General features: G+C 34.8%; 1 protein-coding gene and 1 non-coding gene across 2 annotated transcripts; one reads left to right on the top strand and one right to left on the bottom strand.

Annotated features, from left to right (window-relative positions):
• The first annotated feature begins 50,597 nt into the window (after nt 1–50,597).
• On the top strand, nt 50,598–118,645 carry Lemd3 (LEM domain containing 3). The gene is made up of 13 exons (XM_005328699.5): nt 50,598–52,152; nt 88,694–88,731; nt 92,802–92,868; nt 97,813–97,880; nt 109,669–109,748; nt 109,837–109,982; nt 110,788–110,889; nt 110,987–111,089; nt 112,042–112,220; nt 114,440–114,521; nt 115,994–116,099; nt 116,192–116,270; nt 116,478–118,645. Exons 1-13 carry the CDS (start codon nt 50,643–50,645, stop codon nt 116,639–116,641), a joined length of 2,724 nt encoding a protein of 907 aa, XP_005328756.2. The 5' UTR covers nt 50,598–50,642; the 3' UTR covers nt 116,642–118,645.
• Nucleotides 118,646–122,303: 3,658 nt separating this feature from the next.
• LOC120888836 (U6 spliceosomal RNA) lies at nt 122,304–122,412 on the bottom strand. Its single transcript, XR_005732507.1, has one exon. It is a non-coding gene; the product is annotated as a U6 spliceosomal RNA (small nuclear RNA).
• Nucleotides 122,413–141,673: the final 19,261 nt, after the last annotated feature.

Raw genomic sequence — 141,673 nt, 5'->3', positions numbered from 1 at the left:
AGTCTTGACTGTCCAGTGGTGTTGATCGCAGGCACTCGGCTGGTTTGAGGACTTTCTTTCTGCACTTGAGCGACACCCAACAGGTGTGGAGATTTGTCTTCCTGATAACCCAGCAGTACCTAGAAGAGTTCCCTAGGTCCTGGATGATAGCTATACCTGATCCCTGGGAGTCGTGATGATTTTCACATTTTGGCGACGGTTTTAAAAATGGGAGGCGGGTGTTCAGTTACTGAAAAACCAGGCAATTGGGGATAACACCAAGGCTCTGCTGTGCCTGAGGAAGTGTACTTGGCAGGCAGTGGCCAACAGCATCACCTATCCAGTGGAATCACAGCACGAAGGATTTATGCCTCTTGCCCAATTCCCTGGATGTGCAAAGAACACAGAAGCAAAAGGTTTTTCAGAAACTTAGAAAGTTTTCAAGACTCGGGAATGCTTTGTTTACTTCTCTTTGTTCTTTAGTCCCCAGATGCTGAGACAAATGCCTCAAGGATCCTGTGTCTGGGGTTGGGCGTGGTGTTTCACTCAGTCCTTTGTAGAGAATGGGTACCTCAAAAGGGAAAAGCAAACAGAAACCATAGAGAAGAAGCTGGACATGTGCATAAATTAAGTTAAATAAACATTAGGCTATGGGACATTAGGAAAAAGAACAGAATGTACCTTTTCAATTGTGAAATATGTCCCTTATCCAATTGATAGGACAAAATGGGGAGGGGGCAAAAGAATTAGACAAGAACTCTTGAGTGATATGAACTTGCGGTATCTTAATTTTAAAGCACTTTTCAATGCTTACTTAATTCTCTTCAAAGTACATTCTGTTATTCTCAAGGTTCCTAAAGTCTAGTAAGTTGACTGTGGATATCCAGTTCGACAGGATGCAAATCCCAAGCATCTGATTCCAAAGCCCATTCTTAGCCACTACCTTATTCTGATAAGTATTAGGTCTCTTTGCATCCAAAGCTTCATAGCCATTCTTCCTTTAAAATATTTAGCTCTTGTCCAACAATTCATTACTCTTTGTTGCAGGGAATATTCGTTTATATAATATAGTAATACATTAGGCAATCTTTGAAGCACTTTAACACAGTAATGCCAGTGTCACTCAGAGATAATTTCACAACACAACAGACATTTTCTTTGACTAAGGAAGTATTGTTTTGATTGAAGATTTTCCCCCTTAGTAATTCTCAACTCTTTATGGCTCCTGGTGCAAGAACGCCCTCTACAGGTTGTTCTAATCAAATACTGAGAACTATCCATGTGATTTAGTTTTTGTTGAGAGAAAAAGAGGGACTAAATTTGCTTTTAATTCAATTTCCTCTGTGCGAGGCTCTTCTGCAGCAGTTGGATTTGGTATTGATGATAACAGTTATCTATTTTATTGTAAGGATATTTTCCACTTCCAGAATGCTTTTTTTTTCTGTTTACTTCTTCCCAGCAAAGGACACTTAGAAATATTCTATTTTTTTTGTAGGTATATAAAGAAAAATGCTATTTAAGAAATCTTGGATTTAAGACATTTTGGCTTTTGAAAGGAGGGAAGGAATATATTATGTGTTATAAACAGTCAGCTATTTTTTATGAAACATAGGGTGTATCTTTTTGTGGGAAGATCCACCCAGGAGCTGAATCAGGCTTTGTTTCCATCCTTTTTATTGTTAAGGAAAAATAACTTTCATTTAGAGTAATGTTTATAATTTATCTACTCAAATAAAAATGTAACAACAGTTATTTTCACATAATAAAAATTTAGAAATACTGTACTGGAGGCATTACAGATCAACTTTGTTTAGTTTGAAAATTCTACCCTTTATTTTCCAGTCCATTATGCTTCCTTTCCTTGTGTGATTCATGCTCATCCATTATGTTTGCAGCTTCATTTATTTGTTCATTAACTCATTCACTCATTGAACAAAGATTTATTACGTAGTCATTATATCCAGGATACTGACCTAGAAACTACAAGAAAAACAAAATACAACCTCATCCCTCACAGAGCATTTGGAACTAGTCAAATGACAAGCATCTAAACCGTCATAATATAAGGCAGAACATGATGATTTGATAAGATAGAAACAGGAAATCCAAAGAAGAAATCTCATATTTGAAACTGCGTTTTCATTTATTCATTCAAAATACATTTACTAAGTGTCTGATGTATGCACTGCACAGACACAGAGGATAGAAAAGCAAGTGAAAAGACAGCCCTGTTCTTGAAAAACTCTCAAACTAACAGGGGAGTGTTGAGAATGAGTGTTGAGAATTAGAGAGGGATGAATGTCCTGGTAGGGACATGCACAGTATATTTTGGGACCCACAGAAAAGCCCCTTAATGCAGGCTGGGTTCTAAGAAGACCTCCTAGAGAAGAGGGTACTTGCACAGTCTTGAAGGTAAAAGGGAAATTAAACATGCAAGGAGACAGATGGGAGTCTGTACACAGAAAGCACCAGTAATGAGAGTAAAAAGACAGGACCAAGAATGGCACTCTGCAAGATGTGAGGGTGCTAATCTGTACATGATGAGTAGTGAGAGGAAGGAGGTAGCAGCTGGAGGTAAAGCCACAAATGTAGGTAGGAGCTGTTTACAGAAGATTATGCTGAGAATTCCAAAAACAGTTTTCCTCCTTTGGACACCTAGAACTGCAGATGGTACCAAACCCTACATTTTTTTCTATATCTACATATCTATGATAAAATTTAACTCATAAATTAGGCACAGTAAGAGATTAAAAATTAAAAATAATAACCAATAGTAAAATAGAACAATTATTATAAGGTGCCATAATAAAAGTTATGTGAAAGTAGAGTCCACTCCCCTTCAAAATGTCTGACTGTACCATCTTCATCCTTCTGTGTGAAGATGTGAGATGATGCAATACCCACATGATGAGATGAAGTGCAGTGGATGAGGCAGGCCTTGTGACAGACATCATGTTAGGCTACTTTGTAATGGTTACTTGAACACAAACACTGTAATACTGTGGCAGTCAACTAATAACTGAGCCAACTGCTAAGTAACTAATGGGTAAGTAGCATATACAGTTGAGTTTATGCTGACCCAAGTCCTGGGCTGGATGAAAGGGAACCGTGTGAGATTTCACTCTGCTACTCATTATGCAATTTAAGACCTATATGTTGTTTATTTCTGGAATTTTCCACCCAATATTTTTGGGCTTCAGTAACCACAGGTATCTGAAACTGCAGGAAGTAAAGCCACAGAGAACAGCAGAGAGGCTTACTGGAATTTATGTAGAGACACTGTCTTACATAACTCCCCCCTCCTTAATTATGGATGTGCAGTGATGTCCTTTCATATAGAGCACTATAGAAAAAAGGGCAAAAGTAACTTTATAATGGAAAAAGCTGACAGGCAGTACCTCCTCTAAGTGACCAGGGTCAAGGGCAACAACAGTAGGTCAAGTTGATAATATGTATCCTTGATATGATGTGATGAAAAGGGGATGTCATCTCTTTGGTTTTCCTCCTGAAAACCACCACAGTTCAATCATGAGAAAAATGTCAGAAACATCCAACTGAGGAACAGTCTGTAAAATACCTAATCAGTACTTCTCAAAATGGTCAAGGTCATCAAACACAAAGTTTGAGAAACTGTCACAGCCAAGAGGAACTTAAGGATACATCACAATTAAATGTAACAAGATATCCTGGATTGGATCCAGGAACAGAAAATGGACATTAGGCTAAAAACTAAGGGAATCTAAATACACAATTAACAGTAATTTATTAATATCGGCTCATCGATTGTGATAAATATGTTAATGTAAGATATTAATAACAGAAACTATGAGGCATGAGGTGTAGTGGAACTTTCTCTGTTATCTTTGACATTTTTGTTGTACATCTAAAAACTATTCTAAAATATAAAGTTTATTTTAAAAGTGATGAAGACCATGATACTTAAAAAAAAATAACTTAGCTGTAAACATTTGACATTTAGATTTCTCATTTTAAAAAATGGGATTTCTGGCTTCTCTTACAAATTGAGAGGTCTGGCAATATTTCCTTCTTTTAAAGGGATAATCAGATGGTGTGAACAGTGTCTGTCCTTCAAACAGGACAAGCACTGTCTTAGTTCTCATAGTTGTACCACTCCTCAACCAAGTTCACCTTTTAGCCAGACCTGCTGGGCTTTTGAATGGTCCTGAAATTTCTACCCATGGCAAGGAGGGGCGACAGTGAACAGGGAAGAAGAAAGTGTCTGGGGGGGGGCTGTAACCTGTCTTCATTATGGAAGTGCAGCTGTGAGGGACAAGGGGCTTCTTGTCAGTGCCCAGATATTCACTCAGCCAAGCAAACAGGACACTCCACCTTGTGGTCTCAGCCAGAACTCTCCTGGTGACTACAGGTGTTGGGACTGAGAATGGAACAAATCAGCTACACCCTGAGCTGTGTTTGGAAAAGGAGAGGAGCAAACACCTCATAGCACACTGCTGTGGAAGAGGAGTCATAAGAAGGAAATGAAAAGTGCAAGTTGCCAAGCATTATGCTTAATGTAATCCTGTTTTAAGAAAATATAGATAGGAACTTGGGGGAGAGAAAGAGGAAATACTGGGGAATGATGTTGGTCAAATTATATTGTTATCCTCTGTGTATGTAGGCATATGCAACAATAAATCCCACCATTAGGTATGATTATAATGAACCAATAAAAAATGGAAAAAAGAAACTATACATGTGTGTATGTATATATAATAACTCTAGGTACATAATGATGTAGAGATTATGATTATCTATATAATGCACATATTTGTATATAATGTTTGATGGATTATATATACCAAATTATTTCCAACAACTGTCTATGGGGAATGAGAATCAGACGAGGGAATGATTTTCACTTTGTGCACAAGTATTTCCTGACTTTTAATAAAATGAGCAGATGCTCCTGTAATTAAAAACTATTTTTAAAAGTAGAAAAAGATTGTTTCTTTTGTTGCTTCAGTCAGTTTCTCCCAAAGTAGGCAGCTGTCACCTCCCCAGGCCAGCTCTTCTTGCTGTGCTGCTTGCATACTGCATCACTTAAGAACTGTACATCACAACACTGACAGCTCATTACTGAAGCTCAGCACAGCTCAAATAGTCATCACCATCCCAGGCAGCTGTCCTGCTCTTCTTTCCTCACATGATGGCACTGCCAAGCAACCCAGCGTATCTAGTCTTGCACAAATCATATCCATTGTTTTCTGTTTGTCCTGCTATTTCATCCCTATGACATTTAAACAAACTATTTTTTTATGATAGGGAAAAAGGAAAATAATTTCATTGCCCAACATTAAAGGAATGGGAAAAATTAGAATATCTTCATAGGATGAAACATTTTTTAATTCCAGGACTATTTGATCAGCCACTTCAGCTCAGATTCCAACTAAGGAAGGTTTCCAGCTTCAAAGTGACTGAATTATAGTAGGTACTTCAGGAGTGTCTGTTAAATATATATTGGAAGAGTTAATGCACTGTTTGGATCCAGATGGCTATAGTTCCTCCTATAAGTTACTAGTTTCTTCCAATTGTCTGAAGTCTGCAAAAATTTAGTTTTAAATCATCTGTTCTAACAGTATGAATACTATGAACATTTATCATTAATTTACAAGGAGCCACATAACTTATTCCAAAGGAACTTTGCTCTGTCTTTTGAATATTGCAATAAAATTTTGTCATTAACAAACAATGGGAGCATAGGTCTAACTTCATCAATTGGGAAATCTTAACAGTACCAACTAGGATCTCAAAGAAAGCAATGTGATTCTAAAAATTCTTTCGGTATGCTAGAAAGTTAACTTTATAATTTTAAAAACTTTAACCTTAAGACTTACATTATGAAAGTTGCCTTATTATTTATTGATAATCCCACTTGATCATGAAATATGATCCTTCTAATGTGCTGCTGAATTTGGTTTCCTTGCATTTTGTTGTTATATCTATATTCTTCAAGAATATTGTCCTGTGGACTGGGGTTGTGGCTCAGTGGTAGATGACTCACCTAGCACGGGCGGGGCACTGGGTTCCATCCTCAGCACCACATAAAAATTAAAAAAAAAAATAAAGGTATTCTGTCTAACTACAACTAAAAAAATTTTTTAAATAAAAAAAAATATTGGCCTGTGATTTTATTAGTATTATTTTTTTAATGCGAGGGATCAAGCCCAGGGCTTCATATGTGCTAGGCAAATAATCTACCAATGAGCTATATCCCCAACCTGCAATTTTATTTTTAATTAAGAATTGAAGTCTTGTATCTTACACTCATTTTTGAGGATGCTCAAGCTTCCTAAGACACCTTGCCCTTACCACCTGAACATGATACATTTTCTTTCCATTCATAGAATTAATTGAAATGAAACAATACCCGATTATGTTATCAGTTTCATTCAGATAAACAGTGAAAAGCACTTGTTTCAGTAGTAAACATCCTCTTTAAAAATATGCAGTCAGTGCAAATTGGTGCAACCACTTTGGAAAGCAGTATGGAGACTCCTCATAAACTTGGAATAGAATCACCATTTGACCCTTGTATCCCACTCCTTGTTATATACCCAAACGACTTAAAATCAGCATACTGTAGTGACACAGCCACATCAATGTTTATAGCAGCACAATTCACAATAGCTAAATTGTGGAACCAACTTAGATGCCCTTCAATAGATGAATGGATAAAGAAAATGTGGTATATATACACAGTGGAATATTATTCAGCATTAAAAGAGAATAAAATTAAATGGATAAAGTTGGAGAATATTATGTTAAGTGAAGTAAGCCAATCCCAAAAAACTAAAGGCCAAATGTTTTCTTTGATTAGTGGATGCAGACCTATCATGGGGATGGGGCATGAGAAGAAGGGAGGAACTTTGGACTGGGCAAAGGGGAGGGTGAGGAGGGATTATGGGGGTAAGAAAGATGGTGATATGAAATGGACATCATTACCCTAGGTACATGTATGATTACACAAGTGGTGTGTCTCTACATCATGTACAACCAGAGAATTGAAATGTTGCACTCCATTGTGTATGATGAATTGAAATGCATTCTGCTGTCATGTACAACCAAGTAGAACAATTTTTTAAAATAATACATTAAAAAATAAATAAAAGTTTTAAAAAATATGCAGTCAGGAATTCTTAAAAGGATGCCTTCAAAATTTCAATATCAGCTAGTTGTGAAAGCAGGACCTACTAAAGGAACAATATCTTGGTAGAGTTAACACAAAATAAGAAGTCATTTTTATAGACAAATTTCAATTTTGTTACTTTCAAGTTGATCTGGACTTCAGAGACTGTTTCAGGCTAAATCAGAACTCAGATAAATAAAAATGATACTTTATTAATATCTGTTCTATGTCTTTTATGTGACAGTCAGGTATGTTGACAAAATGAGACATAGCCAAGGCTCAAAAAAACCTGTTATTATATTCACAAGTTGTAGAAACAGGAGGCAGAGCACACCACACAGGCCACTTGGGAAAGCACCGATATTGGTCAGTAGACAGAAGGGGCAAGAATGAAGAGACTTTGACCATGTCAGGGCAAACAGTTTACTATTGACTAGTTTGGATAATTTCAGCAGGCTGTGGATTTTAGGAGTGGTCCTTCTTACCTGGTACCTGGCCCTGAGATAATCAAGGCAGAATAGTGCCTCCTGGAGTATATGGGCTAAGTAGTGGGGTATGACTCTGGACTGGTTAGTCTGCAAATCAAAGACATGGTCCCTTTGCTCCTGGTATTTTCTAGCCCCAGGAGAAGTCCCTCTCCAAACAGAAAAAATTATAAGAGTAAAAACATAATTTACAGAAAATAATAATATAAACAACACAATCTAAATAGTATATTTCTGGAGACTAGTACATAAAAGTAGCAATTTAAGACATTCTTTTCTCAGTGTGAAGGTTATCTGGGAAATTCAACTGGTAGCCAGAAGATTAGTGAACACTGACCTATGATGAGATTAGTGAGTAGCATGATAGATATTTCATCTTGGCCAGCGGGTCTCAGATGCTGCCCTAGGAATCATTTTTAAAATTCTTGTGATTATTTGATTTTTACAAGGACTGAAGGGTGCTTTGGGCTCCTATAGGCTATAAGATGGGCATGGTAGATACTCTGCTGTCCTCTAGACAGGACTAAACAAGGATTGTTCCAAGTCTTTTGATTACTCCATGGTAGATTCTTGTAGATGAAAAAGACTGTTTATAATTATCTGTACCTAGAAACCTAGCTGCATTTTACATTATAAACACACAGTTTTTAACGCCTACTAAAATTTCCAGAAACACTACTTCTTTGAATAGTAAGATTCTGTGAAAAGTCAGAAAGCAACATTTTACTTGGTTATGTTTCTATCTCTACTAAGAATTGCTAAAACTTTAGAAAAATCATATCATCACACTCCTAATGCCCCCGCCATTTTCTCTATTACAGTTCCAATCTTCTAACTTCCCTTAAAACTAAACCTTTTTTTTTTAACTAAAGTACATGCAAGCATCTGATTACTTCATTTTCAAAATAATTGTAATTCAAAATGAAAATGAATCATATTTTCATTTTGAATCATTTTCATTTTGAATCATATTTTTATTGTATTTTTTATTTTTATGTATATTTTGAATCATATTTTTATTGTATTTTTAATTTTTATGTATATTAGGGTATTATATTGGTTATTTTGAAATTGTATCTGTTGGAGTAGATAGTATTATCTATGCATTTTATTTAAGAATTGTAAAGGGGAATATCAAAATATCAATTATAAAAAGGCAGCTTTGGGGGCTGGGGTTGTGGCTCAGTGAGCTTGCCTAGCATGTGTGAGGCACTGGGTTCAATTCTCAACACTGAATACAAATAAATGAATAAAATAAAGGTCCATCAATGTATAAAAATTTTTTTTAAAAAGGCAGCTTTGAGTCTGTTTGCTGAGAGCCATAGCCAAACCTAGGCCCAGCAACTGCCGATAAGAGAGCTTCCCCATCCCCAGCATATAAATACCCCTGTGTGAACAATAAAAATTTGCAGCTTGATCAGAACTCCTGTCTTGCTGTCATCCCTCGTGTCTCTTGTCCCTTCATTCCTCCCCTCCTAGGTTTGCCGCCCTCATTGATGTCCTGCAGGTCGGGACATCTGTTCATAAAGGCTGAATAATTTATGATTCCATTTATGTGACATTCTGGAAAATCACTACAGAACAGGAACACACTAAGGGTTCTAAGAGACCAAAGGCTTTGGGAAAGCTTTTATTATAAAGGGGAGCACCATGAGGGAAATCGGGGGCAATGTTAACTATTCTGAATCTCAATTGTGTAAGGGAATTACATGACCAAATCTTAGAGACTTGTACATCAGTTTTTAAAAAAAAAGTGAATTTTATTGTACATGAATTTAAAAATAAACATAAATAACTCAAAAAAAAAAACCTGGACAACACAATAAAACTCAGAAAATAAAACAACCAAATGGTAGTATTGGGTCTCACAGTTATGGATCACTGAACTATGCCTTAGAAGCCCCCAATGACATTCCTGCCCCCAGAACACAGTTCAGATCCCTGGTGACTAAACTACTCATTTCCATCAGGTATGATTTCATTCTCTTTGTGTCAGATGTGTGAGAAGAAATTCCTTTTTATTGAATTCACACCAATGAATGAACTACATTTCAACTAAAGCCAGCAAGTTATTGGCAGTTAAAACCTAGTACTCTTAATTCTAGTGATCTTTTAGTATACCATATTGCCTCCCAAGTTTTGTGCTAAAGTGGGAGAATGCTGTGAATTATTAAGTTTTCCATTCATTGCCAGCATTACACCTCTAAAGTAAAACAAAATAAAATGCCAGTTCTAGAATTATAGTACCACCTGAGTTTACTAAGAAAGCAAAAGAAAGAAAAAACTGGTTTTCTTAATAACATCACTATTCACGTTCCTAGAAGAAAAGTGTTCTATAATGTCACTTCTGTTGACAGAGAATACAAGCCTCTTGTGTTTTTATAAGGTGTTTATAACAGGTCAGTGTTTTGGCTAGGGCGTTAAAGGGTTTTTGCCATTTACAGTATATTCTGTAGCCTTCTGAAACTGCTTTGGGAAATTTTAACATGTAGAAATGTTTGGTTCACTTATTGTAGGTAATTAAAATAGTTGAGAGGGACATTAACTAATAAAATGCCTTAATTTGGATAATATTCAAATAATAGGTGTCAAGATGATGAATTAAGAGCTCTTTAAATTTTCTTGCCAAACAACTATGAATCAATTAAGCTACATGAAAAGTAGCAAGAATTAAACATTCAAATAATCATTAATTGATACTTCTGCTAAGAACCTGTTATTTAAATCCCATATGCCTAGCTTTCTAAAAGAACCAAATAAAAGTCAGTTTAATAAATTTTCTCATGGTAATTGACATTGGAATTTGGTATGCATTCAAATAACTTAGAGACAAAAAAAAAAAAACACCAAAATCTACCTTTATTGATTGTAAACTGAACTGTGGATTTCCAGGAAAGATGAAGATGGCTTGTGCCCACATGGCACATTCTAGCATCTATGGCACACAATCAGCCTTCATGGGTGCTCCTGTATCAGCCACTTAAAATCTAGTTTGCCATCATTCTGTGTACCCCATCAATTTAAAATTGTTAGCTTCTGTGGTATATCCAGAAAAGATAGGCGTGGGGATGCAGGTATAGATGTAATAAGACTGGCTATGAATCATTAATAAGGTAATTGTTGAAGCTGAATCTTCCTCTGCTTGCTATGATGGAGAAACTGGTACTAGACTTATCTTCAATTTGACTTTTCTTTCTATTTGCCCAAACAGAAAATTGAACAAAATATAAGAATATTTATTTTAAGACATTGAGCAAGCTGGGAGTGGTGGCCCACACCAGTAATCCCAGCAGCTCAGGAAGCTGAGACAGGAGGATTGTGAGTTCAAAGCCAGCCTTAGCAATTTAGCGAGGCCCTAAGAAACTCAGAGAGATCCTGTCTCTAAATAAAACACAAAATTGGGCTGGTGGGTGCTGGGGTGTGCTGGGGTTATGGCTCAGAGGTAGAGCGCTCACCTAGATGAATGAGGCACTGGGTTCAATCCTCAGCACCACATAAAAATAAAATATATTGTGTCCACCTGTAACTAGAAAACAAATATTTAAAAAAAAAAATAAGGCTGGGGATGTGGCTCAGTGGTCAAGTGCCCCTGAGTTCAATCCCCCATACCAAAAAAAAAAAAAAGACAATGGACAATAGGCAGCATAAGATTATAATCTCTAAAACAAAAGGCAACAAATAATGTAAGTTCAATTATCATCTTGATTTTTCTTCTGAAAGCATTTTCACTATAAAATAGGGAAGGGGAATCTAAGAGCAAGGCATTCTCTGAGAATGGGATAGAGGAGGTTGAGGTAGCTGGAATTTGTGGAGCAAAAATCTTTGAGCATAGAACTATGTTTTAAAAAGACAGAGAGAGAAAAGGAAGGAAGGGCTATGGTTCCGATATGAAATGTCCTCCCAAAGCTCCCATGTTAATGCAGGAATATTCAAAGACAAAATAATTGGATTATGAGCGATGTGACCTAATCCATCCATCCTAGTTTAAATGGACTAACTGGGTAACTGTAGGCAGGAGGAGTGTGGCTGGAGGAGGTGGATCAATGGTGATGCCCTGGAAGGGTGCATCCTCCCTGCAGCACCCCCTTTTTCTCTTCACTTCCCAGCCCCCATATGTTATGCTCGAATTCGGGACCCCCAAAAGACCACCAGAGTCCTAGATGGATGTAAACAGCAAAGAGGTGTTTATTGTGAGCTAGCTGGGTCCTCGACGCATATACAGCAACTGGTGACGCTGAGAGGCCCGGAGCCCAGGGTTTGCAGCAGTTTTATACACTCTTTGGAGAAGGCAGGGACCCCCACATTCATCATAGCATCTCTTAGCAAATCATCACACACCATGGGAAAAATCAAACAACAACTCTAAAACATGATTAGCACATTCACTGGCGGGAACAAGTTGGGTAAGGGTGATTGGCTAGTACAAGAGGGGGATTCGTTTGAACTGATTGGTTTAAGCCAAGAGGGGTGTTCGTGCTGAACTACATGGTTTCCCAAAACCATAAACTACTGGAAGGGTCATCTGGCATCCCAGGTATTTCCCTGTCTCCTGCTGATTGGTGGCTGCTAGGGGGCTGCTATGGATCCCCACCTAGCCTGACTGAGTCAGGGACACCTGGGGCAGCAGATCTCTCCTGTTATTTGTAGATAAACAACTTAGCAGGGTGGGAATGTGCCTAGGAGTGCTCTGTGGGTCTTTCCAAGGACAAAGGTCATGTCCCTTCCTTGGACAGGCTTTGCTCTGAGGTAGAGGCTGGTTTTTCACTATGAGGTGAGTAGTTCTCCACAATGCCTTTCCACCATGATGCTCTGCCTCACCTTGAGCCTAGAGCAATGGAACCAGCCGATCTAGTTCTGAAACCATGAGCCAAAATAAATGTTTTGTCTTCAAAGTTGTTATTGAATATTTTGGTCCCAGCAACAAAAAACTGACTAACATGGGAAGGAAGGAAGGGAGAGAAAAGCCCAAGAAGTCTGTATAAAAGCCCTCTTGTGACTGTTTATCATTGATCAAAATTGATAGGGGAAATTACACAAGACTGGTTAAGAAATTACTGAGAAGTTATAAGCTGAAAACTTCCCTCATCTCACTCAGAGATAGGGTACATTTGAGTTCTAAATGACCAAAGTGAATAAAAATTGCTGACAACCTGAGACACTTGGTAGAGATTTCAGAACACAAGCCTTTAATGGTAGGTTAAGCTAGCTCTAGGATGAAAGCTACCCGCAACCCACCCTAACAAAACTTGTTTTGAAGGGAGTTATCAAGATTCAAGCACTTTAAAAAAAATTAAAGACCCAGATATTTAAAGCCTAAAATTAAGAAGTTTCATCAAAGAACAAAAAAGTATATTAAGCATGTGAAGATACAGGAAATACTAATACATAGGTTATAAACGAATCAATAGAAAAGACCAAGAAATGACGAAAATAATGGAATTCACAGATGAGGACTTTCAAACACTTATTTTAAGTATATTTTAAGTATATTCAGGAATTTAAAGGAAAACATAAATATAATGAAAAGAGAGGGGACAGATATAAGGAAGATACAAATAGAACTTCTACACAGAAAAATGCAGTATCTGAAGTGAAAAATTCATGGATTCTTTAGAAAACTTGGAATGGAACCACCATTTGACCCAGCTATCCCACTCCTCGGTCTATACCCAAAGGACTTAAAATCAGCATAACAGTGACACAGCCACACTAATATTTGTAGCAGCTCAATTCGCAATAGCTAAATTGTGGAAAACAACTTAGATGACCTTCAATAGATGAATGGATAAAGAAAATTCATACACAATGGAAAATTACTCAGCATTAAAAGAGAAAAATTTGTGGCATTTACAGGTAAATGGATGGAGTTGGAGAATATCCTGCTAAGTAAATTAAGCCAATCCCCAAAAAACAAAAGCCAAATGTTCCCTCTGATAAGTGGATGTTGATCCATGATGGACAGGACTGGGTGAGAGGGGCATGGGAAGAATGGAAGAACTTTGGATTGGGCAAAGGGGAGGGAGGGGAGGGAAGGGTTATGGGGGAAGGAAAGATGGTGGAATGAGATAGACATATTTACCTAGGTACATGTATGACTGCACATTTGATGTGACGCTGAAGCCAGATTTAAAGTTAGGTGTCAGTGTAGTTAGGTAAATCGGGTCTAATATTAAGTAAGATCCAAAATGGAGGCCATGTTTAGAATGAATTCCGTGAAAAGTTGAACAACTCTGGAATGTTAATGAAGTCTGGGAAAAGCCCAAGGCCAGAGCCCATCCCAAAGAAGTGTTAATGAACAGCCTCCAGCAAACTTGAAGATGCTGACTCAGAAGTCCTTCCTGCCCAGATTACTTCTTTGGCCCACCTGTGTCCCATCCCTCCGGCCTTCCCACCTACATTCCATCACTGAAAGAACTATAAAAAGGAGAGACAACTGCACTTCCATGGATTCCATCTCTTGGGTCCCCTTCTTCCTCCGGGAGAAGTCTTTTCTGCTGTCCTTTAATAAACTTCTAATTTCTACTCTGACCTTGCTTCGGCGTGCTTCTCTGGTGTTATTCTTCAACATTGGGGAAGCAAGGACTCAACACTGGTCCACAGCAGTAACAACGCTACATTGTGTACAACCAGAGAAATGAAAAGTTGTACTCCATTTGTGTACAATGAATCAAAATGCATTCTGCAGTCACATAAATAGAATAAATAATTAATTAAAAATTAAAAAAATTTAAAACTTTTTAAAAAGATGAATATTATAAATCTTAGGGGGAAAATCAAAAATCAAAGCTAATACTAGAGATTAACTGGAATACTAAAAAAATCTAAAAGAAGAAAATAGAAACATAGAATAGACATGACAAAACAATTAGCAAGATAATAGGCTTAAAGGTAATCACCTTACTAATTACACAAATTATAAATGTCTACACATTCCATTTAAAAAGCAGAGATTGTCAGATTGGAATTTTAAAAGGAAGACATTGATATGTTTACAAAAAGTAAAACATTTTAATGAGAAGACTCAAGAAGGTTAAAGGTAAAAAGATGAATAAATGCATACCAACCAAATGCTGTTCATGAGAAATCTGGAGGGACTTTACTGATATCAGGCACAATCAACTTTAGGACAAGAAATAACCACAGAAAAAATTGTTGCAGTTAGGGGATGAACATGGGGCAGTTCATTGTGCTATTCTCTGTACCTTGGCATTTCTCTTAACAAAATGTTAAAAATTGAAAAGGAAAAATATGTGTTCAAACAAATGAAATTCTGTGTGTGGGATGGTGGTGTGTGGGTAGACAACTTTCAGACACACACACACACAAAAAAATCACATTTCAGTTACCCATTTTGAAACAACAACAACAACAAAAAATAGCTTTTACTGTTTTTTCATTAACATCCTTATACTATAAAGAAATACTCTTTCTTTTTTTTGTTACTCTAATTTCTCTTATAATGATTATTGTACACACATTTTTGAAATAATGATACTTAGGGAAGGCTCATAATTCTCCTAGCAAATATGACATTGTGTTCTGGAAAGCTGTGGAGGATTTCAGCTTTACAGAGGTCCCAGAGTTACAACATATGGAAGGGCTAATAGTCCAAATTCATATTTTAATGTATTTTGTATTTTATGTATTTTTCTCAAATACATCAGAAGCGAAATCTATGCTTTCTATTATTAACAGAATGCTTTTCCTTTTTGCAAAATAGAGAAGCAATTAGAAAAAAAGGGGACATAATTTACATGACAATGAACACTTCACAAGAGAATTGTTAGAAATGGCATTTGGCCCAGTATAGAAAATATTTTTATCATTAAACTTCCTTTCTCTTCATTGGTATTTATCAGCCTTACAAGAGTTTCATACATTTTATCATGGTTATATGTTATTTCCAATCTCAGACCAGGTTTTATAGATTAGCACTAAGCTATTACTCTCATATTTAGAAGCCAGAAACAAAATATATCTATGCATGTTCTTTCCTAATTCACCAGGTATCACTCAATAAATTTCTATCAGAAGCTGAAGGACAGCATTAAATAGAACTTTACCAAGCATACACCTTGAACACAGCATTTTTGCTTCAGTTTTAATATCATATTTTTATGAAATAATACACTAACATTTATTTAGGATATACCAGTCACTTTCATGAAAACTAAAAGTTCTATTTGTTTTAAGACTTGTTAAAACAGGAATAGCAACATGTTTCGAAAGACATAACTGGATTTGCATCCTTTTTCAAGCCAGGGATCCTCTTAGAGTCTAGGTCAGAAGATATTCTCTCCTTTGCTCAGAACACTCTGAGAGCTTCCTTTCCCTCTCAGGAAAAAGCTTTCTAGATGCTTTACATGGCTCGTATTTGTGGTTCTCAGCCCTGCAACGTGTAAGGATTACTGGCTGCTCTTTTAAAACCTACCTATGCTAAGATCCTATTCCAGCCCCATTAAATCAGGGTTGGCTGCATCAAATGCCAGATCCCCCAGGTGATTCACATGTGCAGTCAGTGTTAGAACTGCACCCTGTACCATCAGGTTTTTCACATCATATATGCTCCTCTCCCAATATCCATCCCTCCAGCCCCCTAAACATTCTCATGACTTTCCCCACAGCTCATTGCACTCAAGCCACAATGGATTTTGCAACACTCTGGGAATAACCCAACTGAAGGCCTCTGCATTGACTATTCCCTCTACCTGGACTATTCTTCTGCTGTGCATTCACAGGTCTTGCTCCCTCACCTCCTTCACATCTTGACTCAAATTTGTCTTTTGAGTGAGGTGTTTTCTGTCCCTACTATTTTAAGCCATGACCACCTACTCTGATTCTCCCTTCCCTGCTTTATTTTGATCAGTAGCATTTATCACTATCTGATGTAATATGTCTTTTACTTATGCATTTATTTCTTTCTAATGTCTCCACTTCATCCCTCTACAAAACTAAATTCTGTGAGAAAGAATTATTTTTGTTTCTTCACTAAGGACCTAAGATGGTACTTGGCACTTATTTGGTACTCGATGCTTATTTAATGAATCAATTAAGAGCAAAACAAAGGGAAATAGAATGAGATGTTTCACATCATCTTTACTCCAATCCTGGGAAATATATGTTGGAATTTTTTCTTATCTTCCTCCTTCTAAAATCACTCCCTCTAATATAGAAGAGATACTTCTCTACGCCACCACCATGCATTTTACTTCTTATTGCCACCTGCAATTCCAAATTGTTATATGATGCTCTTAGCACTACACAAATATCAGGAAGAGGGGAATGTGGGGTAGACCACCCTGTCCCATTGCTGGCTTGTGCCCTTATACAAAAGTACAGACATATCACATTTCAGTGAACTCTGGAGTTTATGTCCAAGAAATGGAAACATAGATTTGAACTTTAGATTTTGTTTTTTCTAAAAGATTTTTATGGGTTTACCCTAAACTTCCCATTGGCTGTCCTTCCCCACAGGCTCCATGTCCCTGCCATATTCACTCACCTCTTGTATTCTCCCTTCCTTCTTGTGTGTTCTCCCTCATCCTTAATTTCTGCTTATTTTCTCACTAGACACATTTTAGCCATCTCTCTAGTTGACGTACCTCCTTTCTACACATGCTGTTAGGTGCTATTGCACTTCCAACTCTTTGTTTAGGTATTTTTCTAAATAAAAATGACTATTTTATCTTAAATAAGAGTTAAGAACTACAGTGATAGTGACAGAAATAATTTTTATTCATTAAAAAAAGATCTATATATGAAGTTCAAGGCCTGTATCAGCAACTTAGCAAGACCCTGTCTCAAAAAAATTGATCAAATAAATAAATGAAATAAAACAAAAAGGGCTGGGAATGTACCTCAGTGATAGAACAACTCTGGATTCAATCTCCAATACCTAAATAAATAAATAGTCTACATTTATTTTGTAGGAAGGGAAAGATAGAGGCTAAGTGGTTTGCCCAAGGTAAATATATAGTAATCAGAATTCAAACCTAGATAATCTGTGATATCTGTTTAATATGTTGATTATCAAGAAGTCCTGGCTAGACAGAGATTAATGTTGCCTTTTTACAGAGGAAGATACCAGCCCACCTTGTTCAGTCTTGCTTATGAACGTGAGTTAACCAAGGACTCAGGTCCTTTCATTGCATCACACTGTAACAGAGACTGAAATACCGTATACTGAAAACTATAAGCTTAGTTAATATAATTGTATTATGTTAATATAACTAATAAAGTATAATGCCCCTTTTTGAGGAACTACAATTTTAAGGAGACACATAATTACTGCCAAAAATTATATAGTATTAACAGGTGATAGGCACGTTCTAAGCATTCTAACTATATTGTAGTATATAATTCATATAACCTTTGTCACAGTCTTAAGAAGTGGTAATTACTATTTTCCTATTTTACAATCAAGGTCATACAGCTAATAAATGGTAGAGATGGAATTTTAAACCAAGTAGACTGGCTTCAGAGTATATATTCTTAATCCCCCTGTAATATAAAGACATTGTCTTTGTTTTAAATTCTGAGCACACATTTGAGGCTTCACCACATACCAGACTATTCTTGGTGATTTCCATTGGTATTAGTCTGTGCTGCCGCTATAACAGAATACCTAAGACTGGGCACTTTTGTAAAGAATAGAACCTTTTTTTCTCACAGTTCTGAAGGCTGGGAAGTCCAAAGTCCAGCAGCTAGCAGATTGTTTCTAGTAAGGTCTACTTTGGGCTTTCAAAATGGCACTTTAAATGCTGTGTACTCATTTGGTAGAAGGGAAAAAGGGCAAAGGAAACGTGGCTAGTTCCTTAAAAGCATTTCATAATGGCACTAATCCACTTATAAGGGAAGAGCCCTCGTGTCCTAGTTAATCCTAAAACCTCCCTCCTTTTAATGTCACATTGGTGACTAAATTTCCTTACATGTATTTTGAGGAACATTAAGAGCACATACGTTGTCTCATTTAGTCCTTTCAAAGTCCTGGTGATGTGAGTAATATTACCCACATTTTACAAATATGAAAACTAAGCCTTTCAGATGTTGAATTTCTCACATAAAGTCATGCATCAAGTTGATGGTAGAGTCAAAATTTGAAACTATGTTTTGCTTATTGTATCAAATGCTTTTTTTCAGAATATGTAGTGCACATACAAACATACACAAATACATATATAATACATGGAATCCATGTTAAGAAAGAAGACCAGCAAGCAAACTTCCGATTGCATTTTTTTATTTTTGAAAACATGACAATGATTACAGGTACTGGTTTTCCTGTTGACCTTGAGAGAAAGATGATACCCTATTTTTCTTTGTCTATCCACCATTAAGCACAGTCATTATAGGTGAAGAGCAAACAAACATTCATTCATTACCATAAAGGAAGATTTCTTCCTCCTCCTCCTTTTTTTCAGTACTGGTTTTCCACAACTGAGCCACATCTCCAGCCATTTTTATTTTTCATTTTGAGGCAGGGTCTCATTAAGTTGTTGAGGCTAGCCTAGATCTTTTGATCCTCCTGCCTCAGCCTCCCAAATTCCTAAGATTATAGGCGTGCACCACTTCACCCAGTTAATTTTTATACATTTTAAAAGCTGTAACATGAGGATAAGTTCCTGAGACTAGTCTTGAACATTTTTAATGGAGAAAAATTAAATGGAGAGTAAGTGCAGGGCACCTATGTGGACTTTTATACCCATGCTGACAAGGTGGCTAGGATGGGTGTAATTGCTCTGGTTAGCAGAATAATGCCCCCCCCCTTACGCATGTCCACATCCTACTTTCCTGTGGATATGTTATTTAAATGCAAATGGGATTACAGTAAGGATATTGAGATGGTGATATTACCCTTGTGGGTCCAACTAATCACAAGGAAATTTGTCAATGAAAGGGTAGCAGGAGGGTGAGTTAGAGGAGATGTAACAACAAAGAGACTGGGTTGAAGTGCTTTGAAAGTAGATGAAAGACCCACAAGCTACCGAGTATAGGCATCCTTCAGAAGCTAAAAAGGCAAGTACAGGGTTTCTCCCCTCAACCCCCAATCCTACAGCACATAATGAACCCCCCACCAGCACTTTGGTTTTATTCCAGAGAGAACCATTTTAGACTTGTCAGCTCCCTTGTAAGATACTTAAAGAATTATAAGATAATAAATTTGTGTTATTTTTAATACATTAATTGTGTGACAAGTTGTTACAGCAGCAGTAGGAATGATATACAAACCTATCAATCATCATTATGGTCCAAAGAAGTAGTTTTTAAAGCCTATTCCTATAGGCTGAACAAGCAAAAGAATACATTCCAAAGAGTAAGATTAAATATTAGACTATGTAAAGTTTTTGTATATCTAACATGAAAAACAAGAGGCAAACTGAGAAGAATACCTGCAATAAGTATGACAGAGAGAAGAAATATAAGAGCTCCTCCAAAGTAAAAAAATAAAACAACACTCTAATGGCAAAATAAGCAAGGAACATAAATAAATAATATGTAAGAAGAATGCAAAGGCAATAAGCATACGTTTGAAATATAATCTCAGTTTAAGTGGAGAAATGCAAATTAAAATAAGACCAAGATGCTATTTTTATTTTACAAAACTGAAACAAACATTTTAAAATAATCATACTCAAAAGTTATTAAGAAAGTGAGCCACTGCTAGCAGAAGTGTTGATTCTTGACATTTTTTTTTTTTTTTTTTGGTACTGGGGATTGAATCCAGAGGCTCTTAACCGCTCAGCAACATCCCCAGCCCTTTTTATATTTTATTTTATTTATTTTTTAATATAAAAAGATCAAAAATTTTTTATATATGACAGTGGAATGCATTACAATTCTTATTACACATATAGAGCACAGTTTTTCATATCTCTGGTTGTATACAAAGTATATTCACACCAATTCATGTCTTCATACATGTACTTTGGATAATAATGATTATCATATTCCACCATAATGTCTAACCCCCTACCTACTCCCTTCCCCTCCAACCCCTCTGCCCTATCTAGAGTTCCTCTATTCCTCCCATGCTCCCTCTCCCTACCCCACTATGGATCATTCTCCTTATATCAGAGAAAACATTCGGCATTTGGCTTTTGGGGATTGGCTAACTTCACTTAGCATTCTTTTCTCTAACTCCATCCATTTACCTGCAAATGCCATGTTTTTATTGCTGAGTAATATTCCATTGCCACATTTTTTTTTATCCATTCATCTACTAAAGGGCATCTAGGTTGGTTCCTCAGTTTAGCTATTGTGAATTGTGCTGCTATAAACATTGATGTGGCTGTGTCCCTGTAGTATGCTGTTTTTAAGTCCTTTGGGTATAGACTGAGGAGAGGAATAGCTGGGTCAAATGGTGGTTCTATTCCCAATTTCCACAATCAAGTGAATTCATCCCAGGGATGCAAGGTTGGTTCAACATATGGAAATCAATATGTGTCATTCATCACATCAACAGACTTAAAGATAAGAATCATGTGATCATCTCAATAGATGCAAAAAAAGCATTTGACAAAATACTGCACCCTTTATACTCAAAACACTAGAAAAACTAGGGATAACAGGAACATATTTCAACATCATAAAGGCTATCTATGCTAAGCCCAGGCCAACATCATTCTAAATGGAGAAAAATTGAAGGCATTCTGTCTAAAAACTGGAACAAGACAGCGATGCCTTCTTTCACCACTTCTATTTAACATAATTCTTGAAATATTGGCCCAAGCAATTAGATTAAAGAAATTAAAGGGATACACATAGGAAAAGAAGAACTCAAATTGGCACTATTTGCTGATGATATGGTTTTATATGTGGAAGACCCTAAAAGTTCCACCAGAAAACTCCTAGAACTAGTAAATGAATTCAGCAAAGTGGCAGGATATAAAATCAACACCTATAAATCAAAGGCATTTCTATATATCAGTCACAAATCCTCATAAAGGGAAATGAGGTAAATTATCCCATTTATAATAGCCTCAAAAAATAAAATACTTGGCAATCAACAAAAGAGGTGAAAGATCTACATAATGAAAATGACAGAACCCTAAAGAAAGAAGTCAAAGAAGATTTTTATATTTATTTTGAGACATGATCTCACTAAGTTGCTTAAGGCCTTGCTAAGTTGCCAAGGCTAGCTTTGAACTCACTATCCTCCTGCCTCAGCCTCCTGAGTTGCTGGGATTACAGATGTGCACGACCACACCCAGTTACTCATGAGTTCTTTATGAAAAACATGCATTAAGATATTTAAAATGTGTTCAATATTTAACTCAGAAATTATCCACTTACCAACTGGACTGGTTATTCTTCTCTTGTCCTTCCACATCATTACTCCACCCTCTGTCCTCCTTTGTGTCTTCTATGGGTTAGATTCATGGGCTCCTTTGCCCTGAAGCTTCTAGTTGGATTTAGCCAAGAAAGACACTGAAAGGAGCTACAGGGAGAAAGAGGAAGATTGGGGCTGTGTTTTTCTGATTGAATGTACTTACCCCCATGGGCTCCCTCTCGGCAGCCATGGTTTTGTGGTGGCTTTGTTCCTCTAAGTCATGACTCTCAACCTTCAGCACATCAGAATCATCTGGGAGCCTCTTTTCTGATTCAGTAGAAAGGAGTAGGCCCACAAATTTCCATTTCTAACAGTGTTGCTGATACTGGTGGTCCAAGACTACACCTGAAAAAGCACGGCTCTGAGGTCACAGACCCCTTTAGAGCCTTCCTGGTTTTGTAGCTGAGGCTGTCTCTCTGAACTGGTGGTGCTGTAACCTGCCCTTTCTCCTTCAGGTATAGCTGTGGGAAGAGCTTTTCCCTAAGTGTCTCACTATTCCTTATTAATTCCCTTTACCCTATTCTTACTTTTTAAAAATTATTCTTATTATTAAAGTTAAATGTTTTTTTATTTGCCACTGAAGGCATCCCAACAGATAGTTACATAATAAAATATTTGGAATTTTTAACTGTTTAAAGTATAGATGATATAATCCTAAAAGCTGGATCAACATGAAAGAGGTAAGTTTTGACATAGTATACACATATGGCATATAACTTATTCTATTTAGAATCCCATTTCTGTGGTTGAAAATGATGTGGAGTTTTATAACTGATCCCTTTCATTAAGGTATCTTGATTTTTTTAAGAGAGAGAGAGTGAGAGAGAGAGAATTTTAATATTTATTTTTTAGTTTTTGGCGGACACAACATCTTTGTTGGTATGTGGTGCTGAGGATCGAACCCAGACCGCACGCATGCCAGGCGAGCACGCTACCGCTTGAGCCACATCCCCAGCCCCTGTATCTTGATTAAACTCTTTGACGAGGCCATCAGTTTTCTGCTAAAAACCTGGGTGGTGTAAGGATTTGTCCTAACGAAATAATCAAAGATTTAAACAAAGACTTATGAGCAAGGATGTTTTTTGCAGCATATTAACAAGAGCAAAACCATTAGAAACAAGATAGATGTTCAACAGTAGGGGGCAGATAAAATATTATGCAATTATGGATTATTAGCTGTATAACTAAATTGACTAGCCTGGGGAATGTTTAAAATGCAATGTTTAATGAGAATAAGATACAAATCTATAGAGAATGTCCCTAATTTTGCAATTATATGTAGATGGGCTTGTATAAGTTCAGATTGGGGTAAAATTGAAGAGAGGAGTTTAATTCAAAATGACTATATACACAGTTTAGTGAAGAAGGATGTTTTTATTTTTCTGATTGAATGTCTTTGAACCACCCATGTAATTCCTATTTTGATTTTTCATCCTTTATTTCCAGTTGGTTTTAGTATTAATGGTACCTTTAATAATAAATAAGAATATACTTACATATTGAAAACTCAGAATTATATCCTAACAGTGGAATTAATTCTTCATTCCATAACCCCATTTTATACAACTCCTTTTAAATATATGGATCCCACAAATATTTACTCAGTGTCTGCCTTCAAGGAATTTACTGTCTAGCAGAGCATGTAAGATGCAATGCAGAATCGTACAAAGTACAAACTTGGAATTACAACACCAGAATTTGAGTCTATGCTATGTCATAACCACAATTAAGCAGCCCATGAAATCTTTTGCAGGGTATGTAGTAGGATATAAATTATAAAGCTCAATTATGTAATCAGGGAATCATGAAAAGCTTTTTCATCAGAGTCTGTATGCTCCGTGGCATACATAAAGCAAGCGTTTACGAAGTCAGAGTTAACATTGGTCTATCCGTTTAATTCTCCAATTCAGAACAGACTTGCACATTGTTCTCACTGCATTTGCATAATTACAAAAGCATTATAGTATTGCTTACATGGAAAATGAATATTCAAAAACCAGGTTGCTTAGGAGTCTAGTTAGTGGAAAGTGCAGTGTAACATGGGTAAAAGTCAGAGATAAATAATAAAGAAAAATTACATGGTAGAAAGATGACACAATATTAGAACAAATTGATATTGACTACAGGATTCCAATAAAATTTGAATATAGGTTACTAAGATACAATGTGATTTCCAATTCTGATATTTCCCCTTTTCTTCACAGCATCCTGATATTCTAATTATCACATCATTTCACTCCTACTGAACTTATCTTTGTTCAAATATTAACTTTCAATTTCTTACTTCTCTCTGTTCTTTTGAAATGTCTACCTGTTGCAACTTTATTTGCCTTCCTATCTAGTCTGTCTTTGTGCTTGTTTGACCACTACATTGGACTCTGTTCAGTACAATCCTTTATGTCAGGGCCTGTTGGCCAGACCTAAGCATAGGAACCCCTAGTGTATATTTTCTTTGCTTATACTCTGAAGGCACCGCACTCAGCTATAGAATCACAGAGATAATTTCAACTTCTGCTAAAAATAGTGATAAAAGATACAATGATGTTCTTTTCCAAATTCCCTCAAAAATAGCCAGGAAAACATATTAAATGAGGAAAATCCTCTCTAAATCTATGGTAAAATAAAAGATCCAATCAGTTTTTGTTAAAAACAAAATAATCCTGGGCTGGGGATGTGGCTCAAGCAGGATCGCGCTCGCCTGGCATGCATGCGGCCCGGGTTCGATCTCAGCACCACATACAAACACAGATGTTGTGTCCACCGAAAACTAAAAAAAAAATAAATATTAAAATTCATTCTCTCTCTCTCTCTCTCTCTCTCTCTCTCTCTTTAAAAAAAAATAATCCTGACCTCCTATGAATTAAGATAGAATATAGCAATGCTGCTACTTGATCATTACTTATTGACAGTGCCTGTGACTCAGTAACTGAAGTCATTGAGGTTTCACTCATCCTTAGTTACCAAGTCATAATCAGGTAGAATGAATGACACTTTCAGGTCATCAAGGATTCAGAAACAAGATTGTCCTCTCAAATAAAAGTACTAAAGTCCTGCTTGAGAAATCCAGTCAAAACTTAGACTCGAGAGAAGTGTTGGCTAAAAGGAGGTTGGGGTGATCAATAAGTTAAACATAGATAATTAAATTTGCTCAAATGGTCTATAAATTTAAAATGAAGTTCCTCGAAGCAGAGACTTTATATAAAGTCTTTTAACAAAAGATAATAATGCAGTTTATGACTACAATATAAATTAAAAAATAAAATAAAATAACCGAGGAGAGAAAAGAGAAACTTCCCCAAAGAAAACCAAAGCCCTGGGTGTCACATCCTTAAGGGTGTTCTCTTGATTTTAGTAATTAGCTGGTAACGGCCTAAGGATGACTTAATTGAAACAGGATGCTTCCCTTCTCAATTAGTGCAGAGAAAAAGAGCAAACTAACGGTCCATACCTAAGAAGAGGAAAGGGATTAAAACTCAGGAAGTATAAAATAGACTTTTTATTTCTGTAACAATTAAAATGGTCATTTGCTGCTTTTTCTGCCCAGCACTCCTTCATTTCTCTGGGAAAAGCAACCATCCCCTCATTCTACTCTAAATATAGACTCCAAATAGAGATATCACTGTTGACAGATGATCTTAGTTACCTGGAAGAAATGACTGACTGACCTAAGCTGGCCCAGTCGTAGGACCTCATCCTGACCTATGAACCATCCAGCTCTGTAAGCTGGTCCATCTCACAGGCACATGGATATTCAGTAAAAGCTGTGAACATTTTACATCTTCTCCTGTGTTTATTCAACAGGACCCACAGAGAAGTGGTTTTTCTCTTTGGACATAAAACCGGGAGACATATGGGACATGTGGGGGTAGAGAAAACTATTAAGAGGACAGGATGGGAAGCAGAGCAAAAGAATCTGTTTGGTGGTGGGAAATCTCCAGCTGAGTGGGTCTCTTGCAGCACTCTTGCAGAAGCCAATGGCATTTCCAGTTTGCATAAACTAATTCAAGATAAATGCCTACATCTTGGAACTAAATATGTAAGTGCAAAAATTTGTACTGGTGAATGTAATTAAGCTTACTTCTCTTAGCAAAAAAGTCTAAGACTCAGATTGGTATGGAAAATAAAATCCAGTTATTTAAAAGAAACACATCTAAAATCAAAGATTATGAAAAGACTCAAATAAGATAATTTGCAAATAAAACCAGATAAATATATAAGAAAATATAATTCAAAGCTGAAAACACTAAATAGGCAAATTTTGGCTTTTTGTCTGAATAAATAGCATGAGCCATAGAAAAGATAGAGCAGGACTGATGTTGCTGCTTAAGAATGACTTCAAGGAACCGATATGTTTCTGTCTCACCATCTTTGGCATGTGGTTCTCATTCTTCGGGTTGCAAGATGGATGCTTCCACATCAAACATCACTTCTGTATTCCAGACAGGAAAAAGAAGGGGGAGAGAAAGCAGAAGGGATGACATATAAGTTAAGAAAGAAAAACTGTCTAGACACCACTGGCAAACTTCTGTTTCAAATCTCCTTGATAAAAAGTGTTCCATGTCGCCATCCCTAATTATAAGAGAATTTTAAACAGGGTACACCCCCCCATCATAATTCTATTATGAAAAAGAGATGAGTGGAAACTACACAGGCAACTTGAAATGACTGACATACCTGTCGAAGGTTTAATAAACTGGCCATTCTCACACTTCTTTAGTAAAAATCCTGTTGGAAAGAAATTTGTAGTATATATCTAGATCCTGCAAAATCTTTATGTCCTTTCATCAGTTATTAATGAGAAAATGCAACTTCCATGCTCCTTTGGTTTTCATGTGAAAGATCTTTCCTAAACATCCCTTGGCCTCCTTGCTCAACTTCTGGTCTTAACGTTCCCAAGGAATATATAGAATGACATCTCTGCTTAGTGAGGTTAGGGTAATAAACAGGCATACACAGTTCAGTTGCTTCTTTCTCCCCACCCCAGCTCTTTACCAGAAACACACATTTTGGTCAGCCATACTATGCCAGAGGCATTTTACTGCATCAGATTCATTGTTACCCAGCCAGACACGCCTGTGATGGGTGGGTAACCCTAATCCTGGGTCTTGGGCTGCCATACACATGAGCCACTTCCTCCAACCCAGACTTTTCAATAATTAAACTTGTCAAGTTGTTTGAAGAAATGTTAGGATTTTGACTGATTGCTCTGGTATCCTGTGTTTAACCTTCTGAAGAAATGCCAAACTTCCTCCAAAGTGCCTCTATCATTTTACATACCCACTAGCAATGTGTGTGTTGTATATAAAATGTTTGTGTGTGTGTTTCCTTATCAGATATACAACTTACAAATATCTCTCCCATTCTGTGGGTTGTATTTTTACTTTGTTGATAGTATCCTTTGAAACACAAAGGTTTTAATTTTAAACGCAATCTTTTTTTTTTTCCTTATGTTTGTGCTTTCCATGTCATAGCTAAGACTCATTGCCTAAACTAAAGTCACAAAGATCTAGGCCTTTGATTTCTTTTAAGAGTTTTATAGTCTTACCTCTTACATGAGGCTTTTGGTTCATTTTGAGTTAATGTTTTTGTATATATTGTGTGCTTCATTCTCTTGCATATGGATATCCAGTTGTCCCAGCTCCTCTTGTTAAAGAGATTGTTCTTTTCCCATTGAACATACTGGCACCCTGATGAAAATCAACTGGCTGTAGTCCATTGGCCTATATGTCTCTGTTTAATGTCAGGACCACACTGTTTTGCTGACTGTGGCTTTATAGTGAGTTTTGAAATTGGGAAGTGTGAATGCTGTGTTTAGTTCTCCTTTTTCACTATTGTTTAGGCTATTCTTGGTCCCTTGCATTTTTAAAAGAGAACTTCAAGATTGGCTTAACGGGCTTTTTTGTTTTGGGGGGATTTTTTTTTTGTAATAAAAGTTACTGAGATTTTGACAGGGATTATGTTGAGTCTGTAGACCAGTTTTAAGGATCTTTGTAACTTTAGTTTAAATTTCCTCTTTAAGAGTTATTAAAATTTTTAATTTTTTTGTTTTTTTTACAATGTGATTATAGAATATGACTTTGTGAATGTTGTTGTTTTAATTTTGTTGAAATCATCTTTGTTCTCTGATCCAAAATCCATTTATTTGATAATGTTCCAGAGACATTTGAAAACAATACTCATCTACAATTATGTATGTGTCTGTGTATATATATATATATATATATGTTCACACTTTTAAATCATGTCATGTCATTCTCTGAGACAGGAGAATTACGAGTTCAAAGCTAGCAACTGTGAGGCACTAAGCAACTCAGTGAGACTCTGTCTCTAAATAAAATACAAAATAGGGCTGGGGATGTGACTCAGTGGTCGAGTGCCCCTAAGTTCAATCCCCAGTACTAAATAAATACATAAATCATATCATTTAAATCCTTGTTATTTTGTTTATTTGATATGGAAGTTTATATAAGGGTTTGTTTATATTTCACTATGCATATGGATTTGCAAGCATCAATGTATTGCTAACAGTTTAAAATACGTATTTTAGAGTTGTGTTTTTAGATTATAAACATACGTAACTGTTATATATTACTTATTTTTTTCATTCCAATTTTCTTTCCAGGAATTAAAAGATATACCATATCCCTTCAAAAATTTTTAATACACACTGAATTTCTATTTTAATGATTAATAGTTGGAGCAACTCAGTTTTCTCTGAAGAAGATGTTAACATGTGGATACGTTGGTTAGCTTACTCCTTTCTGCCTGTGGACACCGCAGAGAAAGCATCTTCCTGCTGCTGTCATGTCTCAATCAGAGTCCCCTAAAGAGCCAGAACAACTGCGGAAGCTATTCATCAGAGAGTTGAGCTTTGAAACAACTGATGAGAGTCTGAGAAGCCATTTTGAGCATGGGGAACACTCACGGACTGTGTGGTAATGAGAGACCCAAACACCAGTGCTCCAGGGGCTTTGGGTGTGTCACTTATGCCACTGTGGAGGAAGTGGGTGCAGCCATGAGTGCAAGACCACACAAGGTGGATGGAAGAGTTCTCTTTTAAGAGAAGACTCTCAAAGACCAGGGGCCCACTTAATTGTGCAAAAGATCTTTGTTGATGGCATTAAAGAAGACACCAAAAAACATCACCTGACTCTTTGGGTAAGATTGTCATTCAGAAATACTGTACTGTGAATGGCCATAACTGTGAAGTGAGGAATATTGGGAAAACATATAATGGCAGCAGCACCCCAGAGAAAAGCCCCAACATTGCGCCTAACGACCCTCTTTCTCCTCTTTTTTCTTTCACTGGCCCAAAACGTTCCCGCCATCACCAATGTTCAAATCCTGCTGGTGGGAAACCTTAGCCCCAATAAGAATTAACTTCTTGGGCTCCGGAACTGACATGGAAGAGCTTGCCAATAAACGGGCAACCTGTTATCTACCTCAGCCCTGTTACCTCTCCTTAGATCTATATAAACACACACCCTTTGGTAATAAAGTGGAACCCACAGATTTCTGTCTCATTTTTGGATCCCTCTCCCTTCTATTATCTTTGCAGATGAATCACCCTCAAACATAATGCAAATCATACATTCGATATATCCTATCTAATAGGCTACTTACTAGATAGACTTGAACACAAGTCTCAACTCCTCAGCCTGCTACCCCAGGCTTTCTAATCTATATCACCAACTCTATCCCCTTTATGGACACTATAATTAATTAAATAGGCATACTGATTCCTTCCTGAAAGCCCCACTTTCTGAATTCTTTGGTTTGATCTTTGATATTTCTCGGAGCAGAAATCTTTCTTCAACTATCTCTTCCTATCAAAATCTTACCTATCCTTCCAGGACCTCCTTAAAAATCACCCTTGTCATAAAACTTTCATTCACATACCACATGTGACTAGTACCTTTAAGTCACTAACTTTTTGTATGTCTCTTACAGTGATGAAAAAAAATTTTTAATTCACATTTTCAAGATTTATATCTTAATCTTTTACCAGACTGTAAAAAAGTTTTTGTCCTACTCTTCATTTAATTAGTAGGTTTTTATTAGTAGAGCATATTTCACAAAGTTGGCACTCAATAAATATTTGTAGAATTTAACAAAGACCGTATACTTTAAGACAAAGAACAATTATTCTTTTATCAAGACATGATGTTGGAAAAACTGATATCTCCATGCATAAGAATCAAATTAGACCCTTATCTCATATCACACACAGAAATCTATTTAAGGAGGATTTAAAACTTAACCATAAGCCTGAGGATGTAGCTCAGTGGTAAAGTGCTTGCTTGGTATGCATGGGCCCCTGCGTTCAAATCCCAGCTCTATACAAAGAAAACAAAAGAATCAACCAAAAAAACTTAACCATAAAACCTGACATCATACTACCAGAAAAAAAAATAGGAAAAAATCTTCTTGCTATTGGTCTGGCTGATTATTTTTTTATATGACCCCCCAAAGCACAGGCAACAAAAGCAAAATTAGACAATGGGATTACATCCAGCCAAAAAGCTTCTGCATAGCAAAAGAGACAATCAACAGAACACAAAAGATAACCTGTGAAATGGAAGAAAATATTTTATAGTCATACATCTGTTAAGGAGCTAATATATAAGGAAACCAAACAACTCAATGGCCCCAAACCAAATAACCCAATTAAAAAATGGATAAATGACTTGTATAGGTATCTTTTACAAGAAGACTCCAAATAGCTCACAAATATATGAAAAGGTGCTTAACATCACTAATCATTAAGGAAATGCAAGTCAAAACCACACTGAGATATCATCTCATACCTGTTAGAATGGCTATTTTAAAAACTACAAAAAGCTAACAGTGTATCTGAAGCTGTAGAGACATGGGAATCCTATATATTCTGGGAATATAAAATGGTGTAATTACTAGGGAAAACACAATATGAAAGTTCCCAGAAAAATTAAAAATGGAACCACTGTATGATCCAATAATTCTATTTCTGGGCATATATCCCAAAGGAAATGAAATTAGTGATACAAAGAGATATCTGCACTCCCATATTTGTGGCAGTATTATTCACAATAGCTATGATATGAAAATAATCTAAATACCCATTGAAGAATGAATGGGTAAAGAAAATGTGGTGTATATATTCAAAGGGATATTATTCAGCCTTAAAGAAGACATCAATCCTGCCATTTTAGACATCATAGGTGAACCTATAGGACATTATGGTAAGTGAAATAAAACAGACATAGAAAGATAAATAATGCATCATCTCATTCATATATGTAACTTAAATACGTCAGACTCATGGAAACAGCAAACAGAATGATGCTAATCAGGGGTTGTGGATAGGGGAAACGGGGAGATGTTGGTCAAAGGGCACAAAGTTTCAGTTATGCAAAACGAATAAGTTCTGGAGATCTAACATAGAACAATGCAATCACAGTTAACAATACTACATTGTGTAATTGGAATTTGCTAAGAGAGTAGACTTCAAGTGTTCTTGTCCCATATTAAAAAAAAAAAGATAAAAGATAATTGTGAGATGATGGATATGTTGATTTATTTTATGCTAGTGATCATTTCATGATGTGTATATGTCAAAATATCAAGTTGTACATCTTGAATATATACAATTTTTACTTGCCAATGATAGCTCAAGAAAGCTGAAAAAAGATGATTCTGAAAACATAACTAAGGTTTCTGAAACAGACTATGTAAAGGAAAGAATTGCTTAAGTATAAAAAGCCTTTTTTTTTTTTTTATACACGAACCTTTGCTTGAAGAATGGACTAGTTAAATTTGTCTCTGAATAAACAAGAGAAGGCATAGACCTTTTTATAAATTTAAGCACAGACCAATTTTTATGGTGACAGAACTGAAGGAAACATGTGCTTTGAAGGAAACCAGACCACAAAAGCAGCTGTGGCATATGAATACAAGTCTTTCTGAATATTTGATGAAGTGCCAGAAGTTGCCCATTGCGTACAGTTACATAGAAGTACTTGACTCTCTGTGTTGCCTTTGTTAATACAAAGATAATAATAGTTTTCAAGCACTATACTGTACAGTTTGAGTAGAGGGAGAAAAAAAAAAAAGAATGGACTATATGTCTAGAAATGCAAATTGCAAGCCCAATCTTGAAGTACTTTGAATACTGCTATTGGAATTTTATTTAACAAACAGTCTGTTGAAATTTTCACTGTTATTTCTTGTTTTTGATCTTGTATAAACACCAACATAGAAATGAACTTCAAGGAAATTAAGCTAGCAGTGGAGAGAAGAGTGGATTAAAAAGAGAGCCCAGCGGTAAGGACCTAGCTGAACTACTTATAACAGAGTAGGAAGAGGTCATAAGGACTGAAGTGGCGGCTGCAGCTTACAGGAAGGAACTGATGCAGAACTGTCACAGGAACAACAGTGGATCCATTCGTGTTTATGACGACTGCGTAGAGGAGGAACCAATAGCTCATAAAGTTTTGATGCAGGGAGAGGAGAGACGAGAGAAAGAGAGGGAGAGAGGGAAAGTGAGCAGGGGTGGGGGTGGGGGAAACTCTAAACTGGAAAGGTCACTTCTATAAAAAAAAAAAAGGTTATCTTCTTACCTCTCATTGTTTCTGCTCATCCTTATGCATCAGTTTCTCCACTTTTTTTTTTTTTGTCTCTTTAAAAGTTAGTCCTTAAGACAATTCACTAATATCTTGGCAATACAAGTCAATTAGATACCTCTTTGGTATAGCAAATAGGAAAACATTTTTAAAGGATTTATCACCATGGTTTTATTGGTGTAGAGTAAAAGTTGATATGGTTATATACGCCTGTAAAGGTATAAATTGGGAATTAGTTTCATGATCAGAAGCATAGGTTGAGGGTTTTTTTTTTTTTTACAGTTTAAATAACTTTTATCAGGATATAAACTACAAAAAATAGAGTCATGGAAGTGTGTTATTAGGTGAATTTTGATAAATCTTTATATGTACCCCAGGTTCCCACTATCCTAATCAAGGTAAAGAAAATTTTCATCACCTCAAAAACATGTGCCTTTTTCTATCACTCACTTTTTGTACCCAGCACCCCAACCCAGGCAAACATAATTCTTCCTCCTGTATCTATGGATTATTTTTTTCTGTTTACATTTTCATATGGTATACATTTATTTGTGTCTAGTTTCTTTAACTTAAAAAATGCTTTAGAAATATATCCATATTGGTGTGCAACAGTAGGTCAAGCCTTATTATTACTGAAGTAATAATAAGTAGTTCAAATATAGTTTCAATTTTAGTAGCTGCACTAAAATCTATTTATTTATTAACCTGTTTGCAGACTCTGTTTCCAGTTTTTTCTTATTATGTATAAAGTTATTGCTAATATCATGGTAAAATCTTTGTGTGAATATGTATAGCATTTCTCTTGGGCAAATAGTCAGGAGCAGAATTGCCAGGTTATATGGTAACTGTATGTTTAACTTTATAAGAAACTTCAAAAATTGTATCCAAAGTAGATACAGCACTTTATAGTCCCACCAACAATATATGAGATTATTGATGGTTCCAAATCTTTGATACAGTCATTTAAAAAATTTAGCCATTTCAGCAAGTGCGTGGTATATTTCACTATTTTAATTTGCATTATTCTTAAAACTGCTAATGTTGAGCATACTTTTTTGGCTTATTGACAATTTGCATGTCATTTTTTGAGGTTCAAATATTTTGTTTATTTTTAAATTAAATAGTTTGCCCTCTTACTAGCGAATTATAAGAATTTGAGATACTGGTTCTTTATCAGATATAGTTATTCCCAGTCTGTGGTTTCCCTTTTCATCTTATGAAAGGTAGATTTCAAAGAGTAGAAGTTTTTAGTTTTAACGACATCCAATTTCTCACTTTTTTTTTTTTTTTGACCAGAGCTTTAGGACTCCAACTTTAAGAAAATACAAGCCTCAGCTTTCGTTTGCAACCTGTCTGTTACACCCTTTGGATGCTGTAAAATTGTGGAATTGGGCTAGAGTCCAGGCAAATCTTATAAAAGTTCAAGAATGTGACAGCTACTTTTATTTATATTAACTGCTATCCTTTAGATGGTATCTGCCCTGTAATAAACAGATTGCTAAATTCTTTACATATAATATTTTATTTAAAATCCTTACAAAAAGCCTTGCTAAAGAGAAAACTTAGAGTAATAAAGTAAAAAACGCATCTATACATTATCAATGGCAGAGCTAGAGTCTACTGGACTCCAAATCCAATTGAATGTTAAGATATGCAGTGTTCTAAGAAATTTTTGTATATCTGAAAGTGACAAAGATATTTTCTTCTAGCAGCATTATTTTTTATTTGTTTTTAGGTCTGCTATCCATTTGATGCATATTTTTGTGTATGGCGTGAAAAAGAATTGAAGTTCATCCCCACCCTGATCATAGGTTCCTACATGATTTGTCAAAAAAAATTATCTCTCCTCATTGAATTACTTTGACTCTTCTCTAGAAAATCAATCTTCCTTCTCTTCCTCATCTCCTCTTCCTTCTTACCCACCTCCTCATCCTCCTCCCAGTTCCTCTTCCTCTTCTTCTCCTTTTTTGTTGTACTGGGGATCAATTCCAAGGCCACATGCATGCTAAGCAAGTACCCTATCACTGAGATACATCCCAGACCTTTTTATTTATTAATTTACTTTACTTTATTTTATTTTGAGAATGGTCTCACTAAGTTTGACCCTAAACTGCGATCCTCCTGTCTAAGCTTCCTGAGTAGCTGAAATTACAGGCATTGCAACCACACCTAGCTACTCTACAGAATCAATTTAATACACATTTGTGCTCTATTTCCAGAATCACTAGTCTGCTCCATTTACCTTTATTTCTCTGTTAATACATCAATACCAGACTATATTGATTCTTTTAACTGGAGACTATGTCTTTAATTCAGGTAGTGTAGTAATCCATCCAGCTTTATGGGTTTTTTTCCAACATGATTTTGACTACTCTAAATTATTTGAATTTTCATATAAATTTAGAATCAGATTATAATACTCATTTTAGAAAACCTGCTGAGATTTTGATTGGGCTTTCATGGAATTTAAAGATCAATTGGGGAAGGATGGATAGTAATATAAGTCTTCCAATTTGTGAGCATGATAAAACTCTTTTTTAAAAAAATTATTTATTCTAATTGTTGTACATAATAGCAGAATGCATTTCAACTCAAAGTGCACACATAGAGTGCAACTTTTCATGTCTCTGGTTGTATACAAAATAGAGTCACACCATTGGTGTCTTCATACATATACTTAGGGTAATGATGATGATAAAACTCTTGATATAATCAGGTCTTCTTTCAATTCTCTCAGCAATGTTTAATACTTTTCAATGTTCAGGTCTTATATATATTTTATGAAATCTATCCTTGAGCATTTCATGTTTTCTAACTGCTATTATAAAGGGCATTTTTAAAAATTTAAATTCCAATTGAAATTTAATTTCTAGTTGTTTATTACTTGTATGGAGAAAAGCAATTTTTTATATTGACCTTATATATGGTTTACTTAATATTTTCAATAGTTTCTTTTCCTTTGTAGGTTCTTGATGATTTGCCACATACAAAATCATGTTATTTCATCCTCTTTGCCCTATATGCTTTCTATTCATTTTTCTTAATAAATATAACACTTAACCTCTATTTCTACTTGTTTCCAGTGTAACTTTTTGTACTAAAGTAGATGGAAAACTAAATACCAATTTCCCACACTTCTTTGCCACCAGGGTTCTACTGTTGATTGGATTCCATCAATTAGTTGCACCTATACATATTTGGGAAAGTGGTGCTAAACCAAAGGTCCTCTTATGTGCTCCTTTTGGTTGTTTACTAATGCCAAACACAGTCACAGAGAAGTGTGGGGTGGGGTGGGGGATGGGGTTCTTCAGTCTCTGGTCTCCAGTTTAATGGCTGCCAAGACACAGTTGCAATGGCAGTAGCAGCTTCCATTTTGGCTAGAATGATGGCAGCTTTAGCATTTTCTTTGTTTTGTTTTTAACATAGTTCTAGTGAAAGATTCCTGATTGCCTATCTTCCTGATTATGGTGGAGGAGGCAACTCCCTTGGAGAAAAGTTTCATGAAGTTCTGGGAGTCATTCTTGGATCTCAACTTAGAACTGAATTTTCTCACCCTTCTGGTGACTTCGGAATAACCCCAAAATCTCTGTAATAAGTCTATTTAAAATAGTTCAAATATTTCTGTTCAAATACTTTACACAACTTCTCTTTCCGGCATTGAACCCTAAGTACCCTAAGTAGCCAATAATCAGAAAGATTTAGGCACAAGATATTGTGTTCTTTGGGGAGACAGGTGTGCCAGTGTACTATAACAAGTAAATAAGGCATTGTCCTAGTGATCAGGACACCATAAAACCAATTTTAGAGCAGGGTTGTCTGCAACATAGCCTGTGTTGAGGTGAGGTGGAAACCTCTCTTCTGGGACTCTTAGGGTAATTTACAGTTTAAAATAATTATTTGAAGACAAATACTAGGTAAAGCTGGTGTTCAGTATTTCACCAACCTGGCTATTCCATCTCTCTAATCAAGAGAAAACATTTTTTTTTATGTTGAATACCAATCATCTCTCTGAGGGCAAACACCTGCTCTCTTGCTACTTATCTCTGTTTCAAAGTATCTCTGTTATCTGTCATCTATTCCCACTCAAAAAAATACCCCAACTTCAGCTGGTCACAGTGGTGCATGCCAGTAATCCAAGGGACTTGGGAGGCTGAGGCAGGAAGATTGTAAGTTCAAGCGTCTCAGCAAATTAGCAAGGCCCTAAGCAACTTAGTTAGCCCTATCTCAAAATAAAATATGGCTGGGGATGTGGCCCAGTGAGTTCAACCCCTGGTACAATACATACATATACATACATACATACATACACCAAAAACCAATTTCCTGTTAGGAGATGACATCTCTTCCATCGTGTATTGTTTTTAAAGGAGAAGATCTATGAATCTGTGTGGGGGCCTCCCACTAGGAAGCAAGGGGCAAAATCTTTCCTTTCCATGCCCTCATAAAACCAGGTGCCTGGTTTAGTTTGGACAATTGTCCACTTTTTTGAGATTTTTTTAGTCTTGAGAAAACATGGCTTGAATGAAAGAGATAGTTGGAGGTTATTCAGCATAGAGGCCATTGCAAAGTGCACATTCTAGTCAGAAGACAGTGGCTGTGCTACCTCAGTACTATTTCTTTCAGAACCTAGTTTGCCAGTCTCAATTTTGAGTACCCCAAATAGCCTTCCAAGGGTGTAATGAGCTTAGAGTTTGTTACTCTGGCTTGGAATTCAAATCTCTAGTAAAAAATCCTGTATTCAAATGGGTTGAGTAGATGCTTTTCCTGAAGGGTCTAGTCTCTGCTCATCTTATTGGTTGTAATGGACAGAACTCACTAGCTGACCCAGAAAATGAGAGTTCCATTGAAAGAACACAAAGAAGCCTGAAGACACTAAGGACAGGGATTGGAGCTGAATCTGAGGAAATCAAACCTGGGAAATGGGAAGTTGGGCAGTAAGCTTATTCTTTTGACTTCTCAGAGGTCCTGTGTTCTCCTTCACATTCGTCTCTCTTGTGGCTTTTCTGCTGTTTTCTACACACATATCTGTGCTCTGTTCTTGCCCAATCCCTGTTTAACCACCTCATATTAACTGTTCATGACCTTTTATCCCAATCTCCCATCAAGTGACTCTTTTGTCCCTTAGTTCTAATTATCAAGAGACAAATTTGTTTTCTGACTAAGTAGTAGATTGGCTGCTATTCACCCTTGGTCAAATCAGCTAAGGAAAAGGAGGGGCAGGCTAATTGTATATTCCTTTTGAGTCAGTGGGTGGGGCAGATCAAGGTAGAAGGTAAAGTTGTCCAGAACCCAAAGTGACTGGTTCAGTATGCTCTTGAATAATCCCTGAAAGATCAGCTATTTGGAAAACTTGTAGTTATCCTTTTCTAAGAACCACACAGGATTTCCTACTCACTAAGAATAATCTTTCTCACCAAAGAAAAGCTGCTTACTTGTAAGTAGTTATCCTGATTTCACTTAACAGTTGTTGCCCCCACTGAGAGGTTGAGAGACATCTATAGTCTTTCCTCAGTGGCTCTCATTCATTCCAGGGTTTCTCAAAGTGATATCTGTAGGCCACTTGCTGTAGAAACTCCTGAGAAATTGTTTAGAATGAAGATAGATTGCTGGGATTAACTCTAAATCTACAGAATTGGCATGTGTCCAGGGCTTGAAGGAGTGAAGGGGCTGGACATGTATATTTTTAACATTTTCTCTAGTTGACTTTGAAGTTCATTCACATTTGAGAACCATTAAGCCTTCCACATGGCTTCCAGCCCACTCAGGTATTGGCCCAATGTCCTTAGAATCACCGCAAGGGCTTACCTCCTGTGTGTTCTTTTAGTTTTTATTGAATGAGTGAATAAATTTAAGAAATCATTTTCAACTTAATAACCCCTATTTTCAAATTAATAACCCTAGCTTCACATAAATTTCTTTGAGGATGTGACTTCTAGAACTTTTATTCTGTTCAGCTAAGTGCGTTTTAGCTTTTTAGTGTACTTAAAATGTGGCACCAAAATGTGAATATGATGCTCCCACTTTTGCATATCCAGTGAAGTTTACTCTAATACAGCCTTGACCACTGCAGCTCAGGCCAGCATTAACTTCTTTCTTTCTTTTCTTTTCTTTCTTTCTTTTTTTTTTTTTTGGCAGCTGTGTCATAATATTATAATATTGGATCACGTTCTGCTTCCAGTTAACAAAAATTCCCACATCTTCACCCAGAAACTGACGTAAATTCAAATTATTCCCTGCACTTCAGCAGTTGGTGTTTTGAAACTATGTAAGAACTGACCCAAAATTATTTTCTTTCATAGAATTTGATTATTTTTGTTCAAGGAAACTTACATCAATGCCTCTAATTGCCAGTTTTGTTACTATGGCAACACTTTTACTTGCTACTATTTTTTCAGCTGTTACATTTCCTATCAACGTGACTCTTTTATTTTTTAACTGGTACGTAACACAAAAGTTTTTGTTTTGTTTTTAACTTGAGGATATTTTGATGTGTCATTTTAATATAGTTTTTTCATAATACAGATAATTGTAGAAAGAAAAATTAAATAGGATTTGGAAGGTCTCGGTACTTTCTCATCTAATAGTTTTGTGATCTTGGAGAAGCAAAGAAATTCTCTTTCTCAATTTTATCACCTATATAAAATGAGAACAATGGAACTTGCATTTGTTATCAATAGGATTGTATTAAAGTTGAATAAGGGGCTGGAGATGTGGCTCAGTGGTAGTGCGATCGCCTGGCATATGTGTGGCCCGGGTTCGATCCTCAGCACCACATACAAACAAAGATGTTGTGTCCGCCGATAACTAAAAAATAAATATTAAAATTCTCTCTCTCTCTCCCTCTCTCTTTAAAAAAAAAAGTTGAATGAGATCATGATAGGGCTGAAGGAGTATTGATATACAACAAACAAACGGACAGAGATCTAAGTTGAATTACAATCAGACTGATGTCTCTTATTCTGTACTTCCTTTCTTTATAAGTACAGCATCATCATGTAGAGAACTGATCTGGAAGCTAGATACCTGGGTTCTAACCCTAATTTTCTCACTAACTAACTGATTGACCCTTAACAAATAATATAAATTGATAGGATTTATTTCCTTAACCTAAAAATAGAAAATAGGATTTATTTTATTTTTATTTATTTATTTATTTATTTTGAGAGAGAGAGAGAGAGAGAGAGAGAGAGAGAGAGAGAGAGAGAGAGAGAGAGAATTTCAGTATTTATTTTTCAGTTTTCAACGGACACAACATCTTTGTTTGTATGTGGTGCTGAGGATCGAACCCGGGCCGCATGCATGCATGCCAGGCGAGCTGCTTGAGCCACATCCCCAGCCCAGAAAATAGGGCTCTCTGCTCTTTGGATTTTTAAAAATCTGCCATACTCAAGAATAACACAAGTCTTATTTATGCATTTGTCTTCATCAAGGTACATGTGTGGTGGTTTTAATAATGGCTAAGGTGTTTACGTTGCATTTCAAATAAAAGCAGAGGTATAAGAGCTAAAGGCTTTTAAACAAGTTCTGAAACACCAAATTGAAACCAACAAGGTTTAGTTCAAGTAATTAAAATAACCACTTGAGCTAAACTGCAAATATATTCTACTTACTATAGAAAGCTTTGCAGCTCAGATCTCTACCCCAAACATATGGGTTTTAAAGACTTTAATAACAACAATGCATCTAGCTCAAAAAAACATAGTTTAACTTTTTATATGAAATTTAGAGGATGTAGATAGTTGCAATCAGTTATTTCTTATTTTGAAAAAATGCACCATTTTGACTTTTATGCAAAATATCAAAATACTAAGAAGAGAACCTAAATTATGAGCAGTAGAAAAGAATGACAAGCTGGGACATTAATTCTTTTTTATGAAGTTTTTTGTATTGAAAACATGGATAATATTTAAGACATTTAAATTATATTAATTGTAATTAAATTAGACAATTAAAATAAATACATTATTCATAACCCCACTACTGTAATGCAACTATTTAATTTTTTTTGTTTATTACTTGTTAATTTACAGGCATCTATATGAGGTCTTTAACTTTTTGGTGCTGAGAGCCATAGCCAAGTAGGAATGACGCATGGCAATTTCCTTGTCAGCCTACCCAATGTTGCTTAGAGGGAGGACTCTCCATTGTGGAAATGGGCTTGCCTTGGACCCAGGTCATTTGCAGTGACATTGCTTGAATGTTTGAGAATTTTGGTTTGAAAGGTGACCTTGCTCAGGGATTAGGGTGGATCCGGGTTTAGGGTGGATCCTGCTGGATTAGGGTGGCTCCAGGTTTAGGGTGGATCCTGCTGGGAATAGGGCATATCCTGCTGCCTCAGGTGCCCGCTCCTTGAGATCCCGTTGAGTTCTCGGGGATTCAGAGAGTATTTGGTACGCAGAGCCTGGTGGAGGGTGTGTATTTTCCCCAGAACGTGCATGTAGAGTGCCGGTGAGAGTTCAGGAATAAAGAGTTGCTATTGGAATCTACAAGTTTGTGTGGTGGCTTTATTATTTTGTGCCCAGACAGACTGTGGCATTTTGGGAATCATTACCTTTAGGCCTTCATGGGGACAGCCCATTATGCACAGGAACAGTATGCGATTGAGAAAAGTCTCCAGAATTTGACTTGGCTTCTTCTAAAACATCAACCTCTTGGTTTTCCTCTGTCTCACTGCCAGCTAGTTTTCAATATCTTTTTGCAAGTTTCTTCTTTTCTTCTTCTCTAGATGTTGTAGTACACCAGAGATTGGTTCTCAGGTGGTTTTTTTTTTCTTTCCTAGTCTAATTTTCATGAGTTTAAATTCCACCTATGTGTTGCTGATTTTCACATTTATAACTTTAGTCCAGAGCTTCTCCCTTAAACTCCACACTCATGTGAACACTGCTTACCAGACTCCTTTACTTGGAAGCTGCAAATATCACATATCAAAATGAACCTCTTGAGTCTTCAAAAGACTTACTGTGTCCTAGGCTGCTATATCCCAGTAAATCGTAACTCCTTTTTTTTTTTTTTTAAGATACTTATCCTAAAAACTTGCCATCATTCTTGATTCCTTTCTCTCATCTCCATGATCCAGTTTGTAAGCAAATTCTTTGAATCTCTATCTTTAAAATGGGGGTGGGGGATGGGGAAAGGTAGATCCAGGTAGATCTTAATACCGTTAGAAGCAAGAAGTTGTGGTGTGCTATAGGATAACTATAGATAATGCTGATGTACTGGAAATTTCACAAAGAGGAAATATTTTGAAAGATTTCATCATAGAGAAATGATAAATATTGAGGAAATACATGTTTAATCTGATTTAAACATTATACAATGTATAAATAATATGCATAATTTTTATATTTTTATATATCAGTTGAAAGTAAATTTTAAAAATAAAATTGAATATATTCAAAATCCTAGTGCTTCTCCCATTACCACCCTATTTTGTGTGTGTGTGTGTGTGTGGGTGTGTGGTGTGTGTGTTGCTGGGAACTGAACCAAGGGCCTTGTGCACATGAGGCCAGCACTCTACCAACTGAGCTCTCTCTCCAGCCCCATCACCCTGTTCTTAATCATAATCTTTTTCACCTGGATTATTTTAATAATTTCCTAACTTGTTTCTTTGTTTTCCTCTTTCCCCTCCTAAAGTCTGTACTCAGCATAACAGGTCTTGAAACATAAATTAGATCACATTACTCCATTCCTAAAAAACCTGTAATGTCTTCCCATCTAACTCAGAGTGAAATTCGAAGTCATGTTGAGGCCTAAAAGACACTACAAGATCTGTACTCCTGCTCTACCAATTGGCTGATCTGGTTTCCCAGGTTGTGCTCCACTCTCCTCTGTATGCTAATTATTCTGGTTCCTTTCTGTTCCAAGTATGATCCTCAGTCTTGCTGTGGGCTTTTGCCCTTGCCATTCCCTTCTCTCCTTAGATGTCTACCTGGCTTTCTACCTCACTCTTTTCAGATGCCTATTTAAATGTCACCTTATCAGAAAGGTCTCAGTCACTCAGTGAGGGAAGAGGAAAATTTCTATCCCATCAGCAAAAACTAACAATGACTCTTTCCCTGCCATCCCCTTTATCTATACTTAAGCTTCTGTGAGGAACAGATAAGAAACATCAAACGCTACATAAGCTGAAGTTTAAAAAGTATTATAAAACCTAAACCCGGTGATTCTCTGTGACTGTTTCATATAAAGATCTTTTAACCACAAAGGAAATGACATTTAAAGAAAGGATTTCATTGAAAAGAATGTATAATTATAAACTGAATGTTCAGTTCTGTTTGTTTACACCACTGCTCACGTGTGGGACAGGAAAATCTTGGTATTAAAACATCTTTCAAACCAGGTGCAATGGCAAGTGTCTGTAACATGTAATAGTGACTCAGGAGGCTAAAATAGAAAGATTGCAAGTTTGATGCCAGCCTCAGTAACTTAGCACGGCCCTCAGCAAATTAGGGAGACCCTGTATCAAAATTAATAATAATAATAATAATAATAATAATAATAATAATAATAATAATAAAGGGCTGGGGATGTGGTTCAGTGGTAAAGTAGCCCTGGGTTAAATCCCCAGCACCAAAAGCCAAGCATCAAAAACAAACTACCTTTCACTTTTTAATGATATTAAATTTCTAGAATAGCCTGAACTATTATCCACTTTATAGGTATATTCCTTAATCTTTTTTTTAATTAGGCACCCAAATAAAAAGAAATATTTCTAAGTTTTCATGCTTAATTTGTAGAGTCATAATCCTCCCCTATTTCTAGATAGTCTTACAAGAGGGCCCATCCCAAATATATTTCTTCTTTGTGTGTCACCTGAAAGTCTTTCTATTGCATTTTGTGACATGTAATATCTATTTATAAATAGTTCTTTCAACACATTTGTAATGATTATCTACTGTGTCTAAGACAATAGGTAGGAAATGGGAAGGATAAAAATTTCAAAAAGAGACAAACCCTTTTCTCAAGAACATAAGAAATAAAGCAAGTATACAGATAATTATAATAATCAGTACAATAATAAGTATTATAAGAAAGTGCTTTCACAAAGTTCGGATTTAGAAGGGAACATAATGGTTAATGAAATAGCTCTACCTCCACATTTTAGATATGAAGAAATTAAAGATGAAAGGTTGAATGATTGATTTTGTACAGTACAATCTACTCAGGTGAGGCAGTGTCATGGGCTAGAGAGAACAGTGAACTTAGGGCCAGAAGACTTGGATTTCTATCCTTATTAGTTCTCACAAATGACCGATTACAGAAATTTCTTCAGTTTTAGTTTTCTTATCCATAGAACTCAGATAATGATACCTTCCTGTTAGAATAGATTTAAAGATCAAATGAAATAATGAAAAGTCCTTTTAGACTATGTGGCAATATAAAAATATTAAATATTATCATAGTGAATAAATTACAGAGCTGAGAGTGGAAATCAAATCTCCTAATTTTGAGACCCTTGTCCATCATATACTCATGTGAAATGTTATCCATGGATTTTAGCATATGATTTAGGCAATTCACTAACTTGCATATTTAGAGTAGAATATAATTAACAATCATGACATATGTACGTTGTTTACTTGAATTCTATGATTGCTCCTCACCTGTTTGAATTATATATGGAAAATTAAACAGATGCTTTCGCTACAAAACTTTCTTGGCTAATTTTCACAGTAACGTGGGATACAAATTTTGTCCAACATTTCTCACTACTATGTTGTATTTTCAGAATGTTTATTCTGGCTGAAGAAGTGTTAGTGTTGAATAGAAGTTGAGCAATTAAAAAGAAAAGTAAACACCAGGAACTTTGTAGAAAAAAACTAGGGAACATGTCCTTGAGGCACTTTAAGAGAAGCGAAGTGATAGCATCAATATGTCACTTGTTTGATCTGCTAGAAACTGAAGTGATAAAATCAGTTTTTTATTTTTGAGTTTTCTTTCTAGTTGCTTTGTGTGTAGCAGCAGGCCAAGAAATAAGTTAACTGCAAAAGCGTTTGTCCTCTTCCTCATCCCATAATAGATTCCTTCCTCTTTAGAGTGGCTGGGAAAAGAGGGAGCTTAGTTTATTTTTACTACCTATTACTGTATGATTTAAGAAGTATACTAAAGAGTTGGTACGGTATAATGAAAGGAACATGAAATTTGTACTTGAGTCAAGAAACTTCTAGCCTTCAGCTTTTCCAGTGATGGAAGATGAAAATTAATAAAACTTACCCACTGGGTTGTCAAATATATATAATTTAAAGAATCTAAAAATGCATATCATATATATGTAATATATAAAATATTTTTATTTTCTTTTTAAACAAGGCATGTATTAGTCAGCTTTTTGTTGCTGTGACCAAAATAATCTGAACAACTTAGAGGAGGAAAACTGTGAACCATGAGCTCATAGTTTTAGAGGTTCAGTCCATGGTTAGCTGACTCCATTTCTCTGAGCCTGAGTGGAAGCAGACTATAACTAACGGCAGAAGGGCATGGTGGGAGAATGCTGCTCAGCTCATAGGAAAGCAGAGAGAGAGCATGGGGAGTCAGGGACAAAATAGAATCTCCAAGGGCACACCCCCAAAGACCTACTTCCTCCTACCACACCCCACCTACCTAGAGTTACCACTGAATAATCCATTCAAATTATTAATCCACCAAATGGATTAATCTACTGTTGAGGTTAGAGCTCTCACAATCTAATCATTTTACCTCTGGACATTCTTGAATTGGCTATCCTTTTTTCAACACATGAGCCTTTGGAGGGACATTTCATATCCAAACCATAATAAGACACATGAAAATAAAGTTAGAAAATTTAGATTGATCTAGAAATAGGATTAATTTATAAAATACATGCTATAGAGCCCTATACACATGCTATATTGGGGGCCATAATTTTGACTCTGAACTTCTAAGTTATAATCTCAAAGCAGGGAACATTGCAAGTAACCAAACCAAAAATGTGTTAAATTTTTTAGACATATTTAATTAACAAATAACTACTTATTTGAGCAAAATGATTTATTAATTAAGAAGCACCAAACCAAAAAGAGGTTATGGATTCTGCTTTAGCAGCATAATCAGGGCTATTTTATAGGATGAACATGGAAGCAAACTAAAAAAAAAATTACCTGATTGGCTACAGCTAAGCATTTTCTTTATTTGCATATGGTCTGATAGGAGATTTAGTTACATAGCCAGGTGGTTGGTTGACTGTGATTGGAGCTGTTATTTTTTTTCCCCTTAACTTAGTGTCTTTGTCCATTTTCAGTTGCTATAACAAAAAAAACATGAGTCTGGGAAATTTATAAAGAAAAGAGATTTATTTCACACAGAGTTCTAGAGGCTGGAAGTTTAAGTTTAAGATCAGGCTGTAAATCTAAGATCAGGTGGTTACATCTGTTCAGCATCTGGTGACTGGAGAAAAAAAAAAAAAGCAGAAGGACAAACAAGCCCATATGAAAGAGAATCAAAAGAGATAACCTTACTTTATAATAAGTTTATAATTTGTTTTTCTTGGTACCAGGGATTGAACTCAGGGGCACTTGAACACTGAGCCACATCCCCAGTCCTACATTTTGTATTTTATTTAGAGACATGGTATTACTGAGTTGTTTAGCACCTTGTTTTTTGCTGAGACTGACTTTGAACTCGCCATCCTCCTGTTTCAGCCTCCGGAGCCACTGGGATTACAGGCATGAGCCACTGCACCCAGCTTAAAGTTTATAATTTATAATAACTGGCTCTGGAGGTAACTAATCCAGTCCCTCTAGAGCAAGAACTCACTCATTCCCAAGACAGAGAATTAGTAACATATTTACAATGGCTTAACCCCCTTGACTTGAACATCTCTCACTAGCACCTCGTCTGCAGTATTGCCACATTGAAGAAATGAAACTGAACATGAATTTTGGTAGGAATAAACCATATTCAAATTATAGTGGTCAAGTTAAGCTTTAGTTTGATAACATAAGAGCTTTGGGTATAGAGGTAACCTCAGGCTGATGGCTTCCTTTTTTTTTTTTTTTTACACATCCATAATGTTTTGTGACTCTACAAAAAAAGTCATCATAAAGTAAAAGATATTTGTTGTTCCACTTCAAAGTACGTACTCAAAAGGATTAAAAACAGGTATTCAAACAGATATTCGTACATCACCATAATCAAAGGTGGAAACATCTAAAATGTTCAACAATAAATGAGTGTAAATAAAATGTGGCATACTCTTACAATGTATTTTACATTCATAAAAGAAACAAAGTACTTATATATGTTACAATGTGGATAAATCTTGAAAGCATAATGTTTGATTCTATTTACATAAAATATTCAGATTAGTTAAATTCATAGAGATAAGTAGATTAGTGATTGCCAGGAATTGGGGAGAGAGGGATTGTTTAGTGGATATGGGGCCTCCATTGGAAGTGATGAAAATATTTTGGGACTAGAGAGGTGATGGTTGCACAACATTGTAAATGTACTAACTACCATTTGTTGTATACTTTCAGCTGGCTAATATTTTGATACATAAATTTCATATCAGTAAAAAAAATAAAGCAAAGCAAAACCAAAACAAACAAATTGCTCTGAAAAAATAGAGCTACTTCTAATAATGAGACCAGAAAAATTATTCTTTAAGGAAATGACCCATCAAGGCTGGGTGCTTTTTTGGTACACGCCTGTTATCCCAGAGGCTTGAGAGGCTGAGGCAGGAGGATTGCAAGTTCAAAGCCAGCTTCAGCAATTTAGTGAGGTCCTAAGCAATTTGGTGAGACCCTGTCTCAAAATAAAAAATAAAAAGGACTGGGGATGTGGCACAGTGGTTAAGCACTCCTGGTATCCTCTCAACCCCCCAAACAACAACAACAAAAAACATCAGCAGTATCTTTATTTGAACCGAATGTTAGGTTTCATATCATTACATACATGATCCTTTAATGTAAATTGATGTCATGACTCTAAAGGGCAGTATAGTGACAAATATCAGAAACTGGGAGAAAGAAGCAGGGGAGCAAGGAGTTAGTAATGTGGTCCAAGCTTTATCAGTCTTTGATGAGTAGGATTAAGGAAGGAACAAAATTAAAAGCATCCAGAGGAAGAGATGGGCTATCTTTCTGAAATCTGTTGTAAATGTGTCCTTCAATTAAATTTTGAGAAGCTGTTGAGAAGGAGTGAGTTTAAGATTGCACTCCCTGTCAAGTATATGGGTTCAGTTAAGAATAGGGCCTGGAAGTCTGGAAGCAGAAGTAAGATCCATTGGCAATTGAGAAGAATATAGGAAATGAGTAGTGACAGGGCTGAAGCTGAGAAGGTTCTCCTGAGAAAGTGTCTTGTCTGTTCAAACATCCACCCAACGGGGAATTATAAACCCACATAATTCCCTTCAATAAATCATGTCATGGTATCCTTGGGGAGGAAAAGTGTTTTTGTTGATCAGATGAAACCATGTATATGGAAGTTCTTATAAAATATAAAGTTATATGTTAAAATAGTAAACAACAAATTTGTCATTTTCATGTGCAGTATTTATTCACAATTCTCAAAAAATATTTATTGAATATTTAATGTTTGCCAAGTAAGGTAGGCAATGTTGTCAACATTAAAAAAAAAAGAAGAAGAAGAAATTGAGGTTCTGAGAGCCTAAGATTTGCTCTAAATCACTTAACTTGGAGACAGGAGGCCCTTGGTTTCTAGTTCATTTTAAACCTTACTGCCTCCAACGGCTGAAATGACCAAGAATTACGTTTACCAAAGCCCTAAATATTCATTATATCTTAGATATGATTATTTAATACCTTGGGAAAAGTTTCAGCATTTCTATTTCTGTCTGTGCTATAGCATTTTAATTGCTATTACACAGAGTACTCAGGAGGCATGCTACTAAATTGGATACACACAATGTTTGCCTTTACATTCATTGAGTGAATACTGTGTAAAGGCATGTTACTAACAGTTAAGCAGATAAAAATCTCACTTAATCCTTAATATAATCTTCTGAGGAAGGCTTTTCATCCGTGTGTGTGTGTGTGTGTGTGTGTGTGTGTGTGAGTGAGAGAGAGAGAGAGAGAGAGAGAGAGAGAGAGAGAGAGAGAGATACATACATACACTAAGGCTCAGAAACATAAAGTAATTTACCCAAAGTTACATACAGAAATTGAAATGGGGGGCTGCTGGGGGGCTGGGGTTGTGCCTCAACAGTAGAACACTCTCCTTGCACTTCGAGACCCTGGGTTAGATCCTCAGCATCACATAAAAATAAATAAGTGAAATAAAGGTATTGTGTCCAACTACAACTAAAAAATGAATATTAAAAAAATAAATTGAAATGGTCCAACAATCTTTATAGAAGGACATTTAAAGTTTCATGAAAATCAAAGCCTAAACCAATAGATGTGTATGATTCTTACCTAAACCAATAGGGTGTGAAACAAATGTTGAACCAAGAATAAGAGACAAGACTGGGTCCATATTCAGTTTTAATTCCAAAGCTCACAGGTTAACCACTCTATTTTGAGATACAACTCCGGTAAACTTATAATAATTTGGTTCTCTATTCAGATAATTATGTTAATAAAATTTTGTGGCATCATCATAGCCATTATAATTTATTGTGCCAAACACTGTTACAAGTGCTTAACAGTCATAGATTGAGGACTATTTGTAAAAAATTTTTAAAATCTAATCTGATTCAGGTAGCTATTCCATTTGTAAATTTTAAAGTTTCAATGATAAAGGAAGTGATCCTCCAAATAGAAGCTTCTTTTGAGAACATGGCAAGCTTTTGTTGAGAAGTAAAACATTGAGGTATCCAAGTATTTTTCAGAATCCAGGATGTAGAAAAGCTAGTAACTATGCTTTTGACTGACCTTTTTTTTTTTCTGTGCAGCTGTGTATAATGTAATGTGTAAAGTAATTCTTTTGACAAAAAAATTGTAATGTTTCAGATATTGTGCTAGATGCTGTCCTGTAGCTGCTAGGTTTACATACTAGAGAAGTGTCTGCCTTGATAGGCTTTTAGGAAATGGGAAGTGATCTTTACCAAATTGGGCAAGTTTCTCCTCTGGGACTGCTCTGTAAGTGAAAAGGTAGAATTTCCACGTCCTAACTGGCTTTGTTTTTTTTTTTTTTTTTTTTACTGTGTGAAGGTTTATCTGCCTTTCATACCATTTTGCTTTGCAATTTATTAACTTATTCAACAAATGTTTATTGAGCTTCTACTAGTGTTGTAATAGAAGCAAGGCTCTCTGTGCATGGCGCTTACAGTCCAAAGGAATAAGACAATAAATAATTTTTAAAATAAACAAAAAGTATTTATTAATAATTAACTATTGGTTGGAAAAACGCTAAGCAGTAAATAAATAGGATGATGTGTCGTCAGAATTCTAAAATGAAGCAGACGACAGTCTCTTTCATTTCCCCAAATGACGACCTTCTGAGGTCATAACATTTTTAAAAAGAAAAAAAAAATGTTACTAACGAATCAAATAGTGAATGAATAGCTAGCATTCTTGAAAAGTGTATTGTAACTAGCCTATTCAGAGTCTTTTTGGAATGAGAAGGGAAAGGTTTTTCAAAAAGAGCAGTGAAAGTCTTTTTTTAAAATTTTAAGTCAAGCGGAAAGACAAACCAAAAAGAACCTAGAGCCAGAGAGGAAAATTGCCAATCTTGTCTGGCTCTAAAGATTTCGTCTCTGGACTCCCTCAGCAGCGGGAATCTGGATGAAAAGAAAACTAATGTCATGAACTTCAAGGCAGATTCCCTTTCGATTGCGACCGCGGGTGGCAGAAACCTGGGAAGAGGTCAAGGTGCGGTTTAGAAAGAGACAGCTCACGGGGAAGGCACTTAGAAGGCCAGGGTTGAGAACTGCGGGAAAGGGAGCCAGACCCAGGGGGTGACTGCGCAGCCACTTCAAGGTGAGCAGTGGGGAAACACTCTGCCGCGGGAGTTCGCGCTGCTCAGGTGGCCCTTTCCCGCTCAGGTGAGCTCCTCCCGCGCCTCCCATTGGCCGAGGCGCCCGTGGCGCTGGGAGGGCGACGCAGCCCGGTCTAGTTCAGGGTCTAGGGCGGCGCGTCACTTCCGGTAGCGCGGAGCTTGTAAAACACCCTGGAGAGAAAATGGCGGCGGCAGCGGCTTCGGGGCCCCAGCAGCTCTCGGATGAGGAGCTTTTCTCTCAGCTCCGCCGTTATGGCCTGTCTACGGGCCCAGTGACGGAGAGCACCCGCCCGGTTTACCTCAAGAAGCTGAAGAAGCTTCGAGAGGAAGAGCAGCAGCAGCACCGGTCCGGGGGCCGCGGCAACAAGACGCGGAACAGTAATAACAATAACACCGCAGCCGCCACGGTCGCCGCCGCGGGACCAGCGGCGGCGGCCGTGGGGATGGGGGTCCGGCCGGTCTCGGGTGACCTCTCCTACTTACGGACCCCTGGGGGCCTGAGCCGAATCTCGGTCTCGGGTCCGGAGAGCCCCCTGGGAGGGCCCGGGGGCGCCTCAGCCACCCCCGTGGCTGGCAGCAAAGTGCTGCTGGGCTTCAGCTCCGATGAGTCGGACGTGGAGGCCAGTCCTCGGGACCAGGCGGGCGGCGGCGGGAGGAGAGACCGGGCTGCGCTCCAGTATCGCGGGCTCAAAGCGCCGCCGGCGCCCCTGGCCGCCAGCGAGGTGACTAACAGCAACTCGGCCGAGCGGAGGAAGCCCCACTCGTGGTGGGGGGCCAGGAGGCCGACGGGTCTGGAGCTGCAGACCCCGTTGGGGAAAGATGGAGCAGCGGAGGACGAGGAAGAGGAGGGAGAAGACGGGGAGGAGAGGGACCTCGAGGCGGAGGAGCCGCTGTGGGCGAGCCGAGCAGTGAATGGTAGCCGGCTTCTCCCCTACAGCTGCCGTGAGAACTATTCGGACTCCGAGGAAGAGGAGGACGACGACGTGGCCACCAGACAGGTATTAAAGGACGACTCCCTTTCCCGGCATCGGCCCAGACGGAGCCATAGTAAGCCTCTCTCCCCGCTGACTGCTAAATCTGCCGGCAGCCGGCGGGAGACTTCAGTTCAGGGAGGGGGAGGACTCGCGATGAATGACAGGGCGGCGGCTGCCGGGAGTCTAGACAGGAGCCGAAACCTCGAAGAGGCAGCGGCGGAGCTGGGAGGAGGGTGCGATCAAGTGGACTGCAGCCCCATTCCTAGATACCGTGTTAGCTCTAAGAAACTGGCCCCTCTTCTGCCCCCACCACTTCCTGACATGGACTCAACCTTGGATTCATCTACAGGCTCCCTTCTTAAAACCAATAATCACACCGGCGGTGGGGCCTTCAGTGTGGACTCCCCCAGGATTTATTCCAACAGCCTCCCTCCCAGTCCGGCTGTGGCCGCCCCAACTTCACTCAGGATCAATCACGCCAATCATACCGGCTCCAATCATACCTACCTGAAAAACGCTTACAGCAAACCGAAGCTTTCAGAACCAGAAGAAGAACTTCTCCAGCAGTTTAAACGGGAGGAGGTGTCCCCAGCAGGAAGTTTCAGTGCTCACTACTTGTCAATGTTTCTCCTTACTGCTGCCTGCTTATTTTTCCTAATATTGGGACTGACTTATCTAGGAATGAGAGGAACAGGAGTATCCGAGGATGGAGGACTCAGTAAGTATTAAACCCGGTGGGTAAGGTTACGAAGAGAACGTCACTAGTGGTCTGCTTTAACTGCACTTAGCATTTTACTTGTGATGACTTACCTGCAAGAACATGGCTTAACAGTGAAACAGAATGCATGTGTCATCTTTCTTTAAGAACAATATTACCGTTATCAGTATGATATCTTATGACTGTAAGTTTTTCTGTATGATGAAATTCAAAATAACTTATAAAAGAACAGAATATTGCAAGCTTGTTAGTAAAATGTGTGTTACTCAATTTCGTTTTAGTTTTAAATAACTGTGCAGATACCAATTATTCAATGGGTTTTGAAGTATTACAGAGACATAAATACAGTGTTTTTTTTTTTATTTGAAGTATTACAGAGACATAATACAGTGTTTTTTTTTATTGTGATTCTAAAAGGTTGTGTCTCTTGAAATTTGGGTTAAGTATTTTGTAGAATGAAGTATATATTTAGGTAGTTCTGTAATTTCCTTAAAGACAATGAATACTTACAAAGCAGCAGTGCACATCTCTTAATTGCTTCCCTAGCTCAAAGTAACTCACCTCTCACCTGTGAAAGAGTAGTGGTGGGACATCAAGGGAGCTTACTGTCAGATTTACTTGGATTGGTTTCTAGGCCCGGCTATTTTACTTATTGACTGTGGGCAGGTGTGTTCATTCATTCTTTAAGGCAGCATCTTCCTCCATGCTGAATAATCAGGAAACAGCAGTAATAGTCAAATCATTCTTCTTAAATACAACAAGAATATAAATACAGACCATTTCGTGTTCTGCAAAGGAAATAAGGATGGAATAAGTGGTGTGCACTACTTCAGATTAGATAGTCAGAGGAGGTGCTATTTGGTTAGACCTGAAGCCTGAGAAGAAGGCCTTGTGGAAAGTCTGGAGAACACTCTGAGCAGAGATTATAAAAGGGGAAAGGGCTTGAATTGAGCAATAGCCTTTCTGTAGGTAAGAGTGGAGAATACCTTTCCCAATCTGTAAACTGATCTAATACTGATTAGGATGAAACTTGTGAAGATTAAAAGAGAGAAAGTAAATTAGTGTATAATGAACTGCTGAATACATTTTTCTCAGTGTTAGGTCCTTCTGTCCATTTTCTGCCCATCCCTCCAACATTTGGCACTAGGGATTATACCAAGGGGCACTCAACCACTGAGTACATCTCCAGCCCTTTAGTTTTATTTTGAAACAGGACCTTGCTAAAGTTGCTGAGGCTAGCTTTGAACTTGGGGAAGTCTTCCTGCCTCAGCCTCCTGAGTTGCTGGGATTACAGGTGTGTGCCACAGTGTCTGGCAGATTTTCTGCTCTTTTCTCCCAGTATGAATTCACTGCATTGAGATTTGTATTAAAAATTTGGCTTATTAAATTAGATTTATTTCAAAATAGAGTGAAAGATGCAGTTAATTGGCCCAAAATAGCATATAAGTTTTGATTTAGATAATAACCAATTCCAGGATGGTCCAACAATAGAATATTACAATATTGCTTAATTACAGGGGTTGAAAGAAGAGTGAAATCCAGCACTTACTTAATTTGTTTCCTGGGAGCAAGAGTGATGTACTGTGTCTTGCTGCAAATTTGGGAGGAAAAAAAGTAAGGGCACACTGGAAATTAAACAAATAAACTTCACATAAATGACTGCCTATCAGTGGTACCTATGGGCATCTGTTTCTCTAACAACAGTGTGATCTGGTCATTTATTTTTTTCTTTTTTGGGGGTTCTGGGGATTGAACTCAGGGGTGCATAACCACTAAGCCACATCCCCAGCCTTTTTTATTTTTTTAATTTTGAGACAGGGTCTAAGTTGCTGAGGCTGGCTTTGAATTTGCGATTCCCAGCCTCAACCTCTTGAGCTGAGCCTTTTTGATTGGTCATTTTCTAAGAACTAATTGCTTTACACACATTATTTATAATTCCCAACAACACATGAATGCATGTGGTGTTATTCTCATTTTATCGACCAGGAAGATGAGACTCAAGTGATTTAAGATATGTACCCACAGTTTGATGGTTTGGTTTCAGATTTTTTTCCAACCGTAAAGCCCTTTTTCTTAACACTGTTTTTCTATATTGTTAGTAGAGAGCTTTGTAGATAAGAGTATCTTGTAGATAAGAGTATCTTTTTATGATTAAGGAAATAATTGAACGTTTGGTAGGATTTCCTGCAGAATTACTGATTAGCATAATTCTCAAGATGAGAATTATCTTATTCACATCCTTTTTATCATTTTTAGAATGAATAATTAAATGCTATGCACTAAAATTTCAAGTAGAATAGGATAGAAATGCTAGGATTTTTGATACTCTTCTCCATCAATATGTAAGAAAGGAGAACATAAAGTGTTTTGCACTTAGCAATTGATAAATGTAAGATAGCTTGGATGATGGAAAAAACAATCTAAGAGGTTGGGAGGATGGAGTTTTAGAACTTTTGTGAATGATCTTGGCTAAGCTCCTTAGCGCTTGCGTCTTATTTTTGTATGCCAAATGAGAGTAGCAATATTTGCTGCCCATGGCATTGTGAGGATCAAACGAGATAATTAAGTAAAAATAAGGTGGTGTTATTCAGAAGTTGAGATGAAATTAGTTGTTTCCTGGGAATTACAGTAAAAATGTAATGAAGTAGTTGTTTCAGTAAATGATATTTAATAGTGCATTTCTTAATATTTGACTTTTATTAACTTCATTAAGTACACATTGTAGAATTTGATGCAGAAATTTGAATCAGAGTGTAATGAATCTTTACAATATTTGACAGACTGTGTACTCTAGTGGAAAGAAGTGCCTGCTGGTTTAGTTTGGTCACCTAATGGTGTTAAGATCTCAAACATGAATTATTTTTACTGCATTCATTTATGTATTCTGAATTTTTTGTCATGGGTTCATTGGTCAAATAGGACTTGAGGAAATAGATTTTTTTTTGAGTAATAATCTCACCAGAAAATTGTAGGTTATATGTGAGAGTAATTTTTAATAAACTTTTATTGTTTATTATTTCATTTTATCTTTGGAATTTTTTCATTAGTATTCTGTTTTTATTAACTAAATTACTTTAGTACACTGCTGAGTTGTGGTTTACATACCTATAAATGGGGACGGATTAGATGGTCTCTAAGTTCTTTCCAACTCCAAGTTTCAAGATTCTAACTTTGAGCTACCATTCAAACAACCCAAGATCCGCCTGCAGTCGGATTGTTTTTTCCCACTGGTCATTAGATCATGACCCACAAAAAGAAAATATAAAGTAGAATAGATTGACTATCTTAGGCTTAAATGATTGTTATTTAAAATTCTTCGATTGCAAAAGACATGGTTCATGTAGAAAATTTTGATAGAGATGAACCAAAAAAAAAAAAAAAAAAAAAGAATGGGTATAGTATGTCCTTCTAGTGTCATGCTCATTCCTGGTACAAATAATTCAAATATTAGATCCTTTCAAAACTTTCTTAATCCTTTTAAAACTTTCTTAATTTTTTTCATGTAAATGATGTGTGTGTAGATTTTCATTTAGCTACAAAGGGCTAACTGTACCAAACACAATTTTAAGGTTTATGGTGAACAATATGTGGATATGAGGAAGATGAAATCTCTTGGAGCTGACCTCCTGGGGAGAATGATGGACAAGTAAATAAGAATATCAGAGAATCCTAGTTGTTAACACAGGAAATGCTAGTAACTTTGGGACTGGTGTGAAAATACACAGACAGATCTCTTTAAGGGGGTGACATTAGAATTGAGATCTGAAAGACTTGAAACATCTAGCCATTGAGAGGGATAAGGGCATTTTGGTATAACTAACAGCAAAAAACAAACAAAACAAAACAAAACAAAACAAAAAAAACCCTGAAGACCAAATAAGTTTGCATGTTTTGATAGATTAGAAAGAGTGGTGTTGCTGGGACTTAGTGAATCAGGAGGAAAATGGCATTAAGTAAAGTTCAGTGGTTAGGCATGGGCCAAGTCATAATGGATTTAAAGACCTTGAGGATTGTGCAAAGGAGTCTGGACATCATACTATATGTATTATCCAACATTTTGTGTTTTTATTTGTTTTTTAAATACTTTTATTGTGTCATGGGTTGCTTTTCAATATAATCTCACTCATCCTGTCAAAAGGCTAAACTCTCTGTCATCCTAAAAATGTTCTTCAATTCTGTTCTCTACTACTCTTTTCTCAATCCATTCATCTTGTTTCCTCCCCTGCCATTCACTGAATCCTATCTAGTTTAGCTTTCTTTACCAACCATTCCAACCATTCCTCTGTAACCTCTTCTTCAAGCCATCAATTACTCACTTTCCGTTCCTCACCCCTTTGGTACCTTCAGTGCATTGACAACTCCCTTTTTCATCAAACTCTCCAAACTGTCATCTGCTTGTGTTTTAAATATTTTTTTAGTCTCCGAAATTTTCTTTTTTGGGTTATCCTTTTGTACATGTTTCCCTAAACAATTTCATCCACTCTTCTGGGCAATACTTCTCAATTTTGTATTTTCATCTTAGATTTCTCTTCTGAGTTCTAGACTTATTTATTAGATGTATTCTGGATATACCAGAAAGTACTGGTACCATATGAGGCATACCTTACCTTCAACTTGTTTTTGTCTTTCTATTCCTTGTTTTAGTGATGCTTCCCTTCACCCATAGCTCTAGAGAAAACCTTGTCTAGATTTGTCTAGATTCCTTTTTTTCCTTCACCTTCCTGCCAACCCCCACCCTAATTGGTTATCAAGTCCTGTATATCTATTTCCTATATATCTTTTGAATCAATCTTTTTCTTTCTATCCCTGCTGCTTTAGGTTAGTCTCTTTCCTGAACTCTTTTAATAGCTTGACAGATGTCACTGCTGCTGGACTGTAGCTTTTGTAGTCCATTTTTCAGGGCAAGAGCAATATTTCTAAAACACCCATGTAATCATCCTCTTGATAAAAATCACTCAATGACTTTCTCTTATTGGCCCAAATCTAAACTCCTTAGCTAAACTGTCCTTAATCGGACTGTGCTTGCCTTTGCTAGCTTAACTTCTTACCAGTTCCTCTTATCACATTTATTTTCTGGAAAACTAAACTGTTTGATATTTGCTGCCTTAATCATGGAATGTTGTGCTTTTATACCTTTGCACACATTATTCCCTTCTTTGGAAATTTCTTTCTCTCTATTCTCTATTATTCATTCTTAAAAACATTGCCTCTGGACGTCTTCTCTGACTCCTCATCCTCTTTATCCTATAGTTTGACCCATTATTCTGTGCTCAAATGAGATCCTTTGCATCCTTGATAGCATTTATGTGTATAATTATGTAAGTTCACCATGTCAGATTAATGACTTGAATTATTCTTTCTATAAGAGAAGTGGTGTATAATACAGTGGAAATGGGTTTAGACTTTTCACTGTTTTAAGTTTGAATCTCAGTTGTCTTTTATCTGCTGTGTGACTTTACTAGGAACTTAATTGTTACTTATTAAAATTTAAAGATGATAATACCTGCCTGAGGATGGCTTTAAGCACTGTGTGAGATAATGTATGTCTGGCACGTAGCAGTCTTTTAGTAGATGGAGATCACGTTAGTATCGTTGGCACAAATTCATTACTCAGTAAATATTTGTTAAATAACTAATCACTTATCAGATACACAACACAGTTGTCCTTAACCACTTAACAAGCTTTACATTTGTGGATTCAACTAATTGCAGATCATTATGTTTGAAAAAAGTCTCATTTGAACATGTACAGATTTTTTTCTTGTCATTATTTCCTAAACAGTATGTATCAAAATTATATACATCATGTTTACATTTTTTAGGTATCCTAATTTTGAGATACTGTAAATATTAGGAAGATGTATGTAGGTTATACACAAGTATTATACCATTTTTACATAAGAGAGTCAAGTATCTGTAGATTTTGGTATCCTCTGGAGGTTCTTGAACTAATTCTTCATCCATACTGAGGAGCCACTCATCAACTCTTGATTAAACTCAGTAAATTGGTTATCTGTTCTGTACCTGGGAAGAATATTTAAAAAAAATTTATTGCTGTAGAAGTCTCCACTCCACTAATAACAGTCACAGAAAATGATTAAGAAATATGTAGGGTATTATGTGATGAGGGCCACACTTTTATAAAAGGCAAATCAGTCTTAAATGATCAAAAGCCCTGAATTCCACGTTTGGACTTTATTCTGTAGGTTGAGCAGTGGGAATCCATGGAAGATTTTAAAGCAGAGAAACAGCATGATCAAAGAATAAACAGTTGGTATGTGTAATGAAGTGACAGGGTTGGAGGAAAGGAGTGGTGTGATAAGCACTGGTGTTATGAAACTTGTAGGAGTTGATAATTGTGGAGATGGAGGACCTATTTAAAGAAAGAAATATACTTGGTGACTACTTTATCTCTTCTTTCTTTATACTCAAAAGATAAGGATTATTCTGTGTTATGAGCCTGTGTGACAGAATGGTGATACTACTGAGAGGAATTAGAAATGTGGAAGAGATATCTTGTTTGGAGAAAGATGGTCTAGAGAAAATGAGTTTACTTGAGATGTATTATTTGAGCTGTTCAAGTGCAAATTGTCCTGTTAGATATTGTAGATAATATAATTGGAATAAAGATGAGAGATTGATGCTGAATATGATGACTGGTACTTTTTACTAAAGGAATAGTTACTTTCTGAAGGGGTGTGTGTGTTTGTGTGTGTGTATATGTGTGTGTGTATAACATTTTTTAAAAACTATACTGTAAGTGTACTTAAAGTAAAACTAGCCAACGGGTCTAGAACTTGGTATCTACAACTAATGTGGGATTAACAATTTTGAAAAATAAATTGTTGCTCTTATTCCTGAAGAATGAAAGCTGAGTATTATGTTTAAAGTATTTAGAAATTGACTACTGTTTTGTAAAAAAAAAAATTCCTAGACCTCTAATACTATTTCTGTGAAACCCGGAAGTTTGCATATGCTAGTTTAATGACTTCAGAAATTTAAGTGTACTTTATACAAGTGTCATTCACTTAAAAATTATCTATAATTTAAAATTAGAAATCATCAGAGTGAAAATGTGTACATCCCCACTTGTATATCCATAGAGCCTTGTTCGAGGATATACTGGCAAAGAAATTATGTTTGGGTACAGGCTTTTTTTTTTTTTTTTTAACTGAAGATAAGTTGTTTAATTACTGCAAACCAATATTCTTGTCTGTAAAATAAAGTTAAATGAGAATTAATGAAATAATGCATGGAGAACTCAGTATGTGCATATAGTAATAATAATAGCAGCTAACCCTTATGTAGTGCTAACTATGTGCCAGACAGTGAGCCAAACAATATTATAATCCTCAGGTATTTCTCCCTTAGTAGAAATAAAGAGATGGTGAGAAGTTAAGGAACTTGCCCAGGGTTTTGTAGGTAGTGAGAGCAGAGGCAGGGTTTGAATTCAGATAGTGGCCCTTAACCAGGACCCTGTTGGATTGTACCTTATTGCGTATAAATACACAAGAACTTCATATATGTTCTCTATGACTTTTGTTGTTATCCAGAAAATTGTGAAAATTATGTCATTATCTGGAGTATGGAGAGGGAGAAGCAGATTAATGTATGAAATCCCCAAAGTAGCAGGAATACTCTGTGAAAAGAAAGTACAAATTTGTACTCATTCAACAATTAGGAATTGTGTGGGACTAATTATCCTTCCTTTAAGGTTTAAGATTCACTCATTGATATATGGAGGAGGGGCATCTGCTATAATATACAAATGATAATACATAATATGATATAAAACTATAATATAATTTATACTTTTTCTAATTTTTTAAAATCTGCACTTTTAAAACTGGTGGGGAAAATGGTCTCTAGGCTTGCATTATTGCTGTAAAATATTTTTTTCAGTGTTTGTTTTTAAGAGGTAAAGACCTTTATATATAGAGTACTTGAGTTTTCCTTTTTTTGCTCCTTTTAAATTAGCTTTGTATTTTTCCTTTATATTAATTTGTTTTAATGGAAATGAAGTATTCTACAATTTCAGGAACAGATATTTTTAAAAATTGTTTTCATACGCAGGTGTGAATGACTTGGGAGGCTGAGGCAGGAGGATTACAAGTGTGAGGGTAGCCTGGGCAACCTTGTGAGAGCCTGACTCCAAAAGTAAAAAGGACTGGGGATGTAGCTCAGTGGTAGAGTGCTCCTGGGTTCCATCGCAGTATTGAAAAACCAATTTTTTTCCCCATGATTTCTCAGAATTGTGAAGTTTTAAAGCTAGCTTTACTTGTTCATTGATAATTCTACATTGACTTTACTACTTGAAAAATATAAGTTAAAGCAAATGTAACTGCAATGTAAAGAGATATTTAGTTTATAGTTTAAAAAAGTATATCTTTAACTACTATAAATCTCCTCCAAAGTATATCATAAACAAATAGTTGTAACTGTTTTATGAAAATTTTATTGCTAGTAATAATCCTGTATTTCTTACATACTAAAAATTGTTGCCATTTAATTTGGGAACACAACTCCATAAAACTGGTAACTATTGTAATAATTATTTACTTATAACTTTAGATTTTGGCTTCCATATTTAGGATTTGTTTTTGATTTAAAGTGAACCAGGTAGCATTAAAAAAACAACAAAAGACAATTTGATTAATACTTTATTAAAACTTTGCTGTCAAAAATAAAAAGAATTAACCAGGAAAAAGTGCTTAGGTTTTAGTATTTACCTAACATTCCACAGTCAAAATTTATTTTTTAAAAACATATTTCTAAGGAATTTAGAAAAAGATCATAAAAATTATACAGACAGTGGTTATAATGTCTGAAAATAGAATAATACACCTATCACATGGAAGCTCCCGTGTAATTCTTCAGATATCTCAGTTATCTTATTTCTGTAGGTATAGAGTTTAAAATTGTACCACTTTTTTTTTTTTTGGTCTGGGTGACTGATTTATTGTTCTGCTTTCCTACAGTTTTTTGCTTAAAATGATGATTTTTGCAAGATGATTTCTGGATTTTTTTTACAGCTGTGTTGATATCGAGTGGCAAGCCAAAGTTTAGAAACAAGGCTTGGGTACAAAACTATGTAAGAGTTTGATTCAGCTGTTCTAAAGTAACGGGGTGGTAAGTGTGCACGAACAATTGTTCTCTTGCCCTGAATGTGATGTGAATGGGAAAAAATCCTTTAGGAGTAAGTAGATATTTTAGTACATAGCAGAAAATTAATTTTTGTTTTGCAGTTAGGAAGCCCACATAAATATATGGATTTGCTGGCAGTAGTTAATTGCTGAAAACACTTTGTACTTGCAGAGGAAGCTTTTTCCCTGCAGGAATTCAGGTATAATTTTCAAAAGTTATATATGGAGATTACAACTGAAGTTAATTAGGAGTGGAGATATTTAAACATATCTATTTCTCCTAGCCTCTGGGCTGTGGCTTAGAACCTTGGTCATGGTCAACCTTATTAATGATTTCCTCTAATGATATCTCCCATGGGATTTCAAATGCTTTCTTATTTGATTTAATTTTCCTGAAGAAACATTTCTTGTTTCTTCTATTCACTGACTCAGATTTTTATTGAGTATCTTAAGTGTGCCAAGTAATACCTGAAAATAAGTATATACTTTTTAGAACCATATGAATGATACTCTTCTCTCAGACACATTGCCCCTCTGCCTCCACTTCGTGGCAGGCTTTTTTTTTTCTTTTCCTAAACATTTATTGAAAACTTTCTATGTATGAGCGTTTTCATTTTCCTAAGGGTAACTAATAATATCCCTGTGAGAAAACTGAAACTTTAGAGGTTTGTTCAAGACCTCATAGCTAAGTGTTAAACAGCTGAGTGTTATGCAGCATTTGAATCCACCATCTCACTTGAGAGGCTACTGTCTTATCTACTGGCTATGGTAGTTATTTAGGCTTTATCTTATTATCAGCTACTGTTTGGCCAAGTAAGTTATTCAGTCTCTGGGTTGACATCTGTCAAATGAGAGCATAGTAAAAGTAATTTTACAGTTTCCAGCCAGTGTTTTTTTTGTAGGGAACTAATGTGATGTCTGTAGAAATGATTTGGGGAAATTTGAAATGATATAAACTATATTTTAATATGATTGAGTTAGGATTTTCTAGCTGTAGTAACGTAATTTAAGTAATACATGTTCAACACTGTGACTTAATAAGTAATAAGAGAGTTGGTTAAATTTATAGTCCTTATTAGTATTTTAAAACCTTTCTCTCTAACTGAGCAGATAAAAAGAGTTATTGGGCTGGGGCTGTAGCTCAGTGGTAGAGTGCTTGCCTAGTAAGTGTAAAGTACTGGGTTTGACCCTTAGCACCACATAAAAATAAACAAATAGAGCATGCTGTCCATCTATAACTACAAAAAAAAAAGAGTCATTGTTTCACATTGATTAGTGTCTTATTTCTAGAATTGAAAAAATGGGGGGCTGGGGTTGTGGCTCGGGGCTGGGGTTGTGGCTCGGGGCTGGGGTTGTGGCTCAGTGGTAGAGTGCTCGCCTAGCATGCACGAGGCACTGGGTTCGATCCTCAGCACCACATAAATTAAAATAAAGATATTGTGTCCACCTAAAACTTAAAAATAAATAAATATTAAAAAAAAAAAGAAAAAATGGGTTTTTTTCTAACTATATTAATACAACAGGTGATGAAACAAAACTTGAAACTAGACTTTAACCTGGCTGACCATCCTAAGACAAATTTGCTGGTAGGAAAGTTGGAGATGATAGATTTTTAATTCATAACATAGCACTGAATTTGAGGCAGAAAAACATTTCTTTAGAAAATGTAAGCTACTGTTAGTGTTATCTGTGGAGCACACAGTGCATATAGTTGGTAGAGAAGGATGGCTTGTCACATGCTGTTCTTCAGCTAATTTGTAAGATAGCATAAGTACTATTATTATCGAAGTGGGAAGATGAGGTGTGTCTCTATGAATAGGCAATAGATTAAATGAGAGTAGGAGGTATGAAATAAAATGTATTTAAAAAATATGATATTAAAATTATACTACTTAAATGGAAGGAATTTAAAATGTATTAGGATCTTCAGTCTTCTAGATAATTCATATGAAGCACATAATGAAATTTTCACCCAATTTTGCATTTGAAAGTTTAGAAATGATGTGATTTGTTTAGAGCAGAACTGTTCAATAGAAATATAAATACAGTATAAGTCACACCTGTGATTTTAATTTTTCTAGTAGTCACATTAAAACAAAAAGGTGATATTAGTATTAATAATATATTTAATCCACTATAATTCAAATAGCATTTGACATAAACCAATATAAAATTTGTTGATGAGCCATGCGCGGTGGTGCATGCCTGTAATCCCAGCAGCTCAGGAGGCTGAGGCAGGAGGATTGCAAGTTCAAAGCCAGCCTCTACAATTTAGCAGTGCTAAGCAACTCGGTGAGACCCTGTCTCTAAATAAAATACAAAATAAGACTGGGGATGTGGCTCACTGGCCAAGTGCCCCTGCGTTCAATCTCTGGCACCTGCTGCTGCCCTCTAAAGTAGCTGATGAAACATGTTCTTTTGTACTAAGGCATCAGAATCCAGTGTGTATTTTATACTTAACAGTGTAACTCAGTTTAGACTAGTCATGTTTTAAGTGTTCAGTTGTGGCTTGGTTAGTGGCTTCCCTGTTGAACAGTGTGTATCTAGATTTCCTCAATTAAGGAATTACATTGCTGGTTTTAATGAGTTCTAATGATTATTAATTTTTAAATGATTACAGTGTGCTATGCATGATGTTTTCTACATTTTTTCAATTTAATCTTTCTAATACTAGACATTTTGTTATAATTTTATAGGTACATATAATGAGGTATAGAGTTACTAATTTGTTAAAAAGGCATTCTGTAGCAGAGTAGGATTTACAGTTGGATCTAATCCTAAAACCCTTGGCTTGGTACCCTAAGGGCAACCAAATTCCTGCTCATACATTTTCATAAATATTCAGTTACATAATTATAAACTAAATTGTAGACATCCACCTCAAAAGAAGAATAATTATATACAAATTTATATCCATTTAAATATTTTCATGTATATTTTACATATATATTCATATTTGTATTCCTATATATGATTAAAAATATTCAATCCCTAAACTAATCCTATTTTACTACATTAGTCCTACACCTACTAATATGCCTCAGAGAAACCTCTATACATATAAATATAACATTTTACATGAATGTACCTATGTATTTGGGGATATAAGTTTATAAATTCACATAAAAACCCATAGATATTTTTTCATATATATGCTCATTTCCATAGACATAACCCAGATTTCACACGTAATATAACAATATTGCTTACCTTAAAAATATCCATAGTTAAATATAAAAGTATATATATATAACATATATATGTTTGATATATTACCTCTATAGTCATATTTATATTCATATATATTGATATATATGTTACAGAGGTAACCCGTCTTCTCAACCAAAGCTGTAACTCAGAACTAAACCTAACTCTACCCATAGTTGTGAAGCTTTTAAACAAAAATTATAAATATTACTGAATATCCATATATATTTTCACATATGTATTCTTTATTTGTTTATATACCTTTACATATATGTATGTAACCTAACGACAACCCAAATCCTACCCATAAATTCTCATATATATTCAGTTACAAAATCATATCCTATAGTTTTCCAAAAATTTAAACATCCATCTCAAAAGAAAAATAACTATATACAAACCCATATCTATTTAAATATTTGTGTATATTTTTACATATATATTCACATTTGTATTTATATATATGGATAACAGTGTTCAAACCCAGTATTATTGTGTTGTGGTCTATTTGATTTTTGAAGTTGAGAAGGGTTTGTTTGATGTATGTAGATGCTGCATTGTTTGGGGCATAAATATTTATGTTTTGTTGATGTATAATTCCCTTAAGCAATATGAAATCTCCTTTGTCCCCTTTCTGATTAACTTTGACTTGAAGTCCACTTTATCTGACATGAGGATAGAAACCCCTTTTTGTTTACATGATCCATGTGAGTGAGGTTTTCTTTCCATCCTTTCACTTTCAGTCTTTGGATGTCTTTGCCCAGGAGATGAGTCTTTTGTAGACAGAATATTGTTGGGCCTTGTTTTTTAATCCAACTGCCAATCATTATCTTTTGATGAGGTTAGGCCATTAATATTCAAGGTTATTGAGAGATGATTGTGTTCCTGGTCATTTTGTTCATTTCTAGTTTTTAATTTGAATTAGTTTCTTTTTGATTGACTATTCCTTTAATATAGTTCCTCTCTTCGCTGGTTTTCACTTTTTTCATTTCGTCTTCATGGAATATTTTGTTTAGAATATTCTGAAGTGCAGGCTTTCTGGTTGTGGATTTTTAAAATTTTTGTTTATCATGGAAGATATTTATTTCATCTTCAAATCTGAAGCGTAATTTTGCTGGAGATAGGATTCTTGGGTGGCATTCATTTTCTTTCAGAGCTTGATATGCGTTATTCCTCCTAGCTTTGAGGATCTGGTTTGAGCAATCAGCTGAGTTCCCTATTGATTTCCCTCTATATGTGATCTGATGCTTTTCTCTTGCAGCCTTTACAATTCTATCCTTATTCTGGATGCTTGGCATTTTTATTATAATGTGTCTTTGTGGGTCTGTTGTAATTTTACACATTTGGGGTCCTATAAGACTCTTATATTTGATTTTCCGTTTCATTCTTTAGGTTTGGGAAATGTTCCTGATATTTCATGGAAAAAATTGTGCATTCTTTTGGTTTGTATTTCTGTGCTTTCATCTTTCTTAATAAATCTTAAATTTGGTCTTTTCATGTTATCCCATATTTCATGGAGGTTCTGTTCATGGTTTATTATATTCTCTCCATGGTCAACTCTGTTCTCAATATATTTTGTCTTCATTGTCTAAGGTTCCATCTTCCAAGTGGTCTAGTCTGTTGGTGATTGTTTTCTATGCTTTCTATTGAATTTTTCATTTGGTTTGTTTCCTTAATTTCCAGATTTCTCCCCCCCCCCAAGAATCTATCTATCTATATTGAAGTCATCTTTTGCTACCTGTATTTGCTCTCTTACATCATTCTTACTTTGCAGATCATTTAACTGTACATTTTAAACTCCTTCTCTTGACATTTCTTCCACTATGGTGTCCATGGATTCTATAGTTGGAGTATCTTGGTTTGCTTGGCAGTTTGTTCCCTTTCTTTTTCACGTTGTTTGTGTGTCTACCCATCTAACAGTATGGATCTGAGGGAGTAGAGTTTCTACCCTGTGGATTTACAGTGTCTCTGAAGGTTTCCAGTATCTTACTGTTTAGGGGGAGACAAATAATAACAATGACCAATTCAAACAAGTTACAGAATAAACCAAATAGTTTTCTACTGTGACCTCTACAATGTTAATTATCACAATAAACAGAAATGATATGGTCATTTATTGCCTATAATAAAAAATAGCAAGTTTGCAAAAGGGTTAACATTTTCAAATGGTGAACAGGGAGAGAACAGATGTGATATAGGATGTGATGATTATAAGAGGAGAGGAGGAGAGAAGACAAGTAAAAGATTAAAGTAAGAGTGAAAGAGATTGGCTGTTAGCAGAAGGAAAGAGACAGGGAAACAAAAAATTATAAAGCAAAAATTTAAAAAAATGAAAAATAAAATAATACAAAACAAAACTAAAACATACATTTTGTGAACATCTACTTATATTACTAATGTTTTGTGAACATCTAATTATATTACTAATCCATGTAATATAACTGGCTTTAAAAATGCAAAGAAAAAAAATCTTGTTGAAAATTGGAATTCAAAATATGCTCAGCTTCTCTTTTCAGCAGTTTTAGGTAGGGTCTTCTGGAGTATGATGCTCCAACCTCTGGATTGCTGAAGTGAGAGAAGTAATTCCATAGATGGGTTTGGTTAGGTGGACTCAGGCTCTTTGCTGAATGCTAATTGGTCTGGAGATTATAAATCAGCGTACCTCCGTCATCACCCAGTATTTCCTGGTCCACACTGGAAGACTTTACCCCAGAGAGCTCCCCTAGGTTCCACTTGTGTGGTGGGGGAGCCACTTCTTTGTCCCCTACGTCATCTGCAGACTCCACCTTTCCTGGTCTTGGGTTCAGTCTCCAGTTTTTCCTGCCCCTGCCATTCTGAGTTCCCAGTGTATCTCCCAGCTGGTCTGTAAGCAGTCAGATTGGGAGAGGGAAGGGTAGACCTGGGTGGGTTTTCGTTACTAGTTGCACCCTGTGGAAACTCTCTCCACATTTGGTTTTCTTCTGTTCACTATGTTGTGCAGTGTGTGTCTACTGGACCTATATTTCCGGACAAATTCTGGTTCTGCTGGCCCTCTCAGTGGAAGCTGCAGAATGGTTCCTTCCTTTGTCCTCCCTTGCTGCCTGGAGAAATGGCAGCTTCTCCCCCCACCCCCACCCCACGTATTGTGTAGCAGTTCCTTCAGGTTTCTTGGGCAATGTCCTTGGTCTCTAAACATTCTACCTAGACATGGTATGGGTCTCCCAAAAATGTGGGTTCTCTAAATTCCTTATCCCTCTACTGTGCTCATGGAGGGATCCCTCTGGCTGGAGCTTCTGGCCTAGCTGTGGTAACAGCTGAGCCATTGGGGATTTTTTTCCCCTTATTTTATTATGTCCAAACTCTATGTCCCAGGTCTGCTTTGTTCTTTTTTTTTTTTTTTTAAAGAGAGAATTTTTTTTTAATATTTATTTTTCAGTTTTCGGCAGACACAACATCTTTGTATGTGGTGCTGAGGATTGAACCCGCACACATGCCAGGGGAGTGCGCTACCGCTTGAGCCACATCCCCAGCCCCCAGGTCTGCTTTGAATGTCCAGTTTTAAGTTCCAATAATTCTCCCCTCCCCTCCACTTTTTTTTTGCTCACCCACCTTGGGGAGAAGCTGCCTGTCTATTGGTTTCACACCTTGGAGCAGCCATCTTGGATATCTCTCTGCTCCAGAGATTTTTAAATTTTAAAAATTATACTAGATTGAAGTTTTACAAACATTTTAAAATTATGTCAAGAAGGAAAAAAGGGTAAAGTATTACCCAATTACTTTGAAAATATTTAGCATCTTTAAATAAATTTTGTATTATTTGGATTGGAAAATGAGAGAAACAAGGGCAATTTAGTGTCTTGCTTGAATTTTATTTTGGACAGAATATCAGTCTGAATGCATTTTTTAAAAATAGGTGTGCAACATTCTGTTGAGTTGGTAGAAATTGCTTTTCTTTCTTTTTCTCTTATAAACACATACTACATTCTTTAAAATTCTTTTTGGTTAATAATTTCTGTAGAGATTAAAATAAAGATGCCAGAGTTCATCAGTATCTGCTTAGTGATAAGAACTATAGTACAAATATTAGAGGGAAATAAATAAAACTATGTAAGCATGTTTTGGATGTTTAAAAAAAGATTAAATAGGCTATAGTAGGGTGTACAATTTGAGAAAAAGAACAAACTGCTTAAAGTGGAAGAAATTCTGGCAAGTCCATCTGCTAGCTAAAGAAGGCATAACATGAATATAGATAAATAATTTTTTTGCACTTTAATTTACAAGGTCTTTTACGTATTTTCTTCTGTAGTCAACTCTACCAATTTATTACAGTGTGGTTGCTATGCTTTTGTTTTTATGTTTTTGCTAATAAATCCAGGTTCTGAAGGAAGGGAAGTTACATGAAATTGAATAAAAGCAGTTAAATTTAAAATCAACATTTTTGCCACCTAAGATTATCTTAGAGTTTGAAGGAGTTTTAGAAATCATTAGCTCACACAGTGGAATGTGGGAGTATATAATGTTTTTGTTGGGCTCTTTTGGTCATAAAGACAGTTTTAAGAAATTGAGGGTTTACTGTGAGGAATGCATGTAAACTCAAATCAGAAAAGACTGAGGAGTGAATTAAATTGAAAAACTCTGTGTATTTGCAAGTGCCTCTGTCTTGGTACTGTTTTAAATTTTGCTTGCATTATTTCATTTAATTCTTAAAATTCTTTTTTTTTTTGGAAACTTTAAAAATTTTTATTTTTACATTTTGGTTCTCATTAATGTTCTCTTTTTAAAAAATTTTTATTGTTGGTTGTTCAAAACATTACATAGTTCTTGACATATCATATTTCACACTTTGATTCAAGTGGGTTATGAACTCCCATTTTTACCTGTATACAGATTGCAGAATCACATCGGTTACACATCCACTGATTTACATATTGCCATACTAGTGTCTGTTGTATTCTTAAAATTCTAAGAACCAGGTATTACTGTTTCCATCTTTAGATGAGGAAGCTGAGGATTAGAGAGGTTAAGAAACTTATCTAGAGTCAGTAAATGGCAGAACCAAGAGTTGAATACAGATACTATGATTCTCACTATAGAATCTTTGTACTTAAACTATGTTATCTGCATGATCTTATGTCTTCTCAAAGAGTTTTTTTTTTTTTTTAGTTTCCTTTGAAGTTGTTCCCACTTGGCCTTTGAAAAAACAAAAAGCTTGATATTCTCCTAGACCAGGAGCTCTTAAAACAGTGATCCATGAATCTTAATGAAGCAATAAATGGACTTCGGGTGAACAGTAACTCCTTGAAATGTATGGAAAGCTTGAAAAAAAAATGTGTGTGTGTGTGTTTGTGTGTGTGTGTGTTTGCATTTTGTGAGAGGGACGGTCCACAGATTTTATTTAATTCTCAGAATTAAATAAAATTCCCTAAGTAGTGAGAATCACTCACTGCACTATCAGTTACACTAGGAAAGGTTATATACTGATTGCATGAAGTAAAGAGCATGAAGCAAAAACTAATGTGTTCAAAAATTCCATTGAAAGCATGGTCTATGTATTTTATATGGTCTCTCAAAAAGGACATTTGTTTTTCTTCAGTGTAAGATTAGATTTTCAAAAATACTTAATAAAGCATTAAGGACGATGATTTATCTTTAAACATTAAAATCATACTCAGTGCTTGAAGTATACTGTAAAAGCTATATGGAAACTGAGAGCAGCTTAAGAAATAGCATAATATTAAAAGATAAAACTTTTGACAAATCAAAAATAAGAAGTTCATGAATTGGGCATCAGTTAGAACCAGAAGAGATTCAGAAAGCTCTATTCCATAGCACTGTAGGCAGTGAACATTTATAGCTGAATGTGGAAATAAATTCTCTTTGGTTAGTATGGAAAAACCCTAGTTTGAGGTTAGTTGGCAATTTCTAATAGGTTAAATTTATGTCTCATTTTGCTGCTTACATTGAATTGGGTTTTGGTTTACTTATGTTGGAGCTCCACTTACAGAGACAAGCTCAGATTAAGGACTTCCTTATTTGCTTGACAGTAGTTATATCTCCTATCTCTAAGTTATGTCCAGGTCACTGACAAGTAGAATGGATGAGGAATTGCATGTATCATTTTTTTAAGCATTCTTTCACATGGTACTCATTTGTATTCTCCCACTTTGACATAAGTAGAAGTTGTAGAAATTAGAAGATGTTAGATGAGAATTGATATGATTCTATTTTATGCTGTATGTTCTGTTGTGTTCATATAGAAGTATAGTTTTACTCCAAGGTTCTATATAACCAACAAAAGTCTTACTTAGCCTGTTTGCCACATGTCATAACTGCTTGAATGGTTGTTTTATCGAATGGTTTTGTTTTTGACTTACTGATGACATTTGTAAATGTCTCTGTTTGCTAAGTAACTTTTCATCTGTGTCTACTCTCTTTTAGAGCTAAGGTCAGGAGAGATGTGACTTTTAAGCACATTTCTCAATGATGGTCTTAGCTTCAAATTTAGTTCAGATGTTCATTTTGGTCAATCTCTGCTTTGTCTAGACATATTAGGCCCTTTTCTATTTTATCAAAACAGTATTCCTTGGTCCTGTTTGATGAGTGAAATGAAAACTGTCATTAGTATTTTTCAGTCCTAATTACATCTTTTCCTCTGCAGACTCTCTGGTTTTCTTATTTGCATATTATCTATGTGCAACACAAAATTAAATTGGTGATAGTCATTTAAGATTTCAAGCATATGCATTGTAATTTAGACTGTTACTGTCTTAGTCTCTTGAGCTGCTATAACAGAATACTTGAAATTGAGTATATAAATAACAAATTTATTTATTTATTTATCTATCGTTTTGAAGACTGGGAAGTCCCAGATTGAGTGGCTTGCATCTGGAGGGCCTTGGTGTATCATGTGTGCCCTCTCTTGCTTTTCTACCTTCTGCCATAGAAAAAGTTGACTTGCTTTTATAACAAATCCTCTCTTATAATAATATATCCACTTCTGCATGATAATGTAGAGCCCTCATGACCTAATTAGATAATTATCCTAAATATTCCATCTCTCAATTCTGTTATATTGGGGTTTCAATTTCTAGCACATTAACTTGGGAGACACATTCAAACAGTAACAGTTACTAAGTTAGGCACCTACTATATTTAAAATTGTATGGGAAATTCATGTTGTTTTATTGCATTGCTCTTGAGATAGGCTTTATAGTGTATCCCAGATCCCTTTTGGGCCTCCGAATTCTCCTTTAGCAGTATTCTTTCAGAACAGACCTTGTTGTAATGCAAGTTTCACTTGTAATCTTGTAATGTAAACCTTGAGAAAGTGTTACAGTCAGTCTCTAGTGTGTAACGGTTAATGTTTAAAAATCTCTTAGAACAGTGAGCTGCCATCATATTTAATAAATTACAGTATTTCATTAGCATAAACTCCCCTGAGTGCCAAGTTAGCTGTCACACAGATGCCTGATATTATTTATAGGTTTGTATTTAACCTTTGTGGGTCGTCTTATTTTTATTTTCTCTTCACTTGTCACTCTGCAGTAATTTAATTTAACTGCCAAATGTACAAAAATAATTTTCAAGAAGAAATCTGTTGAAAGTACTGAAAGGCAGAACACTCAAAAGTTTTGGACCTTGAGCAGTATAGTAAGTAGACATGCTGCTTTGTCTTTATTTGAGTATGTTCTATCTACTGTTTTTCTTTCCAGCATTTGGGAAAACTTCAGGCATGTCTTTGGCAAATTTAGATGGAGATACCAGCCTGATTGTTTTGCTTAGAACTTTGAGCCATTGAGATTTGTCTTTGTATGAAGGCTTAGGGTGTAGGGAATTTATTATTAGTTTTGTATTTTATTTCAAATTGTTGATATTTTCTTTAAGTCTGAAAGTCTTCGTTCAGAGTAAACTTTTTTTTTTTTTTAAAGAGAGAGAGAGAGAATTTTTTTAATATTTATTTTTCAGTTCTCGGCGGACATAACATCTTTCTTTGTATGTGGTGCTGAGGATCGATCCCGGGCCGCACGCATGCCAGACAAGCGCGCTACCGCTTGAGCCACATCCCCAGCCCAGAGTAAACTTTTTAAAAATTTTTTTTTAGTTGCTGATGGACCTTTTTTATTTTATTTTATTAATTTGTATATGGTGCTGAGAATCAAACCCAGTGCCTCACACATGCTAGGCAAGTGCTCTACCACTGAGCCACAACCCCAGCCCACAGAGTAAACTTTTTTGGGGGGCATGGAAACTTCAGTTTTAGTTACTAGTAAAATTTAAGAATTATAAATCCTATGGAAAATTTTTTGGAATTGTGTATCTCTATTGTGATATCTGTTCATTTTTGGAAGAAATAGCCTTATTAAAGGTTTCTAAATGTATAGTATTTTGGTATTCTCTTGATTTGATAGGGATCTAACTTTCTAATTTAGTCATATTTTATTCAGATAAATGAGACTAGTTCTATAAAATCATTGATAAGTGAATTACTTTCAACTCACTAACTTAATAAGCACTTCAGAAAATAGCTAATGAATATTTGTGGACATTTACTTTTAAGACTACTAGACAAAATTACATATTTTGACTTTTCTAATGTGTTGTTTCTTAGTTATTTTAGTAAAAAGAACTTAAGATTTATTTGTAATGTAAATTATGTGAATTGTATAAGACTATCGAGCCTTTACTTTAAAAAAAAGCCTTTAAATTACAATAACTCTAGTTTTTATTTGTTTTACTTTGTTTTGCAAGAGGAGGAATTTTCTGTTTGCAGTTTATAAATATTTTAGATTGAATTGAAAGAATCTTTTTTTTGTATTAAGCTGCAGCTTTTAAAATTGAGGTTTTCAACTGATGTATTTAGGTTTTGAAGTAATCTTTAACAATTCTTTGATAGAAATTTTAGCTTGATTTTATTTTTTACAGTACTTGTAGATTCACAGCAAAAAAAATTGAACAGAAAGCACAGAAATTTCCCACATACCTCTACTTCTACACATATGTGACTTTCCCCATTATCAGCATGCTCCACTAAATTGGTACAGTTGTTACAATTGATGAACCTACATTGATGAATCATTTTTACCTGAAGTGCATAGTTCACGATAAGCTTTACTCTTGGGGATATTCACTGTAAGGACTTGGACAGATTTATGATGACATTTACTTACTGTTATAGTATCATTCAGACTATTTACACTACCCTAAAACTCCTCTGTGATCCACCTATTTATCTCTCCATCCCCTTTAACTCCTTGGTAACCACTGATTTTATTTCTTACTGTCTTCATTGTTTTGCCTTTCTTAGAATGACATATGTAATTGTATAGTATGTGCTCTTTTTAGACTGCCTTCTTTCACTTAATAACATGCATTTGAGCTGCTTCCATTTTTTTTTTTATGGCTTGATAGCTCATTTCTTTTCAGTGCTGAGTAAATAATCTATTGTCTAGTTGTACAACAGTTTGTTTATTCTTTCACCTACTGAAGCACATCTTGGTTGCTTTAAGTTTGAAAAATTATGAATAATGCTGCTATAGACATCCATGTGCAGGTGTTTGTGTGGACTTAAATCTTAACCTCCTTAGGGTAAATACCAAGGAGCATGATTATTTGATTATATGGGGAGAGTATGTTTACTTTTATAAGAAAATACCAAATTTTCTTCCAAAATGGATGTGCCATTTTGCATCCCCACCAGCACTGAATGAAAGCTCCTGCTGTTCCATGACTTTGCCAGCATTTGATAATGTCAGTGTTCTGGATTTTGGCCATTCTGAGAAGTATGTAGTGGTATCTTCTTGTTTTATTTGCATTTCTCCGATGACATGATACAGAATGTCTTTTCTTCTTTGGAAAGTCTGTTGAGTTCTTGATCCATTTTTTTTTTTATTGTTTGTTTTCTTATTAAGAATTCTTTGTATATTTTGGATAACAGTGCTTTACCAGATACATTTTGCAAGTACTTTCTGACAGTCTGTGGTTTCTGTTTTGATTCTCTTACAGTGTCTTTTGCAGAGTGAAAATCTTAAATTTGAATGCAGTCCAGCTTATCAATTCTTTCATGCCTTTGGTGTTATAGCTAAAAAGTCATTGCTCATCCCTGGACCATCTAGATTTTCTCTTATCTCCTAGAAGTTTTATAGTTTTATGTTTACATTTAGGTCTGTGATCCATTTGTTAAAGCAGTGATGAAAAGGGACATCCTTGCCTTGATCCTGATGGTAGTTGGAATGCTGTGTATATCTCACAGTTAAGCATAGTGTTAGCTATAGGTTTTATTGTTTTTGGTGGCATTTGTGAAGTTGAGGAATTTCCTTCTGTTTCTTGGTTACTGAGAGGTTTTAAAATGATTCTCTGCATCTACTGATGAGATCTTGTGATTTTTTTTTTTTCTTCTTTGGTCTTTTGAGGCGATGAATTACATTAGTTGATTTTTGACTAAATCCTACATACATGAAATACACGCCACTTGGTCTGGTGTATTATTCTTTTTATACATTGTCGGTTCCAGGGATTGAATCCAGGCACTAACTCCCGAGCCACATCCCTTTTATTTATTTTTTAAAAAAATTTGAGACAGGGTGTCACTAACCTGCTCTAGCATTGTTTAGGCCACGATAGATTGCAGCAGCTGCCTTTGAACTGTGATCCTCCTGTCTCAGCCTTCTGAGCCTCTGGGATAATAGCCAGTGTGCCAGGCTACACTCTTGAATTATTTAAAATTTTTTTTCTTTTGGTAGTTGTAAATGGACAGAATGCCTTTTTTTTATTTGTTTAATTTTATGTGGTGCTGAGGATAGAATCTAGGGCCTCACGTGTGCTGGGCAACTCCTCTGCCACTGAGCTATAATAACCCCAGCCCTATACTCTTGAATTTGATTTACTGTTGTAGAAGATTTTGTAGAGATGTTTATCTGTAGTTTTCTTGTAATGTCTGTCTGGTTTTGCTATTAGGGTAATGCTGGCCTCAGAGAGAATGAGTTAAATAAATATTCCTTCTCCTATCTTCTGAAAGATATTATAGAAAATTGATATACATTCTTTCTTAAATTTTTGGTAGATTTCACCATTGAACCCATCTGGGCACAGTGTTTTGGAAGATTATTAATTACTGATTTAAATTCTTTAATAGATTTAAGCCTATTCAGATGTTCATTTTTTTCTGTGAGTTTTGACGGATCATATCTTTCTAGGAAGTGGTTAGTTTCATCTTGGTTATCAAATTTTGGGACACAGACTTGTTTATAGGACTCCTTCTTTTAATGTTTGTGGGATCTATAGTGATGTCCCTTTTCATTTCTGGTATTAGTAATTTATGTCTTTGTCTTAATCTGCCTAAAGCCTTATTAATTTCATTCATCTTTTCAAAGAATCAACTTTTGATTTCATTTATTTTTCTCTATATTTCCTGATTTGTTACATTGGTTTCTACCTTAATTTTTGTAACTTTTTTCTCTGCTTATATTGGGTTTAATTTGTTCTTTTTCTAGTTTTTCTAGGGTAGAAGCTTATGACTGATTTTAGGTCTTTCTTTTACAATATATACACATTCATTAATAAATTTTTCTCTAAGCATTGCTTTTGATGAATCCCACACATTCTGAAAAGTTGTGTTTTTATTTTTCTTTTGTTCAAAGTGTAAATTTCTCTTGAAATTTCTTCTTTGACCCAAGTCTTATTTTAGAAGTGTGTTGTTTCATCTCCAACTGTTTGGGATTTTCTAGCTATCTTTGTTTTGATTTCTAGTTTAATTCAGTTGTGATTTGGTAGCAGACCTATTATGATTTGTGTTCTTAAGTTGTGTTTTATGCCCCAGAACATGGGCCTTCTTGGTGAATGTTCCATGTGAACTTGAGGAAAATGTGTGTTCTGTTGTTGCTGGATAAAGCAACAGTAACCTTTACATCCAGTTGACTTACAGTGTTGTGGAGTTCAACTATGTTCTTACTGCTTTCCTCCTGTCCAGCTCTGTTCATTTCTGAGTTGTTAGGCATATACACATTAAGTATTGTTCTGACTTTTGGACTTATTGATGTGGAATGCCATGACAGTTTTCCTTGCTCTCAAGTTTGCTGTATTTGAAATTAACACATGCATTTCTGCCGCAGTCTGGCTGGGCACAAAATAACCGAGCAGCCATACAGCCTTGTAGGTTCAAACAGCAACCTTTATTCCCGAACTCCCACCGGCCCTCTACAGACACTTCCCAGGAACACATTGCCTCCACTGGGCTCTGCGCACCAATTCTCTCAGAACCCCGAGAGAACTCAACGGGAACTCCAAACTAGGGGGTGCAGGATTAGGATCCGCCCTAATCCCGGAGCCACCCTATTCCCAGCAGGAGCCGCCCTAATCCTGGAGCAGGGTCACTTTTCAACCATTCCCTCTAGCAAAATGCCAGGCTAAATGTCATTCTGACTAAACTGTGGCTCTTAACACACTTCCACTTTCTTGTGATTAGTGTTAGCATTGTACAGCTTTTTTTTTTTTTTTTTTTTTTTTTTGTATTGGGCATTGAACCCAGGAGCATTTAACCACCAAGTCATATCCCCAGCCCTTTTAAAAATATTTTCTCTAGAGACAAGGTCACACTGAGTTGCTCAGTGCCTTGCTAAGTTGCTGAGGCTGGCTTTGAACTTTTAGTCCTTTTGCCTCAGCCTACTGAACCTATGGGATTACAGGGTGTGTGTGCCACTGGGCCTGGCTGTACAACTTTTTTCATCTCTTTTCATTTATCTGTTTCTTTGTATTTAAAATGAGTTTCTTGTAAACAATATATATTTGGTTCTTGTTTTTTGATTGACTCTGATCTTAGTGCATTTGACTTAACATTTAATTACTGACAGTTGGATTAATATCTGCTGTAATTGTTACTGGTTTTTATTTGTTGCCCTTGAACTTTGTTCCTATTCTTGTCTTCCACTCCTTTTCTGCCTTTGTGATTTCAATTGAGCTTTTTTTTTTAAGTTCAGTTTTTTCCCTTCATAGCATATCAGTCTTCTTTTTATGTAATGCTGTAGTTTGCATTATACATTTATAACTAATGCAAGTCCACTTTCATATAACACTGTACTGCTTCACAGATATAACTCTTAATAAGAAAATAGGCCTGATTTCTCCCTTTCTGCCTTGTTTCATTGCTATCCTTCATTTTATTTATTTATAAAAATATGTAAGTACACATGTATACATATACACACAGACATGCTTAGGCATCCAATCAAATCCATTGTTCCGGTTATTACTCAAACTTATCAGATTAATTGAGAATAAGAAAAATGAAGGTTTTATTTTATTTTCACTTATTTCTTTTCTGATTCTTTTCCTTTCTTGATATAGATGCAAATGTTTTACTGGGGTCATTTTCCTTCTCTTTAAAGGACTTCTTTTAATATTTCTTACGAGTCAGGTCTACTAAGCAACAAATTTCCTCAAGTTTTGTTTTTCAGAAAAAGTTTCTGTTTAATTCTTGTAGGGTTATTTTGCAGGGCATAGAGTTCTGGATTGGTGGCTTATTTTCTCTGAACACCCTAATATTTATTCTATTATATATACATGGTTTCAGAGGAGTTGATGTCATTCTTCTTATTATAAATATTAACTTATTAATTACATAGTTTAATGGGTTTCACTGCAACATTTTCATACATATTTCATGCTTTAATTGTATCCATATATGAGAAACAATATGTGATGCTTGTCTTTCTGTGTCTGGTTTATTTTTTTTTTAACATGTTAACCTGCAGTTCCACCCATTTACTTCCAAATGAGCTGTTTTCATTTTTCCTTATCGCTGAATAATCCATTGTGTATATATTTATGTATATTTATCCATTCATTTGCTGATGGGCACCTAGGCTGATTCTGCAACTTGATTAGTACCTTAGTAAAGATAGTATAGATGTATCTCTTTTGACTACTGTAGATGTCATTCTTCATTCCTCCATAGGTAACATGTTTTTTTCCTGTGGCTTTTTTACTTGATCTTAGCCAAAAGCCCAAGAAGTGATTCCTGTGGCTTCTTCCAGAATTTTTTCTTTTTGTAATCAGGGAGTGGGTACCCGGTATTGAACTCAGGGGCATTCGGCCACTGAGCCACATCCCTGGCCCTGTTTTGTATTTTACTTAGAGACAGGGTCTCACTGAGTTGCTTAGCACCTTGCCATTCCTGAGGCTGGCTTTGAATTTAAGATCCTCCTGCCTCCTGAGCCGCTCAGATTACAGGCGTGTACCACCGTGCCCTGCAGATTTTTTTCATTTATCTTTTGTTTTCTATAGTTTGAAATTATATGCTTAGGTGTTTTTTTGTTTGTTTGTTTTGCTTTTTTGGCATTTATCTCACTTTAGTGTTCTCTGGACTTCCTGGATCTGTGAATTAGTGTTAACGTTAAGTTGGAGAAATTTCAGGCTATGATGGTCAAAAGTACTGCTTTTGTCCCTTTCTCTTTCTTCTTCGGGTTATTTTCATTTTGCAAATGTTATACTTTTTGTAGTTGTTTCACAGTTCTTAGATTTTTTTTTTCCCCTCCAGTCTTTGTTTTCCTCCTTTGCTTTTCAGTTTTAGAGTTTTATTAAGATTCCTCAAGCTTAGAGATTGTTTCCTCAGCTGGGTCCATTCAAGCTCATCACAGGCACTGTACCATTCCTGATCCACTGGTTTTGATTATTAGCATTTCTTTTTGTTTCTTTCTTAAAGTTTTCTTCTCATATTGCCCATCTGTTTTTGCACATTGACTACTTTAACTTGTTAATTATAGTTGTTTTAAATTTCTAGTCTGATAATTACAACATCCCTGCCATATGTGAGTCTGGTTTTGATACTTGCTCTGTGTCTTCAATTGTTTTTTTTTTTTTTTCCTTTTAGTCTGTACTTGTAAAGTTTTTTCTTGATAGCCAGACATAATGAACTGGGTAAAAGGTATTGTAGTACATAAGTCTAGTAATGCAGTGGTAATTGTATTTTAGGGCAAGAGAGCATTTTGTAGTCCTCTGACTAGGTCTCAGATTTCTAGAACCTGTACCTCTGGATTATTAACTTTATCCCCACCCTGCAAGTGAGACTTGATGGCTAGAGTGGTCTTGAATTGAACATTTCCCTTCTCCTGTGTGTTTCTTTTCTCCCAGATCATGTAGCCTCTGTTAAAAACCCAGCAGGTTAAGCTCTAATTAACTAGTTTCTCCTGAGAACAGATTTTAGGAACAGAAATGACTGGCATATTTTAAAATTGCCTCTCCTCTCCTCTCCAGTAGAAGTACATGGGGATATTTCTCTGATATCCATTGTGAGGACCTGGAAAAGCTCCTGGAGGCGGAACTCACAAAAGTGTGGGCGCCCTATATGATTTTATCCTATTAAGAGTATGCCTCTCCGTGTTGTTCACAGTGAACCACCAGTAGTTTGTCAAGTACAGTTCAGGTTTTCCTGTCCTGGCACTGGTTCCCTGTGAGGTGGCTGCTCAGAAATAACTAGTTGTGTGTTTTGTTCAGCTAGATAGTGATTCTCTACCTGCCACTTGGGCTCTCCATTTTTGTCAGTAGCAGGTGTCGTATAACCTTGCTTATCTTGTGGATATGAGGAGTTGTTGATTATTCACTTTGTTCAACTCTTCTTGTCAGGACTGAGGAGAAATTTGAGAGCTTTTTACATGCCAGGTTGGAAGCTCAGACCTCTGATGAGATTGTAGCACTACCAACACACATTTCTTGTTTTAAAAAAATGCATTTTAATACTAAAGCATACATTTTATATATTTATATTTTCCTTCCCTAATATTTTATTATGAACATTTTAGACAGAAAATTGAAAGAATTGTGCTGTCAGTACTTATATACCCGTATTACCTAAATTCTGCTGTTGAAAATTTCAGTATTTCTTTTGGATCTTATTTGCACTCTATTTAACCACCCATCATTCATTTTTTTTCTTGAAAATGTATTTTCTCCTCCTCTTCATCTTTTTTTTTTTTTGGTATTAGGGATTGAATCCAGAGGCACTCTACCACTGAGCCACATCCCCAGCCCTTTTAAATACTTTTTTAAAAAAGTATTATTTTGAGACAGAGTCTCACTAAGTTCCTGAGACTCACTTTGAAATGAAATCCTCCTGCCTCAGCTTTTCCAGCCCCTGGAATTACAGGTGTATATCACCATGCCTGGCTTAAAAATGTATTTTAAAGTAAGTTGAAGATATTGATATACCTTATCCTTATATACATCATGCATATTATTAACTAGATATTGGGTTTTGGGGGGAGGGTAAAACTTATATACTCAGGTCTTTAACGTACCATTAGATACTTGATAAATGCATACAGCTGTAAAACTTAAATTTCTACAGATATAGAACATTACCTTCACCTCTAAAACTTCCTTGTGTCCAATCAGTTCTGTATTGATTTTTTTTATCCATAGATTAGTTTTGGTACTTTATATCTCATACTTTATCTCTACCTCTACTATTCCCAAAGCAGCATGTTTTCAGAGCATGGTACATAGAATATGTTCCATAAGCTGTTGTTGAGTAGGCTGTGGCTAGAAGTTTTTCTTATAACTTTTGTTACAGAGATCCCAAACTTGGGATACAATTCCAATGTGAAATTAGTGGTTGAGTAAAAAGATAAGTACTTTCAGTTATAATCTGGTATCAGTTTTCCCCAAGGGCATCTTCATTTTTATGGTGAACAACATATGAGACTTTGAGATGATCATGAGGTTGAAAGAGACCATAATGTTGTCCCTCCCATTTTTTTAAATATATTTTTTTTAAAGAGAGAGGGGGAGTGGGAGAGAGAGAGAGAGAGAGAGAGAGAGAGAGAGAGAGAGAGAGAGAGAGAGAATTTTTTAATATTTATTTTTCAGTTTTTGGTGGACACAGCATCTTTATTTTTATGTGGTGCTGAGGATTGAGTCCCGTGCATGCCAGGCAAGCGTGTTACCGCTTAAGCCACATCCCCAGCCCCAGACTCATTTTTATTGGTATAATATAGTTGTACATAATGATGGGATTTGTCATTATATATTCATACATGCATACAATATAACAATATAATTTGGCCAATATCACTCTCTAGCTCTTCTCTCATCCCTTTCCACCTCCCACCCTTTGGTTCTTTTCCTCTGCTGATCTCTCTTTGATTTTCATGAGATCTGCCACCCCATCCCCCTTTGTTTTTCTTCTCTAGCATCCACATAATGACAGAAAATACATGACTCTTGACCTTTAGGATTTGACTTATTTCACTTAACATGATGGTCTCTGGTTCCATCCATTTTCCTGCAGATGACATAATTTCATTTTTCTTTATGGACGAATAGAACTCTATTGTGTATCACATTTTCTTTATTCATTCATCTGTTGATGGATACCTAGATTCCACAGTTTTGAATTGTGCTGCTATAAACATGGGTATGCATTTATCTCTATAGTATGATGACTTTAATTCTTTAAGATAAATACTTAAGAGTCGAATAGCCAGTTCATGTGGTGGTTCCATGCCTAGTCTTTTGAGCACCCTCCATACTGATTTCCATAGTGGTTCTACTGATTTACACTCCCACCAAAAGTTTCTTTTCTTCACATCCTCTCCAGCATTTATTATTGGTTGTATTCTTTTTAAACAAAAAAATTTTTTTTAGTTGTACTTGGACACAATACATTTATTTTATTTATTTATTTTTATGTGGTGCTGAGGATTGAACCCAGGGCCTCACATGTGCTAGGCAAGCGCTCTACCCCTGAGCCACAATCCCAGCCCTTGGTTGTATTCTTGATGACTAATATTCCTATTGGTGTGAGATGAAATCTCAGGGTAGTTTGATTTACATTTCTCTAAATGTTAATGATGTTGAACATTTATTTTTATGTATTTATTGGTCATTTATTTCTTCTTTTGAAAAGTGTTAATTCATTTGCCCAATTATTAATTAGGTCATTTACTTATTTGGTGTAAAGTTTTTTGAGTTCTTTATATATTCTAGATATTAATCCTCCATCAGAAAAATAGCTAGCAAAGTTTTTTTTCCATTTTGTGGGTTTTCTCTTCATATTCCTAATTGTTTCCTTTGTTGTGCAGAAGCTTTTTAATTTGATGCCATCCCATTTATTTACTTTTGGCATTATTTCCTGAGCTTTAGCTGAAAAACTAAAGCTTAAACCAGAGACTGATGAAAAACTAGAAGACCTGTAGAATATGAGAAGTGGAGAAGCTTTTGAGTTCTTCCTATCACTGTTAATCAATTTTCATTGCTGTAATCAAAATACCTGACAAGAACTACATAGAGGAAGAAATTTATTTTGGCTTATGGTTTCAGAGTTTTAGTCCATGGTTGGCTGACTCCATTGCTCTGGGTTCAGGGTGAGGCAGAACATCATGGAGGAAGGGGTGCATCAGAGGAGGACTGTCTGTTCTTGGATGGCCTGGAAGCCGGGGGTGGGGGGTGGGGGTGGGGGTATAGGGGATGGTGCACCCTCATAGGGTCACTCCAGTGACCCACCTCCTCCATCCATGTCCTATCTGCCTACAGTTAATCACCCATTCACACTGAGGTGGACCGATCACATTACAGGTTACAGCTCACATAATCTAATCATTTTACCTCTGAATATTTCTCCATTAATACAGGAGCTTTGGGGAGACACCTCATGCAAACTATAACACTCTCCTTCCTTATTCTTTCACTCATTATCCTTTTCTAGATTTCGACCTCTATAATCCAGATAGATGGGATTACATTGAAAGGTTATTCATGAGTAGAACAAGGATGATCAAGCGTTTACCTTAGGCGAGTTTTATAGTAGACAATAGATAATTTTTGTCTGATTTGCTAAGTACACATCAAATAAACTGAGCTTGTCTTGTAGAATGAACATGTGTTTAATAAAGCAATGAAACAATTGGAAAATTTTCAGAGAACAAATGGGCAAAATGCTGTGTTGAAAAAGAATATCCTGCCTTGTTCACCCTGTCCATATTTAGATCAGTCTAGCTGATGGCGAAATGCAGAAGTGTTTGCCACACAGGTGCAGTGTTCTGCAGCTGTTGGAACATTCCCTCTCACCCTCTCACTACTCCCCCTACCTTCTTTATATATAATTATGTTCTACTTAAACCATTAATACTAGAGATGAGATTTAAGAATTTGAATATCTCTTTGCAAAAAGATATAACCTAGAGAGCAAGGAGCTGAATTTAACTGCCTAGATGACTTGAATTTTCCTAAGATTAAAACCTAGCTAGTCCTAAGTTCATAGAACTTTAGAATTTAAGAGGTTGCCTTTGGAAGCCCATGTTGCTGGAATTGCTGCTGTCTAGAATTTGAAGGCAGGGCTTGCTTATATTTATTCATTTCTTGATCTCCTGAAGCTAGCATGATTGGCACTTAGTAGGCACTTGATGTTTGTGAATCTTTTATGTTGCAAGATGAAGCCAAATGAAAATGTTTAGATATAGTATATCTAAACCAGATACTAGATCTAAACTAGAAATTATGGTTATTTTAAGTGGATGCCATGTGTTAAGTTCCAAAGCAGCCCTATGAACAGAGTGCTGTTGCTGCAGAGAAGGGAGTGAGTAATTCTGCTCATGGCAGTCATAGGACACTTTATATTGTGTAAATTTTCCTAGGCTGCAAAAGAAAGCTTTTTTCAAAGATAAGTTTTTTCTCATCTAGGAGCCAACAGCATATTCTTCAACCCTCTTATCCACATTTTTGTCCTTTTTGATGCATTATGTTATAAGGAGATTAAATTAATGATTTCCTATCTGAAAGTTCTTGATATTGCTTTCCTTAAATCAAACAGAATAAGTATTTTCTGTGGTTATTTCTATAATGAAAAGAATGTAGATTTTGTACTCAGGTTTAAATTTGGTCTTTTTGAATTCCAGCTGCATGTACCTAAAGGAAACAACCTAATCTTACATTTCATTGTCTCTGTTCACAAAAATGGGATTACTCCCTGCTCTAAAACAGTGGTAATGTGAGGATGAAATGATTATATGACAGCAATATTATTCCTGGCACATACAGAGGGCTCAGTAAATGTAATTTCCATTTTATTCAAGGAGAAGATTGTACAAATACTCAGAACTATAGTACCTTTTTGACATTGGTGAAGTGTTACTCAGTGAGGCTCAGTGTGCCTTCAAGCTTTTATTTGTTCAGTATATACTTAGTACCCAGTGTACAAGCATTGAGATAAGAAGAGATTTTAAATTAAAAGATAGTAAAGATACTGAAAACAAATTTACAGGGATTCTGAGAAGAGGAAAGTTAAAATAAGCTACAATAGTTTGATATCCTTCCTGATTGGAGCATAGCTGCTGCCTTGTTCCTCAAGACAGGAGAAATAAAATAGAAGCTATTCAGGTATGAAGAAGAGCTGAAAGATCAAAGGCCTAGAATCTTCCTGGGAAAATATTTTTATGTACTATTATTTCCATTAATTCCAAATATATTGTTTATTGTCTTGATCTAGAAAAGCTGGAAGAATCCTGAATGTACTATTACCTGTTTTTCTGGGTCCATAAATAGCAGATCCTTTGTTTTCAATGCTTAGGACTCTGAAGCCAGAGAGTGAGCTGCTCCTTATTGCATGTGTCTTTCTTTTAAAGCAAGAGCTAGGTAACACTTACTCCCAGTTCTCTGAGGTATTTCTCTTAAAGTACAAAAGTGTTCAAAGCCCTTCAGATTCTGTACTGACTTATTTTCTTAATCTTATTGATTGGACTTCATTTTTTTAATCTCATCTACTCTATCCAGCCATGCTGGCTTCCTTCCATTTCCAGGAGTAATGTGGTGGAAATGTTACCACCTCGTAACCTTTAGACTTGGCTGTTTTTTCTGTCTATAAGCATCAAACTTTATATATCCACATGGCTTATTTCCTCTGGTTCCTCAGGTTTCTATTCAAATGCAATCTTAATATGGCTTCCTCTGAATGTCTTGTATAAAATTGCTTCCCCCTATCATATCAAGCACTATTCCTTCTATTTTCCTTCCAAAGAACTTAGAATCATCTGACATATATGTATTTTTAAAATGATTTGTTCATTGTCTCTTCAGATCCTATTAGGACAAAGTTCCATGAGGGCAGGGATTTAAAAAAAATTTTTTTTTTAGTTGTATGTGAATTTAATGCCTTTATTTGTTTTTATGTGGTGCTAGGATTGAACTTAGTGCCTCACACTTGTGAGGCAAGTGCTGTACCACTGAGCTACAACTCCAGCCTGGGATTTTTTTTTTTTAAGTGCCAAATTTCCATTGTTTAGCTCTAAGTACTCATCAAAATTTGTTAAATGAATACACTGTTATCCCCTGAGCTATAAAGAAGAACTTTTATAAAGTCTCTGACTTTTCTGGCACTGTGAAACCAAAATAGAGCCTTTTCGAGAGATCATTTATTTAATTGGTTAATATAAGCATGTACTTTGAAGTGTATTGACCTATAGTTGAGTTTACAATTTGTTCCTGTTTATCTGGGAATTCATAGTGGTTGATATATTTGATTTCAGCTTAAAAGAATGGAATAAAGTTTGCACTTAATGAAAGGATCAGTAAAACTGGTAATGTTTTTGAAATTGGTGGGAAAGGGTTGGAAAAGGAGAAACTAGTAAGTGTCTAATAAATATCACAAGAATTAGTTCCTTAGGCAAAATGTGATGGGAAATCATTAGAAGATTTTGAGGGATCTAATTAAACAAACATTTGAGGAATTTGAGTTTTAGTCATTAGGATAGATTTAATAAAAAGAGAAGTCAGAATATTACAGACATGTACAAAGATTATGGACATAAATTGTTTGGTGCATTTGAGGTTTGAAATAATCTGAACAAAAACATTGAATGGCCAAATAAGGAGAAATTGAGGAAAAGCAATAATGAAAAGCTGATGGAGTTGTATGTTATAAAGGAAGACAGCAGGTTTAAAAAAGTTGTTCCTTTAGGGGGTTAGAAGAGTACATTTTGAAGTACCATCTTGGCATTATTATTATTTTAGAATATGGGATAAGAAATATAATTCATTCTTGGGTCTCCCTAGAAAAGAAACATAAAAAATGATGTGGCAAAGTTTTGCTGCTGGCTGTTTTTGAAATTAGTTTTTTTTTTCAATAGTTGCCTAATTGGGAACTGGTGTTAGGTTTTCTTACTCTAGGGGTAACAATGTGTGTTATTTCCGTTAAAGACTGTGTAATCTGGATAAGATATTGGTGTGTTTTTAGAAATACTGAAATGATTTGGAGGAAAAATGGTTAGATGTATCAAGATACTTCTTGCAAAAATTTGAGGGGTTTTAGAGTTTCTGCTTTTTTGGATAGTTTCCTTCTGAAACTTAACTCAAGGCTATATTTTACTTCTACCATTGTTAATTTAATAAATTTGTCTGTTAATTTAATAGGTGACAATATGGGGAAACAAGTTGCATAGGGAAGAAAGTATCCTCTTGGTTTTTTAGATATGTTATGCAAAATTGTTGTTCTTGTTAGCTTTCTCTGTGTTATCCTACCCTGTACCTTCTTACTTGCTCAGAACATCTCCTCTTCTAGCTTCTTGTCAAATGCATATTTTTGCTTTGGTGTTAGCACACAAAGTACCCAGGTAGCATCATCAGCATTTTTCAGGCACTAACTCTATGTCCAGTACTATCTTGGCTTTAGTCATATAAAGGTGGGATGAAATATGGTTCTGTTGTGAGAAACTCACAGTGAAGTAGTCTGGTGGCAGAACATTCTTATTTATTGATATGCTTGCATAGTGATACTTGTATAAAATGAAAAAAATGCTATCATTTTTATTTAGAACTGCATGCATTTTCCTATACAGAATAAATTTATTTTAAGTAGATTGACAAGGTATTATTTTTGGTAGTATGGAATTAACTTTAGCTTTATTTCAAACTATTGAAATTTTACATAAAATGTTATTAAAAAGTATTTCAATTTATGTGCTTTGATTTTTAATTTTTAATCTCTAAGTTACATTCTTTCTACTCCCCTTTTAAGTTCTTTTGATTATCTATTTTCCCAAAATTTTTCTTCCATGGTATTAAAGTCGTTTTGTTGTATGGGAAAATGTCCAAAAATCTATTAGCAAAATAAAATCTCTTGTGATGATAACAGGATACATTTTTTTTTCTCTTGCTTTTTTATTGTACCTTGTTAAACTGGTCTCTCACATGAACTTTCTTAGAATCAGGCAGTTCCTGGTTCCTATGGGACTTCCTGTTTTCTCAAATAAAAATAGAAAAGCATCTCAGAAAGGAAACCTGGTCAGTGTGAACTACTTTGTAAGATCAGCTAGTTTTAGTTGTGACCTAGATTATATAGATATATAATCTATAACATATATAAAAGTTTTCAACTGACAAATTTGAATATTTTTGCATATACTATTAAAAGAGATGATAGAAAAAAGTTCTGAATAATCTTGAGATGCCATATATGTTCAACCATAACTTATTTATTATGGGGGGAGAGGGATAGGAAGATTGTATGGAAAATATTAAATCCTTTCATTATAATTTAATATTTTATTGGAAATTCTGAGTTGTTTAACAGCGAGACCTAATTCTTAGCTACTTTGATCAGTATATTTTTTTCTTTCTACTTTTCCATATGTTAGCAAAGATGAGGAAGATGTTCTTTAGAAGTTGGAATTCTGAATATTTAAAACTTAAAGCATCTTATTGTTAAGTAGTTAACTACTTAACTACTTGTAGTCTACATTTTGAAGAGAAATCAAGTTAAGGTGCAAGCATGATACAGTCATTAACAGTAATAATGGGTAGTATGCATTAGTATATATTAAGTGCTTGACACTATACTAGGCATTTTATGGATTATTTTAATACTGACAACAATTAGGTAAAGTAGGTGGATCATTGATATCCCTCTTATAAAAAAGAAGAAATATAGCTTAGAGTAGCTAAGTAGATATTAATTTAAAGGGATGTTGCAAAAAGTAGTAAAGCTGGTACTTGCATTCAGTGCCTGACACAAAAACACTTTCAATGATTATGAGAAAATTGTGAATTCAGAGTGAGAATGGTCATTAGAGTATGTCTGAAAAATCACTTCCCTTTTATTATCATCAGTTTGTTTGCATATTTACATTCGGTTTTAGTAAAGAATATACTGGCATTTCAGTGGGTTTGTTTAGGGGGGTTTAAATTCTTAAGTGATGCTAATAGTTCTTTTTTTTTTTTCTTTTCCTTGATAGTAAAAAACCCCTTTGATGAAACATTTGGAAAAATACAAGTAAGTAAAAGACCATAATACTGATACTTTGTATTATGTTTTATGATAAAAGTATTAAAATGACAACTTTAAAAATAATAATTTTTAAGTTTCTTTTAGTCTCAAAAAATACATTTTCTTATTCTGAGTATTCCTTAACTACAATGTGATTAAATTTGACACATATTTTCTCCTAAGGATTGAACTGTTTATCATTTTGAAGCCAACTGCTAAGTAAAATGGAAGTAACATGTTTTCTATGGATCTGGGTCTTACACTTAAGTATTAATGTATTAAAGTATTAAGTTTTAAAAGTATGTCTTTGTCTTATTGTTGGATGCCTTAGCTGTTTTTGTCCTCTTTGTCTTCATCTTGTCTCTGAATCTTTCACATCATAAATTGGCATGCCTAGCCAGTAAAGGATTTAGAAAGAGTTCATTTCAAAGAATGCTATAATAATTTTAACCTAGATTTTATTTACATAAAAACATTTTTCATTTACCATAATTATAGGTACTTTGAAGATTAAGATGTTTAATCTTTTATATATGTATGTGTACTTAATATATATATACACATATGCATTCATCTATACAATAATGCACACCTTGTTAATTTTTTATTATAGCAACTGACAGTTACATAGACTATATAGAAATGTTTGTTTTTGTACTTGAATGGAAGAATGTTTAATAAAGAAGTAATCAAACTCACAGAATATTAAATTGTTAAGAGTGAACCTTTGAAATAATTATGTTCAATAATATTCTATTTTGATGACATTTAAAATAAAGTTGACTTTATCAGTTGCAGTATTATTGAGTTTAGCAATATGACAATATCAAAATTTAAGGTTAGTACAATATACTCACTGAACTTTGGGAATACAAGACTATTTCCTTCTGTGTAATTTTCCCCTTGGGGTAAACTGAAGTTCTGAGCCTCTGAATGATAGTAATAATTCTAATGAAGATAATGGCAGTTCACTTACACTAGTGTTTATTCTTTGCCAGGCACCATGCTAGGTGTTTCAAGTCCATTATCATTTAATCAAAGGCTTGATGATAGTTAAAAATGTCATTGAAGAGAAAATGGTTGAGTATAGAGAAGAGAAATATTTAAAGGTTGACAGTATATGAGAAAAATTTTGGTAGGGTCACCCTTCAGGTTTTTTAACCCCATGAGTTAAATGTTTGCTTTAGGAAATGATATATATAGAAAAACAGTGATTTGAACCTAACTAAAAACAATCAATTAGAAGGTAGCAAGTTTAAATTATAAAATTATTTTTGTTTAATTAAAGTTACTTGAAAGCTTTTTTGTATTGTTAGGTCTTTAGTTTGTAGGGGAGATAAAGGAAGCTAGTAGTTAGACATTTCAGACTGAAATGTTAGGAGGCAGTCTGAAAAACACAGAAGAGAAGAGTGTAATAAAATTATAAACCAATAAGAATATAACTTTTAAAATTTTATTTGTATACTTTTCAAAATTTCTGCTACTTTAGCATATCTGCTACTAAAACTAATTGAATCAAAGCCTTTCTATTTTTTTCAAAATAATTATGTTCAATAACATTCTATTGTGATGACATTTAAAATAAAGTTGACTTAATTAGTTGCAGTATTGAATTTAGCAATACGAAAATATCAAAATTTAAGGTTAGTACAATATACTCACTGAACTTTGGGAATACAAGACTGTTTTCTTCTTTATATATAAATATAAAATACTTATATATTTTATACTTAATAACATATATCATGGCAATCTTACTTAATTGGTCATTTGGATAGCACTTTAGGCCCTGTAATATATAGACATCCCTTTGAATGAGTTTACATCAGAAAAATGATTTTTTGGGAAAAAAATGATAGTTGAGCTTTCTGAGTTCTTGAATTTCTTGAATTCTTTGAGAATATAATGGTATGTTTGGGATCCAGTTGGTTTTGTTATTAACAGCTATCTAGGTTAAGAAATATCTGTAATTCAGAAGATAAAGTGTATTATCAAGTCTTTTATGTTTATTAAAGACATAATCACAGAAGACAGGTACCAGATATTTAAATTTTGTTTTTGAAAGGAGGATAAAGATGGGTATGATCAAAAGATAGGATAAATAAAAGGGAAATCAGTCTCTTCTTCAGATGAGAAACACTTTAGAACTTTCATTTGCCTTAACTCCATAACTTAATTACACACACCTTGGTTTTATATATCAAATCTGTAAATTATACTATGATTGGAACTTCTGCTCATTCTGTTGAACATTTGTATTGAAAATCCTTTGTAATTTACTGTATCACAATTGCATAGCTTTCAGAATCTTGAGTTGCAGCTCCTACTTTTACTTTTTATGTCTGATTTTTGCAGTTTGCATTTTTAATCCTAAGTGAAGATAGTGATTGGTTTGATAAGAATCTTGTTGATATAGAGTTGAGGGGAAGAAAAGGTAAAAGGTTTAAAAGGCAAGTAGTCAACTGAAGGAATATTTGTGTTAAGTCAAACAACAGAAAACCAGGACTCTGGTGGTAGGATCATGGAACCTTTGATGAGTTTTTCCTCTTCCTAATGTCACTGAAAAACAAAACGAAATATTGACAAAAACATGTTACCTAGCTAGGTGCAGTGGCACACACCTATAATCCCAAGGACTTGGGAGGCTGAGGCAGGAGGATTGAGTTCAAATCCAGCCTCAGCAATTTAGCAAGGCCCTAAGCAACTCGGGGAGACCCTGTCTCTAATAAAATATAAAAAAGAGCTGGGAATGTGGCTCAGTGGTTTAGTGCTCATGGATTCAACCCTTGTTACCGAAAAATTCCACCAAAACATGTTACCCACGGTGTGCAGACTTAGTTTCTTCTTTTTCTGAATATAAAGCATGAAAACAAATGGATAGATAAGGTTGCATGTCATTAGACACATAGATGTTACTTTCCCTTTTATATCATGTCTGAATTTGCTCCAGAGCAAAGAAAATAATAAAGACAATTCTCCTGATGAATCAGTAATTCATTTTAGATAGTGTGATAAGCAATGACCCCCTTCTAACTTACCCTTCTTCATTGCTTATATTGGTCTGCCTTCTTGCAGTTGCTCTTAGATTGGGGATATCAGGGTTTTAGAGTACTTGGCAGAGAGCTTAGACTATGCCATTACAATAATTCCCTGTCTGGACTCCTTTCATCCTATACTTTCACGTCTGAGTAATATCCCTGATATACATAAGTCTGGTTTACTTTCCTCCTAAATTTTCAGATTCTTTGTTTTAGTATCCAACACTCTGTGGCAATTAATTCCAAACTACTTCTAGTAGTTTACTGAGTCAGACTAGGTTACTTGTTACATAAGAAATTTAACAATTGTTTTGTGCCATCATGCCTTTGTTCGTGCTCTTCGTTCTGCCAAGGGATGCTGGTCAATTCTGTTCTTCCAGTGAAACCTCAAATACTGTGCTCCACAAATAGGTCTTCCCTTACCTCCCTCTTATATATTTGCATTTTAGTTTGCAACTGTAATGTAATGCTGTGTATGTTTTTTGAACAGGAATCATCTTATTCTTTTGGTCTCTTACTTCGCTGACAGAACAGTTCTTGACTCCTACTTCTTCATTGAACATTTGTTTCAGTTTAATGGTTCATAAGTTTATACAGGGCCACCTTGGAAGCCTATGAGAGGATGAGGTCGGAGTGCTTAATATTTCTTCCCCTTGTTTTGTGTGGTTGAGGCAGATCAAAACAAAATAAAGGAAAGCCTTGAAGTAAAACAATTCATGAGAATGGTATCCATAGCTTAGAGAGAGGGATAGAAAGCTTTTCTTAGGTGGATGGGTGAGTTTACTAAGATTACAAAATCTTGTTAGCACCAGTCACAGTGCCAATTTCTTGATCATTCTCAAGAAAGTAAAATCTTTAAAGTGATAACTTAGATTTGTAAAGTAGGGTTCCTTAAAATATTGTGGCCGAGATTTAAATGTAAATTTGTCTTCAGTGAATGCAGAACCCATGAATTTAAATTTGCTGTTTTTCTTTTGGAATAACAATATACTTTTTTCTTGGGATTTGATATTTCATAATAACTTCTTTTAATTTTAGGAAAGTGAAAAGAATCTTATGATGAGCACATTATACAAGCTACATGATCGATTGGCACAGCTTGCAGGTAATTGTTTAGCATTCATAGTCTCTAAAGATGTTTGTAAAGATTAATTTGCCTATCTAGTGTGTTATATCAGTGGAAATTGTCTTTCCAAAGCACATTGTCCTATTTGTGGAATATTTTTCATTAGAAATTTTTATTACCTATACATAGTAGATTTTTCAATTTATGTAAATTTGTTTAATCAAGGCCTTTTCTCTCTCTGCCATGAATTATAATACGTTTGTATATTGTATATAATTTTAAAGTCAACCTAATTTCTTAATTGCATTAATAGAAAAAAATTCTGGAATTTTAAATATTGGTTGAATTGGGTAAGTAATGAATTAATTAAAATCTTGGATAAAATATAAAAATGCAGATTTTCTTTTGGTGGTTATATAGGTGTCATTCCTTTGGATAAAGTAAACATATTCTAGAATATTTTTTCCTGATTCATTGAATTTTCCGCATATGATGCTGTTAAAAGTTTTTGAACACTCTTGAGTTATCAACATGTCTACAATTAGAATAAATTGTTGCTTAAAACATATTCTAGAATATTTTTCCTGATTCATTGAATTTTCTGCATATCCTGCTCTTAGTTAAAAGTTTTGAACACTCTGAGTTATCAACATACCTACAATTAGAATAAATTGTTGCTTATGAATTAGTATCTCATCTGCATAATGCAAAGTATCTCTATTTTTCCCTAGCCCCCCACCTATTGTGAATTAGCATCCTCACCAGAGAAAACATTCTGCCTTTGGTTTTTGGAGATTGGCTTATTTCACTTAGCATTAGTATCAAGTAGCTATAGTAGCAATATCTGTTTATTATCTTTCACTTTTTAAAAAATTATTCTTTTACATATAACCTAAAAGAAGAGACTTTGGATTTCCTTCTTATAATTACTTGTAAGAAAATAATAATAATGCAGTTCTTTATACTTTAATGTAGCAGATCATTTTGTGAAAACCAGAAACCTAATAGATCAATGTGAAACTTCTCTGGTTGAATGGGAATATTTAAGAATCTGACAGTTCCCCGTACTCTCACCTATATTTGTTTTTTAGTTCAGATCTTTAATTCTCTTGAGTTTTTTAAGCTTATAATTCATCACTAGAAGTCTTTATATTGACTGGATGTCATATTTATGAATTGCAGGCTAATGACATATATTTATTATACTTTAAAATCCCCAAATAGGCTAAGTATATTTTCTAGCTATGAAATCCTGATGTTGCTAATACCAGCATCTATAGTTATCTCTGTAACATTGTCTTAAGAAATGTAATCTGGGGCTCATTTTATTAACACAATGTGCTTTTAAAGATCCAGATTTTTCTTCTAGAGTAGGGGTTGCCAAGCTTTTGTGATTGGCCAGATAGTAAATATTTCAGGCTTTGCTGGCTGGACTGCTTCTGTCACAACTATTTAGTTCTGCTGATATAGCATGAAAATAATAATAAATTCTACACAAATGAATAAGCTTCGCTGTATTTCAATAAAACTTCATTTATAAAAACCATCAGCAGACCATATTTGGCCCTGGGCTACGGTTTGCTGACCTCTGCTCTAGATCTATGGAATCTGAGTCTCTGAGGATCCATTGTAGAGTTTGAAGACTTGTTTACCCAGTAGGCACTTTTTTCCTTCTTGAAACCGCTAGCATTAAAATGTTGCATGAACAAAGCTGATAAATAAGAACATGGTTCCTTTTATTATAGAAAAATTGCCAAGGATTTTATTTTAATTTTACATTTTTTTGTTTTAATTAGTTAAGCATGACAGTAGAATGCATTTTGACACACCATACATAAGTGGAGTGTAACTTCTCATTCTTCTGGTTGTACATGTTGTAGAATCACACTGGTTGTGTAATCATATATGTACATAGGATAGTAATGTCTGATTCATTCTATTATCCTTCTTACCCCCTTTCCTCCCTTCACTCCCATCTGCATAATGCAAAGTACCTCTATTTTTCCTAGTCCCCCGCCTATTGTGAATTAGCATCCTCACCAGAGAAAACATTCTGCCTTTGGTTTTTGGAGATTGGCTTATTTCACTTAGCATGATATGCAATTGCTTCATCTATTTACCTGCAAATGCCATAATTTCATTCTTCTTTAAGGCTGAATAATATTCCATTTTGTGTGTGTGTATGTGTGTGTGTGTGTGTGTGTGTGTGTGTGTGTATGTCTGTCTACAGTTTCTTTATCCATTCATCTGTTGAAGGGCATCTAGGTTGGTTTCATAGTATGGCTGTTGTGAATTGAGCTATTAGAAACAAGGATGTGGCTGCTTCACGGTAGTATGCTGATTTTAAGTCTTTTGGGTATAAAACTGAGGAGTGGGATAGCTGGATCAAATGGTGGTTCCATTCCAAGTTTTGTGGGGAATCTCCATATAGCTTTCCATAATGGTTGTACCAATTTGCAGTCCCACCAACAACGTATGAGTGTACCTTTTTCCCTACATCCTTGCCAAAATTTATTGTTGCTTATATTCTTTTTATTTATTGGTTGTTCAAAACATTACAAAGCTCTTGACATATCATATTTCATACTTTAGATTCAAGTGGGTTATGATATTCTTGATAATTGCCATTCTGACTGGAGTGAGATGAAATCTCATTAGTTTTGATTTGCATTTCTTTAATTGCTAGAGATGATGAACATTTTTCATGTTTGTTGATCAGTTGTATTTCTTCTGTGAAGAGTCTGTTCAGTTCCTTAGCCCACTTATTGATTGGGATATGTGTGTGTGTGTGTGTGTGTGTGTTTGTGTGTGTGTGTGTGTGTGTGTGTGTGTGTGTGTATGTGTGTATAAGTCTTTTTGAGTTCTTTATATCCTGGAGATTAGTTCTGTATCTGAGGTGCATGTGGTAAAGATGGTCTCCCATTCTTGTAGGCTCTCTGTTCACATTCTTGATTGTTTCCTTTGCTGAAAAGAAGCTTTTTAGTTTGATTCCATCCCATTTTTGATTCTTGACTTTACATCTTGTGTTTTAGGAGTCTTGTTACAGAAGACAGTTCCTAAACCAACATGGTGAAGATTTGGGCCTACCCTAGTTTTTCTTCTATTAGTCGCAGGATCTCTGTTTTAGTGCTTAAGTCTTCAGTTGACTTTGAGTGGAGTTTTGTGCTTGGTGAGAGATAAAGGTTTAATTTCATTTGTTACATATAGGTTTCTAGTTTTCTCAGCACCATTTATTGAAGAGGCTATCTTTTCTCCAATGAATGTTTTGGGTGTCTTTGTCTAGTATGAGATAACTGTATTTATGTGGGTTTATCTCTTGTGTTTTCTATTCTGTTTCTACCATTGGTCTGTGTGTCTATTTTGGTGACAATACCATGCTGTTTTTGTTACCATGGCTCCATAGTATAGTTTAAAGTCTGGTATTGCGATGTCTTCTGCTTCACTAGTCTTGCTAAGGATTGCTTGGCTATTCTGGGTCTCTTAATTTTTCCAAATGAATTTCATGATTTCTTTTTCTAGTTCTGTGTAGAATGTCATTGGGATCTTATAGGAATTGCATTATGCAATGCAGAATGCTTTTGGTCATATAGCCATTTTGATTGTGTTAATTCCGCTTATTCAAGAGCATGGAAGATCATGCCATCGTCTTAAGATCTTCAGTGTTCTATAGTTTTCATTGTAGAGTTCTTTTACCTCTTTTGTTAGATTGATTCCCAAGTATTTTGTTTTTTGAGATTGTGATTGGGCTAGTTTTCCTAATTTCTCTTTCAGTGGATTCATCACTGATGTATAGGAATGTGTTTCATTTATGGGCGTTGATTTTATATCCTGCTACTTTGCTGAATTTATTTATTAGTTTTAGAAGTTTTCTGGTGGAGATTTTTAGATCTTCTAAATATAGAATCATATTGTAGGCAAATAGTAATAGTTTTGAGTTCTTCTTTTCCTATTCATATCTCTTTAATTTCTTTCATCTAATTGCTCTGGCTAGAGTTTTCAGGTCTATGTTGAATAAAAGTGGTGATACAGGGCATCCTTGTCTGTTTTTGGAGGGACTTCTTTCAGTTTTTCTCCATTTAGAATATGTTGGTCTTAGTCTTAAGATAGATCGCTTTTACAATGTTGAAGTATGGTCCTACTATCCCTACTTTTTCTGATGTTTTGAATATGAAGGGGTATTGTATTTTGTCAAATGCCATTGTCTTTAAGTCTTTAATTGGAGTTTTATGCTAATTTAAAAAAGCTACTGAAAGTAATATGGCTGGAAAAACTTAAATTTAAGTTGAATATAGAGGATAATTTAATAACTATATATAATAGCATAAAGGAAAAAGCTTTAAATTCTCTTCTTAAAAATGGTCACAAGAAAAGAAAAACAGTTTTCCAAACTTTGTAACATACCCCTTTAGAAACCAAATCTTCTTCTTTAGAAACCAAACTTCTACCAAATTTCCCTGTTGATTTGTGTCGTCGCAGTTTTCCAGGTATGCGTTCCCCTTGCTAGAGATAGACATAGCTATCCTCTGAAAAAGGTCATGTTTTAGTACAATAATAAATTTAAACTTATTTGAATTCTGGAATTATTAGCTTTAAGAATAAAGATGTAAACTAGTAAGTTAGCAGTGAATTTGGTGAAATTTTCCCCTTTAGAATAACACAAAACTGTAGAGGGCCACTTTTGTGTGAAGATCTGTGAAACCCATCAAGGTGACATGGTTTCTATACAGACTTATAGTTTAGTTGGGAATATAAGAGGAAGATGTATTCCTATCTAGACTGAAGTGCATTTAAAGATTGTGATTTACGTAAGGTTAACTATTTAGCTATTGAAATTTTTAAAGAGAATATAAATTATAGTTAATCTTTCTTTACTGATTATAGTAATATAACCTATAATTGTATATTTATAAAAAATTTTTAAATTTTAGTTGTTCTGTTTAATAATATACTGATTACAAATTAACAATATGCTAATCTTTTTAGGAGATCACGAATGTGGGAGTTCTAGTCAAAGAACACTTTCTGTCCAAGAGGCAGTTGCATACTTAAAGGTAAGTAGTGACATTAGAATTTTAATATCTGTTTTCTTAAAACTTATGTAAATCATTTCTACTGGTATCAAAGGATTATGAATTTGACTACTTCAGTGGTACCTTTAAAAGCCTGTGCTTCTTGTTTCATATGAGTAGATAAGAGAAATTGGAATTGCTCAATATTTTTTGTTTTAGAACATTCAGTCTGAGAGAATGTACATTAATTTGGAAAGGATATAACAAACATCAGTTAGAGGCAGGCATGCTAGTTTAGTTCTAGCTACTTGGGAGGCTAATTCAGGAGAATCACTTGGCATCTAGGAGTTTGAGACCAGCCTGGGTGGCATCTATAAAAACGAAAGAAAATTGGTAAGAGGGAAGTTGAGACAGGTGAGTAACATGTAAGGAAGCAAGCAAGTAAGTAAGTATATACCAATTATTTCAAATCTGCCCTAGATCAGTTTCACCTCAGGGTTCCAAGAGAAATTGCAGATGAATTTTCTAAACTCTATAAATAATCTTTGAAAATCCTAGATGAAATGAAAGGTACCAGAAGGTTAAAGGTGGACAAATGTCATTCTGACTTCAAAAAGGGGAAAGTGGAATTTAAAAACAATACTGGAAAGCTTCTTATCAGTTCAGTTCCAAATAGATAATTCCATAAAGATATAAGTACTTGCAAATGGAAACTTTGATCCTAAGAAGGTGACTGGCATGTGAATAAGTTATGTCGTGGAAATATTTCTCCCATATCCCTCCCCTTTTTAAATATTGTAGTAAAATACATAACATGAAATCTACTCAATTAACATTTTTAAGTGTACAGTACAGTATTGTTAACTATATGCACATTGTTGTACATCAAATCTCTAGAACGTTTTCATTTTGAATGACTAAAATCTTATGTCTGTTGCACAGCAGCTTCTCATTTTTCTCTCCCCCAACACCCTACCCTCTACTCCTGCAACTACCATTGTACCTTTCGCTTACATCAATCAGCTTGACTTTAGATACCTCATGTAAATAGAATCCTGCACTGTTTGTTATCCAGTAGCAGAGTTATTCTTTTAACATATCCTCAAGGTTTGTCCATATTATAGCATATGACACTATTTCTTTTTTTAAATACTGAATAGTTTCTCATTGTCTGTATATACCCATTTTGTTTAGCCATTCATCTGTTGATGGACTTTTAAATTGTTTCTGCCTCTGGTCTATTTTGACTGTCTCTGGTCTATTTTGAATATTACACTGTAGTGAACCTTGGAGTGCAAATACCTCTTCAAGTTCCTGCTTCAAATTCTTTTGGTTAAATAACTCAGAAGTTTGTTAGGTCCTATAGTAGTTCTATTTTTAATTTTTTGAGGAACCTACATACTGTTTTCCATAATGGCTGTAATGAATTTGCAGTTTCACAAAAGTGTTCAAAGGTTCCAGTTTCTTCACATCTATTTTCATTTTGTTTTGTTTTGATTTTTGCACTGCTGGAGATTGAACCCTGGGTCTTGCAGATGCTCTACCATTGAGCTATACATCCCCAGCTCATTTTTTTTTTTTTAAAGAGAGAGAGAGAGAGAGAGAGAGAATTTTAGTATTCATTTTTTAGTTTTTGGCAGACACAACATCTTTGTTTGTATGTGGTGCTGAGGATCGAATCCGGGCCGCATGCATGCCAGGCGAGCGTGCTACCTCTTGAGCCACATCCCCAGCTCCTCCCCAGCTCATTGTGGTTTTGATTTGCATTTCCCTGATGATTGGTGATTTTGAGTACTTTTTCATATACCATTTCTATGTACCATATATATTTGTATATACATACACTATACTATCTGTTGGCATTTGTATGTCTTTGGGAAAATGCTATTCAAGCCCTTAATATTATTTATTTATATTTTATTATTGAGTTGTTAGAGTTCCTTACATACTTTATTAACTTCTTTTTACGGTAAATTTTGGTATATGATTTACCAAAATTTTCCTCCATTGTAGAGATTCTGTTTCACTCTGTTCTTTGTTTCCTTTGTTGCCGATAGGTATTTTAGATTATCTACTTCTCTTTTGTTGCCTATGCATTTGGGTCATAATTAAGAAATCTTTGCTTTATATCAGCATCACAAAGCTTCTTCTTTATGTTTTCTTCTAGGAGTTTCAGGTCTTATGTTTAAGTCTTTAATCTATTTTGATTTTGCTATATAGGATAAAGGTCAAATATCATTCTTTTTAAATTTTTATTTATTTTTTTAATGAGGTGCTAAGGATAGAACCCAGTGCTTCACATGTGCTAGGCTAGTACTCTGCCACTGAGCCACAACCACAGCCCCTTCAATATCATTCTTTCTGCATGTGGAAATAGTTTTCATAGTATCATAGATTGAATAGAATGTGTCCTGTATCCTTTGTCTTGACACTCTTATTAAATATTATTTCATCACATATAAGTGGTTTTATATGTGGGCTATTCTGTTTCTTTGGTCCATATGCCAGTTACCATACATATGTTTTGATTACTATCATTTTATCATAAGTTATGAAGACAGGAAATGTGAAGTCTTCAGCTTTCTCATTCTTCTCAAGATTGTTTTGGTTGTGTAGGGTCTTTTATGATTCCATATAAATTTTAGGATTTTTTTCTATTTCTGCCATTTTTGATATTGGGATTTTATTAGAATTTACACTGTATCGGTATAGGTTTGGGGGATATATAAATTGTGTCACTGTTAAGTCTTCTAGTACATGGACTTGGGATGGCGTTCTCATATTTCTTTAATTTCTTTCAGCAGTGTTTTGTAGTTTTCAGGGTACAGTTCTTTCACATCGTAGGTAAAGATTATATTCCTGAGTATCTTATTCTTTTTGATGGTATTATAAATTAATTTTTTTAAGTATCCTTTTGAGATTGTTGTGTATATCCTGGAAGTTTGCTAAATTCATTTATTTTAATAGGATTTTTCATGAAATCTGTAATGTTTTCTGTGTATAAGATTATGTCATTTATGAGGAGAAATTTATTTCTATCTTTCTGATTTGGATGCTTTTTTTCCTTTTTCTTGCCTATTACTTTAGCTAGCATTTCTGGTAGTGTGATGATTAGAAGTGACAAGAGTGGGCATATATTGAGTATGATGTAGCTGAGGACTTTGCATATATGACCTGTAATGTATTTCTTCTATTCCTAGTTTTTCATTTGTTTTTTTTTTAACCATGAAATCATGTTGAATTTTGTTAAGCATTTTCCTATATCTGTTGAAATAATTGTATTTCTTTTTTTTAAAGAGAAGATTTTTAAGATCTTTTTTAAAGATGTAATATTTGTACATCTTTATGAGGTACATTATGGTAATAATACATGTATATAATTTATAATAAATTAGGGTTAGAAGCAAATAATGATTTGTTTTAATCATCTGTTAATGTGCAATCACATCTATTAATATTCATATGTTGAACCATCCTTGGGTCATGGTGTATGAGTCTTTTAATGTGCTGTTGAATTCAGCTTTCTCCTATTTTGTTGAAGATATTTGTGTCTATATTAATCAAGGATATTAGTATATGGTTTTCTTGTATTTACTTTGTCTAGTTTTCATGCTGTAGTAATGCTGGCCTCATAAATTGAGTTTGAGGGTGTTCTGTTCTCTTCAATTTTAGGGGAAAATTTGAGTAGGATTATGATGAATTCTTCATTAATTAAGTCATAAAAATTAGTGTCTTAGTCACCTTTTCATCACTATGATCAAAGTATCTGACAAGAATGATATGGAAGAAAAGTTTATTTTGGACTCACAGTTTCAGAGGTTCAGTTGATGGTTCGTGGATTTTGTTGCTCTGGGCCCAAAGCAAGGTACAGCATCATGAAGTGACAGAGGAGAGCTGTTTGCTCATGATAGCTAGAAAGCACTGAGAGAAAGGAAAGTGCTTCAGGGAAGATCAACCCTTCCAGGGCATGCCCCCAGTGATCCACATCCTCCAGCCACACCTCACTCGCTTATACTTATGAACCAGTTAGCCCATTCAAGCGAAGATGAACTGATTAGGTTACAGCTCTCATACTCTATAATCATTTTACCTTTGAACATTTCTATATTAACGTTTCTGCAAAAGCTTTTGGTGGAAACCTCATATTCAAACCCTAAGAGTTAGAAATGAAAAATATATATATACATATATATATAAAATTTTTTGTGTGTGTATATTTATTTTTAGTTTTTTAGAGTAGTTAAGTGTTTGTTAATCTTGTTGGTTTTAAACCAACTCCTAGTTTCATTGAGGGGATTGGATTGAGGAGGCCTAAGGGAACATAGAAGAAAATATTTTAGGAAGAAGGGTATATCATGTGGAAATTCAAAGCAAGCAAAAGGTTACTTATTAAATAATTGAAAGTGTTTTTACTTCTAGTAGTAGGAAGATCTGATCCAATCCAATCCTTCCTACTTTTTTATTCAGTTCATGTTCATAGGCAATGGCATAGATATATGTTTTGGTTGGTTATAAATTCCTGGAGCAAGATTTATTGATGATTTAGAAGAAATCCAAGATTCTTAAAAACAAAGTACTATGTTTGAAGGAGTCAAAAAAATAGGATAGGCTTTGGAACAGGATAGTGCCTAGCTAGTAGTCAGTCTACAACTGAGGAACAAAGAGGCAGGGTTGGTATGTAAGGTTTATTAACCTCCTCTCTTTTTCTTCTCAAACCACTTGATTGCAGCTTTGAGTCAACAGTAAGAAAAAGTAAAAAGAAGGGACAGAGACCCAGAGAAGCATAGGGTGTAAGAAATTAGTTCTACTAATTTCTTATAGCAAAGAATTTATTGGAAGCACCTATGGATGAACTATGTTGGAAACGGTAAAAAAAAAAAAAAAATCAGTAAAAAAAAGATATTAATGAAGTGCATTCCTGAAGATGTTTTCATCTCTTTTTCCTGGGATTATTTTATGTTTACACTGGATTTTGCTTTTTTATATTTTCTTTTTTTTTAAAATTTATTTTTTAGTTTTAGGTGGACACAATATCTTTATTTTGTTTTTATATGGTGTTGAGAATCGAACCCAGTGCCCCACGCATGCTAGGCGAGCGTGCTACCACTTGAGCCACATCCCCAGCCCTATATTTTTCAATTCTGTAGAATTTTTCATATTTTACAAAAGATTCTGTATTAATTTAATTCCATGTCTTGGTTAAATGAAGTCATTTTATGTAAAATGTTAACATTCTTCTGCATTAGATTTTTTTATTTGTTTATCTGTTTATTTATTTCTGCAATACTGGGGATTGAATCCAGGGTCTTGCACAATCTAGGCAATTGCTCTGACATTGAACTACATCTTCAGACCTTTTATTTTCAGGCTGGCCTTGAACTTGGCCTTGAATTCTCCTACCTCAGTCTCCCATATTGTTGGGATTACAGGCACGTGTCACCACACTTAACTACATCTAGATTTATGTATGTGTTCTTTTGTTAACATTTGCCTTTTGGAGTCTAATTTTCAGGTTTTCAAATGTTATAAAAACTTGTTATGGCTTGTCATTACCATAGGTGTAGTTTTAGACTCTCCTCTTCCCTTACAAAAAAAGAAACAATAATTAGGATTTTTGTGAACAAAGTCTAGATAAATATATAAGTACATTAAAAATAATGCTTACATTTTCCAAAGTAAAATTAAATATTGCTTATGATTATAATTCACATGGAAAATAAAAGAAAAAAATAGGTTTCAAATTCACTAAGGATAAGCACTGATAGTATTTTGGCCCATTTTTCTACAGTCTTTTAAAATATTTTTTTAATTAATATTTAAGTATTTTACAGTATAAATATTTATTTCCCCTTAAAATTATTAAGTACATTTCCATCTGTCATTGGACAGTTTTTTGAAAACTTTTCTCATTGGATAATATGTGATTGTATTGTTTGGTTTGTCATTTTTCAGTATTATGAAAGCACTCTGTCTAGAGCTTTTTAAAAATGCTTTTAATATATGTTCAAATTATTTCCAATGGTTGTTTTAGCACAGTCTAGCCCAGATTGTTTATTTTATCCAAGTTCTGTCATAAATATGGAAGAGACTCCCTAGAAAGTTTGTATCAAACAATGATAATATGTATATAGTAGTCTTTCTGCTTATAGAAAGAGACCTTCATATATTTATAGTGTGGTTTCATATGCAACACAGTTAAGTTTGTGGATTTAGGAGTAAATAAACGGGAGAATGTGTAGAAAAGGAATTGTACACATTGTTTTAAGCTAGTTTTTCCCCAGCTTCTAGTGCATTTTAAACACAGTATGTATTATAAATATTTGATGGAGTAAAATTAGTGAAAAGCCTCAATAAAATATTTTTGTTTTCTTGAATTTGATTATTTACATTCAGTTATCCTTTTATTTATCTTGTTATGTCCCTCAAAGGACATTTAAGTCAACTTAATTATTAAATAATTTGAATACTCATTTCTAAGTCCCCTGGTTCTTTTTTTGAGCTTTATTTTCATCATTTTTGATATTGAAAGCTTTTATTTATGAGAAGTTGAGAGGTCCCTCTGGTGGAACATTTAGGAAATACATAGCATTATATTTTCATGAAACAACATGTTGGTTATGTTTAACTTTTCTGTAGAATGGTATAATGAATAATAGTAAAGTCCCTTTATTATTTTCAAAACCTGGTTATCCTTTGACACAATGATAGTTGTAAATATACCAAGTGTTACAAATATGCTAATAGACCAAGATTTTAGGGACTAGTTTGGGATGCTAATCACAGTTAATAAAATTGTGTATTCTGAGTACTAGGATTGGGGGAAATTTCATAATATAACTTATCAAGTGTAAGTTATTTTGGTACTCCCTATGTAATTTAACAATGGATAATATCAGACCTAGTTTATGAAGAAACTAAAGCTTAGAGGGGTTCATTAACTAAAATATGTAGCTAGTATGTAATTGAACTGGGAATAGAACCCCAAAGCATTTGCTCTTCTCTTTTACTATTCTGCCTCTTAGACAGATTTGGCATATAACCCCTAGCTCCAACTATTGAATGGACAAGGGACTTGATGCTGTTAAGAACTGTGAATGTATCATCTTTCATACATTTGACTCAATTGGGTTATGAAAGATGATATATTATGAGCTTTGTAATGTTTTGAACAACCAATAAAAAATGAAAAAAAATAAGAATTGTGAATGATCTAAAAAGGTAGAAATCAAAGTAAGTTCACATATAAAAATGGCATATTTCTCTTGTCCCTACTTAATGTTATACATAGTCTATAATGGAGACAGTGAGGATCTAATCCCAGGCTTTTTCTGTTCAAAAGACAATGGTTTTTCTCTTATTCCTGGAGGTGAAAGATCAAGTTCCCCTTGAATCATCAGTAGTTAAATCATATTCAGTATTGTGTTTTATAGTTTAAAGGATGGTATCCAATAGGTAGTATACATAATCTCAGAAATAACCAGAATGTTCACTAATTGGAAAGCCATAGAACTATTTTCACTTTGTAACTTACTCATGCAACTTATCTCATGAGGCTTTTTTTGCGGGGAAGGTGGATATTGGGGCTTGAACCCAGGGGTGCTTTGCCACCAAGCTAAAGTCCCTGGCCCTTTTATTTTTTATTTTGAGATAGGCTCTGAGATTGCTGAGATTGGTCTTAAATTTGTTATCCTCCTTGCTGGGATTATAGGCATGCACATACCATGCCTAGCCACATTGTTTTTATTTCTTGTAGTACTGCTGTCTGTGGCAGTTCCTTTTTCCTTCTTACTAAAGTTACGTTGCTTCATTTAATGAGCTGAGTCTTTTATATAAAGTAGTATTATTTTTTGTACTTTGAAACTGTATAATAAAAGCTTGAAGCATCTGACAACAATTTTTTAGAATACACTGTCCCATCCCCCACTCCTTTTTTTAATACTGGGGATTGAAACCAGGGGTACTTTATACTGAGCTACATCCCAAACCCTTTTTAAATTTTGAGACAAGATCTCATTTAGTTGCTTAGGGCCTCACTAAATTGCTGAGGTTGGCTTTGAACTTGGAATCCTCCTGCCTCAGCTTCCTGAGTTACTGAGATTACTAGTGTGTGCCACTGCACTCGCCTCACCAGTTATTTTGAAAATAAGGTACATTGGAAGTGGGGATCCTGGATGAGTATATGTGTATGTACGTGCATAATGTAATAAAATAAATAGATTTAAAACTTGGGAGAACATACTCTAAATTTATATGAAGCAGTAAATAGTGTGTTGACTGAGTTATTACTCATAAGTAAATAATAGTAAATAAAAGAAACTTTGTTATTTTTGTTATCCGTTTTTGGAAGATATTTGCTTTCTGATGCTGGAATGTATTTCAGAGGTTGACAAATTATGGTCCATGCACTAAAATCATCCTATTTTTGTATGGCTTGTGAGCTGTGGCTTTACTGTTCTTTGGAGGCAAGGTACTGGGAATTGGACTTGGGGGCACTTAACCACTGAGCCACATACCCAGCCCTATTTTGTATTTTATTTAGGAATAGTGTCTCACTGAGTTGCTTGTGTTTTGCTTTTACTGAGGCTGGCTTTGAATTTGCAATCCTCCTTTCTCAGCCTCTCAAGCCACTGGGATTATGGGTGTGTGCCACCGTACCTGGCTGGCTTTACTTTTTTTTTTTTTTTTTGTAGTTGGACACAGTACCTATTTTATATTAATTTACTTTTATGTGGTGCTGAGAATCCAACCCAGGGCCTCAGACATGCTAGGCGAGAGCACTCTACTGCTGAGTCACAACCCCAACCCCTGGCTTTACATTTTTAAAGGTTGCTTTATAGCTGGATGTGGTGGCACACACCTGTAATTCCAGCAACTCTGGAGGATTGAAAGTTTGAGGCCAGCCCTCAGCAGCTTACAGATACCCTCTCTGAAAATAAAAATTAAAAGGACCGGGGATTTAGCTCATTGATAGAGCACCCTGGTTTTTAATTCCCAGCACCAAAAAATAAAAAGAAAAATAAATAATGGTTGCTTTACAAAGAGGCATGTTTTTATCAACACAACTTAAATGTCTTATTTTCTAACCATTTACAGAAAAAAAGTAGTTGCATACTTTGCTGTATTATAGCTTTTTAAAGTGACCACATAAAATGAATAATAAAACAGTTTAAGTTCTTAAAATCCAAGTAGATACTATGTATGTTATAATAGTAGCATGAAGTATTTAGTTAGCATAAGCAAGGGAAAAAACCTCAAGTTTTATCAAGCAATTCTGTTTTATAGTGCTGTAGAACTCTGTATAGAATATTTGTAGAAATAACATAGTTAAGACCTAAATACTCCTTTGACTCTTTAAAGTTTTTAAATAATTGTCAATTGTTTTGTAAGAATATGTAACATACCATGGTTCCATTATATTCCAGATGATGGGGATATCGAGTATAGGGAAAAGAAAACAGGAAGTGGGGGAAAATAACAGTACTCTTTTCTTATTTACCCCTTGTATTTTTCTTTTTCTTTTTGTGGTGATGGGGGTTAAACACCAGGGCCTTGTGCATTGGAGGCAAGCACTCTACCAGCTGAGCTATATCCCCAGCCCCTACCCCTTGTTTTTTGTAACTTGAAGTTTACAAATATACCGGCTATTATAATAAACTCATTAATTAACAACTCCTATGATTTTAATAAGCTAAGTATGAGGAGGAACAGGAAGCAGAGAGAGAGAGCTCTGCTCACTGGAGATAAAATATAAACCCTAAAGGCTACTTCCCCCTTTTACTTATTTCAACCACATCCTACCTGCCTACAGTTACCACCCAGTTAATCCGTATCAGTGGATAATATAGCCCAGAACTCTCATAATGTAATCATTTCACATCTGAAGGTTCTTGCATTGTTTCACACATAAACTTTTAGGGGACTCATGTCATATCTAATACATGAGAGACATACTTTCTAGTAGACTACTTCACAAGCACAGGAAATTTTGACTGTCTTGCCTAGTGTTGTACTTCCAGTTTTTGATATGGTACCTGACAGATAGTGAGCCCTTAATACATATTTGTTGAGTGAAAAATATTTCAGGGATTTTTGTAACAGTACTATTTGAGATATATATATATATTTAAAATTCAGGCTGGTACTTAGTTCAGTGGTAGAACATTGCCTAGTGTGCAGGAAGTCCTGGTTTCTATACCCAAGAATGCAAAATAAATTTTTTTCAAAGAATATACTCTTAATGTTCATTAATAAGGAGTTGATTTATGTCTCGAGTAATAATACAATGGAGTAGAAAAACCTAGGGTTTTTCCATGTGTACTGATATTGACATAATACTTGGTTCCATGGAAAAAGCAAGTAGAAAAATAGTGCATATGTGATGCCAGTTTCAATATTTTGATTTAAAAAATACCCATTCATAGCAGATCTTAAACTTTTGGACTTTCCATAATTACTGAAGTCTTAATTGTCTATTTATGTGTGTGTGTGTTTACATTTACATTGTGGATAAATGTTTATAAATATATATTTTATACATTTATTATAATATGTTAGATATAAATACATACATATAGTTATGTTAGAATTAAAAATGAAATCATTTTATTCACTTAGAATAAAAATAATGATCCTGTTACATGTTGACATAATTTTGTGAGACATAATTTTATGAAAAATAATTCTATTTTCAAAAATTTAGTTTAATGAGAATAGTGGTATTGTTTTACATTTTGCAAATCTTTTTAATGTCTAGCTTAATAAAAGGCAGCTGGATTCTCTTCTGCTTTTGCATTCAGTCTGTTGTGTTGCTATTTTGTTGAAGTATATCAAGAAAATCCAGCCTTACATCAGTATGGAGTTAAAACAGGGGGAAATGTGTCTTTTCAGATAATTATAAATATTCTTTGGTAGTATAGCAAACCTCACAAGTAGTTTCTTAAAGGTGATTTTAATTTGGAGTCTCAAGCATATTAGTGAACATTTTGTACTGTGCCCAATAAAATCTTTTGAAGTGCTTTATACTTAAAAAAAAATACATTTATTTATTTAGTTGTAGGTGGGCACAATACCTTTATTGTATTTTTATGTGGTACTGAGGATTGACCCCAATGCCTCACATGTGCTAGACAAACACTCTACCACTGATCTACAACCTCAGCTTGTGCTTTGTACTTTGAATAAATCTTTTACCCATGTATGATTATATAATTTCAAGCACTGGTTATTTGAAAAATATAGGTATACTGAGTTGTTAGGACTTCCAGTTGTTGTCACATTTCATTGTACCATATCAAAAAGTCACATTTTTAATATCACACCAATCATCTTGGAAAGGTCACAAGTACTATAAAACCTGTTAAGGACACAGTGATCCATGCAAGTTTTTCTCAATTCTTTTCTCTTGGAAGCTTGAGTCCATTGTTTACACAGGGTTTTTGAGTTCATATGCTTAATGCATTCAGTTGTAAGAATAAAATAGCCACATCTGAACTGTTTGCTCTTTATTCATATGAAAATGGCATTTCATTAAAAATTAAGTCATTCTGATCACAATGACACTTAAAAACAAAACTATAAAAAGAACTCCCAAGTCTATAAATATAAAAGGAGAAAATATAGCAAAATATTAACAAGTTATATTGAATTAATGGGAAAATCATGATTTCTTTGTTTTTTTAAATTTTCTTTAATGAATAATACATTTTTGTTATGTTTGTTATATAGTTAAAAATGTTACATGGAGTGTTATTTATAGGACAGCTTATGTAGAGTCAGAGTCAAATGAATGTGGATTATTAAAAATAGCTATTTTCTCTTTTTTTCTTCTTAGGATTTAGGTCCTGAATATGAAGATATATTTAACACCTCATTGCAGTGGATTTTAGAAAATGGGAAAGATGTTGGAATAAGGTAGAGGAGTTGATTTCCACTTTGTTTTATAGTATAAGAAGTGATATTTTTTTTAACCTTAAACTCAACTCTAATCATTTTTAAATAGGTGTGTTGGTTATAGCCCTGAGGAAGAACTGAAAAACATAACTGATGTGCAGTTTTTACAATCTACAAGACCACAGATGTCTTTCTGGTGTCGTTTTCGACGTGCTTTTATTACTGTAACACACAGGTTATTGTTGTTATGCTTGGGTAAGTTGTTAGGATAAGAAGAGTGATATATTGCAGTTTAGAATTTTTGTGTGTGTCTGTATTTCACTAAATGCCAGAGCCAAGAATTTACTTGTCAATTTGGTGATAGATGTCATATAAATCACATCCAGAAGTGTTCACTAAATGAAGTAGAGGGCTTTTTATAATGTCATATCAGACTGAGGGCTCAGAAAACAGTAACAGAGAGAGGTAGGGATAAAACTTTTTCATAAGAATGTTACAGAAATAGTAAGTATATTTACTTTAGAAAATAGAAAATTTTTCTTTTTAAATAAAATATTGTAAATTAAGCTCATTGAAATTATTCTTCATTTAAACAGTATTGTTTATGAGATTTAAAATTTGTATTCAGATTATTATATTTTGTGATTGGTAATAGGAATTTAAGAGATTTTATTCCTTGCTTTTTCTTTTTCTTAGCCCTTTACAAATAATTCAGTTAAAGTAAGATTTAGCATGTTTAATGCTTTAATAAAACTGTTCAAGTACTTTAATGCTATAATTGGAAAATGTTTAAAAAGTTGCATTTTTTTTAAAAAAAGATAGAATTTAAATGATTAGTTATCAGTGTAATAGAAGATATTTTCTAGAGAAAACTCTGGAAAATGTTTAATATTAAATTTTTTCTGTGCACTTTTATTATGTGACCAATTCAATCCTCTGTCATAAAGGCTCTTTGCATTTTTTCATTAGTACAATTAAGATAATCATTGTAGAGACTATCTAATGTAATTAAATGCCATTGACCACAATTGTTAAATCGAAAAACATGTAAATATTGCAGGTGTAGTGATGGTTTGTGTTGTTCTGCGTTACATGAAATATCGCTGGACAAAAGAGGAGGAGGAATCAAGGCAGATGTATGATATGGTGGTAAAGATAATAGGTACAGTATTTGTAAAACCCCTATTTCTAGAACAATTATATGATAATATAACAATGTCAAGTGATTGATTCATTTTTGAAGTTTGATTTATTTTCAGATGTTTTGCGAAGTCATAATGAAGCTTGCCAGGAGAATAAGGATTTACAACCTTACATGCCTATTCCTCATGTGCGAGATTCCTTAATACAGCCTCATGACAGGTGTGTTCAAAGCATTTTGAGTTGAAGTAAATCAGAATATAGGTATCTTCTGTAGTCTTGGAAATTATATTGAGAATTGTGGCTCTTTCTTATCTAGACCTATTTTACTATGCACACTTTTTACAAATATTTTATACTCTTCTTTCTTTCTAAATTCTTTTGTTATCCCCCTGATTTTCAATCAGACGTAAGATGACTAGATTTCTAAACTTTTCTTATTCCTGTACATTTTTGATTCTTTGTTGTCACTTTCCATCTTATCTCCTTTCATTTCATTTTATTAAAGAAACAGGAATATGTACAAACCATAGTTAATCTCACCATTGTGTACATCCACAAGAAATTAATTTAAAAAATAGCTATGGGTAAATGGCAGAAAGATCAATTGAGGGAAGGGAACAGGGAGGGGAGGGAAGAGTAAGGAGAGGTACTGGGGTCTGAATTACAACAAGATATATTTCATGCTTTTATAATTATGTCAAAATGGATTCTACTGTCATGTATAACTAAAAACCAATAAGGAGTAAATTTGTAGGAAAAAAAAAACCCAGAAATAATCTCTGGTGTTTTACTAATATTTTAAAATACCTATTTTATTATTAATTTAGTTTTTAAAATAAAAACTAAAAAAAAAAAATGACTTTTGAAAATAAAAAGGTGATGCTATATATAAAGCATCATTCGTAACCTAATAGCACATTATAATCACCAGTGGAGGTTTTAGATTAAAAAAGAAGAAGAAAAAAAACTACATGCTCATTTATCACCTCTTTGGACTGAAATTCAGTAAATCTGAAGTGGGGTACAGGCACCTACTATCTACTTTTAAACAAACTCTGAGTAGTGATAAGAACAGCCAGACTTCATAATAGCCATACTTCAATTACTAATATTTCAAAAAGATGACAAGCCAAGATAAATTTGTAAATTTGTCATTTTGTTCATGTAATAGAAAAAAAATGAAGAAAGTCTGGGATAGAGCCATTGACTTCCTTGCTGCTAATGAGTCTAGAGTTCGCACGGAAACACGAAGAATAGGTGGTGCAGATTTTCTAGTTTGGCGGTGGATCCAGCCTTCTGCATCCTGTGATAAAATATTAGTGATACCTTCTAAAGTATGGCAAGGTCAAGGTATGTACTTTAAACAAAAAAGTATAAAATTGATTTTCTTATAATTTTTCAAAACTATAATATGTGTTTAAGTTGAAACCATACAATTCAAAGGTGCATGAAAACTTGTTATGAATCCTTACACATTTTTTTGCTTGCTAATGCAAACACAAATGATTTGTTTTACTGTAATAAAGGCAAGCATTTCTTTGATCTTGCTCTTTTCACTTAACAAGCAATATAGTATCATAGATCTAGTTGCATTCTTTTCATCTAATTTCTCTATGTAAATAAGACACATAATTTATAAGTATGACATAAACATACATACCTTACATATTTTATGTATATAAGTGGAAACATAACCTTTTAAACTATTCTTTCTTCTAGTTTTTGCTTGTCTCCCTCTTCTTTCTTGTTAATACATCTCTACTTCTATATTTCCCCTGCCACCTATTTTTTTGTAGATATCTTTTCATAGTTTTCGTATTGTCTGCTTAGTTTCAAAAACAGTCACGTAAGCATACAGGAGGTGTTTTTTTTTTGTTTAAGACTGGCTGCCTTATATACCCAAACCTCTTGCATACAGTAAAGCAGAAAATTATATATAAGAAAATTGTGAATGCTAAATTCACAATTGTAAATTCTTTTTTCTACAAAAGCATATTTATCAATGTTTGATAAACAGTATTCTTAGAAAAGGTAAGTACCCTGTTTTGAAACTACAGGAAGAAAACCCAGTCCCCCCTTTTTTCTCTAATTTTCACTTTCAAAATACTTGAATAAAAGCTTCTTTAATCATGGTATGAAAGTGATGCTTTGGTGTTACCGAAAATTAAAATAACAAACTGTTTCTTTTTAAAAGATTCATGCAGAAGGGCCCTAAGTAATTGAAAACAAAGAATTACTTACTTTACTCAGTCTCTTACCAGTGTTTGACAATTGAGCACTCTTTGAAACTTTTATCTTTGAACTTAGGAGATGCCGTCCCCCACCCCCCCCTTAGTTTTTCCTCTTATCAGACCTCTTCTGCAACCCCCCCCCCCAATCTTTCTCATTTCCTACACTTTTAGACATTGGAGTTTTTAAAGACCATCTTCTCATTCTATCTTAACTTTTTTTTTTGGTAGTGCTGAGAATTGAATCCCCCAGGGTCTTGTACATTCGAGGCAAGCACTCTACCAACTGAGCTATATCCCCAGTCCTTTATCTTCACTCCTTAAATAATCTCAGCTGTGACTAAGTCTGCTGTTCTGGTTTTCAGATTATATTGAGGTTTATACTAATCTTATTTTTTAGGAGATGGGAATCACAAATTGAATGTGAATATTGAACTGAATATTTTTAGTCTAGTTATTAGTAACATTCCTCATATTTTCAGCTATAAACCTGGGACTCATTCTTAATCTCCCCCTAACCCCCTTTGTTCAGTCTTTTAACTAGCAAGTCATATCTGTTCCCTAATATATCCTGATTCCATCTATTTTCCATCTGCACTGTTTGCCTGTCTTACCCACATCACTGTCATTTCCTTCCTAGACAACAATGGCCTTCTTAACCGGTCTCTTAGTATTCGTTTTTGCATTTGCCTGATTGATTCCTCATATAACAAACTATTTTTTTAATTACAATTTTAAAGGATTGATGCTGTCCTATTGTTCCACTGCTTAAGATACTTGAATGGCTATTATTTCTGTGTCAATGTTGAAGTACTTGAGTGTGGCCTAGGTGTTCCTGAATAATCTGACATCTACCTCTCCAAGTTTATCTTTTAAAATTTTCCACTTTGCCACGTTAACTGCCTTTGGTTATTTGAATATATCAGGCTCCTTGTCACAAAGCCTGTGTAAAAGCTATCTTTTCTTCTTGAGATGTCCTTATACTTATCTTTACCCTGTTAATTTTTATTTATTCTTTAGTGCTCAACATGAATTTCAATTCCTTGGGGAAATCTTATCTGATATTCCCAAATGAGGTGAAGTTATTTTTTTTTTACAGCTTTTTGTGCTCTATTGTCTTAGGATGTATCACAGTTATGTCTTGGATGACACTGTTTATCATCTATGTTTCCCACTGCACTGTAAACTCTGTGACAGCAAGGACTCTGTTAATTCACTGTAACATCTAACATGGGTCTGGTTCATAGTATAACTATGTAATGAATATTTTTGAATTAAATGATGAAAATGTTCAACAAAATGAAACAATGGCCAATAGTAAAACAAATTTATTTTTTATAGCATTTCATTTAGATAGAAGAAATTCACCGCCAAATAGTTTGACACCGTGTTTAAAGATTCGAAATATGTTTGATCCAGTTATGTAAGTATTACGATTACATGTAATTTTAATGGCAATGTTTGGCTAAAAAATGCATGGCGTTCTTTTTTTTTTTTTGGTGTCAAAAAAAAAACGGTTGGAGAAGGTTGGAGATTAAGGAGTGTGGAAGCACTGAAATTAACGATTAAATCCAACGTCCTCCGCAAGGCCAGACCTCATCTTGCTACCGCCGAAAGTTGCATGGCATTCTTATAATTCTGTGTCTATAATTGAAAAATCTGTTTCCTTCTGAATTCCTAACTATAGAAATTTTAATGCTTTTCTTTTTTGTTAAATTCCCAGCAAAGGATTAACCAGGAAATAGTTGTATAGAGATTTGTAAAACATTTCTAAATCTTTGTATTTATTGTGAAGCCTTGACACACAAGGACAAACAACATCCTTTATTAAATGTACAATTCATTTTATAGACGACTGACAACATTTTTTGTTTCAGTAGGTTTATGTGTGTGTGTGTGTTTAGTTTTTATCTATACACTTACACATACATATATGAGCCTCTTTAATGAAATTTCCAGTGTTCAATTATAAAAATATTTCCTACAAAGTTGTATATACCTTCCTTTCTTTAGGGCCTATATTTCCTTGCAATGTAATATTTGAAGAACTTTTTTGACTACGATTATAGCAATAAACACATCCAGAGAATAGCAGAGTCAAAAGTTGCTGCCTTAGAATTTATAATATTTTACATATTAAGCCACAAGAATTTTTAGAATTAGCTTTCTGGAGGTTAGTTGTTCAACAGTTTGACAGATTAAATTGCTTTTAAAATTCTAATGGTAGAATCTGCATTACATATAAAATACTCCAGATCCAATCTAATAATTCATTTATTTAAAAAATTATTGATGAGATTTCAAATACATGACAGCAAAATGGAAATGTTGGAAAGTACTGTCAGTCTATACATGAATGTATGTATATGCATCCTCTGTTTTGCATATATATAAACAGTAGTAGTGTGGTAATACCTCTGTAGGAACTCTGACCTCATGCCTTAGTAATGAGGAGGTCAATGCCAGCCCTGTACTTCATTACCTAAAATGAAGATTTATGATTTAAAGTGAAGTTACTTTTCTTCTGTCTCACAAGTAAGACAAAAGTGCATTACTGTAGCAAGAGATCTTAAAGTTCTCATTATAATAAGGAAGCTATGTAAAATGTTTGTCCTGTATCACTCTTCCATTATTTTGGAAAAGAGTAGCTCAATATAGTATTTACTAAGACTTTTCTTAAATTAAAGAACTCAAAAATGTCATTAAAAATAAAGAAAATGATATTCAACTTTTGCACTTTTAATGAGTTAACATTAGAAAGAAAAAAGAAACAACTTGCAAGTGCATGGGATTTTAAGTATAAAAATGACTCATTTGTATTGTTGTGATTGAAATAATGAGATTTTTAGTTGAGTAGGAATATAGTTGTTAATTTTTGGTTTTACTAATTTTTAGGGAAATAGGGGATCAGTGGCATCTGGCAATTCAAGAAGCAATTTTAGAAAAATGCAGTGACAATGATGGCATTGTTCACATTGCAGTAGACAAAAATTCACGTGAGGTAACGTAGCTTCAAGTATTGAATTTTATGTTTTGGATTTGTTGCTGTTTAACTAAAACATTTCTTTCTTTTTTTGTTTTTTAATATCATAGGGTTGTGTATATGTTAAATGTCTGTCTCCAGAATATGCTGGAAAGGCTTTTAAAGCATTACATGGCTCTTGGTTTGATGGTAAGAAATTCGTGTATTACAAAAATTTTGAAAAGATGATTAAACTATACGAGATTTTAAATTGAAGTATTTTAGGTTACCATTTTTTAAGTAATAATTTTAAATTATTTTGTGTTTTGTGTTCATATGACTTTACCACAGTTAACTTTTCTAACAATATTAAAGACATTTTTACAGATCTAAAATATTATTTTTATCTTGCAACAGGGAAGTTGGTTACAGTAAAATATTTACGACTAGATAGATATCACCATCGCTTTCCCCAAGCTCTTACTTGCAACACTCCCTTGAAGCCATCAAATAAACATATGAACTCTATGTCTCATCTTCGCCTTCGGACTGGCCTAGCCAATTCTCAAGGAGGTTCCTGAAAGGACTTTCTTCACTCCTAGGACTGTTATTTACAATAGGAAAATTCCTGTTTGGCTTCCTGTCTTCCTTTTTAAATGCTTTTTGTATGTAATATTTTTATTGCTGAGTACAGCTCTGTTTGAAAGTTCCAGAAATCTTAAGGTTCCAAAGGGATTTAGCAGTGAGGCAGCAATGCTGAGTATGTAGAATAATTATTTCATTCAGTTTTAGGAGCTCAGTTAAGCCAGTGCATTTAAAGTTTTGCATGAGGAACTCTGACTTTATTAAGCATTTTCAGATATGGTGGTTATATTTTTGCACCAAGAAGTGTTTGGATAACCACACAAAAGCATGGTGAAGAGGCTTCTTGTATTTCCATAATTTCTTGTGAACTAATGTGAATTTTTATATACAGTCACCTGCATAATTCCTTACAAGCTAATGTGGTAAAACTTTTAATTTCCCAATTTAACCTTAGGTTTCTATTGCTTGTAAGAGATTTATTTGCTACAGCTGGAATATGGGAAAATTTATTTGGTTTTAATGGTTACATATATGTGTAAGTGGATGTACATGTACTTAAACTGGCTTTTGTAAATATGTATAAATGCTGCTGGTGGTGGTGGTGAAAGTAGTCTTGTTTTGTGAGGATGTCTGCATAAGCAGTAAAATAAGCTTTCTATTTTATTCATAATCTAATTTGTGTGTGTGTGTGTGTGTGTGTGTATACACACACACATATATACATATGGCTGTACTATCACATAGATCAAACAGCCAAACACCTGGAAGTATTAGATACAAGTTTAAAATATCTTTTATAGATTTTATATAAGAATGTCTGAGTATGATTTTGTGTGAAAGTTCTGACACCAGTTGTAATGGATTCAAATTTATGTGAGCAATAAAGAAGCAATTGGCAGATATTAGAAAAATATTTTGTGAAAAGCTGTATTTATTGTTAATTAATAGGGCTGTGACATAGTACTATTGGGATAAAGTATTTTTCCCAATCTATTTATAATTTAATGAAATGATAGCACCCTGTTATATGTCAAATTTAAAGCAGGGCACATGGTTGCAGCAAAATGTATTAGACAAACTATACTTGGAATTTTGGGTCATGAAAGATTGCAATATAGTAAATGCAAGAGTGGCCATTGGTTTGTGCCTCAGTATTTAATTTGTTTTAATAAAGTTGCTTTATTACTGTTATGATTTCAGATTAAAATAGTTGCTAAGCAAGGTTTATTTGTAATGTAACAATTGGCTTTTTAAAAATAATCTGTTGATATTGTCAGTCCAGATGAATATGTGAAACAGCTGGAATTGTACCAATTTTGATTTTGTTTAAAGTTCAATTTTCTTTTTGTTTTATTATATATGTGTTGGGTTTGCAGCATGAACTTGCACAGATAATGCACGTTTTCTGGTTAAGTAAACATGATGCACACTATTCTGTAACAGAAAATCCTATTGTGCCTTACCTATGTGCTTTTGTGGGCACCATGTTTATGAAGAATAAAAAATTAATTTGTTATCTGAAGAGAATAAGTTTTAAATTCTCAGTTTATGTCTCAGATGCTAATGTGTGAAATATAAATATATATAATATATAAATTAACCAATCTTTCTGTATTTTATGTGCATCATAGTGATTTATCTGAGCTTAGTGACCCCATCTTGTAACCTGTTGCAAGAGTGAATGTAAAAAACAAAAAACAGTTGTGGTATTCTAACAGGTCGCCTTTTGATGCAGATGCATCTTTTTCTTGCTTCTAAAACATATTTCATGTAAACATTGTACATTTATTATTGTAATATATGCTATTATGCAGCTTATTTTACCTGAAACTGTTAAGCCAACCAAGATTCCTCCCTGCAAGACAGATGGGAATGTGTATAATAATTAGATATTTGAGAAGTTCTGAAGTTTGATGTAATCTGTTACTTGTCCTGTTTAAAAAAAAAAAAAAAGACAGAACACATCCTAATTAAAAATTTATTAGGTTTTTTTTTTTTAATGTGTCTTCACTTTTAAAAAAGTTTTTTAAGTGCCTCGCGTCTTTATTTTTACCAGTGAAAACATATGCCTTTATTTTAAATCTATTTTACTTGGGAATCTGCATTCATGATGAAGACTCTAAAGTTATTAGTTTTAATCATGCATTCTTCAGGATCTTGCTTTTCTTCATAAAAGTGTTTTTACTCACCTTGGATCAAAGTGGGCAAGAGTATAAATTGTATCATTAAGCGTTATCTAATTGTTAGACACTTTTTCGAAGAACAACTCTCTCACAAAAGGAAAAAGTTCTTTTCTACATACATTCTGGGTCAAACTCTATCTTGTCATAAATCGATAACAAACAGTTCTTGGGCAAGCTTCTTTGAGTAGCAAGAAGCCTAGATTTATTAGTCACATGGTAGACTTAGGATTGCTAATAAGTGTTGGTATTGTTTCTGTTAGAGGAACATGGATGAAAACACACAGCTCAATCCTTAAGCTGGTCAATCTAGAGGATGAACACAGGTCAGATTAAAAAATATATGGAGGGCTGGGGATGTGGCTCAAGCGGTAGCACGCTCGCCTGGCATGCGTGCGGCCCGAGTTTGATCCTCAGCACCACATACCAACAAAGATGTTGTGTCCGCTGAGAACTAAAAATATAAATATTAAAAAAAAATTCTCTCTCTTTATCTCTCTCTCTCCTCTCCCACTCTCTCTTTAAAAAAAAAAAATATATATATGGAAAATAACAGTAAAAAAGAACTAGACTGGGGGCATTCTGGGAGCAGAGAAATGTCATATGCATCTTAATAGAAAGAATATCAGAATAGATAAGAAAATAGCTAAGCTGTATTTTAATTCAGTATGCCTATTAAGCACCTCTTAAGAATAGATACAATGATAAGTCTCTTTTCCCTTGATCCCTCAGAGGAGAGCTTGTAGGGATGAGATCTTGAAATCTAATGTGTGGAACCTGTGTCATAAAAAAATTCATATGCATATTCATTGGTATGTAGATTCCTGAATGTTTTATGAATATTGAAGCCTGATATTGGACCTTACATTTTTCTTGTCTTGTATTCACAGTTTGAATTACAAGATGTGATTTGTAAGAAAACAGTGTTTTGTTTTGTCCTGTGCCCAGAATATCTCCTTTAGTAAAATTGACCTTGCAATTTTCACTCCTTGCTCTTGGTGACATCAAATTACTTTAGGTCAACTACATGGCTTCTTCACCCTTTTTTCCTAGACCTATCTTGGCAAGTCACTTCTTCCAGATGGCTGATCAAAGGATGCTAACTAAATCAAGCAGAATTTTGCCAGCCCCTCTTTTGGGAAGGATGCTCAAGAACAGGTACTTAACTGAGAATAATTAGGAACCAGAAGTTGTGGTTTAAAGAAACAATGTGCAGCATGCTCATTCTTAGCCTGTAAGCCCAAGGAGATTTTATGGGTAGATTGAGTTTCTATTCCTAAGAACCTCTGGTGTAGATATTAATATAGACCCATTTTGTTGATTCTTAGTTTTCTAAACCAGTAGAACCTGTGTACTTAAGTTTACTTTTTCTGCTATGAGTAGGCATAATACATGAACTATGATGTGTGAAACAATTTACTGCCTGTATAAACCACAAGTGGTTTCTTATGGCCAAATCACTTAAGTCCAAGGCAATAAATATTAATGGGAAAGGTAGGCCATGAGCATGTCATGGAAATTTTTGTAGGTCACATTTGAAGTTCAGTGTTACCTGGTTCAAAGAGTTCTGGTAACAAACTAATAATTAGGGTTTGTTGGAATGAATACTACATAAAGGATTTGAAAAATACTTAAGAAGCAAATGGGAAAGATGATTATTAGTGGATATTGAGGGGGAAATTGATAACAAGTTTTCTAAAGTGGGAAATCTAAATTCCTAACATTTAAAGAATAGAAGAGAAAGAATATATTGGATAGGAAAGATGATAAACTGGGTTTTTGGATATTTTGAGTTTGAGATACCTATAGAACATTCAGACATATTGCAGTTTTCTAGATCTACCTAACATCTCATTTGTCTACAACTCAGGAAAAATTGCTAATAAGTATTAAAGAGTCAGATAATGACAGAACATTAACAACAATTATGGGTTTTTTTGTACTGAAAAGATTCTCAAAAGATTAGCTTGCTATTCCTCTTATAATGTTCTATAATAGAAAACCAAATTAGAAATATTCGATCTATATTTAGATTTTATAAAACCCATAGTCGAAACAGTTCCCAATGTACTTGAAATAGTTCTAAAAATATAAAGTAATTCAAGTTAGATTAAAACTGGTTATTCAGGTGTACTGGCCCAAGTTTAAGTACTCAAGAGTCACATGCAGTTGGTGGCTGCCATGTTGACAGTATAGGTCTTGACCCACCTATACCTTTCTAGCCAACTCTCAGTCCTTACCCAGCTACCTATATTCCAGCTTGAGTGCTTATCTTTTTCATACATATCTTTACTAATATTTCTCCTATATTACCTCCTTCACTTAACTTTCTCCAGACATCTAGAACATATGCCTCCCACATTAGGACCTTCATACTTTATCTCTCTATGATACTGTTCCTTTGGGTTTACATCTGCATGATCTGCTGTCCTTATTTGGGTTTCAGCTCATATGTATTTACAGGGTACTTCTTGGACTACTTCTCTTTTAAATTACTGTTTTATTTTCTTAGTGTAGTTTGTTATTATCTGCAAGTTTCTTAGTGTTTGTATTTATTATTTGTACCCTTTGACGCAATATAAGAGTAGAGGGTCTTATTTGTATTAGTTATTTTATTTTTAGGGCTCAGAATAGAGCCTCCCTTAAGTTGTCACCATATATTTATTGAATTAACCCATAAGACACACATTTTTAAAATGTTTTTCTGGATCTAAAATAAGTTTGTGTTTTGATTTTAGGGAGTTCAGTATAACTTCCAAAAATCTGATTCCTTATGTATTGCTGCAGCAGAATCCCACAATTTTTGGTATGTTGTATTTTCATTTGCATTCAGTTCAAAATATTTTATAGTTTCCCTTCTGGTTTCTTCTTTGTTCCATGGATTATTGAGGAGTGTATTATTTAGTTTCCAAATTCTTTGAAGATTTCCAGATGAAGTTTTTGGTTATGGCTTTTAATTTTATTCAATTATACACCAGTGTATTATTTGAATCTTTTTAAAGTTGAGACTTGTATATGGTCTATAACATGATCTTTCTTGGTAAAAATTCTGTGAGTACTTAGGAAAAAAAAAGAGATGAGGGTGGGTATTATCTGCTGTTAATTGGTGGACTGTTCATGACTTGAATTAGACATAATTATTTGATAATGTTCAAGTTTTCTTTATTATTACCAATTTTCTGTGTACTTGTTAATTATTGAGAAGAGTATTGAAATCTCTAATTGAGTATTTATCTATTTTTTGCCTCATGTATTTTGAAGCTGTGTTTTTGGTGGACATTTTGGATTATTATATTACCTTCATGTTTTGACCCCTTTATCATTATAGAAATGGTCTTTATCTCTGATAATATGTTTTGGTCCAAAATCTACTTTATCTGATATTGATATAGCCACTCCAGCTTTCTCTTTGTGTGCATGTGTTTTCCCCAAATTTCTGTTTTTATTGTTTGTTATTATTTATTTAAATTTGGGGTTTAAGAATGTGGAACGCTTCATGAATTTGCATGTCATTCTTGCGCAGGGGCCATGCTAATCTTCTCTGTATCATTCCAGTTTTAACATGGAATGCTGCTGAAATGAGCATTCCGGCTTTCTTTTGATTAGTGGTAGGATGATATTAGTGGTAGGATGTTGCCCATCCCTTTATTTTTAACCTGTTGTGTCTTTATACTTGAAGTATGCTTTTAGTAAGAGTATTTAGCTAGATTTTTGTTTGTTTATTTTTGCAATCTGAATCTCTCAATCTTTGTTTTTAATTGGGTATGTATTCCATTCACATATGATTACTGATTTGGTTAGGTTTCAGTCTACCATCTTGTTATTTGTTTTCTCTTTATTCTGTCTGTTCTTTGTTCTTCTTTTCTTGTCTTTTTTGGATTGAGTATCTGTGGTTCCATTTTTATCTCCTTTCTGCTTCTTTTTAATACCTTTTTTATGTTATTTTTATAAGGTATATCATAAACCTTAATGGTATCATTATCATTATACTTAGCACTGTCTGCCTTCAAGTCATATTTTACAACTTTATGTATAGCAACTTTTGTTTTGTTTTGTTTTGGTACTGGGGATTGAACCCAGGGGAGCTTAACCACTAAGCCACATCCCCAGCCCTTTTTTAATATTTTATTTAGAGTTAGGGTCTCGCTGCTAAATTGCTTAGGACCTCATGAAGTTGCTGAGACTGGCTTTGAACTTGCAATCCTCCTGCCTCCACCTCAGCCTCCCGATTTGCTGGGATTACAGGCATTCATCATTGTGCCTGGCTATGACCCATTTTTTTTGTTTGAACAATTTTAAAGATATTTAATAAGAAAAAAAATCTTATATTTACCCATACAGTGAACGGTTTCAGTACTTTTCATTCCCATGTAGATTCATATTTTACCTTGTAAGAATTTTCCTTATGCCTACAGGGTTTAACTTTTTTTTTTGTAAAAAGGATGTGATAAGAGATGAATTCTTTCATCTGCTTAGCAGATGAAACAGGCACTACTCTTAAATATTTACTCCCTTTTTTAATAGAGCATATTAATTTTATCATTTTTATTTCCCTGTAATCTCCTCAGATCCTCTTCCCGCTCCCTTTGCTATTCACTAATAGTCTCTCACATACATTTATGTCTGTCTTTTTTTCCTAGATTCCACATATGAGAAAATATATGTGAACCTTTTCTGACACCTTCTAGTGCAATTTTAACTTCATTGTATTTCTAGGCTTCAGAATTTTTTTAAGACATATGTATAAATTTTTTCTCCTTATTGTTTTCCTGATTTAATTGAATTGTTTCTGTATATTTTCTTGAAGCTCACAGAGCTGCCTTAAAATGATTATTTTGAGTCCTTTGTCAGTTTCTTTAGGGTCAGTTACTGCTTTATTTCTCTGGTGGTGTCATGTTTCCCTAATTGTTTGTGACCTTAATTGCTATGCATTGGTATCCGTTCACTTGAGAGAGCTGGGTCTTACTTTAGTCTTTTGATTAGTTCTGTCTTGGAAAGCCCTTCAGCAGGCAGCCCATCCATAGATTTTGGGCAGACTACATGGCATATTCTGAGGGTGGCTTGCTGCTGGTATCATCAGGATAGTTGGCTTTTTTCGTGGGTTCTTGGACAGTGATTTGAATTCTGGGTTTAAAAGAGCATACCGGATATTTGGATGGGCCTTGAAGCTCAGTTTGAAAGGCCAGCCAGATACTTGGATAGGCTTGGTGCCTGGGTCCACTGGTGTGGGTCTGGAAAATGAAAATGACATGGCACTGAGGCAGGCATGGAGTCTGGGTCCACAGGGGGTCATACTTGAGCTTGAAGACTATGGATGATGGCTTGATTCTCGAGATAGAGGGATTGGTCTGGAGCTTGGCCTGGAGGCTGGATATCAAAGTGCTGGTCTGGAGTCTGTCTTCAAGGACGGCTTATGTCTTGGAGCCAGGACAGGCTTGGAATCTGGATTCACATGGATTGTGCTGGAGGCTTGGTCTCTGGAGACTCTTCTAGAACTCGATTTACTGATATGAACCTGGACCATGTTTCTGCTGGAGCATCCGGATAGGATTAGCCTGATTACTAAAACTGCATCGGCTACCCTGGTCTGAGGTATATTTTGAGCCTCAGTCTGTGGGGACTGAATTTCTGCTGGGACAGGTGAAGGTCCCTCCTCATACTCAGCAGTGTATTCAGCATCATACTGAATTGTGAAAAGTTGGAAGCTTTTCCCCCAAGATCAGTAACAAGGATGTTCACTCTCACCACTTCTGTTGAACATTATGTAAGAGGTCCTAGCAGAATAATTGGGCAAGAAAATGGTCGGTATTTAAATTTGAAAGAAAGAAATTAAACTGTCTGTTTGCAGATGACATGATCTTCTATATAGAGAAAATAAAATAAAAATATTTAAACTAATGAACAAATTCAGTTAAGTTTCAGAATACAAAAATAAACATGAAAAATTAATCGTACTTTTATGCACTAATAACCATTTAAAAAAATTAAAACACTTTCATTTACAAGAACTACGAACACACACACACACACACAAACAAAAATACTTAGGAATTGGTTAATGGGCAGGAATAGATGGTACTATGAAGCAGAGAATATATAAGGAGGCTCTGTGAAGAGCATTTTCTTAAGAATATTTTTATGTTCTAATGATTCAACATCATAACTGAGATTATACAGTTAGTAAATACTTGAATTATGTGGACATTCTTGTAAGAATTCAGTATGTGATAAAAGTAGCTAATAAAATTAGTGGGAGGGCCTGGAGATATAGCCCATTGTTAGATCTCCTTCCTCTCATATGTGAGGCACTAGGTTCCATTAAATTAAAATAAATTGATTGAAAATGTCTCGACTTTCATTGAAAGATTCACTTGTCCAATTTAAATAATCAAAGAGATTAGAGCCCTAACATTACTAGGACCTATAATCCTTGTAACTGTGTCTCCTTAGAAGAGGCCCGACTACAAGATGGCTTGTAGTAATTTCAAAGATGTTAATGACTTGAGTTTTCCACATTATATGGGAGTCACTCAGCCGACGAAGGGTTTCATGCAGGAAGATTTCATATATTTTGATAACAAACAGTTACAGTCCTTATGTTCAGTATCCTCTCCTTAGAACAAAAGGGCAGAAGGATGTTTTCCTAATTCTTATTTTCTCCAGGGCTCTTGTTTTTTTTTCTTCACAGTCATAGGCTCTTCTACATTGCTACTAGTATCTGAGTTATATACTCCCAGGAACATCAAAAGAGCAGGGGTTCTGTCAGAGGAACACGTTAAGTAACAGAGCTATTATGGAATAGAATCTTGCAGCTGATATATCATGATGTATCAGATGTGCCCAAATATTAGTTTTTAGAATAGTAGCAGTACTTGGGTGGTGAAGTTCAAGGCCTACACGCCTCCTGCCATCTGTAAACAGCTTCCTTCATTTAACCATGCATTTTACAATTATTATCCGTTCCTTTGAATGCCAGTTTTTTTTTTAAGGTTGTTCTAAGTAATTAAATGGGAACAATGAAAATGTGAATAAAATCATGCAACACAGAGTCATGTGAGTTAGGAAGAAGAATAACAGAGTCTAGCAGGCAGTGGGTGAGTGGGTGGATCAGATTTTTTTCTGATTCTCTCCAATTCTATTTTTTTGTTCTTTTTAGTTATACATGACTGTAGAATTCATTTTGACATAATTATAAAAGCATGGAATATATCGTTCTAATTCAGATTCATATTAGACTTTATATGATTAATATGTCTATTTGTTTCAAATCTTATACAGCTTTTAGTTCTTAATCCTCTTATGCCCAGATAAGTTCCATGAGGAAAGAATAGTTGAAATGATCATAAAATAACTGAAAGAAAAATATGAGGAAAATGTTTAATACAAGGTTAAACACAGAAACAAACCATAAATAAAAATATTACATTTTGAGTTGTATTAAAATAATGATAACCAGTATATCAAAAAATTCTGAGAACAAAGTTAAAAGACAAGGAAATGGGAAAATATTAGCATATGATTTGCAGTGGTGTTCTAAAAACATGAAAACAGACATCCTAATAGAAAAATAGTCAAGTGACATCAGGACTTGATTCACAAATGAAGAGCAGCAAATGGTCAATAAGCATATAAAGCATTCCGCCACAGAAGTAAATGCAAATCAGTGAACAGTTGGTAAATTTTTTTTTGCATATGAAAATTATCAATTTGACTCAAATGCAGGGAAACAGAGCCCCTTACATTCAGAGCCCCTTGTTGTGTCATATGATGAGCCTCTCTGAATGCCAGTTTGCCAATACATGATAAAAAATGTTTCAGTATTCAGACCATTCTTTTTTTTTTTTTAAAGAGAGAGTGAGAGAGAGAGAGATTTTTAATATTTATTTTTTAGTTCTCGGTGGACACAACATCTTTGTTGGTATGTGGTGCTGAGGATCGAACCCGGGTCGCACGCATGCCAGGCGAACGCGTTACCGCTTGAGCCACATCCCCAGCCCTTCAGACCATTCTGATGATTCTATTTTTAGGAATTTATTGTGAAGAAATTATCAGAGATGTTCATCACAGCTATATTTATATTGTGATAAAAGTTAGAAGCAACCTAACTCTTATGAATATGGGAATACATAATGAATTATATGAAATCTTGGGAAATAATTAAAATAATGTGAAGAATATTTAAGATGAGAAAAGCAGTGTCTGTGTAGTGCATAAATTGCATATACATCATCTCAAATCTGTTTCATGTAGAACACTTTACATTGAGAGACGCATCATATTTCCTCTGGCACCTAAGGAAAAAAAAACAATAACAAAAATGACACTGAAGATGTAGGTGTAGTAGGTGTAGATTCTTTTTTCTTTTCTTATTTATATGTGACAGTGGAATGCATTACAATTCTTATTATACATATAGAGTACAATTTTTCATATCTCTGGTTGTATACAAAGTATATTCACACCAATTCATGTCTTCATACATGTATTTTGGATAATAATGACCATCACATTCCACCATCATTATAAATCCCCATTATAAACCCCCATTCCTTACCCTCCCACCCATCTGTCCTATCTAGAGTTTGTCTATTCCTCCCATGCTCCCTTTCCCTACCCTACTATTAATCAGCCTCCTTATATCAGATAAAACATTTGGCATTAGGGTTTTGGGACTGGCTAACTTCACTTAGCATTATCTTCTCTAATTCCATCCATTTACCTGCAAATGCCATGATTTTATTCTCTTATTACTGACATCAGGACATTGTGTATATATGCCACATTTTTATATCCATTTATCTATTGAAGGGCATCTAGGTTGGTTCCACAGTTTAGCTATTGTGAATTGTGCTGCTATAAACATTGATGTGACTGTGTCCCTGTAGTATGCTGTTTAAGTCCTTTGGGTATGGACCAAGGAGAGGGGTAGCTGGGTCAAATGTTGTTCCATTCCCAATTTTCCAAGAAATCTCCATACTGCTTTCCATATTGGCTGTACCCCACATCCTTGCCAACACTTTATTGTTGTCTTCATAATAGCTACTATTCTGACTGGAGTGAGATGAAAGCTTAGAGTAGCTTTGATTTGCATTTCTCTAATTGCTAGTGATATGAATATTTTTTCATATATTTGTTGATTTTTGTATTATATTCTGAGAAGTGTCTGTTCAGGTCCTTGGCCTATTTATCGATCGGGTTATTTGTTGTTTTTGTGTTTAGCTTTTTGAGCTCTTTATATACCCTCAAGATTAGTGCTCTATCTGATGTGTGAGGGATAAAGATTTGCTCCCAAGATGTAGGCTCTCTATTCACCTCACAGATTGTTTTTATTGCTGAGGAGAAACTTTTAGTTTGAGTCCATCCCATTTATTGATTCTTGACTTTAATTCTTCGCCATAGGAGTCTTATGAAGGAAGTTGGGACCTAATCCCACATGATAGAGATTAGGGCCTACTTTTTCTTCTATTAGACACAGAGTCTCTGGTTTTATTCCTAAGTCCTTGATCCATTTTGAGCTGAGTTTTGTGCATGGTGAAAGATAGGGATTTAATTTCATTTTATTGCATATGGATTTTCAGTTTTGCCAGTATCATTTGTTGAAGAGGCTATCTTTTCTCTAATGCATGTTTTTTTTTTTTGCACCTTTGTCTAATAAAAGATAATTGTAATTTTGTGGGTTAATCTCTGTGTCCTCTATTCTGTACCATTGGTCTACCCACCTGTTTTGGTGCCAATACCATGCTGTTTTTATTACCATTGACCTGTTGTATAGTTTAAGGTCTAGTATAGTTTAAGGTCTAGTATAGTTTAAGGTCTATGGCACCTGCTTTACTTTTCATGCTAAGGATTGTTTTAGCTATTCTGGGTTTCTTATTTTTCCAGATGAATTTCATGACTGCTTTTTCTATTTCTATGAGGAATGCCATTGGGATTTTGATCGGAATTGCATTAAATCTGTATAGTGCTTTTGTTGGTGTGGTCGTTTTGATAATATTAATTATGACTATCTAAGAGCAAGGTAAATATTTCCATCTTCTAAGGTCTTCTTTGACTTCTTTCTTTAGGGTTCTATAATTTTCATTATATAGATCTTTCACCTCTTTTGTTTAGTTGATTCCCAAGTATTTTATTTTTTTAAGGGTATTATAAATGGGGTAGTTTTCCTCATTTCCCTTTCTGAGTATTTGTCACTGATATACAGAAATGCCTTTGATTTATGGGTGCTGATTTTATATCCTGCTACTTTGCTGAATTCATTTACTAGTTCTAGGAGTTTTCTGGTGGAACTTTTAGGGTCTTCTAGATATAGAGTCATATCATCAGCAAATAGTGCCAATTTGAATTCTTCTTTTCCTATGTGTATCCCTTTAATTTCTTTCATCTAATTGCTCTGGCCAGTGTTTCAAGAACTTTGTTAAATAGAAGTGGTGAAAGAGGGCATCCCTGTCTTGTTCCAGTTTTTAGAGGGAATACCTTTTTTCTCCATTTAGAATGATGTTGGCCTGGGGCTTAGCATAGATAGCCTTTATAATGTTGAGATATGTTCCTGTTATCCCTAGTTTTTCTAGTGTTCTGAGCATAAAGGGGTGCAGTATTTTGTCAAATGCTTTTTCTGCATCTAATGAGATGATCATATGATTCTTATAAGTCTATTGATGTGGTGAATTACATTTATTAATTTCTGTATGTTGAACCAACCTTGCATCCCTGGGATGAATTCCACTTTATCGTGGTTCACGATCTTTTGTTTTTGTATTCAATTTGCCAGAATTTTATTGAGAATTTTTGCATCTATGTTCATAAGAGATATTGGTCACAAGTTTTTTTTTTTTTTTTTGGTTTTTTTTTTTTAATATGTGTCTTTGCCTGGCTTTGGAATGACGGTGATATTGGCCTCATAGAATAAGTTTGGAAGTGCTCCCTCTTTTTCTATTTCCTGAAATAAATTGAAGAGTATTGGTATTAGTTCTTCTTTAAAGGTCTTGTAGACCTCGGCTGTGTATGCATCCAGTCTTGAGCTTTTGTTGGTTGGTAGACTTTTGATGGCATCTCCTATTTTGTCACTTGAAATTGATCTGTTTAAATTGTGTATATCATCCTGATTCAATTTGGGCAAATTATATGACTAGAAGTTTGTCAATGCCTTTAATATTTTCTATTTTATTGGAATAAAAGTTTTCAAAATAATTTCTAATTATCTTCTGTATTTCTGTAGTGTCTGTTGTGATATTTCCTTTTTCATCACATGTGTTAGTGATTTGAGTTTTCTCTCTCCTTTTCTTCGTTAGCATGGCTAAGGATCTGTCAATTTAATTTATTTTTTCAAAGAACCAACTTTTTGTTCTGTCAATGTTTTCAATTGTTTGTTTCAATTTCATTGATTTCAGCTCTGATTTTAATTATTTCCTGTCTTCTACCACCTTTGGTGTTGATTTGTTCTTCTTTTTCTAGGGCTTTGAGATGTAGTGTTAAGTCATTTATTTGTTGGCTGTTTCTTCTTTTAAGGAATGAACTCCATGCAATGAACGTTTCTCTTAGAACTGCTTTCATAGTGTCCCAGAGATTTTGATATGTTGTGTTTGTGTTCTCATTCATCTCTAAAAATTTTTTTCATCTCCTCCTTGATGTCTTCTGCAACCCATTGTTCACTGAGTAGCATATTATTTAGTTTTCAGGTGTTGGAGTGGCTTTTACTTATTATTTTATCATTGATTTCTAATTGCATTCCATTATGATCTGATAGAATGCAGGGTAGTATCTCTATTTTTTTATATTAAGAGTTGTTTTGTAGCATAGTATATGGTCTGTTTTAGAGCAGGACCTATGTGCTGCTGAGAAGAAAGTGTTATCCTCTCAGTGAAGGATGGAATATTGTATATATGTCAGTTAAGTCTAAGTTATTGATTGTATTATTGAGTTCTATAGTTTCAGCTTTTGTTTGAAAGATCTATCTAGTGATGAAAGAGGTATGTTAAAGTCACCCAAAATTATTGTGTTCTGGTCTATTTGACTCTTGAACTTGAGAAGAGTTTGATGAACATAGCTGCTCTGTTATTTGGGGCATATATATTTATAATTGTTAAGTCTTGTTGGTGTATGGTTCCCTTGAGCAGTATGTAGTGTCCTTCTTTGTTCTTTTTGATTGACTTTAGCTTGAAGTCTACTTTATTTGATATGAGGATGGAAACCCCTGTTTGCTTCCATAGTTCATGTGAGTGGTATGATTTTTTTTCCCAACCCTTCACCTTCAATCTGTGGATGTCTTTTTCTATGAGATGAATCTCTTGGAATCAGCATATTGATTTTTTTTTGATCCAGTCTGCTAGTCTGTATCTTTTAATTGGTGATTTTAGGTTATTAACATTCAGAGTTATTGTTGATAAGATTTGAATTTCCATCCATTTTTCTTTATTTTTAGCATTTAACATGGCTTGGTTTCTCCTCTGATTAGTTTTTCCTTTAGTGTAATACTTCTCTCTGATGATTTTCAACATTGTTTTTCATTTCCTCTTCTTGGAATACTTTGCTGAGAAGGTTCTGTAGTGGTAAATTCTTTCTAGTTTTAAATTCTTTTTACCTTCTTTTATCATGAAAGGTTTTTATTTCATCATCAAATCTAAAGCTTAGTTTTGCTGGATACAAGATTCTTGGTTGGTATCCATTTTCTTTCAGAGCTTGGTATATGTTGTTCCATGATCTCCTGGCTTTGAGGGTCTGGGTTGAAAAATCTACTGAGATATGAATTGGTCTCCCCTTATACATATGATCTGATTCCTCTCTCTTTCGGCTTTTAAGATTCAATCCTTATTCTGCAAGGCATTTTCATTATAATGTGCCTTGGTGTCAGTCTGTTGTAATTTTGTTCATTTGGTGTCCTGTAAGCCTCTGGTATTTGGTTTTCCAATTCATTCTTCATGCTTGGGAAGTTTTCTGATATTATCTTATTGAAGAGATTGTGCATTCCTTTGGTTTGAAACTCTGTGCCTTTTTCTATCCCAATAACTCTTATTTTTGTCTTTTGATGTTGCCCTATAATTCTTGGATAGAAGTTCTGTTCATGGTTTCTTACCATCTTCACTGTGTGGTCAACTTGAGTTTCCAGATTGTATACTTTGTCTTCATTATCTGAAGTTCTTTCTTCCAAGTGATCTAGTCTGTTGATTATACTTTGTATTGAGTTTTTTATTTGATTTATTGTATCCTCCATTTCAAGGATTTCTGACTTTTTTTTTTTTTCAGAGTCTCTCTCCCTCTTTAAGTAATCTTTTGCTACTTGTATTTCCTCTCTTATCTCTTTGTTGGAGTGATCAATTTTTGCTTGTATTTGCTCATTTAGGTCATTCTTTAATTCACAGGTCATTTTAATTATGAACCGTGTGAACTCCTTCCCTGATATTTCATCAGCTTTGCTGTCCATGGGTTCTGTTATTACAATATCCTGGTTTGTTTGGGGCACTTTCCTCCCTTGTTTTTTCATGTTGTCTATGTGCCTTCCTTTCTTGCAGTGTGGATCTGAGATATTCTAGTTTCTTCCCTATATTCTTATAGTACCCATGCAGATTTTCTTTATCTTACCTTGATGTTGGGCTTCCAGACCTCGCTGGTGTCTCTCAATGTATGCTACTGCATCTAAAGGTTGTGGCGGCAATAGCTTAGGTAACTTGAGATAATAGTTAAGGTGCCCCAAAATGGAAGCAATGTCTTACAGAGATGGAGCTGAAAGGGTGGGCCTCACACTCCCTTTGGGATGCCTGCTTTGAGATGTAGGTGCTTCTAGGTCCTGTCGTCAGAAAGTTAGGGGCTGCTGCATGAGGAAGGCTATGGTTGGTGATGGCTGCAGTGTCCCAAGATGGAAGTGGGTTAGACTTAGGCTTCCAAGTAGGGGGGAGCAAACTTGGATCTACCCTGGACCTGGGTCTTGCACAAGTAGGTGTGGACGGATCTGGGCCAGGCCTGGCCTCCCTGGGTAGTCTGCTGGTCGGCAGAGGCAGTCCTGTGCCAGAGGCTGGACTCTGGTAGGTGTCTGCCCCATGGGTCAAGGGGTGGACCCAGGCCTACTGTGAGCCTGGGTCCTGCACAGACTGGTGTGGGTGGATCTACACGAATAGGAATGCACAATCTCTTCAATGAGATAATCCTAGGTGTAGATTCTAACAGAAGATTCTGGTATAAAGCTGGAATAATCTCAGAGCCAGGGTAAATGAGAATAGACCTGTTTCTAGAAGGGGACAGCAAAGAACTAAGCTAGTTCTCACTCAGATAATGGTTTAAATCCTCACTTCCATCATTGTGCAAAAAGCTTCAAGCAAAAAGAAAGTTTTGATAAAACATGTTTGTAGTTGATAGTTCCTAGAGGAAACATCAGTGCTATGGCAGAAGTGAACCTTAATAAAGGTAGGCAGCAATTTATTTCTGTAATTCTTTTTTTTTTTTAAAGAGAGAGAGAGGAGAGAGAAGAGAGAATTTTTAATATTTATTTTTTTTTAGTTCTTGACGGGCACAACATCTTTGTTGGTATGTGGTGCTGAGGATCGAACCCAGGCCGCACGCATGTCAGACGAGTGCGCTACTGCCTTAGCCACATTCCCAGCCCTTATTTCTGTAATTCTTGACAATGATTATAAGACATGGTTGATTCTAAAATTTCTATTATCAGATTTGTTAAAAGGGGAAGAACTGTGAGCCTGGAATGCATACAATTCAAAAGAAATATTCCAAATTTAGCCATGGAGGCCAATCTGTTGTGTCACTTTTTTTTTTTTTAAACAAAATTTCTCCCTGTACATTTATTGCATATTTAAATGTTTACCTTACTTAGGATTTAATTTGCCTTCACTCCATGTTTCAAATTTTATCTTCTCTGGTAATTTATTTTGAGTCACTGCCAACCTTTGTTAGTGAAGCTAAGACATTTAGCATTCTTATAATTTCAGCACTTTGGAAAAGGACCATGTTTATTTTGGTTGCAGATCCATGAGATGTTACTGTTAGCAGGTGTGTAGAAAGGTCTTCCAGAACACCCTAGATTCCTGCTTTCAGAGAAGGGAGACAAAACAGAGACGAGTGGTTTAAGAGCATAGCCTCTGGAGCCAGAACACTGCTGAGTGAATTTCAGCTTTGAGGCATACTAATTCTGCAGCTCTTAGGCAAGTTATTTAAATTGTCTAGGACTATTTCTTCATTTGTAAAACAGTGTTCTAATATGATATGTCAAGAGCTTTGTTATGTTGTGAACAACCAATAAAAAAAAATAAAACAGTGTTCTATTGACAGAATTAAGTAAAATAATGTAAAATGCCTGTCATAACGTCACTGTTACTATTTCTAAACTGCTCTATGAGAGTACTTGATAATATCTATTTTTAACATTCCTTTGTTGCTTTTCATTGTGGTCCTTCTTAACAATGCTCACATATAAGAGACATTTTTGAAAATGTATCAGCTGTTGAGTGCTTCCTTTTAAAATAATAAGTTCCTTATTGCAGAAAATAGAAAAAGGGGTGAACTCCTGATGAGCATAACCTTGCTGCAAATAGCAGACAGAAAGGAAACATATACAGACCATTCTTACTGAATAGAGAAGCAAAAATCCCAAACAAACAAAATTGATCAACAAATACAGCAGCATGTAATAAGAATTACACATAATGACCATTTTGGATTGATTCCAGAATTACAGGATTGCTTTGACATTCCAAAATCAATATAACATTATATTAACAAAATAAATGAAACAAATAATATGGCCACCTCAAATAGATGCAGTAAAAGCATCTGATAAATTTTAATATACATAAATATTTTTGCAAAAAGTAATTTCTTAGCAAACTGGGAGTAGTTGCTATATCTGATTTTAAAATTTTGCCAAAAAGCTACAGTTAACATCCTATTAATGGTTAATTTTCAGGTATATCCCTATTGGGTATAGTTTTGAATGCCCAGAAGTTTTGAAATCTCCCTTAATTTCTAAATAGTTGTTTGTCACTATTAAGTATTTTTGTTCTTTTAGGATCAATGTTCTTTTTATTTGGCTTTGAAACAGTAATACTTCATTAATATTTCTTATTCATTTTATTGTGAGTTTTGCCAAATAATAATTTATCAGGATTCGTCTTTAATAATTATTTCAGATAAACAGGAATTTACTGTATGAATCTAATACCAGAGTATGATATACTTTATTATATCAAAATAGTTATAGAATAAAAATAAATGTATTTCTCTATAAATATTTTAGTTACATATGAAGTTTTGTCAGAGTGGTGTCAGCCTGATTGGAATGGACCAGTTGTGCATTCCAGTGGAAAACTAAACTATGAAAATGATTGTCTACAATCAGTCTTTTTTAGGGAGCAGGGGAGTTACCAGGGATTGAACTCAGAGGCAGCCACTAAGCCACATCCCCAGCCCTATTTTGTATTTTTTTATTTTATTTTTTTATTTAAGGCAGAGTCTAACTGCTCCTGAGCCACTGGGATTACAGGAGTGTGCCACCACACCTGGCTACAATCATTAAAATTTATTAAATTTTTGCTATTAAAATTTTGTTTAATGACCCTTTGAACATAGAGGATGGTATAATCTTTTAATTGTAGGAGTCTTAAAAATTAATTTCATGATGTATGCCTTCTATCAATGTGTCTCTTTTGTATGGTGGACATCCCTAGAAGACAACAGGGAGTAACGGAGGTGCATGAGAAGTGGATAGTGGACGAGAGTGACTGTTTTTGTATAGTCATGTGAGTTTTGAGTCCTAATCTCAAATTCAAAGATCTATCCATGGGCCTTGTTGATGGGTTGCTCATTCTGTTATTTATTATTCATTGTGAATTTTATACTGTTTTACATTTAAATAAGCCATGTTTCAATGTCATATTAAAAGCATATTTAAAAATTACATTGTTTAATATCTAATAAAATTTAGTCAGCTTATGTAAAAAATATTCCATTTTCATTTTTCTACTATGCTTTAATAATGTGAAAAAGTCAATGTTGCTTTTCTTGGTTTTCTCCAAGGAGAGTTCAGTATATTTAAAATACTACTTAATTATAAAACAACCTTATTGTATATAGCTTTTGGTGGAAAAATATTACATGTGTAACTAAAACATTTAGAGAACACTTATTTTTATTATGTTCTATTTTAATATAATAAAGCATTTCATACACTGGTACTAAAGAGGTTTATACAGTAAATTCCTGTTTACCTGGGATAATTATTAAAGATGTATCCTGACAAACTTAATATTTCCATTATCTAAGGTTTATCATAACCAGATTAAACCCCCCCCCTTTTCAAAGAATACAGTAAAATATTTATAGCACTAAATCTATGAGGAGCTTAATTTAATCATCGATGACTCAAGAAACAACTTGGAATCTTACAGTGCCTGAATTCATAACTAAATGCTTATTATAGGATAAAACTGAAAATTCTAGTTATTTGAATTACTTATTTGGATTATGAGTAAGCTATATAATTTGTAAAGGTCATGAAATCAGTGTCTTATATGCTTTTACTTTTTTCCTTCAATCTCTCCCACCCCTGTTAGGAAAATTATAGAAGAGAGAGGCCAAACCTTATCCCTTTCCTACCTCCAACTGGAAAGTAGATATTGGAAATTATTCCAGTTACTCTAGATCAGAGTTTATGAAAAATGATCTGTAAACCACTTGCTTTCAAATCATCAGGGATACTTGTTAGAAATGCAGATTACTGAATCCTTCACCAAACTTACTGAATCACTGTATCTGAGAAAGATCCCAGGATTTTAACAAACTTTCCAGGTAATTCTGAATTAGAACCCACTTTCAAACAGCTTCTGGATCTGAGAAATATCAACATAGGGAGGATAATGGAAGCAACACCAAATAATTCTTCCCATGAATGTTGATACAGGAGAAAAGTTGACAACAATTGAAATGGGTGTGTTACTTCCCACAGAGTACAAGAATAGGAAATTATATGTTGTTGGACCAAATTAGAGGCAAAATTGGAAATAGTTCAGAGCTATTTCATCCATGTTGATAATATCAACACTTAATATATAGATTTTTCCACTATATTATTTATAGACATGAAATAACAAGAATTTAGCTGAGCCCATTCATTCATTAACTTGTAAACACTATCATAAGGGTCTTTTTAGGCTTTCTTTCACCTAAATACCTTGGGTTGCAGAGCTTTAGTTGTGATAGTTATATATTTTTATTAATGTACACCAATTTTACTTGTATTTTTTGTTGTAACTGTTAACACTGGGAGCAAAACATAACATTTGTAGGAGGAACTATATTTTTGTCATTGTGAGAAAATAAGTGGTCAATGGCTTTGCTTTCTCTGTGAGTTAAACATGTAAAATTTCTATCTTGATCACTCTTCCTCCAGTTAAAGGAGCATTGAGCAGCATTGTTTAGGTACCCTTTATACTTTTAGGAGTCAAAGGAGGAAAACTTTAGATTCATGTTCAATTTTCTCTGTTGATAATTCAAATAGTATCCATGTCCTGCCTAGTCTTCCCCAATATTTCAGAGCAGAATTATAAAGTAGAAGAGACAAAAGTTCTGCAGCTCTAGTTTGGCTTTTCCCTTGGAGGACCTAAAGGAAGTTCCCAAGGGTCTTAAGATTTTAAATGGCATGCCACCCTCCTGAACACACCTGCTTGACCTGCCTGCAAGTTACACTACCACTTCAAATGGATCTCCTCCATTGAAAGGGGCCTCATAGTCTTGAGCCATTCTCTCTCCACACATTCCATACACTGTCCAATCAAGTACAGCCAAGGGCTAAGGCTGCCTAGACTACTTTGGAGAATAATTTCCCTGCCCTGTCTCTCTTATTCACATGTGTGTGCTTGTGGTTGTGAACTGACTCATTATTTCCTTTGCTGTTTCCTATTCATTATTTCTCCAGTGGGAACCCTGAGCTAGAGTTCTCCTTTGCTGATTAACCCATACACTAAATATATGCATGCACAAACACATAGACATTCATGAAAATTGCATAGTACAATACCAAAACTGTATTAAGAATAGAATATAGCCACAATTTTAGGAAGGCTTATGCCCCAGATTGAAAACAAGTGTGTCTGTAAAGAATATTTTGAAATCTTTACTGATCTCTTCAGGATCCACAAAAGTGTTGGACCAGCAAAGACTTTCTTTCATTTCACGTGGCACATTTTTGTTCATTTCAGAATCTGCCTGTGAGAGAAATATGGAAGTAGGGTAGAAGAGAACTTACTAGTTTCTCCCTAGGGCTGCTAGATTGGGCAAATTAAAACAATGCCCAGTTAAACTTGAATTTCAGATAAACCACGAATACCGTTTTAGTGTAAGTATGTACCAAGCAATATTTAGGATATATTTAGGCTAGAAAATTATTTGATGAGTATCTAAAATTCAAATTTATTTGGGTATCCTGCATTCTATCTGGCATCTGTATTCCTACATATCTCCTTGTTTATCTCTAGTCACACTGCTGTCATTTTAGGATAGGGATCTTCATTACCTGAGTCCAGGTTTTCCAACACTCCTCTTCCTATTTGCCCCACTCTGCTGCTTGATCAAACTGTTTAGAATTTATTTTCATTAAGTTTCTCTTACACCAGAAAGTTTATGATGACACCTGTTACTTTCCAAAGTGATTTATAACCGTTGTGTACTAAGTTTTGTGTGAATGTGTGTATGTGTAATCTTATGGGAGGCATTTACTTTTTATCAGAATTTCAATGAAACATCTTCAAGATAAATAATGTGGCTTATTTTTTTAAAAAGTAAGTGAATTTAGAAACATGTCAATTGCCTCAATCATGTCTTACTTTAGATATCAATTTCAAATTCCCTGGGTTATGTAATTTGACTCTCACCAGCATCTTGCAGAATAGGTAGAACAGGTATTTACTTCCATTTCAAAGATAAGGTAATGAAATCCCAGAGAAGTGAAGTGAATTATAAAGTCATGGATACATGACTGTTACATGGATAGTCAAAGTCTGAATAGAAATCTGCTACCTGTAAGTTTATTTCTCCACTTTTTATGAGTCAGCTTTAAAAAGTAATAGCCAATATTTGTATAATACTTCATACAACAGAATTAGAACTGCTTTGTGTATATTCGAACCTCAAAAAAGTTGCTTTCCATCTCTGAAGAGACAAAGATCCATTTATTCCCACCTTTCAGGATTGCCACTTAGCATATTTTTTACACATCACAAATATTAAGTGTTTGACTGTTTGACCTATAGAGACTGTGAGTGTAGTCACAATGGGGGGATATTGCTGTATTCCAGTGCCACTGTACCTCTATATTAGAGGCCATATTTTAGGGTAAAATTTAGAATTGATTTATACTCATAAAATCATTCTTAATATTTTATGTTCACTTATTTAAAAAGAATAAAAAGATTATTCACCTATTCTGGATTGATTTTACACACTTTTTTTCCTTTTTCATAAATCAAATGTATTACTAAAAAAATATATAACTTTACTTGTCTCTCAGGCCTCCATATTTACCCAATTTTCTTCCTACCTCTTTAGGCACATCTTTGTATGGCCCTTGCTGGCTCTGTTATTAATCCATGGGCTTCTTATGACTTAAATGCTATCTCTGTGATATCCCCAACTGAAACATCCTCCCATTCTTGTGAATTTTGTATTTAATGGTCTATTTCAACATTACCTTGGATATCTGAAAAGCCATTTCAAACTTAAGTGTTTAAAACAGATCTGCTAATATAATACACCATCTCCTACTTCTAAATCTTCCCTGTCTTAGGAGATGGCTATTTGATGGTAATACTTAGGGAAAAAAAATAGAGACATTTTTAACTTATTTCTTTCATACCACATCTAGTCTGTCAGCAAATCCAGTGGGGCCCCTTTTCATAAATATATCTGCAATTTTATCATCTCCACTGCTTCCTCTCCACCCTACTCCTGATCACTATCCTCTTTCACCTGGATTATGAAGAGACTCCTTCTGTCTCTCCTGCCCACTCCTTATCAAATGAACAGCCAGTTACTGTTAAAATGTAAGTCAGATCATGTCACTGCTCTGCTTAAAACCCAGTGATAGCTTCTCATCTTATTATAAAAGCTCAAGTTCTTAGAAAGGCCCATAAGATCCTACATGTTTGCCTCTCAGGCCATATCTCCTAATCCTTTCCTGCCTCCAACTCTCTTTACCCTCTTCCTCCTACCCTGGCCTCCTAGATGGTCCTAGAGAAGAGGCTTCTTTCTACCTCGGGTGCGACCTTTTCACTTGGCAGCTCTTTTCCCCCCTGGTTGGTTGCTTCCTTCTTTCAGGTCTTTAATGTCATTTCCCCAACCAACACTTTCAGCAACATTCCCTGCCTTATTTTTCTTATTAGTAATTATCATTCTTCATGCCAAACATGTTATTGATTTATCTTGTTTATGGTCTATCTAGCATATAGTAAATCTTCAGTTAAGTATTTGAATGAATCAACAAATGTGTGAATGCAAAGATTATTTTCCTTTGTTGGAAATATTTTTAAGATTACATTATGTATTTTGACAGCACTTTATAAATGGTTTCTGCAAAATAGTTTGAATAATCATTTAAATATGACTGAAGCCTTCTAATAATTACTTTGAGGAAGTTAAAACATTTTAAAAACAATTACTGTTGTTACTTTGAGTATAAATGTAAAACGTAACTTTTAAAAATGTATTTTGAAAAGATCACTAAATCTGGACATATTTCCTTAAGAAGTGATTATGACTATAAATGTGGGACTATGAGCTGCAAATAGAAACTGTGAGTCACGGCAGACAGGAAATCATATCAGATAAGGCTTAAAGGCAAAGAGTGACTTTGTAGTGATTGAAAGTTGGTAAAAAAAAATGATACTAGAACTATATTAATAGTTATTTTGTACTTACCATGTGCTAGCATGGGACCAAGTACTAAGCTCCATGTGTACTAGCTAGCTTTATTTTCCATTTTATAGATAAGAATATAAAGGCTTAGAGAACCTACTTGCCTGCTGTCCTGAAGATTTAATAGTGGAAGCCACACTTTAATCTAGATCTGTCTGATGCCAAAGCCCAAGCCTTTGATGCCTTGGTAGAGCTTCATTTTATGTAGAGACTGGGCTCTGTCCACCATTCACATGGATGAAAGTTAGGCCAAGGTAAAACTATGAAAATCCCTTTAAGGAGGCATTATTTTGGAAAACAACATACCATTTCCTAGGAAATGGCCAGAATTTCCATCTGTGGTTCAGAGTAGCCACTTTGGACGAATAACAGATGAAAGAGCTGTTTGCAGTAAGGGATTAGTTGTGTGAAAAACACACACTTTTAGACACTGGACACATACCATGTGGTATTATGCTTCTAAGAAGCACTTAAGAACAAGGCTGAGTGAAAAAATAGAATGAATAGCAGAATATTTCTGTACCACTTAAAAAGTTAATTCTTGCCCCCACCATTCCATGTTTGTATCCAGTTGATTTTGCATGTATCACTTTCCATTAAAACATCTTGCCCAAAGCCAAGCAGCTTTGCTGGTTTAGAGAGGATTACTTTATTCTCCACAATATTTAAAATCTGTTAAATATATATTACTTGCTATGGTATATCCAAGTCAAAGCTGGTAGAATCAGCAGCATATCAATCATTTCAAATTTCTTCAAAATTAATCAACACAAAGGGATGACTTGACTGTGTATCTGAAGAGGCCTTCTGAGATGCAGACAAACCATTTTACCATTAAAATAAGAGAAATGCTCTCTTTAGTCTTCTTTGTTTAGAAGACCCACCTTATTTCCTGGTAGACAGCTCTTGGGATTTTAGAATATTTGGTGACTGATGGATGAA

The sequence above is a fragment of the Ictidomys tridecemlineatus genome, chromosome 6, assembly GCF_052094955.1.
Source record: "Ictidomys tridecemlineatus isolate mIctTri1 chromosome 6, mIctTri1.hap1, whole genome shotgun sequence".
Taxonomy (NCBI): domain Eukaryota; kingdom Metazoa; phylum Chordata; class Mammalia; order Rodentia; family Sciuridae; genus Ictidomys; species Ictidomys tridecemlineatus.
This window is presented reverse-complemented; position numbering and strand designations above follow the sequence as displayed.

Coding starts and splice junctions, on each gene's coding strand:
- Lemd3 (XM_005328699.5), top strand. CDS start 50,643: ATGGCGGCGGCAGCGGCTTCGGGGCCCCAGCAGCTCTCGGATGAGGAG. Junction 97,881..109,668: donor AGGCAGTTGCATACTTAAAG/GTAAGTAGTGAC, acceptor TTTTCTTCTTAG/GATTTAGGTCCTGAATATGA. Junction 109,749..109,836: donor GGGAAAGATGTTGGAATAAG/GTAGAGGAGTTG, acceptor ATTTTTAAATAG/GTGTGTTGGTTATAGCCCTG.